The following is a 144,179-nucleotide window of genomic DNA, read 5'->3' as shown; positions in this document are numbered from 1 at the left end:
TGACTGACAGGAACCTGAAGAGAGGTTCTTTTTATTCCAGTGAGGCCTATTTTCTGCCCACTTGAGTTGGGCTTCTCCAGCCAATTGGCAACATCAAATTTACTCTCTTCCAAATCTTTTGTGAATTTGTGGTGATATTAGACTACTGCTGAAAAGTCTTAATACATTTCAAAAATTATACTTGTTTTCTATCTACAAGCCACTTGTGGGCTTTGCATCGTTTACAGGCAGTCTTTATTCAGGGTCACCACCAGTACCCGTAGCAATGCCGGGAATGTGGTAGGTGTTCGATCCATATTTCTTTTATGTTTTTATGTAGGCAAATCACCTAATAATAAAATAATGTGGAATAATTCTAATATATTAAAAAAAACAATTTAGGGCCTGGAGGAATGGTCCAGAGGTTAAGAGCATTTGCTGCTCTTGCAGAGGACTGAGATTTGGTTCCCAGAACCTGCATGGTAGTTCAAAACTTTCTGGAACTCCAGTCCCAGGGAATCAGATGTTCTATTAAGGTTTACATAGGCACTGCACACATGTGGTGCACATAAACAATGAAACTAAACAGTCATACACAGAAATAAAAATGAATCTTTGAGAAAGAATAGTTTCAATCTTGAAGACCACTGCTTTAAAGATATTATCTACAAAATGAGAATTGCTTACCAGTAAGATAAATTGTACATTATTATTCAAAATACTCAGCTCTTTGGAGTGGCAGCCTCAAACCTCTGTATCTTTAACAGAGTCTTGGTTATAGTTTTGCCTAATTGAAGTGTTTTGGTTTTTTTGTTTTGTTTTGTTTTGTTTTGTTTTTTTACCTCTAAACTAAAGTTTCATTTACCAAAGGACAGCCTGCATTTTTGTCAAGGAATATAAAACTACTTGTAGTTTTTGCTTGTTTTAAAATGTATTTATTTTATTGTATTTGTATGACTATCTTGTATGACTATGTATGTGGGTGCAGCACATGTGTGTCAGGCATCTATAAGGGTCATAGCTGGATTATAGTTCTGAACTGGAACTGGATTACACAGGTTTGTGAGCCCCATGTGGGTGCTGAGAACTGAATCCATGTTCTCTACGACAGCAAAAGCTGTTATTAATTGTTAAGTCATCTCTTCATCCCCTGACTGTAGTTTTTAAATAGTGTGTTTTTAAGTTTCTCCCAAGGAGGGTTTCAAATGTCTTGGCTCTCAACAAAAGTTGAGTTACTTTGACGAAAAGTCAAATTAATAATTCCTAGGAGAGTAGAGTTCAAATCAGGATGCACCCAAAAAGACAGCTTACTGGCTTCAAATATTTATGTGGTGAGTGGCTATAAATGAACTGTGAACTTATATTCTATTTAGTTTATGTCCTAGAGAAATGGTGGTTTCAAATGGCAAAAATTTTAGTTTGCAATTATTTACAGTGTGGCATTTACATTGAGCCCTTTGCAGGTAAGGCAAACAAAGAAAGCTCTTGTTCTTAGAGTCCTTGCCAGGAGACTGAAAGATGCATGCAGTAGTGGCCCACTGTCACATGCCTGATGATCCCAATGCCCAGTGCTTGAGCAAGCATTTATTATATCTATCATGATTCTGCAGATTGGTAGAGCTCAGTGGAAGCCTCTTATTTGGAAGGTCTCATGGAGTTTTAGTCTGATGAAAGCCAGGACTAGAGACATTTGAAGGTCCAACTGAAATGAACCTTCAAAATGAACCAACCACATGGTTGGCAGCTGATTTGGGCAATTTTCTGAAGATCCAAGAGAACAGTGAGATAGAGTGCCCACATGCAACCTCTCCTGTGACTCGGGATTCTCAGGGTATAGCATTTGGGTTCCATAAGCAAATTTTTCTACAAAATAGATGGCTTCTTGTGCCCTAATTCCATAAACTTCAGAATGCCACTTCTGCCATATTCTGTAGGTCACGGAAGTCACCATGAAGGACTTCCAAGTTTCAATAAGGTAAATAGATACCTTCTTGATAAGGAGATGGCAAGCCTACATTCTAAAGTATTAAATAAGATGAAAAAAATCAGTGCCTCTGTTTTGGAAAATACAAGCTACCACAGTGTGAACTGCCAGATAAACTGTTTGAGAAGTGGTACCATTTACTATATAAAGGTCATGACTCTGTACTCTGTGAACCTGAAATGCAAATGTAATATGAATCATACATGTGTATTGTTTTGGTTTTCAGACATTAAACTAAGCCCTTCATAGATTCCCAAGTTACTTAGTGCTCATAACATCCTGTTTGAGTGAGAATGGCCTCAATACGCTCATGTGAATCCTTGGCCCCAAGTTGATGGAGTGTTTGGAAAAAATTAATAGGTGTGGCCTTGTTGGAGGAGGTGTGTCACTTTAAGTGTTCAAAAGCCTTCAGCACTACCAGTTAGTTTGTGCTGCCTTATATTTGTAGATCAAGATGGAAGCTCTCAACTATCACTCCAACACCATACCTGTCTACTGCCATGTTCCCCACCATGATGGTCACGGATTCTAACCCTCTGAAACTGTAAGCCCCAAATAAGTTCTTTTTTCTGCAAGTTTTCTTGTCTATTGTGCCTTACCACCACAATAGAAAGGTAATCGTGACCTAGCCTAACAAATATAATCATACATTTATAGAAGATGAAACATTAAAAAAAGAGTGGGTTACTTTTACAAGATCACAGAAACAGTAAATGATAGTTACTTCAAATATTTGATACCTTTCTATCTTAGTTTTTCTAGTTGAAAATATTCTCTGTGTCACAGTTGTATTAAGGAGATCCACTTTCTCCCTTTATGTACACACACGCGTGCATGCGAAATGTAATCATACGTAAATTAATTTGAGAAATAGAGCATCAAGATACATCTTGAGGCAGGATACATGAGTACTGGAGAGTGCATTCAAAAAGTATAGAGGGAAAAGCGTGGGACACAAAGTCAAAAGTGAACACAGGTCTAGAATGTATTTATCAAATCCATGGCCAATCTGATGGAACTGTCTTCTCAGTTGAGGTTCCCTCCTTTCAGAAGACTTTAGGTGGTGCCAAGTTAAAAAAAAAAAAAAGTAAAACTAAAACTAAACAGTGCACCATGAGACACACACTGTCCATGTTAACTTTAACCACCATTTCAGAGTTGCAAAATCGCCTAATCAATAGCATGTGTCCAGGTGAATATGGGTACAAATCTATGGAAATTCAGATTTTTCATCCTAGTCTGCTAGATAGAAACTCTCATTGCAGAGCAAGGCTCTTCAGAATCCCTATTCACTGTGTCCAAGCCTTGAACAAATTTTCCTGAGACAAAAACCCAGTGGATCTTTGCCACTGTGCTTGTTGTACTGAATCTGAATGTTTTGTTATTGGATAATTTTTTTCATCATTCAGAGAACATAATACTGGGTGAGTCCTGAGGTGGTGCAGCATCTTATAGTCTTGAAGCTGAAACCTTAGAATGAGGCATGAAGACAAGAGTGGATGACATTGTTCCTGGTGAAAGCAAGAGTGGATGACATTGTTCCTGGTGAAGGCAAGAGTGGATGGCGTTGTTCCTGGTGAAGGCAAGAGTGGATGACGTTGTTCCTGGTGAAGGCAAGAGTGGATGGTGTTGTTCCTGGTGAAGACAAGAGTGGATGACATGGTTCCTGGTAAAGGCAAGAGTAGATGGTGTTGGCCCTGGTGAAGGCAAGAGTGGATGGCACTGGGCTTGGCAAAGATCTCTTTTATGTGACATCAAAAACACAAGCAACAGAAGACAAGAGCAGATAAGTGTAACAATATAAGACTCCATGCTTCTGCATAGCAAAGGCTGAAAAGGCAACCTTTAAAATTAGAGAAAACACTCGCCAAACACTTATCTAGTAGGGGGTTAATATCAAAAATGTTTAAGTAATAGCTGGTTGCTTGGTGGGGAAAGAGGCAAGGCTGTGTCCTGGAGGTCTGGAGCATGGAATTCTGTTAGCATAGATAGCATGACTGTGTCATGACCCCCTTTTGCTAAAAAGTGCCAGGAACAGTGGTGCATCATAGAGAGAAAGTCACTAGTAGAAACAGACCTAGGACTGACTGAGACATTGGCATTGACAGACAAAACACGGACATCAAGACAGAAAAATGAGCAGCCCTGGTGCCTCATGCTTATTATCCCAGATCCCAGGAGGCTGAGGCAGGAAAACTGCCAATTCAAGTTAGCCTAGTCCAATGTAAGTTCAGGGCCAGCTTAGGCAATTTAATGGCATTGTGCCTCAAAATTAAAAGAAGGCTAGATTGGCCAGCCACAACGGTGCTTGCTATTTACCCTAGTTCTGATCACAACAATGCCACATTAATTTTTCTCCCTGTGTCTTCTGTCTCTGTTGTCTGTCATTTGTCCCCAACAAAGAGCTTCACACTCATATTTATTGAGAAGCACAGAAAAAAAAAAGATATGGGATAAGAAAGAGGAATCACTTATCTCCATAAACAAACAAACAAACAAACTTAGTAGGATTTAAAAGAGAAGAATTTACTTGACTGACCTTCTGGGTCAAGGCATGGAAGACTACATAATTTAAGATTAAAGAATGTATTTAACTTAGCTTGTAGACGCTAACGCCATAGGGAGTCCCAGGCATGGTAAAGCTTATTATGTTGTTTAGAGGCAAGTTAAGCAGTCTGAAGACACAGTAGGGAAACAGACTGAATGCACAGCTTCCCATGGTATCAGTGCATGCTATTAACTTGCTTGCAAGGTAAGGCGAAAGCTCAGCTTCTGAAAGCAAAGGGTATTTTCAGAAAAAGCAAGTCCCAACTTGGGAGGTGGGGCCAGTGAAGGTCATGACAAACATGGCTCTCGGGCAGGCCTTGCCCTTCTCCCCCTTCCCTCAGCCTAAAACCATTAGATCCTCCCCCTGAGGCTGACCTCTAATGTCTGTCTATCAAAGTATTGAATTCCAGCAATCAGAAGCCCACCTTGGATCACCTAATTAACATGACCAATTAAAATTAAACACCTCATCCTAACATGGGGCTTCCCATTTGACGTTTATAAATCATCTACCTATGAGCTATACTCTCCTTTCTCTATTGAGAGGCAGTCCTTTGTCCCCCTGAACAAACACCGCTTTCCCCTCACCCTGTCCCCTTGTCCTCGTTCCCTTCTCCCCCATACTCTCCTTCCTGTCTTTGTCTCTTATTCCTCGCCCTCTGTCCCTCTAGGACAAATAAATCTCCTATGTGTTGAGATCTTGGTCTTGGGTAGCTTGAGCTGATACCAATTCTTTCAAGCAGAGGCTCAGGAGTTGGTTTAAGGCCATCCTCAGTTACAGAACCAGTTTCAGACCAGTGTAGGGTATATGATACCCTGTCTCCAAACAGTAGAAGTAAAAAAAAAAAAAAAAAAAGAATAAAAAAGAGGGATAGAAAGATTTGTTACTCAATAGTCAAATTCTTGCTTAGCATGAGGAAGGCCTTAGTTTTGCTACCCAGGCTGATTTTTTTTTAAGACATAGAGAAAGAGAGAGTTGGGTAGAGAATTAGAAGGAAGAGAAGGAAGAAAAAGATGAGGAGAAAAAAAGGAGGATGAGACAGAGGATGATAAACGGAATCTGGATGTATACAAAAGAATGAAAACTCTGGGCCTTACGTCTATATGAGCAAATAGCTAAGACTGTTTTATGTTTTATGATGGTCAATGTGAATTATTAACTTGATGGAATCTACAACCACCTCTAAGTCTTCTGAGGGGGGAGTTACCTTGATGGCATTGACTGAGGTAGGAAGTCCCAGGGTGGGATCCTGGACTTTATAAATGGAGAGAAGGATTTCAGTGGTAGCATGCATTCATGCTTTCTTCTGACTGGATACAATGAGGGCAGCTGTTTCTTGCTCCTGTTGCCTCTACTTCCCTAGGCTCGGATGGATCATACCTTGAACTCTGAAACAAAAGAAACCTTTTCTCTTAAGTTGCTTTTATCCTGGCATTTTATCACAGCAACAGGAACTAAGATACATTTTAAATTGTCATGAAAAATAATTGTTCTTTAAGGATAAAGTAACAGGGAAGTGTGGGGCGGAGTGCCTAAGTAGAGATAAAGAGGATGATTAAAAAATTCATGGAATCTGAGATGAAAGCACACCACTACAAAGGTCTTTATCTACATTGTGTCTTGTGTTGTATTGTTGCTCAAAGGTAAATCACAATGTTGTGTGAATGTGCGTGTGTCGGTGTATGTGTGTGCACGCATGTGCACTAAAAATGACAAAGTACTAGAATAAGTAAATGAGATGCATCACATTTATAGTTAATAGAGTAACAATAGAAATAAAATGAGATAATAAAAACTCTTATTTCCTCTGAAAGAAGGAAGAGCGAAAAGGGAAACAGAACATACAGCAGATGGGACAACAATATAATAAACAGCAAGGTGTTACATTTAAACCTAATTCTGAAAAGCTATACGTTATAAATGGAAGACTATGCCAAAAGTATACCAATACAGACTTCATTCTGATCATGAAAACAAGTCTTGAGCTGAAAAAGATGTAAATCTTAAGTGGAAAGTTCTTTTCCTCAATGGATGCAAGTTGGAAATGAGTAAAAGGCAGGCATTTGGAATCGCTCTGAACCAGCTGGGAATGAAGTGAAAAACTTACAATAAAGGAATCCAAAGTTTCTCTGAAGTTTGAACCAAATGAAAGGAAAACACCACCTGCTGCTGGAGCAGTATTTGGAGGAAACTGTATAGCCTCAGATGCTTGTTTTCTGATAGGCTTCCGGGCAGGCATGAGGATGTTCTGAAGAGACGCTGTACCCCTCACTTTTGCTATCACACTGTTGAAACAACAGACCCCGAGGAATCAAAGTAGAATTTAATGCTGACAGAAGAAGCTGGCTAGAGTGGGGGAACTTGTCTCTTACCGACTCCGCCCAGTAGCTTTAACATGCAGGACTCTGGCTTGCTACTCAAACTCACCCCCTGGGCAAAGACCCTGAAGGTGAGCTGGGAGAGGTACTGCATCTTCTTTGTCCTTATTGTCAATGTGGCCACATTGAACAAGTCATTATTTTCTGTGCTTTACTATTACTTTGGCTAATTTATTTGTTACTTATTTTAGGTTGTTTGTTTGTTTGTTTGCTTGCTTGTTTGTTTGTTTGAAAAAAAGTCTGTGTAGCCTTTGCTTGCCTGGACTTTGTTGTACAGACCAGACTGGCCTCAGTTTCATATAGATCCTCCCGCCTCTGCCTCCAGAGTGCTGGAATCAAAAGGCATGTGCCACCATGCATTGCTGGCTTTTTAACTTGCTTATTGAGGCCCAGTGGCTAAGCCAGGCCCATTAGGGTTCTGCCAGGATATAACCTCTGACCTTAACTCTAGTAGTACTACTGTGCAAGATCAAAGCCCTCAGTGTGCATCTTAAGTGATCAATGAAGAAGAGAAAATGAATTTAAAGCAAGCAGGTGTGAGGAAACAGTGAGGTCAGAACAGAAACAAATGAAAGAGAAAACAGAGCACACCTACCCCAGGAAGTTTTCTGGCCATGAGGAGACATGGATTAGCAGGAAGAAGGGAACCATCTGCTGCCTTGGCCTCACAGTAGGAATTTCACAGTAAGACGTCAGAAAAGTGTGATCAGCACAGTACAGAGAGCTCTGGATAGAGAGCCTGGCCTGGCTTCTCAGGTACACTCATCATAGCTCTGTGGTCTTGGACAAATCACCTGGGGTCTTCTCATCCCTCACAACACGTGCACAATGGGGGTATCTTTCCTGAAAGCCTGGCAGAGTTGAGGTCCAATGAGACAGGGTCTTACAGAGCAGTTTACATGAACCTGTAAACCTTCCTAACGCTGTGACCCTTTAATGCAGCTCCTCGTGTCATGGTGACCCCCAAGCACAAAACCATATCCTTGCTACTTCATAGCTGTAATTTTGCTACTTATGAATCACAGTGTAAATATCTGACATGCAGGATATCTGCTATGCGACCCTTGCAGGGGTCAAAGGTCACATACTGAGAACCACTGCTGTAGTCAAATGTGAGTTTTCAAAAAAATGGTTTGTTGAGGATGAATTTGGAATTGTGAAGCTAAAGCTTAAAAACGTATGCGTGAAATTTATCTTTGCACACATCTTTCTGCTCTTTTATAATGGATGGTTGAAATTTCAGTGCATCACTGGAGGCAGCATAAAATGTAATGGGATTCTAAGCTTAGATGAGCAAAATAATCAGTCAGACTTTCTTTATGAACTCCCACCTGCAAAGAGATGGGAAAAAAATTCTCCATCAACCCCATGTTCCACTGGTGGCATTGTCATTTCACACAAGTCCTTTGGGTTAAGCTTGCCTTCTAATTTTTTTGCTATTTCACTTCATTTGTAGTAAGAGGTAGGGGTGTGGGGCAGGGGACCTAGTCATGGAAGAGTGACATGGACTACGTGCACCCTGTATGGTTACTTCGATTTTGGTGGCTGAGTTTTTTTTCGTCAGAAAGCAGGTGGCTCAGTTTCACTAATGAAGCTGTGACTGTGTCTCTATCATGCCCAGGCCGTCACAGGGAGCCCTGCTAGATTAGACACTGCTTAATTGAAGTCCACCAGGGGCCAATGCCCTTGGAGGCCAGGGGAACACCTGCTGCCATTCACAAGGCATGTGTGGCCGACTGGTTTTGAGGTGCACCTTGCATAGTGCACCACAGCCCATTTCCAGGGCTTGGCACTGGAACACAAAACACTCTCCCATCTGGCTTCCTCACACCCATTGCATACGCTTCCACCTCCTCTGGCTTCAGTCCAGAGACAGACTAGAGGAAAACCAGGACACACTGTATGCTCAGCACTTTGTGGCCATGCCCCTGCCTGCTGAAAACACTGATGTTTCCTTCTGCTTTTCACTCATTGTCTCTTATCTTCATTAGTCCCGGAGGCCTGTGTTGCATAGAATATTCTAAGACATATGGGATGGTTGCCTATGTTACAGGGATTGAGGCAAAAGGAAAGCGAAGCCTTTGTTTTAAAGCGACTGATAACGTCAGAACAACTGCAAAGCATGAAGGTGAGGGACAGGACCCTGGGGTGCTGGGCAGCTCCCTACAACTACGAGCATGCTCTGCCTAAGAGCTGGGGGATTTTTAGTAAGTTTGTCTTGTCAGGAAGGCCTGCAGCAGTTTAAGGAGGCCAAAGTGGAAGTTCTCTTCCACCCTGAGGAGATCATTGGAACAGAAGGCAATTCTGAATCGGGAAGGATTAGACTTCCTGCTGCAGTAATTGCTCAGGATCTTGTCACCACGGGGAGGATGTGTAGAGGGATTTTTTCCTCCTGTTGTCCTGGCATTTTGACTAAACCTGAGTCAGAAAGGAAATCTTTGTTGCACAAATCCTGCAGTGACAGGGCTGCCCATGTGGGGACAACCTTCCTTTCCAGCCATTTTGGCACCGACACTTTCTGCCTCAGATACTAAAGCCAGAGTTAAAGCAAGACAGTCATGTGCACCCTGGAAAGGGGCTGGTGGCTGAGGGCCAAGCTGCAACTTGTTCAGTCCCTTCTTGGTGTTGCCCTCAGTGTGGGATATGAGAGAATTCTTAGGGGTGGGTCTCTGGAATGTGCGTGCATGTGTGTGTGTGCATGTGTGTGTGAGTATGCGTGTGTGTGTGTGTGTGTGTGTGTGTGTGTGTGTGTGTGCTGTATATGAGCATTTTAGAGGGGCCCATACCCCTGCACACGTGCACAGAGGAAGACACCTGGTGGTCTACTTTATCACTTTCCACTGCACCAAGAGTCTCCATCAAGAAAGAGTGCAAAGACCTGCTCTGCAGCTCTATGTGTGGCTCAAGTCACAAGGGACTCTGTTACATCTTTGGCATTCTGAATTGGCCAGTGTTGTGCTTGGTAAGACAAATCCACTTGTCACTCTTAGCTGTCCCCACAATGCCAAATTGCTACTTCACTTGTCTGGTCACACACTTTGTGTAGCACTGTCCTGTCATAACTCTTCTCCCCAACTCAAAGGATGACCAAAAAAAAAAAAAAAGTAGCAAACACTGCCAGGAGTGGTGGCACACGCCTTTAATCCCACTTGGGAGGCAGAGGCAGGCGGATCGCTGTGAGTTTGAGGCCAGCTTGGTCTACAAAGAGAGTCTAGGACAGCCAAGGCTACAGAAAAACCCTGTCTTAGAAAAAAAAAAAAAAAAAACAAGCAGCAACATTAAGATCTATTTTCAGTCCTGAAAATAGAAAATCAGGAGCAGGTTCATGGCAGCCACTCTGTACTTTAAATATAAATCTTGGCATCACAAGTGTGAATATTGATGTGAGGTACACCTGTTTGGAGGTGTTGGATTCCAACCTGCACACCTTCCCCTGTTTCTTCACTTGTAAAATGTGGGCCCTGTGCTTAAAAATCCCTACCACAGTGCATAGGAACTAGCAAGGAGCTTTGCTTCCTATTGAATGTTTGAAGGGGACAGCCTAAGCTTTGCGACATTAGTTGACCCTATGTGCTATGGTTTAGGTATGGGTCAAATACCTCTGAGCTTCCCCAGACTGACAAAATCCTCAGTGTGTGTAATGAAGAAGTCGCCTGGACCAAAGTGCTTGGAGGTCAGGTCTTCGGGGAGTGATTAATATCAGATAAGACCATTGGGGTTAGGCCCCATTATTACATTCTGGTGGCTTTGTAAAATCAGGGGAGAAACATCCATGAAATGTGCTCCCTGTCTTTTGCCATGTGACATCCCAGACTACCTGGGGACTCTGCCAGCAATGTAGCCATGACAAGTCATGCTCTTTGAACCACCCTACCTGTGATCCCAAACTACCATCTTCATAAGTCTCATCCATTTGGCTTACAGTAGATTCGTTGTGTTTGTATGCAACTTGTGTTTCTTTCTTTTTTCTTTTTCTTCTTTCTTTTTTGAGACAGGGTTTCTCTGTGTAGCCTTGGCTGTCCTGGACTCACTTTGTAGACCAGAATGTCTTTGACATCACAGAGATCCACCTGCCTCTGCCTCCCCAAGTGCTGGGATTACAGGCGTGCTCTACTGCCCCCAGCATGCAGGTAACCATTTTAATTCTCCTTTATGACAGCTCTATGCTTTCAGATCTAGTTTTAAAGACATGTTAGAACTACGGGGAGCATGCAGGGCTGTGGCAAAGGTTCTCAGCCCACAAGACGAGCAAATCTTCCTTTGGCAGCTTTGTTTTTTTTGTTTGTTTGGGGTTTTTTGTGGTTTATTTTTTAATATATTTTATTAATTTATTCATATTACATCTCAATTATTATCCCATCCCTGTATCCTCCCAATTCTCCCTCCCTCCCATTTTCACCTTACTCCCCTCCCCTATGTCTGTGACTGAGGGGGACCTCCTCACCCTGTATATGTTCATAGGGTATCAAGTCTCTTCTTGGTAGCCTGCTCTCCTTCCTCTGAGTGCCACCAGGCCTCCCCATCTAGGGGACGTGGTCAAATATGGCAACTTCGTTAATATGGAGATTCTGGAGCCCAGTGTCCTGCATTCTTTGTCCAGCTGTTCTTGAGTAAGGCCCTGGGTTTGTAAGTCCCACCTGTTCCCACTTCAGATGACTCTGATGTAGTTAGTTCCTGAATTGGGCTTTTTAACTACTGGCTAGAAAAGGGTAGTACAGGAAGCCCTTGCATGGAAATGAGTCTGTATCTTGAATATGGCGATAAATATTTGGACCTACATGGCAAAATAAAAAATCCATAGAATCAAAGTCACACATGTGAGCAATCTTGGCCCTCAGTGTTGTCATTTCCCATAGTTCATAAACCTGATTTTTCTAACCAACAGTGAAAAATTCAGGCACTTTTTCTTCAATAAACCAATGAATTAACCAACTGCCAGCTCAGTTGGGCTGACTTTATTGGGTTTCCGTGGTGTTTCTCGGTCAGGTAAACAGCTCTACAACTTGGACCTAAAAATAAAATGTTTTCCATTCCCAGGCCCTCCATCGTGTGAAGTTAAGCGGATGGATTAAATGTGCTGCTTTAAGTGCACTGGGGAAGCCAACACTCCTGAGAGTGGATCACATCCTTTATTGAATTAGACGTGTTCTTGCAGCCCTACTCTACACAATCTTCTCCAAAGATAACTTAAAATTCACTGAGGGTGTTTGGGGATTTTGGGTCCCTACTGATGGCTGTGGTCAGTTTTCTGTTAATGTGTCTCTTTATACACAATTAACCCCTGTGTGTTTATAAAGGGGAGAAGGGTGGCCTATATTTAATGGCATCAGGGAATTACTATGGATGTCTTCAGCGGGCATGGCAGTAGTGTGGTTAGGCATGAGAACAGAATTCTAGTACTTTTTCTTAATTCATGGTTAAATATTTATGGGTAAATCACATAGTATATGATTTGCTTCAAAGTAACCCAAAGAGTAAGTGATAAGGAACCTAGGGAGAGTTAGATTGGACCCAGATAGCTCATCAATAACACTGGACATTGGGTACATGGGAGGGGGTTCATTATCCACTTCCTTGCTTTTTTAACCTTTGCGAAATGTTTCATATAAAAATGATTAAAGAAACAAGGAGGCAAAATTAGAATCATCTTCAGAGAAGCACATGAGATAAAGTCTACCTTTCACAGTGTATTTGTCCGAAGCTTAGGGCAGACCAGTAGGAACTCCACATTTCCTTTCAGGGGCATAGAGTCAGTGGATGCTGACTTCTGCAGGCTGTGATAGATGTGACTTCTGCTGGCTGTGATGGCAGTGTCTTCTGCAGGCTGTGTCGGAGGTGGTACTTCTTCAGGCTGTAATGGCGGTGTCTTCTGCAAGCTGTCATGGTGGGGTATCCAACAGCAGGCTGTGATGGCAGGGGACTTCTGCAGGCTGTGATGGCAGGGTGTCCAACAGCAGGCTGTGATGGAAGTGACTTCTGCAGGCTGTGATGACAGTGTCTTCTGCAGGCTGTGATGGCACTGTCTTCTGCAAGCTGTGATTGTGGGGTGTCCAACCTCAGGCTGTGATGGCAGGGTGTCCAACAGCAGGCTGTGATGGTGGGGGGTCCAACAGTAGGCTGTGATGGTGGGGGGTCCAACAGTAGGCTGTGATGGTGGGGGACTTCTGCAAGCTGTGATGGTGGGGTGTCTAGCTCAGCCCCCACAGTAAGTACAGTCCTTTTGAGACCCCCAACTTGACATCTAAAGTCTTTATAATATCTCAGTTGTACACCGTTTGTTCCAGAAGAACCCTCAACGAGAGTAAGAGAAATAGTTAGGGATATTATTGCTTAAACATGTGTTTTAGTTTTGCTTTATCTTACTTTCAGGATGTTGAAAATCCTAACGGAACAGATTTTTGTCTGTTTGTTTTGTTTTGTTTTACATTCTTAATTCATTTAGAAAATAGGCTATCTCAAAAGCTTTCCTATTTAGAGTTTCTTTCTAGTTCCTTTTGTGGTTGGGGGCAGGAGATAGTCATGGGTAGCCTGCCCCTAAGACAGAGGTTTCAGGACCCTCCGAAGCAGAGTTCAAGGACCAGCAGGGAAATGCTAAGGTGGCAAAAGCACAGCTGCCTAGGCATGAGGACCTGAGTTCAGATCCTCAGAGGTCATGTTAAAAGCCAGGGACAACCCTGTCGGCCTGTAGCTCCAGTGCAGGGGTGGGGAGTGGGGGGCAAGGAGAGGGAATGGATCTAGGCAGATCTCTGTCACTCCATTTGGCCAGCCACTCTAGCCAAACCCACGAGCTTCAGAATTACTGAAAGACCTTGTCTCCAAAAATAAACATGGAGAGCGATTAAGGAAGGACACCCAATGTCAATCACTGGCCTCTCTGCATGTGCACACATACATACCCACCACATAAATGTACACATTCACACTAAGGGGATGACACACCATACAGAGAAAGGATGAAGGGAGAGAGAAGGGGGGAATAAGAGGAGAGGAGAAGAAAACGGGAGAAGGGAGGAGGGAGGGAAAAGGAGAGGAGAGGAGACAGGAGGAGCAGAGAGGGGAGAGACAGAGAATAAGTTAGGAAATTGAAAGAAGTGGACTTGGGCCCAGGCTTGGCAGACATACTCATGACTGCATATACCCTTCGTCCATTCACAGGGACTCTCTTGTCTTTTAAAATTACATTTTCCTTGCCCTTATATTTCCCAGTTAATAAATGATGCTTACAATTAGCTATCCCTTGAGTTATTTTGAAACTGCACAAAGCTCCGGAAGACAAAAACAACCAATCAGTCACACACACACACACACACACACACACACACACACACACACACAGAAAGAGAGAGAGAGAGAGAGAGAGAGAGAGAGAGAGAGAGATAAAACATTAAAACAGCTAACTCTTATCTTTCTTCCAGAAAGCATTCCTTAAGGATTTCCACAGTGTAAAATAGTTTAGGCAGCTTAAAAGTTTCAGCCTGTCTGGAGATGAAATGTGCAAACCATTGGAGGAAGAACACAGCAGCAATTAAAAAGGTACCCACAGTCCTGAAATAAAATGACCCACATTATGCCAGTGTATACTTGTAAAAGTGAAATATATGTCTAGTGATCATAGATGTTTTAAAAACCACCTCAAAAATAGAATTCTGCAGCTTAAAAAAAACAGTGATTCCAAATAGATGCACCAGTTTCCCAAGAGCCGGATTGTCACTGACCCTCATTTTAAATAAAATATAACAATAGTTAGCATTTGCTAAAGGCCTATGCTGTGTGAGGTAAGCTACATTGATTATTTTTCTCTTCACTTTCAACTTGCAGATAGGAATTACTACCCCTGAGTTTGAGGTGAAGAAAGTCAACAGGGTTAAAGAGTGTAATCAATGGTGTAAGGAAATTTAATGAGGCCTTGGCTGAGCTCCCCACAGTGCCTCCTTCTAAATCGCAAATCTCAGGCACCCCTGCTGAGCCTGTTCCAATACAGCATTGGGAGAGGTAGCTCATTCAGGAAGAGAGGAGGGTCTCTGAAGTCTGATGCTCTCCACTACCAACAGCAAAGGGATGTTGTTAATACAACTCATCGTTCTCACTGATGGAAGCCATGGACTTTTTGGTTGAAGCTCCATCTAGTTGAAGAACATCAGACCCCTTAAGCAATGCAATATGCCAACTTGACACAGGCTAAAGTCACCTGAGAGGAAACCTCAACACCTCCAAAGTCAGTGAGCAGCAATCACCCATGGCCCTGCATCAGTTCCTGTCTCCAGATTCCTGCCCTGTTTGAGTTCCTGTCCTGACTTCCTTTGTGGTAGAATATGCGATGCAGAAGTATAAATGAAACAAGCCCTTTTCTCCCCCATGCTGCTTTTCGTCGTCCTGTTCATCACAGTAATAGGACTCTACCCAAGGTGGCCAGGTTGTTTGACTTTACCACATGTTTTGGTTGCTTTTGCGTTATGACAATACTGGACTAAAACCACTTGAAGGAAAAAAGATTTATTTTGCGTTCTGGTCCCTGACAGATATCAGTACAGTAGGATGGGGAAGGCATGGCAGAGAAGTCCATGATGGGAAGAGCATGAGGTGAAGTATATCCACATCGTGATGGAGGAGAAAGGAGAGAACCGGGCATCGCTTATACCTGTAATGTCCCAACCTCGTTCACCTATATTGACCAGCCAGACTTACCCCCTAAAAGTTCCCCAGCTGTGGAACAGAGTACCAAGCGTGAGTCTGCAGAGGGCATTTCAGATTCAAGCTGTAATATCACCCAAAGGAACCTCCCAGTGACGGGGGGTGGGGGGGAGGGCACGGAAGGGGGGATGGGGAGAGTAGGGAACGACAGAAACTGAACAGTATTTAGTGAAAGCTGAACCTTGTGGGGCTGAACGGTTCTTTAGTGTCTTGGTTCTCCAAGAGCCCAGGAGTGGTGTATCCTTTTGCGGGATGACTGCGGGGTGTTCTGTAGAAATTTTACAACACTAGGAATTCTGAACGGCCCACCCTGTATATTCTATCCCAACACTATCTGCTCCTGAGTTCCTTTCTTAGAAATCCTACCTCTGAGCATTGTCTACAGGATGGTTTGAATGAGACTGGCCCCTACAGGCTCCTATGGTTGAATACTTGGTTCCCAGTTGGTGGAACAGTTTGACAAGCGTCAACAACAAAGAGATCTTGTTGGAGACAGTGTTACTGGGGTTGGGCTTTGACGGTTCCAAAGATTGCGTCATTTTCGGTGATCTGTCAACTGTTCCTGCTGCCGTTCCTTTGCTCTACCACCATAGACTCCTTAACCCTCAGAAACTCTAAGCCCAACTAAATACTTTCTTTTATAAGTGGCCTTGGCCTGGTGTTTTGTCACGGCAACTGAAAAATAGCTGAGTTGGTGTGTAAAACCATGAATGTTCCCAGGAGGTTCGGAATGAATGGAGCTTCGGGTTACCTATCCAAAGTCTGCTTGTGGCCAGTGAACTGTGCAGAGGAAAAGTATTATTTTTACAAGTTGCAAAGATAAATTGAAAATAAATTCTTTGTGTTCAGTCTGAAGAAACGTTACCCTCAACCCTTGGTTCTCCTGAATCACAAAACCGGCTGCAGCTTCAAATGTGTATACAAGGTATATATGTGTATATTTATGAAAAAATTTAGAAGTATGAAACAACATCTGCCTGTGGGCAGTAATCAGTTTGAAATGTTAAATCTGGAACCAGGAAGACATACAGTGCTTTTTGAGAGATAAGAGTTAATTTGGCTGAAAGCTTGGTTGATTACATCTGCCTGCTCATTTTGTTATTCCATAAATACTTTTTCTTGTGATAACCCACACCAGGACATGGGTATCCATGGGAACAGCAGAACATAACAGGGCAGAATCCTTGCCAAGTGGGTGGACTCAGGTAGATTTGCTTGAAGGGAAACTTTCAAGCCAGGTAGACTACTGGAAAGTCTTCTTCCTAAGATGGGACCATTTTTCTTTCTGTCTGGAATCCCACTGCCTGTGACACTGAGATGAATGAGGGCCGTATAAATAGGCACTGGCAATAATTTGTTGAATCAATAAGTGGGTGCAGGTGAGACAGCACTCCACAGGAGTCAGATGAGATGAGAAATTGACTTCGTAAATTATTGAACCTGGAGCAGCATACATAATTAGGATGCCTCTCAAATTTTTCTTATTGCATAAATTACTTATATATTTGTGTCCTTCCTCAAAGCCTGTTTAAAGCTCTGCCCTGGCAGAATTTTCTTCCTCCGACCACCCTGGTTCATGCTGAGCCTTCCCCACTTATGAATATCATAATCTAATAAGCCTTATTACTATTTACTTCGGAGTAGAAGATCCAATTAGTTGCATTTGGAAATGATTAATTCTGCCACTCTGCCCTTGGGGACAGTGGCTGCCAAGCTTCCGCTCACCTGCAGCTTCATCCCAGCTGGCCGGCTACATCCTGCTGGAATTGTTTGCATTTCAGCCTCTTCGAGGAAAGTCCAAGGTAGTATGGCTTACAGTAATAAAATGTGCATTAGGATACTGCAGGAGAGTTCAGAGGGATGGTAATGTGTCCGGATCTGAGGTCAGCACTCAAGTATTCTCAAGATGGGGGCTTAGGCAAGCCCTGCTAGCTACAAGGTACATATTTGACTTCCAACACCTGAATGGCTCATTTTGTCATTGCTATGAGCTCCTTTCCAGTTCTCTGTCCACAGTTCTGGACATTGTTCACCCTTGGAGAACCACCCTTCACAGTCAAGAGTCAAAGGATAGTGGCAAGCTCTTCTTTCTTTTCAACATAGTAAACATCTATCTTCAGCCTTGAAAAGGAGGCAGACAACGTCTCTAGGAGTGTGAGTCCTTGAGGAACATATTGGAGAAGAGATCAATAACTGTGGTAGATCATGGCCTGCTGTAACTGATTAAAAGATCAACAACCAGTCAATAGTTGCTTTGGGAATAAATGAAATTCTTTATATCTCTCCTCTCTCCCCATACACAGTATCAGACACTTCAAAACATTGTGTGTGTGTGTGTGTGTGTGTGTGTGTGTGTGTGTGTGTTTTACAATGGTGGGCACTGCAATCTTTCACATGCCAGGCCAGCATTCAACCATTAATCTACATTCCCAGATCCTCTTCTTAAAATCTTTTCAGTTTAGTTACTTATTTATAGAAAGCAATGTACAGTGTTTCCCGAAACCATTTATTATGATATGGAGTGAAATTTTAGTCCCCAGTCTTATATAAGAACTTGATGAATAGTGTTTTCACAAATGAAGTGGTTTAAACCTTGGGTTAAATTTCCATTTAGACCCCAGTCTCCCACAATGTTCCACAGATAAGCAGCATCCAATATTGGGAAAATCATCTTCAGGTACTTACTATACTGTGTTCTCTCTCTCTCTCTCTCTCTCTCTCTCTCTCTCTCTCTCTCTCTCTCTCTCTCTCTCTCTCTCTCTCTCTCTCTCTCCTCTATCTCTATCTCTCTGCTTGTGTCTGTGTGTAAGTGTGTGTATGTGTGTGTAAGTGTGTGTGTATGTGGTATGTGTACGTGTGTGTGTGTGTTTGTGTGTGTGTGTGTTTCTCTTTTCTCTAAGCTGGACACCCCAGCCCCACTTTCTCTCATCAGAAACATCTGCATGCCTTCTGCATGTTATATGGACAGTTGCAATATCACCGCACAAAGGCAGACACAGGTGGGAATGGTAGAGGTTTCAGAGTCACAGGCCGATCACAGCATGTAGCCACAGCAGAAGCCAGAGATCTACTTTTTGGTACCGGTTCAGGCTTGAGCCACCACCTGCTGCTGTTCAGTTGTGTCTTGGCTCTTATCAGACTTGCTGAGTATGTGGTGAAGGAGATCTGCTCACAGTGACATCCTGAGAGACAGATTGATGACTACAATGCCATCTGAATTAGACTCTCCACAGGTAGGCCTTGAGGATTTTTCTGGGCTCTTGGTTTTCCAAATCAACCCCCCCCACACACACACACACACCATATTTTCCATTTGAAAAGGAGAGAAGAGTAAAATAAAAAACAGGAAGATGTAGCTATTTTGCTTCCTCAAACTTCTATTTGTTAATAGGGATAAAAGCATGTTACAATTCCGATCAAGAGCTTAGACTCTAAGTCCTAGGAGATCATAGTCAGAGGCACTGGGCTAAGTCTGGGGCTTAGGACAGGCTCTTTTCAATCTGAGCAACCAAGGCAAGTGGCTTACACTAGTATCTAGAACTCTCTACAGTAGATTGCTTTCTAAAATAACTGCAATATTTCTTTTCAACCTTGTTTTGCAACATGTCTGCTACTTTACCAAGCAAGAGACACAGTCTACTTTCCAACCTCTGAGAAATAACCTAAGCTTTGTGTAGAAGGAACTTGTATTCTTCTGACTCAACTGCTGTCAGAGGCTCACTGCCTCCTTGTGCTAACCTAGGCCTGGTCCTGGAAGCTTCTAGCATCCATACAATCTAACCTAGGCCTAGAATGTTTTCAGCCTCTGACACTTACTGCTTAATAAGCTCACCCTTCCTTGTTCTCTCTGAGCTTTGGGCTGGCTGGTTCAGCTCAATTGTTCTGGCTCAAACTCTTCTCCCAACTATCTGACTTATTTAATTTGGCTTCTGTCTCGGCCCAGGATTGCTCTGTTTGGCCTCAAACTAATTCAGCAATCTGCTCTAACCTTCTGGTTTCCTCTCATTTTTTTGGCTTATTCCATCTTCACCTGAGTTCTCTCTCTACATCCCATCTCTCTATTATTGTCCTGGTCTTTAAAAAAATATCTCTTAACTAGCTTCCCTTTCCTCTCTCTTCTCATGAGAGTTGGGCATATCCTATTCTGTCAAATCTTCTCTGATTCAACACCTTTTCTGCCAATCAATTAGACATCACTTTCAAACATGGATGCTACCTTTTTTTTATATATAGACTGTTTTTTTTATTAATTTATTCTTGTTACATCTCAATGTTTATCCCATCCCTTGTATCCTCCCATTCTTCCCTCCCCCCCCCCCCTATTTTCCCATTATTCCCATCCCCTATGACTGTTCCTGAAGGGGATTACCTCCCCCTGTATATTCTCATAGAGTATCAAGTCTCTTCTTAGCTACCTGTTGTCCTTCCTCTGAGTGCCACCAGGTCTCCCCCTCCAGGGGACATAGTCAAATGTGAGGCACCACAGTACGTGAGAAAGTCATATCACACTCTCCACTCAACTGTGGAGAATATTCTGACCATTGGCTAGATCTGGGAAGGGGTTTAAAGTTTACCTCCTGTATTGTCCTTGGCTGGTGCCTTAGTTTGAGCGGGACCCCTGGGCCCAAATCTGCCTATCATATTGTTCTACTTGTAGATTTCTAGGACCCTCTGTATCCTTTTATTTTGCTGTTCTCCCATGCGACTCTCATTTAGAGTCCCAATAAGATGCCCTCCCCTCTGTCCCAGTTTCCTAGTAAGTGAAGGCTTTTGTGGGACATGCCCCTTGGGCTAGTATGCAGATATAAGTGAGTATATACCATTTGATTCTTTCTGCTTCTGGGTTAACTCACTCATTATGATCATTTCTATCTCAATCCATTTATCCACAAATTTCGGGAATTCCTTGTTTTTAATAGCTGAGTAGTATTCCATAGTGTATATGTACCACAGTTTCTTTATCCACTCTTCTACTGAGGGACACTTACGCTGTTTCCATGTTCTGGCTATTATGAATAAGGCTGCTATGAACATGGTTGAGCACATTTTCTTGTTTTGTGCTGGAGCATCTTCTGGGTATATTCCAAGGAGTGGAATAGCTGGGTTTGAGGAAGCCCTATTCCCATTTTTCTGAGATAGCACCAGATAGATTTCCAAAGTGGTTGTACTAGTTCGCATTCCCACCAGCAATGAAGGAGTGTTCCTCTCTCCCCACATCCTCGCCAGCATGTGGTGTCGCTTGAATTTTTTATCTTAGCCATTCTGATGGGTGTAAGATGGAATCTCAGAGTTGTTTTGATTTGCATTTCCCTGATGACTAAGGAGGTTGAGCATTTCTTTAAGTGTTTCTCAGCCATTTGATACTCCTCTGTTGAGAATTCTCTGTTTAGTTCCAAGCCCCATTTCTCAATTGGGTTATTCGGTTTGGTGGTGTTTAATTTCTTGAGTTCTTTATATATTTTGGATATTAGACCTTTGTCAGATGTAGGGTTGGTGAAGATTTTTTCCCAGTCTGTAGGCTGTCGCTTTGTTCTCTTGACAGTGTCTCCTGCCTTACAGAAGCTTCTCAGCCTCATGAGGTCCCATTTATTAATGGTTGACATTAAGGTCTGGGCCGTTGGTGTTCTGTTCAAGAAGTTGTCTCCTGTGCCAATATGGTCCAGGCTCTTCCCCACTTTTTCCTCTAAGTGGCTTAGTGTCTCTGGTTTTATGTTGAGGTCTTTAATCCACTTGGATTTGAGTTTTGTGCAAGGTGACAAATATGGGTCCAGTTTCATTTTTTTACACATAGACCTCCAGTTAGACCAGCACCATTTGTTGAAGATGCTATCCTTTTTCCATTGAATGGATTTGGTTTCTTTGTCAAAAATTAAGTGACCATATGTGTGTGGATTCATATCTGGGTCTTCGATTCGATTCCACTGATCAACCAGCCTGTTGCTGTGCCAGTACATGGATGCTACCTTTTGAAAGCTAACTTTACCTTCATTGGTTGGGATTGAAGGCATGCACCACCGTGCCTGGATCTAAGCTTTTCTTTACCTGAAACTTGTTCCATACCAGGCTGGCCTTGAACTAAGATCTGTTTGCCTCTGTCTCCCAGATTAAATGTGTGTTTGTATTCTAGCCAGATCACACAGACCTAGAAGATCTTTGAATGTGATCTCTTGCCAGAACAGTCATGTTCTGAATTAAAATTCCTTTACATCCTTGGACTTGTTTTGTGGCATACAATTTAAGCAACATTTTGAAGACTCAAGGGTAACCCTTAAGTTCCTGGCACTGTTTTCTGTTCATCCTTAGGCGAGGGAATGGTCCAAGTGTGTCTAGGTTGGGGTTTCTATTGCTGTGGTAAAACAGCATGACCAAAAGCAACTTGAGGAGGAAAGGATTTGATTCACTTTATACCTTGTAGTTCATCATTTAGGGAAATCAGGGCAGAAACTCAAGGCAAGAACTGAGGCGGAGGCCATGGAGGAGTACTGCTTGCTGGCTTGTTCCTCGGAACTTGTTCCGCCTGCTTTCCTAAACACACCAGGACCACCCGCCCAGAGCTGGCACCACCCACACGGGCCAGGTCCTCTCAGATCCATCACTAACAAAATGCACGAGAGATGTGCCTGCAGGCCAGTCTTATGGAAGAATTTTTCTCAATTAGAGTCGCTCTTCCCAAACAACTCTAGCTTGTGTCAACTTCACATACAATTATCCAGCACAGAGAGTCATGTATAAAAGCTAGACCCACATAATAGAGATGTGTGGCTGAGCAGAGAACTGAGGCACCCAACCCAACATCTCTATCAAGTGCAGACATAAGGCCATCTTAAACCTTCTCAATGCAGAGGCATGAATGGGCTCAGTTGAAACCAGGAGAGAAACAGTTCCACCAACCTGCAGAGTCAAATAAACGTAACAAGCCATTGGTGTTTACAGCCAATGAGTGGGTGGCTAGTGATGTGTCATAGGCTGAGAAACCCTCGATGAATGGCTTTCATGTTTGGGCTTTGTAACTAGAACCATCTCCATGGCTGTAGGACATTGGAGGGAAGAAGAAAAGCAGAGTCAATATTTATGAGGAGGCAAAATACAGCAAAGGACTGACTTTCACACGAAGGCTGGTGCCCCATATCTTACCACGTCCCCTGCATGGGGAGGCCTGGTGGCACTCAGAGGAAGGATAGCAAGCTACCAAGAAGAGATTTGATACCCTATGAGCATATACAGCGGGAAGAGGTCCCCTTCAGTCACAGACATAGGGGAGGGGAGTCAGGGGAAAATGGGAGGGAGGGAGGAATAGGATACAAGGGATGGGATAACAATTGAGATGTAATATGAATACATCAATAAAAATATATTTTTAAAAAATAGAGCAAAGTCACCAAATGTGCTACAACTGAGAAATTCAACCCAGAGAGACCCTCAGATGGCTCAGTGTCCTGTGTTCTCATTGTCACTAATGTCACTACCCATCACACAGCAGGTATTTGTAAGAGGTGGATTCTTAGCTATTGGTTCCTTGTAGAATAATAGAACCTCTTGTGGCTGTTAGAACTCGCCTGCCTTGGGAGTGAGTATTAGAAACAGAGAGCTTGCTGTTCCTCCAAGAGATGCTGATCACAGGCACCAGCCTGTGAGGAGACTTGCTTTACACAGATGACTCAAAGGCAGTGAAACCACCCAAATGTTCCTAACTTGAAATTCTGCCTCACTGTCCCTGGGTACTAAGCTAGAGAAAGGTAGTTAAGAAGAGCCAGATATAGTGAAGGGTTTCCCCCTGTTTTCTTATCTGGAATTCTCTTTGTTTCTAGCAAGGTTTTTGTTTGTTCATTATTTGTTTGGTTGGTTGGTTGGTTGGATTTTGGGGGTTTTTTTCCCCCACTTTCCAGATATGCTATAGTCTTTTGAGAAAATAATTAAAAAGAACGTATGACAAATTTTATTACAATAAATCTCTTCTGTGACTCTTCCAGTGTTGCCCTAACTCAATATCTCTCAAACTGACCATATTATTGCATCCTTACATATGAATTTCCAGGAAGGATGTCTGGCCATAGCGAAAACTGTACCAAGCTGATGTTTCAGTTGATATCTCTCCCCAGTGAAGAGCTGAGAAATTACTCAGGTTTCTGACTTCATCTTTATATCCATCTCTGTGTGTTTCCTTTGTGATTCTGTGAAGACTCATTTAAGGAATAAAGATGAGAAGAAGATGCCTGTTAAACACCGCTTATGTGCTTGACAGTTTATGCCACCACTTTATTGGGTAATAATAGTAGTTCTGTGGTGAAAGGAGGTGCCATGCCAACTCAGGTCTGCCTTCCAAACACTGTTTTCCATATCACTGTGATATTAAATGTCTAGCAAACTCCAGCCTATGTCACCATCTTCCTAGGGAGACTCGTTACCTCATAAAACACCCGCCCCAGGGGTGTGTGCACACGCATTATAGATTTTTGTCAGCTTCAACAAGCTAGAGTCATCAGGAAATCTCAACTGAGAAAATGTCTCCCTAAGATTGGGCTGGTGGCAGGCCTCTAGTGCATTTTCTTAGTTAGTGATTGATGGGGGAGTGAGACCATCCCTAGGTTGGTGGTCCTGGGTTCTATAAGGAAGCAGGCTGAGTGGTCCATGAGGAGCAAGCTCATAAGCAGCACCCGTCCATGACCTCTGCATCAGCTCTGCCTCCAGGCTCCTGCCCTGCTTGAGTTCCTATCCTTTCTTCCCTCAATGATGATAATCATAAGAAATATAAACCTTTTCCTCCGCAAGTTGCTTTTTGCCATGGTGTTTCAACATAGCAATAGTAACCCTGATACAGTATCGGTGCATGGGGTGTGTGTGTGTGTGTGTGTGTGTGTGTGTGTGTGTGTGTGTTTGCATATGTGTGTGTGTCTGTCTGTCTGTGTGTATGTGTGTATGTCTGTGTATCTGTCTGTGTGTTTGTGTACATATGTGTGTGTGTCTGTGTGTATGTGTGTGTGTCTGTCTATGTCTGTGTATCTGTCTGTCTGTATGACTGTGTGTGTGTGTGTGCATGTCTATGTGTATGTGTGTGTATGTGTGTGTGTCTGTATGTATGTGTGTGTGTGTCTGTGTGTGTGTATATGACTGTATGTGTGTGTCTCTGTGTCTGTGTGTGTGTCTGTACATATGTGTGAATGTCTGTGTGTGTGTGTCTGTACGTGTGTGTGTGTCTGTATGTGTGTGTGTGTGTGTGTGTGTGTGTGTGTGTAGGCCAGAGGACAGCTGTGAGTGTTATTCTCCAGAAACTGTCAGCTTTGTGTTTAGAGGGAGAGGGCTTTCTCACTGTCATGGATCTCACTTAAATAAATTAGTCTGTCTGGCCACCGAGCCCCAGAGACAGCTGTCCCTACCTCCCCAGCACTGTGACTAGACGTGTACACTAGTGCATCTGGCTTTTTGATGTCATGCAGTGGGAGGGGGGGCACACGGGGGGGACAGGGTCTGAGGAACAAACTCAGAACGTGCCTCTTATATGTTACTAAGTTAGCGCTTTCCCTAGCCCAATTGCCTTCAATTTGTAATGTTTTAGACAACTTCTCATTATGTAGCCTAGGTTAGCCTCCAACCTGAGATCCTCCGGCCTCTGCCTCCAAACACTGAGATTATAGGCATATGTCACCACGCGGCCAAAGTCTCCTAAGAATGCGCTCTGTCTGCAGCAGCATGGGGCTCTTGAGTGTGGGCGGGGCCGATGGGCAGAGTGTGGGCGGGGCCGATGGGCAGAGTGAGCGTCATGGCCAGGGAACTTCTGGCTTGTTTCCCTTTTCAGTCTAAAAACAGCAGGAATATGTCCATGTTTTGTATTTTAAATACTAGTGGTGTCAGTGCCCTCTGCAATGTTCTGGTTTTTCAGTAAAGTGGCTTTGTCACACCAGGCATTGAGAAAAGATCACTAAAGCTGGAGATTTATTTTCCATAATCAGGGTAGGAACAAGAGCCCAAAACAAAGCAAAATCCTGAAAAATTTGCTCTTTGCTTTCTAATATGAAAATATCTTCTGTAATGTTGTCAATTAATTGATGGAAAAGTATCTTTTATTTAAAAAAAAAAAAAACCTAAGATTTTGGGTTTTTTCCCATTATGGCTAAATGACCTGCATATTTGACATCTCTTACTTGTTTTTGACTACATGAGCCAGTTGTAGAAACCATGATGAGTTTTTGTTGTTCTATTCTTGTTAAAGGAAATGGACATTCTTTGGAACAGGTTTTAAAATATTTCTATTTTTATTGATTTGTACCTGAGAGTAGGGCTGAAGTCACTGGCAGCTGTGAACCCCATGAGGTGTGTGCTGAGAAGGCCCTCCAATGTCTGTAAGAGCAGTAAAAGACATCCGCTACTGAGCCATCTCTCCAGCTCCTGGGACAGATTTTAAATTTTGCTTGTATTTCTCAATGTGAAACTTCCATTCCACAGTGCATACCCTTGGGGCCAGCAGGCTACAGACTGAGAATGAGACAGCCTGCTAGGTCCTGTGGCCTGGCCCCTGGCTCCTTCTGAACAGCAGCTAAGTCCAGATGCAGCTCACACAGGCCATTTCTAGAGATAAATTGTCTATAGCCTAGAGATTCCAGATGATTGTTTTTCTTTTTTCTTTCTTTTTTCCTTATGGCTTCATATTCATATAAGGACACCTGCTCTTTCTTCAACCTTTAATTCCAGTGTTCCATTCATATACTGTTAAGCCTGAGCTGTGTGAGGAGAAAAGACCAAATCCACTATGTTCAATTAAAGCAAGTTGTATTTGGGGATGCACCAGGACTGTCCAGCCAGCTGTCTCATTCTAACTGGAGATTTAAGAGAGTAACCCCTGGTGACCTCTAAGAGTCCCCTTTATGGGAGAGATAAGGTCTTCACAGAAGCAAGAGAGTTGGATGTTATACATTGCTAGAAAGGTACAGTGAAGGGGAAGGAACAAGGGTTAAGAATACATCATGTGACTGGAGTTGAAAGCTTAGTGTAGGAGGAAACACACTTGTCAGTTTACATCAGATCTAAGAAACAGGAACTTATTCTTAATTACAAATAGAAACCTTAACTTGCAAGGACTTGACACAGGACAAGCAGAAACTTATTCTTACCTGTCTTAACTGCAAACAGAAACCTTAACCTGCAAGGTATCTTTTTCCTGTTTTAGTCTCATAAAACCTTTTCTTCAAAGACATGAAAACCTTTCATGGAAAGAGCAGGTGGCTGCCTTTCAAAGAGCAATGTGAACTTTGAAGTGAATGTTTTTGTTTCCCACACAGACTTTGAAAGTTGTTATAAACAGTTAGAAATTGACAGTGACTTCTAACTTCTTGTATCAACAGTTTGACATATAATGTTCTAGATAGTTCTTTTGTGAGTAGATTTTCCTTCCAACAAAGATCAGAGGGCTCTGCAGTCCTAGAACCGGATGAAACTGGTGTGTAAATCCTTTCATTTCACGTCTGTCCTGCTGGTCCAGCTGGAGCTTTTTAAGTCTGTACTGCCATCTGCCTGATAGCTGCAGCTGGCGGACACAACTTCTGATTTCCAAAGGGCTCATTCAGACAACATAGTGATTTATACATATTTTCATGGTATCTTAGGGTTACCATTGCTGTGATGAAAGGCCAGAACAAAAAAGCAACTTGGTTTGGGGGCACGTATTTCACTCACAGTTCCATATAACATGTTATCATCAAAAGCAGTGAGGGCAGAAACTCAAGCAAGACAGGAACCTGGAGGCAGGAGCTGATGCAGAGGCCATGGAGGGATGCTGCTTACTGGCTTGTTCTGCATGCCTTGCTTGGCCTGCTTTCTTATAGAAACCAGGACCACCATCCCAGGGATACCATCACCCACAATGGGCCGGGCCCTCCTCCATCAATCACTAATCGAGAAAATGCCCCCACAGGCTTGCTATAGCCAGATCTTTTTTAATGTTTTTTTAATTGAAAAATAAAATCCTTCATATTACATTTCAATTGCTATCCCATCCCGTGCATCCTCCCATTCCTCCCTCCCTCCCGCTTTCACCCCATTCCCCTTCCCTATGACTGTGACTGAGGGGGACCTCCTCCCCTTGAATATGATGCTAGGGTATCAAGTTTCTTCTTGGTAGTCTGCTATTCTTCCTCCGAGTGCCACCAGGCCTCCCCATCAAGGGGACATGGCCAAATAAGGGGCACCAGAGTTTGTGTGAAAGTCAGTCCCCAGTCTCCACTTAACTGTGGAGAATATTCTGTCCCTTGGCTAGGTCTGGGTAGGGGTTGATGATTACTGCACATATTGTCCTTGGTTGGCGCCATTGATCGAACAGAACCCCTTGGCCCAGATCTGCCCAGCCAGATCTTATGTAGATATTTTCTCGATTAAATCTCCCTCCTTTCTGATGACTCTAGCTTGTGTTGAGTTGACTTAAAGCTAACCAGGAATGATGGGAAAGTCATAGTAGAATTTGGTTGAACTAAATCTAACATGTTTTAACTGTCACTCTCTAAAACTTCATCTAACATTCTGAAACTAAATAACTCTTATCACATGGAGTGCTTTTTTTCTAACGTACATACAAGTTTAGACTTCCATTGCCATTTTAGTACAATTTTTTTCTATTCCTGACAGTTTTGTGCATGTATACAATAAAATGTGATCATATCCATCTTCATTTCTGCTCTCCAACTTCCTCACATACACTCACCAGGTCTTCCACACAACCCAATGACATTTTCTTTTACACGGCCCACTAAGTCTAATCAGTATTTCCACATGCATGGGCATGCAGCATCTATTGATTCAAGGGAAATCTACCTGTGGAACATCCTCAGAAACACTGGCTCTTCCTCCCAAACAGCTACCAACATCCAACAGCTTCTCACTTTAGCGTGGGGCCTTTGTCCTATTCAAACCTTTAATCTTTTGAGAATTTCATACATGATGCATTCACGTCATGTCAACCCTTCCCTCTCCCTCCTTTAACTCCTCCTGTGTCCCCAACCCCACTCACTCATGAGAAGAGGTCCCGGATATGCATTCATATATGAGATCCCTTTTGTGAAGTATTTGAGCCTAACTTTGTAATCTTCATTTTAGAATTTTGGGACGCCAAAACCTGTCATTATAGTGTACATACCACCAGAAGATGGTGACATGCTTCAAAAGCAATCCAGTAAGGACTCAACTATTAAAGTGATTTTTTTTTCTGACATACTTCCCCCATTTTGTAATTCATCCTCTCTTACATTTCAAAAAATAAAACTCCAAACAGAAAAATTCACTATTCTGAAACTATTAAGGAGGGAGTAGATAACCATATTTTTAAAAAACTATTTTAAATGAGTGTCTAGATGCGATTAATGTCTTTCCACTTGATTTTACTGACCTCTCCTAAATTTTGTTCTAGCCCCGGGTTTAGCTAGATTATGTATGTTGCTTTTTCATATTGCATTTTATCTTGAAATTGAACTTTTATTCTTCTAAAGAATTTCTGGTTTCAGTAGGGTTTTTTTTTTAATTCTAAGATATAATATTGGCATAACACTGAAACCCCATCATCTCTTAGACCCAAATGACATCAGATTTAAGCTTTTCTCTGCTTTGGTCACAAGCAGGGACATTTCATTAATGCATGTGTCTGCTTTCAGAATCTGCTAGAATCTCAGTTGTGGGAAACAAAAAAAATCAATTCTGGTTCTGACTTAAAAGAAGTGAGGTTTTATTGCAAAATATAGGAGAAAGTGGCTCTGAAGGCACACTCACTAGGAAACGCCGTTGCTAATAGTCGGGATGGGTACCTGAGCGTCTTGCCTACCAGGAAAGACCACAGGTCTACCTTGGGTTGTTGTGAGAGGACAGAAGGCCCCTGCAAAGCAAACTCTTGCAGATTTACTTCCAAGGGCAAGGAAAGGTCTGCATGGATCCTCCACCAATATGCCTATAAAATAATTCACATCACTCTAGGAAATAATGCAGGTGCTCAAAATTGTTCAGGTGGCCATGAGTGTCACACAGGGCTTAGTGGAAGCCTCTGCTCTGTGCTACGCTCTGCTGCTCGCCTGTTAAAGAAGCAGCTGCGTGAAGTGCATCAAAATGTCTTCCGCTAGGGAGTCTGCATTCCACAATATCACCTGAGTTACGCCATGGGACTCAAAAATGCCTGGATTGTTGCATATTCCTCTATAAAATTAGGAGGTATCGTCAAATGATCTTTTTGAATTGTTAAAGTCTCCTCTTTGAAAATTTTAACAGAGTAAAGAACCTCTTTCTGAAAAGCATTCCTCACTTTTACATTAATTCAAATATAATATTCTTGGATTATTATCAAGTACTCATCGTGGCTGGGAACTGTCCTGCAGCCCTAACAAGCTGCATTCTGAACAGCATGCGTCTGACACACAATATGGCACTTTGGTCTGAAGTGTAAAATCCTTCTTTTAAAGAGCACTGGCCTTTTTGTATCTGTAGACTCAGCCCACAAAGGGACTGCTGTAGTCTTTACAGACATAGGAGATAAACGTAAGTTCTTGTTGCCAAAGAAGCTTGTGGGTCTAAATAATGAAGCAGGGAGAAATGAAATAATCATTCTGTGTTGCCACCACCTCGCGGAGCTGCACCAGCTCGGGCAGTGGTTTGTTTGTTTGTTAAGTTTAGGTGATTCACAGTGAAGAGACCTCATAAGAATGAGATCAAAGATATCTCTTTTATTTCTACACAATCAGGGACCAGCTTGCAGCTTTTTCTATCATTTTGTTTGCTATTTACAAGGAGATGGTCCCAAAGCAAAATCTTGACAATACAAAAGAGAGGGGCTCTAGAATGAATGTCCAAACCCCTGGGCCCAGCACTGTGGGATGCTCTAAGTCAGCACTGCATGGTGGACACCGTGAATTGAGATTTGTAGTATTCATGTGGAAAGTACAAGTGACTTATTTATAATCATTGGTCCTTTTTTCCCCTAACACTTGCTAATGACATCTAATAGCATGGTAAGTTACAGGAAATAACCAGTCAATTTTTAATCTTCTCTTTAAGGCAGTGATTCTCAACCTTCCTCATGCTATGATGCTTTAATACTGTTTTCTTGTTGCGGGACTCCCAGCCAAAGAATTATTTTTGTTGCTGTTTCATAGCTGATAATTTTGCTTCTGTTATGACTCATATTGTAAATATCTGTGTTTTCCAACGATCTTAGGTGACCCTTGTGAAAAGGTCATTTGATCCCAAAGGGGTTGCAACCCATAGGTTGAGAACCTCTGCTCTTAAGAACTAGTTTCCTGAGAGAGCCTATATTGAGATAATGAACCACACTAGTTCTTGGAGGGGGTTGCCATTAAAGTTGGGGTTTGACACTAAAGGTGCAGAGTCCCTAACCCTAACCCTAACCCTAACCCTATTCCTAACCCTAACCCTAACCCTGAGAGGTGAAAGGTCAGGATCTGAGAGCAGAAAGGTTCAGGCTCAGAAAGGATATTCAGGTAATCTGTGTCAACATGTCAACAGTGGAGACCAAGCTGAAGCTCCAGGAACAGTGACTTGCTTGTTGGTCCTTGACACATGCACCAGCTACCAGATGATGGCTTGGTGTGGAGCCATGCTATTGTAATGTTAGGTGCCTGTCACTTTGTGGGATGCAGGCAAGGGTGCTTCATCTTTCCCTCAGTCTGGTGTGTCTGGTAAGTTCTTGGGCCTTAGTGTTATGCCCAGACATGAGGGCAGGCACGGCTGCTATTCTCCTGTTAAAGAGGAGGCTGGGTGAAGTACAGCAATAAGTCCCCCCCAGGAGGTCAGAATATGACCAGAGTTACGCCATGGGACTCAAAATGTCGGGGTCAGCGCATTTTCCTCAATAAAACTGGGAGGTGGCATCAATTTTTTTTTCTCAAAGTCTCCTCTTCAAAAATTTTAACAGGGAAAATAAACCCTTTCTGAAAAGTATTCCTCATTCCTTTTATATTAATTCAAATATAATATACCCTAGCATCGTGGCTGGGAACTATCCCCATGACCTTAATAAGTTGCATTCTGAACAGCTTGTGTCTTTGACCACACAATATGACATTCAGTCTGAAGTGTAAAATCCTTTTTTAATGGGACAAGAAAATTGTACAAAAAAAAAAAATGAAATGGCATAAAAGAAATTGCCTGGTTTCTTTAATCTGTCTATCAAAATTGAACTGAATTTTTTTATCAACCATCTAGGAGTCACAAATTGTCCAGCACAGATTGATAAATGACTTATTCCTGGGATTGGAAAGGCAGCCATTATGTAAGTTAATCAGATAAACTGAGACTCTGGGAACACCTATGTGTCTTAAAAGTCATCTCAGGGACCCTAGTCCCAAGACCTAACCATACACACCAACTGAGAGAAAGATGAGGCTCCCTTGCCTGCGTGCCATAGGCGATGGGCACCTCTCATCACAATGGCACAACTCCACAACAAGCCATCATCTGATACCCTAGGCATTCGTCAAGAACCACTGTCCCCTGAGCCTCAGCACAGCTTGGGTACCACTGTTGACACTTTACACTTCCTTCTGAACCTGAACCGATCTTTTCCTGCTCTCAGATCCTGGCCTGGCCGGACCCGGCTGCTGGACTCTTAGAGTCGGACTTTAGCAGCAGCCCCTGCCAGCACTAGTGTGATCCATTATCTCAATATAGGCTTTCTCAGGCCACTTCTGGAAACTTTTGAGCTCTGCTGTAGCCTCTTCGATTTTTATTCATTTTATTTTTTTAACACATTTTTATTGAAAGATAAAATAATTCATATTACATCTCATTTTCTATCCCATCCCATACATCCTCCCATTCCTCCCTCCCTCCCACTTTCACCCCAATCCCCCTTCCCTATGACTGTGACCAAGGGGGACCTCCTCCCCCTGAATATGGTGCTAGGGTATTAAGTCTCTTCTTGGTAGTCCGCTATCCTTCCTCCGCGTGCCACTGGGCCTCCCCAACAAAGGGACATGGCCAAATATGGGGCACCAGAGATCCTGTGAAAGTCAGTCCCCAGTCTCCACTTAACTGTGGAGAATGTTCTGTCCCTTGGTTAGATCTGGGTAGGGGTTTGATGATGGTTGCATGTTTTGTTTTTGGTTGGTGACTTTGATCAAGCAGAACCCCTGGGCTCAGATCCACCCATCATAATGTTCCTCTTGTAGGTTTCTAGGACCCTCTGGATCCACTTACTTCCCTATCCCCTATATTTTTCTCACCTAGAGTCTCAATAGGATGTTCTCACCTCTATCCCACTTTCCTGGCAGGTGCAGATTTTAATGGGACCTGCCCCTTGGGCTAGTGTCCAGTTATAAGTGAGTATATACCATTTGAGTCTTTCTCCTTCTGGGTTAGTTCACTCATTATGATCATTTCTAGTTCAATCCATTTATCCACAAATTTCGGGAATTCCTTGTTTTTAATAGCTGAGTAGTACTCCATAGTGTATATGTACCACAGTTTCTTTATCCATTCTTCTACTGATGGACACTTAGGCTGTTTCCATGTTCTGGCTATTATGAATAAGGCTGCTATGAACATGGTTGAACAAATTTTCTTGTTGTGTGCTGGAGCATCTTCTGGGTATATTCCAAGGAGAGCAATAGCTGGGTCTTGAGGAAGCCCTATTCCCAGTTTTCTAAGGTAACACCAGATAGATTTCCAAAGTGGTTGTACTAGTTTGCATTCCCACCAGCAATAAAGGAGTGTTTCTCTCTCTCCACATCCTCGCCAGCATGTGTTGTCACGTGAATGTTTGATTTTAGCCATTCTGATGGGTGTAAGATGGAATCTCAGAGTTGTTTTGATATGCATTTCTCTGATGACTAGAGATGTTGAGCATTTCTTTAAGTGTTTCTCAGCCATTTGATATTCCTCTATTGAGAATTCTTTGTTTAATTCTGAGCCCCATTTCTCAATTGGGTTATTTGGTTTGATGGCGTTTAATTTATTCATTTTAAAAACTAGGTATATGCATATATGTATTATATTTACTTCAGGCTGTGTACTGTATGACATGAGAGTAAATATTACCAAGTAAGATTGGAATAAAAGAAACTCTATTTACCTCTGCTGTGTTACCAAAGAAGATAGGATTATATTACAAGTTAATATCATTCAAACATTTACACCTTGTAAAATTATTGTTATCCAATAAATTCTGACATGGTAGAAAGATGCAAATTCATTTGTGGTTCTGGCTTAGTGCATTAACAACAGATGGCCTTGCACTGAGACTAAGCCCATGGTAGCTCCCTGCTGGGACCTTTGATACTCCCAGAGAGAGGATAGTGTCTTCTCTCATAACGACATTTCTTCTTCCTCAGCTTCCACCACAGTCCTCTTATTCCTCTATACCCTGAAACAGCTTGTCCCTTCCAGTTGCCGCTGCCCTTTTTTTAAGATGGCATGTTTAAACCTCTTCTTTAGGAGTGATAAAAAAATATTAGTTTTCTTTTTTCAAAAAGAAAATAATGATTTTAGAATGAATCTTTTTGTCAGATACTTCTTAATTCTTGATTCAAATATTAAGGTTATAGCAACACATGCCTCTGTCCCTTTTAACGTTGGATGTACCTTCTTTCTGATGATGCATTTGGGCCTAGCCATAATTCGCAAAAACATTGAGCAATAACCAGTGATATAAGTGAGCTAGAATTACAGTAACAAGAGTAGTTTGATTTAAGTAGTTCTGTCATTGTCTGAAGCTTCTGATATCTATAGCAAAATAATACACATTAGTATAATTTCTTTCAGAGTAAATTTGATTTAACATCCTATATATCCATTCATTGAGCATACTCCACTAGCCGGCTCTCGTCCCAGGCACTAGTAAAGGTAAAATAAATAAGACAACCTCTCAGCTCTGACTGTACTCTACGGAGGAAAGCAAGGAATCAGAGACCCAGAAGCAGAATTATTGGACAGTGTGATAAATGCAGAAACAGAAGCATCTACCCAGTTTGCCTCAGACATAAAGGGGGAGGCATAGTAGAGGAAATGACCGTGCAGAGGGAAGAAACTGTGTGCTAGTGTAAAGATGCCCACCAGGGGAGTGCAAACTCAGAACCAAGTAATTGCTCTAGGGTGGCACTTAGAGAACTTGTAGGGTGCAGATGCAGATACGAAGGCTGGAGAAGCTGAGAGAACTGTCACACTCAACATCAAGTGTGTTATATGGGCAAGGGGAGATGCTGGAAAGGTTTAAAGGGAAAGGAAAGGGTGAGTGAGCTCTGGATTTTGGAAGGCTGCAGTTCCTGTGCTGTGCAGCATTGCTTGAATTGCAGAATGGCTCAAGGCAGAAACATGAGCTCAGAGCCCTGGAGGATGGGCCAGGGACAAATAAGGATTAAGCCAAAGGGTAGCCATGAGTTCAGCTGAATGCAGAACTTACAAACTTATATAAGAGAGAGAATAGAAGAAATTGGGGTTTTGTTGAAGTGGGGCATGGGCTGGATAAAGCAGGAGGGTGTGGAACAGGTGCTCCTGGCCAGCCAGTTTCTCTGTCCCTAACCAAACATCTGAGCAGAGCAACTGCAGAAAGGGAGACTTTTATGGGTGCTGCAGGCTCAACGGTTTCGCTGCACTGTGGCAGGAAGGCATGCAGAACAGCTCTGCTCACCTCAGGGCAGCCAGGAAGCACAAGCACACAGAGACAGCGATAGTGTTGAGAGCTTTTCTCTTTTTCTTTTATTCCATCCGGACCCCAGACTATGAGGGATGGTTCCACCCAAGGTCCGCAGCATACTCCTTTCTGGAAACACCCCAGAAGCCGTCTGGGTGTACTTTGATGATCTCCTAAGCACTTCTCAATGTAGCTGACAACCTAGATTACTCACCAAAGATATTTCATGAGAGTGTTATATACTCTCTCAAGAAGCTGAAGGCATCAGAAAACATCAAACAAGGTCAAGAACAATGATTATTTAAACCCCCTATAGGTGAGGGATTATTGTTATAGCCAATGACAAGCCCCAGCCACAGAGCAACTTTTGACTAAATGCATGATAAATCTCTTCTCCTTTAAGCCAACATTTACAAGTTCTTTCATCATTACAAACTGTAAATGTGGAATTCTTTCTTGAGAGAGAAACAAATGTCATTTAAATTCAAAATGCTCCTTTTTCTACTTAAAAAAAATCTATTTGTTAAAGCAGTTCAGAAATAACAGTAAGCACAGAAGGTAATTAAATGTGAGGTATAAATTTCCCCTGGGGTTGGAGGAAAAGAAGAAAACATCCGCACTAAAGCCAATCTGTTTGTGTACCTTCACATGGAAAATATTGTGTGTGAAAAATCACACACAACATTTTTGGGCTGTAGATGGAGCTCAGTTCACAGAGGGCTCACGCTGCTAACTGAGGGAATCCTGTGTTTGTTTGATACCCAGTACTGCATAAATTAGACATGGTAGTGTATGCCTCTTGGCGAAGCACTTGGGAAGTAAGTGGAACAGGAAGATCAGAAGTGCATAGTCAACCTTGGCTGCATAAGAAGTTCAAGGCCAGGGCTGGAGAGATGGCTCAGAGGTTAAGGGAACTGACTGTTCCTCCAGAGGTCCTGAGTTCAATTCCCAGCAACCACATGGTGGCTCACAACCATCTATAATGTGATCTGATGCGCTCTTCTGGCCTGCAGGTGAACATGCAGGCAGAGCACTGTATACATAATAATAAATAAATCTTCAAAAAAAAAGTTCATGGCCACCCTACATGAAAGCATTCAGAAATATTAATTAATTAGTTAATTAATTAATGTGTTTATATTAATACCTTGAATTACTCTTAAACTAATAGACTAATATTAACTTAATCTAGGAGCTAACTATATCAAGTGTGACTCTTACAAATACATAATTTCACTGCTCACTGCCAGCACATTTCCATCAATAGAAGTAATGTACCAACTCCAGCAGAAGCAGAGGAAAGTAAATCCCTAATCTGAAGTGACCTTTGGGATATGACTGTAGACTCACTTTAAGAACAATAATAACATGCTGTGTAGGCGACTGATGCCATTTCAGGTTACAGCTGTGACTTAGCCTCAGGGTAAAAGCAATGGACCCTGGGACTCCATAGCAGAGGACACCGCCTGAGGAAGTGGTATAGGCCTCTAAGAAAATAAAATACAGGCAGCCAGGCCCTGGTAAATAGACCTCAGTGTCCCTTGTGGGCTCTCCCAGGCACCTAGGGTCTAGGATGTCACCTCCATGCGCCACACTGTGTACCTGTTTCCCTAAGTCATTTCCAGAGTGTGAAACCTGCATTCTTACTCAAAACTAGAAGCAAACACTGTAGTCTCTCTCCTGCCTTTCCTTGTATCAGCATAAATAAGTGTAAAGCAGGTTTTAAACTTGGACTTCACTGTAGGCTATAATAAGTTAATTGAATAAGTGTTTTTCCAATAGTCCTAAAATTGCTCTGGGGTATGTGGGATTGATTTGAATCTTAGTGCTGGGCTGCATATGGCTTAATTTTCTTCCCTTGAATTTGACGCTTTCCTGTGCCATGATTGGAGCTGATAGGCAGATGTGTGCACGGATATGTGCATCCCTGGGTGCCCTTCCTAGTCTTGTTGATAGAAGCTGCAGGAAAGTTGAGAGTGAGCTGCATCAGATGATGGCTCCTTAAACATCCACTTACTGCCAGAAGAGAAATGTTGCTACTGTGCATCTGTGCTCTCCATCAGCTGTCCAACTCTGGCTGGTAGGATGGACTCTGTCGTGTGACCCGGACACTCCTATCTCTTTTCTCTTTACCACCCCAATGGGCAGAGTTCCCAGTGCTCCAACATGGACCTCCTGCCATGTTCCCTTTCTCGGGAAGTGGTATCCCCCACCTCTCTACCAAGCCATGTAACTTTGAATTGACAAAATGTTACTGCGTTCATTCGCCATACCCTCCCTGTTCCCACCCCTTTTCTCATTGTTGCTGTGGCATCAGTTCCTCGACAGGAGACAGATAGTGCAGTCTAAAGCTTCTGACTAAGGAGTTTGTGGACACGTTTCAGAACTGTGGACCAGAAAGGGATGATGGGAAAATCTAGAGACAGTTTCTAGTGGGTAATGGAGGTCCCTGGTTTAGGGGTTCAACAAGAACAAGCACAATTCACATGTGTGCTGTAAGCCTCTGTGGTAACTGTTTATGCATCAGAATTAGTATTACCTGTTGTTCTACCACTGTGGCTGACATCTCCTCAGTCTTAAAGTTAGTGAAAAGGCATGGGGTGACTGCTGATAGCCTTGTGTGTCTGAATGCTTGCACGCGTGCTCCTTGTTTTGTTGTGTTGGAAATTAGATGCTGGCCCTGGTTGCCACTAACAATCAGTGCAATGTTAGGACCAGGCCCTGCTTCCTTCTCAGGCATCAACTCACTTCCTTCTCAGAACACTTTCCTGAGCCTCGCCGAACACTGCCTGATGTGGTAGCTAGTGCAGACTATTCTGTCTTTAATTGTTCAATAAGGCACTCCTGGTGACAACCCGTGGCCAGCACAGAGGTGGCTGCTGTCTAGTGCTAAGGAGAAAAAGGCCTGGCTGAGACAGGGCCTTCAATAACTCTGGAGCAGGAAGCCTTATGGGCCATCCATATGCAAAGGGAGCTTCCGCAGTACTTGAGATGGGGAGTGACTAAGGACAGGCACACACCCTCTCTCATGCATTAACATCTAAAAGAAACGAGACATTCTAGCTGACTTCCTATGCAGTTATACAGGAGCGGGCTCTTTTTTTTTTTTTTTTTTTTTTTTTAATTAATTACAGGAGTGGGCCCTTAATGTGTGCAGAGGTGCAGGTTTACTGTAGGGAGAACAAACCTTGGCTTCCTCCTGCTTCTTTTCCTTAACCAATTCTCCCTTCTCCTTGCAACCACAGAAATGGTGGCAAGTAAGCCAGAAAATGTCAAGGAGGCATATCATCTAATAAGCCATCAGGACATATAGGAACAGTCACAGTGGGGTCCTCAAACAGGCAGCATGAGCTTTGGGCAACCCAGCATTGGTCAGGCGCTGTCTAAAGGCAAGAATTGCTATCTGCCATTGACTCTAATTGAACTCAGAGATACCGTAGCTACGTGACCACAGAAGTCAAGGTCCCACTTGTAGACCTGGGATTCCAACCCTCTGTCCAGGGGTTTGCATTGGCAGGACACTGCAGTGAAAGGTATGACAAGAAACTTGCTACAAGAAGCCAGACACTTATGCAAATCATCCAGTGAGCTCTTTCTTCTCTACATTACTACAATAATAGAGAAATAATAAAGAAATAATAATAATAATAATAATAATAATAATAATAATAGAGAAATAGTCCTTTCTTTTGGAAAAAAATTGAGAAATATTTTGCTAAACAATTCTTAGGTTTGGATCTGTGGTGGCAGCAATAGAAAATTCTAGCAGGGAACCTTGAAGGTTGTGGGGTGGGAAAGGCTCACTGTCATACCCTGATAGCCTTCTCTAGAAAATAAGGAGGAGCCCTTTAAGGCACTTCTCTTGAAACTGCTCAAGGATAACAATAGAAAATACTGAAACAACATGAAAGCAATTAGAAAACAAATCTTTTAAACTTTTAAGTTCCCTTTTGAAGCAATGTGCAGCATTTCTTGACTAGCTTATTTGCCTTGTGCTAATAAGTAAAAAGAAGTATTAAAATACTTTGCTTATGACCAGTGAGATGTCTCAGTGTGTAAAGGTGCTTGCTGTCAAGACTGATGGCCAAAATTCTATCCTCAAGCCAAACTCCTTATGGTGAAATGACAGGAGTCCTACGAGTTTTTTTTTTTTTTTTTTTTTTTTTTTTTTTTTTTTTTTACCCTCACACATATACCATGGTGCAAGCACACACTCATACAATAAATAGATAGAAAAATAGATGATTGATAGATAGAAAGATTAGATAGATGATAGATTAGATAGTAGATAGATAGATAGATAGATAGATAGATAGATAGATAGCTGTAATAATACCTTATGCTAAGTTTAACATCCCAGGTAAAGAGAAATGTTTATACAGGGGGTTACTGTATGCTTTAAGCAACTTTGACTTTATTGAGACTTGACTTAGCCCTGTGCACACTAGCTCACCTCTCCCTCTGTCCACATGTTGGTGTTTGTTGTCTCTATTAACACTGTGAATGGAATGTGATGACGTGAACAAGGCGATTGAGCACATCTTTCTCTTGGCTACTTTTGAGCAGTTTCTCTGAGGGCTGCACACATCTAACTTAGCCTGCCTTGTGTTCTCAGGGAGCCCTGCACTGCAAATTGGTGAACTGACATATGTTCATGGTTAGTAGCAAAGATCCTGACTTACTATTATTGTCATTTATTGTTTTTTAAATAAGATATGGAAGAAAGATGAAAACAGATGTTCAAGACTCTATTGTGTGCCAGTTTCTATGCTTCTACTTGCCTAGTTGCCCAAATTCCTTCCTACAAAAATAGCACCAGTCACTCCAGATGAGAAAAATGGCATTCAGTGGGATTATGAGGCTATCAGGTAGCAAAACCAATATTTAACTTGGTCTGCATGGTTCTAAAATTCCATTTTGGTTGTTGCTGCTGCTGCTGTTGTTGTTACTCTGCCATGCTGTCTTAGCTAGGGTTCTTTTGCAATGAAGAGACACCATGACCACATCAACTCACATAAAGGAAAATATTTAATTGGGGCTTGATTACAGTTCAGGGATGTAGCCCATTATCATAATGGTGGGAAACATGATAGAACACACATGGAAACAGTGCTGAAGATGTAGCTGAGAGTTCTGCATCTGAATCACGGGCAGCAGGAAAAGACTGCCATATTGGGTGAGGCTTGACATATGAAACCTCAAATCTGCACCCAGTGACACACTTCCTCCAACAAGGCCACATCTAAATAATGCCATTGCCTCTGTGCCTATGGGAGCCACTTTCTTTCAAGCTACCATATATGACATGTGACATATCCTCAATAAAGCAGCTGGGAGCTCTTTTTCTATCTGTATGTAAGTTTAGCCTTCTCTGCTCAAATATGCTTGTTCAGGAGACAAGGATTAGATTGATCCACCTCATGGGAAACTGTGGCGGGGGGGGGGGGGGGGGTGAATATGCTATTCACATTGAAAATTAAGGATGTTTGGCCAGCACTATACTTCACTAGCTTGGAACAAACTAGCTTTGAAACCCCTCAGTTCTAAAATGTTTGGATTAGAAGTTGACATGTTTTCCACATTTCTGTTTGTATAAGCCCTCCTGAGAGACATGCAGAGGAGACAATTTGATGAACAATCATCACCAGCTTGTGGAATGAAATGTTTTATTAAACTAAATTAAAGATTATTTTAAAAGGGGGTTGGTTGGAATTTTCACATGAATGCTTGCCTGTCATATAGGCGGACACACACACACAGCTACCACTGGTAACAGCATATTATTTAAAGTGTAAGGACAGATAATGACTAGAACGGGCAGAGATCTGATAATACCTACCAGGTTAGGTGGATGGCTTTCTCTATCAAGGTTGTCTTCCTCGTGCTCCTGTTCCACATTTGGTGTCTTCCACATTCCTGGAATGCAGACAATAAAAAGAATAAACACGTTATTTGTGCAATTAGATTTAATTTTACACTACAGTTCCACAGAGCTGGACGTGCTGGAATACACCTATAACCCAGCACTGAAGGCTGGAGGACTATGAATTTGAGGTTTAGCAGAACTACATGTCACCGTCTCCCTAAGGGACTGTACCAAGGAGGCTTGTAGAAGAATAAATACATTATCTCACCTAAGGGACAATTATCCCTCTCTTCTTTCTAGTCTGTCTTCAGGAGGTCAGGTTTCCTGTTGGATAGACTCCTCAGAGAAAACCACAGTATGTAATTTTTTAGTGTTTAGAGTAGATCAAAGTGTCATGTCTCTATCCAGGATCATTGGCAGATTCCATTCTTTTGACCAGGAAGAAACAGCTTTCCCTTAATAAGCCTCAACAGAGCCTTAGTATCCAATTCCAATGGCCCCCAAGGCTACTGTAACCCCTCAAAGTTGAGATTCTAATAACATTTAAAAGATGGGCTGAAATTGGGGAATATATACAACCCGTTTCCACCATTAAAGCCTAGACTGGCACCCTCTCTGTAGGCAGGGATGCCCAATTAGAAGGAATAAGAACTCTTTCCTGGCATCCCTGGCCTCTGGGCCCCACAGAACCAGCAATGTTTCCTGTTTTGGGACAAGGACAAGAAATGGAACTCCTCACTGTATGATCAAATCTGCCCATCTTGTTTCCACAGCCTGTTCTCATCACCCCCACACACACATAGTCCAACAGGTGGGAACTCGACCATTAGGGAATATGCTGACATTACAATCTGGTTTCTTCCTCCAGGGTGAGGTTATCGGAGTGTGGCAGTTGAGGCATGCTGTTGTTGTTTAAAGTATGATGGTGACGCTGAGTGATATCTCTTTTGGTATGATTAAATGGATGGAAATTTTGATTTATAAGATGAATGACCCAGCTACCTACTTTTGAGGCTTGGTTCAATGCACAGAACAATGTCTGGACTTGCTTCGTGGGCCAGTATTTTTGTTTTGTTTTGTTTTGTTTTGTTTTGCTGGTGACCAGAGATATTTTGCATTTAAGAGATTCTTGGGTTGGGTCATATATTACTGCCAAAAATTTTCTAGTATTTTCTATTCAAAAGCAAATGGTGATTAATACAGAGGAAGGTAAAGATAAAAGCTTCAAGGATTCTTCATAACACATCCACCCTCCCCCTGCACATCACCACTGGGATTTGATAGCTTTATCATGGAAAAAATGGTTCTGAAATCCTACATCTTAATTTTGTTCTTGTCAGGTAGACTTTTTTCATCTGGATAGGAAGTATTTGTGGTGGAAAGCAACATTCCTCTTACTAAAATACATACTTACAGACAGTCTGTATGCTACAAAACACTTCCATCTCTACGTCATCACACCCGCAGAAGGCAGCTTTGTTTCCCAGGCAAAAGAGCTGAGTTCTTGGAGCTTCACTGTCCTTAACTAGTTGATTGATTTCCAGATTGATCAACACATTCCAAAGGCAGTCAGCAAAGCAGTGCATTTCTGTTTTGGGTTTGTTGGTATCTGCTGTCATCCTATGGGATTCACTTACAGATATGACATGCTCCTCTTCTGAGGTCTGGGCAGGAACCATGCTCAGCGTACCTCTGGGACATGTAAGGCTCAGCAGCAGCATTTTCAAAATGCTGTTTTTACACTGTAGAGGGTGGGTTGCTAAGTGAGCTAAGAGACCACATTTAAAGCCCGCATTGGGCACTGGGGTGAATGCATTAAGAACCTTTAAAAATATGCTCACCTTGCCCTGCAGTGGTGGGGCACACCTTTAATCCCAGCACTCGGGAGGCAGAGGCAGGCTGATCGCTGTGAGTTCGAGGCCAGTCTGGTCTACAAAGCAAGTCCAGGACAGCCAAGGCTACACAGAGAAACTATGTCTCGGGGAAAAAAAAAAAAAAGAAATATGGTCACCCTTCACAAGCAACTACACATCTATGGATGTCCCTGAAGAAGAATGTCATTAGTAACAGCCACTAATTTGTCTTTCTTGTAGATACAAGGTAGATTACAAAGCATCTTAATAGTATGAGTTTTTTCTCTGTAAATGAATTATATGTGTCCACATATAACCAACCATCTATAAATATATATACACGTGTATGCACACATACATGTTTGTAGATGGTTGCTTATATATAGTATATTGAAAAGTGTGTATCAAATTGTTAGCTATCTTTAGGGAATGAATTTTTAAAGATTTTTATATTCAAATTCTTTTTAGTTTTGTTTTGTTTTTTGAGACAGTAACTCTTTATGTAGTCTTACTGTCCTAGAGTTCATTATATAGACTAGGCTAGCCTCGAACTCGCAGGGATATGCCTGCCTTTGTCTCCCAACTATTGAGTTCTTTATAGTAATGAGTCCTATTTTATATGCAAATAGCACTCCCATTCAATGAAATTGAATAATACACCCATCTCAAATAATAAATAATAATCATTTAGACTAATAGTTTGTTTGGGGTTTTAGTTTGTAAACAACAAAGCTTTATTTTCATGGTACTGTAGTCTCAAGCCAAATACCAAAGAAGCAGCCTCTGCCTCTGCTGAGGGCTTGATGTCTGCTTTACACATAGGCAAGGAAGCTCTGTGGAGTCTTCAACAGGGCACATTTTTGCTAATGTAAATCTTATAATATTCTATAATTATCATAAAACAAATTCTGACAAATATTTTTGATGAAATTATACTGAGCAGATTTTTTCCATGAATGAATTGAACTTAAAACAAGCACCAATATACTGTAATTAATCAGCATATTCCTAAAAGACAAATGGCAAAGAGACAATCTAAAGGGCCCTAAAGCATTTTAAATGGACTGAAAATTTAAAATATTGAAATCTGTGGGATGTACCAAAGCCATCTTAAGATAGTCATTTGTATAATAAAATGCTTATATTTGAAAAATTTTAGATGTCTTGATGATCTAAGTTTCTATAGTAAGAAAATTTTAAAAGAGAAAAGAAAGAAAGCAGAATGAAAAAACCTGAAATCAAGAAAAAGAAAGGTTAAAATGACTCCGAAGTTGAACCAGGCAGGCAGTGCAGGCCTGTGATCCCAGCATCCAGGAAGCAGAGGCGGGAGAATCAGGAATTCAAGGTGAGCCTGGAATAAAGAGCAAGAATTTGTTTCAGAACCAAACCAGCAAACCAATGATTTTTTTTTTAAAGACAGGGTGGGGGTGGGGACTGAAATAATATAAAAGTAGAGGGAAATCAATGAATCAAAAAACTGATTCTTTTTTTTATTTTATTAATTTATTCATATTACATCTTGATTGTTAGCCTTTCCCCTGTTTCCTCCCATTCTTCCCTCCCTCCCACTTCCCCCCTTCTCCCCTCCCCTATGTCTGTGATTGAGGGAGACTTCCTCCCCCTATATATGCTCTTAGAATATCGAGTCTCTTCTTGGTAACTTGCTATCCTTCCTCTGAGTGTCGCCAGACCTCCCCATCCAGGGGACATGGTCAGAAAAGGGGCACCAGGGTTCGTGTGAGAGTCAGATCTCACTCTCCATTCAACGGTGGAGAGTGTCATGTTCGTCGGCTAGGTCTTGGTAGGGATTCGAAGCTTACATATGCTCAACCATGTTCATAGCTGCTTTATACATTATAGCCAGAACATGGAAACAGCCTAAGTGTCCCTCAGTAGAAGAATGGACTAAGAAACTGTGGTACATTTACACGATGGAATACTACTCAGCTATTAAAAGCAAGGAATTCCTGAAATTTGTGGACAAATGGATTGATCTAGAAATTATCATAATGAGAGAGTTCACCCAGAAGCAAAAAGAGACAAACGGTATATACTCACTTATATCAAAACACTAGTCCAAGGGATACGTACCATGAAAAACTTTACTTACCAAGAAAGTGGGTCAGAAGAGAGGACATCTGATTGAGACTTTAGGCGAGAGTAGCATGGAAGAATGGGGAAATAGTAGGACCCACAGGGTCCTGGAAACCTACAAGAAGAACTTTATGACAGGCAGATCTGGGTCCTGGGGTCCTCCTCAAACTAAGGCACCAGCCAAAAAACTGATTCTTTGAGAAGGTAAAACTTAAAAACAAGTCCCCAAACTGACAAAAGAAATAAACCAAAAAAAAAAAAAAAAAGTTAAGACCAAAGCTATAGGTATCACAGTAACCCTTAACATTATCTACCTAAGTAGGTGAGATGGGCAAATCATTAGAATGGCATAAGCTACAGCTTCATAAGTAGTGATCTGAAATCCCGTGGGATCATGTAACTAAATGTGGGGATGCATGACTAAATACAAGAAAAATGTTTGATTTGAAAAATTGCTGTAGGCTGACTTGAATTTCAGATTAAAATATCATTAAGTAAGTTTTGGCTTGGGTTTAGCCAGAATTTGCAACAATGTCTGAAATATCCCTAGGCACACCCTTGCATACTGTACTCCCTTTTTTATGTAAGTTGTGGTCTCAGCATTAAGAGTTATAAAATCAATATTTATCAACTTTGAAAAGAGACACTCTCCCTCCTATAGTATTGAATATACAGCCACAATGTAACTTCTTAGGTAAAACTCAATCAGATATCTTATTAGTAAAAAAACAAAAAACAAAAAACTTGCTTTCATCTTTAACAAATTATAACATTAGATGTATACCAAATAATTGTTTTTAAAATTAATTTGTGCTGTATTATCAATGACTTGAAATTTGCACATGTATTTTATATACCTGCATACCAAGGCCATGCAAAACTTTCTCAGACAAAATGGGATCATAGATGGGAAAGGCTTTAAAGGCCAGTCAAACTACCAAGATAAAGAAAGGGGGCATAGAAATGTGACTGGGTCCAGATGATTTTGATACTAAAACCTACCTGTCATTTGAGGAATGAATAATACCAACTCTGCACAATGTCTGCTAAAAATTAGAACTGGAGAGACTAACACCCTGTTATTTCTGTGAAGCGAATACCACTCTGCCGCCTGAATCAAAAGCATAACAAGAAAGCAATAAACCATCAGTCATCATTAGGGAAACAAATTAAAACTCATACCGGGACCCTGCGACAAGAGACACATCAGTAATATCACAGTAACAAGTGTCCTAGTTGGGATTTCCACTGCTGTGAAGAGACACCGAGACTGCAGCAGCCTTTATAAAGGAAAACACCTCACTGGAGCTGGCTTACAGTTCAGAGGTGGAGTCTGTTATTGTCATGGTGGGAAGCATGGTGACATGCAGGGAGGTATGGTGCCAGAGAGATAGCTAAGAGTTCTACATCTGGATCCGTAGGCAGCAGGAAGAGACTGAGACATGCTAGGCCTGGATTGAGCTGCAGAGACCGCTTCTGCAAGACTCCTTCCAACAGATGAGCACCTGCTCCAACAAGGTCACAGCCCATGATAGTGCCACACCCTACAAGCCAATAACAGCCATTTTACTCAAACCACGACAATAAACAAATGTGTTAAGCTTTCATTGTACCCTGAGAAGATCCAGACTTGAGCAAAGATGTCTCCAGCATTGTTTCTGTTCTTTATATAAAGAGCTAAAGCAATGCAAGAAGAAAAGGGAAAGGCCATGAAAGATCATTTTAGCTAGCTCTCCACCACTACACCAAATAGCTGAGGTAATTAGCTTCTAATGAGAAAAGTGTGGCCTAGGAAAATAGCTCAGTCAGAAAAATGCATACCTTACAAACATGAAGGCCTGAGTCCAGGCCCTAGAACCCATGTTGTTTGTTTGGTTTTTGTTGCTGTTGTTCTGTTTAGAGCTAGGTATCACATGATGAGCATGTGTTTGTTCACAAATGAGAAAATATTAAATATCCAATTGATAAGAAAATAGATAATTACCTGTGATATATCCATAAAATGAAAATGAATTTACTGGAACTACACAAAACATTTATGTGAATCTCACAAACACCATATAGAATGGATAAAGCAAGACACTCAAAATATATATTATTAACCCATTTGTACAAAGTTCAAAATTTGAACAATTTAGTAGTCAGCAGATTTAGCTGTGCTCACTCTAGTAGCCAAACTATGAGGGAAACCAAGGGCTCTTTGTAGAGGCACCGGAAGTCCTGTCATGTCCTATTCTTAACCACATATTCCCACCACCAAACACAAGCGTGTCCTTGGTTTCCCTCAGAGTTGACTGGAAAGCTGCTATTCCCTTTGATTTTACATCTTTAATTGTTCACCTTTGTATGATACGTGCTTCACATTAAACACGAAGGAGTTGAGCTGTATGAAACGGCTTTATTTCTGGCTTGACCCAGGTAACACAAGCGAAGTAAGTTTAAAGCTCCACTAAGTCAGTGTAGGATATCACAGACTGAGAGAAGACAGTAGGACCCACTGTGTATTCATGGAAAATTTTGCCGTAACAAAGATATGGCTTTAAAGCCCAAATCATTTGGTTACCACTAGATAGATGGATAGATAGATAGATAGATAGATAGATAGATAGATAGATAGATAGATATAGATAGAGAGATAGAGAGAGAGAGACATGCTAGGCCTGGGTTGAGCTGCAGAGACCTCTTCTGCAACACTCCTTCCAACAGATGAGCACCTGCTCCAACAAGGTCACACCCCGTGATAGTGCCACACCCTATGAGCTGATAACAGCCATTTTTTACTCAAACCACGACAGTAAACAAATGCTTTGAGCTTTCATTTCAAAGAGCTCATAATGAGCTCTCATACTCATTGTTGAAAGACCAAGTAATCAGATCGCCTTTGGAATAATGAAACATATAGGAGTTCCTTGTTATTTGCTATATTTAAATTTCTTAAATAGGGAAGCACCCAAAATTTATAGAACACAGCAGATGTGTAGGTGACAGGGCTTATGCGGATCCCAACTGCATAGCCATGACTTCCCAGCACACTGGCTCCACCCAGAGGTGGAGGCTTACACACCAATAAGAAAAATGAGTGACATCTGTGCACTATGGGCTGGTGCTTAGCCCTTCACACAGTAAGTGAGGGCTCTTTGGGTAACGCAGATCTCTTGTTGGTGTGGTGGTGTTCAAATATGAGCAAAGAGAGGCCACGCCTCCTCACGGGGACCTGTTGACAAAGAAGGTACACATGGTCCTGGATTTGATGCCTAGTCCAGAAAAATGGGGGGTGGGGGGCACACGGGGAGATAGAAATGGAGTGATTTGACTGCTCAGAATAGACAGCTATAAACTAAAGTAAACTACTTACAGGCAACCCTTGTTATAGTGGTAGAAAACTAATACAACAATTATACATACATGCCCAACAATTCACATAAATGATTAAATGGCTATAATTAAAAATTATGTTTGCTTAGTCAAACTATTTCTAGATTTATTTCTGAATATCCATAACATAAGTTCTTTCCCCCTTCCCCAGCACTCCATCCCCCTCGCTCTTTGCCACTTCTTCCTTTTCCTTCCCTCTCCCTTCTTCCTCACTCTCTAGGGATCGTACCCTTAAAGAAGCCTGACTCTCCCGCTCACAGCATCGATCCGCTGTTAGTAGCACGTTTACTCATGTTATTCTTGTTGCCAGTCGGAATGGTGAATTAGCAAGATCATACCAGTGTATAGTGGAAAATAATGAAGAGCCTTTTATAACAGCTGGCAATCCTACTTGAGTTTTCGAGTATCTATCACTCGAACGACTCTGTGAGATCAACAAACGTATCTTAGCAAATCAAGCAGCCACACATGCTGGGCTGCAATGCAGTTAGAGGGGAGATTACTGCTTAGTTCTAGATGGAATCCTGCTCACCTTGACATCTAACTGCAGTTGAGGTGGTGCCAACTTCATTGTGAAGCAAACATGCTCTGGAGATACAATCGCCATTAATCTCATCTTGATCATTCGTAAGGGCTTCTTCAATTGGAACTATAAACATACACAGTTGTATTCTGTTATTACCCCTGTCTAGTAAGCAATATAGAGAACCCACAATCTCATCAAAATAACCCAGTGTACCCTGTAATTTATAAAGCTGTCTCATGGTAATGCTGTAGTTAAAGATAACATCCATTTGCAATGCAACAATTTGAGTTGTTTTTCCAAGGCTGTAATACGATACTCTTAGCTGCAATCAGACCTAATTTATTCCAAGTTTGCTTTCAAAGGCTGGGTCCCACATGTCTAAACACAGTAGTTAGGAACAGAAATAAATCAGTGTCCTTTTTGCTCTGTCTATCTCTCGGTGTCTCACAATCTCTGCCTCTCTTTTTTACCAGCACCCCTTCCCTCATTAATGACCCATCCTTAAATTCCTGGTATATTGTGGAAATGCCAACCAATGCACCTTACTCTGTTCTAATTAGCTCAGGCTCCAAGTGGAAGCCATGAGAATTCTCGCAGCAGTCCCCAGGAGACTCTAATATGCTCTCAGAGCTGGACCATCTTTCTGTTGGAGCATATCAATGACTCCATCATCTTCGGTGTGACAATCCACCTTTTCTTACCACATTTTGGACATGAGGGCACAGCTGTCAGGATCTTCATATAGTATTGAATATTTTGCCCCAAATTAAGACTCTTTCTTTATGTTCTTCAGAAATGACATTTCAGTGTGTTGACTAAGTTCCTCTGAGTAAAGAGGAACTGCCTCAGTACCAGTTGATCGGTTCCTGCTAGCCTGTACTAAGAGGAAAAGAGGATAAACCACAGGGTGTTGAGTGGCAGCACCTGCCAAGGCATCCATCTTGTAGGAGTGTCTCCTCTTTGTCTAAACGATAAAGGAGTGGGCTCCACAGTGAAGGGAGAGCTAATTCTGCTGGTAAACCGTGAAGGAGCTAACAAGGATGTAAACCCTACAGTTGCAAAGAGTATATCCCAGGCTGGAAGCTAAAAACAATGCTCAGAATAAGGAAGACGTTTGATGTTTAGAATAGGACAGACAAGAGCTACCTACCGGGGAAATGATACACATGAGTTCGTTGTTTTGATTACTTTGTTATTTTATTTTATTTTTGAGACATAATATCATGTATCCCAGACTGGCCTCCAACTCACTACAAATGCAAAAGTGACCTTGAACTTCCTTGAACCCAGAACCTTCTGCATGCTTATAAAGCACTCCACCAAGAGAGTTGCATCCCATGCCCTACACAAGTCGAGCTGCTGGGCAAAAATATATTCTCAAGTTATAACTCAAGTACTATCAATCCTCGGCACCATTGTGTCTGCATGTGTTGGTGCATTTCCCCCTAACTCTTTAGTGTGAGACGTAGATTTTCAACTAGTGCTACCTTGTATTATGAAGGTATGAACGTTAACACCAAGACACTAAGCCTCACCTCTGGAACCTACATGGTAGCGATAACTATTCTCTGAAGTTGTCCTCTATCTCCACATACACACATGGCACACAGTGCCCCCAAAAAATAACTAGAAAGAAAATGTAAAGAAAAACTTAATTAAAAAGAAACTTTGCAGCTGGGCGTGGTGGTGCATGCCTTTAATCTCAGCACTCAGGAGGTAGAGGCAGGCAGATCTCTGTGAGTTCGAGGCTAGCCTGGTCTACAAAGAGAGTTCCAAGACAGTCAAGGCTACACAGAGAAACCCTATCTCAAAAAACCAAAAAAGAAAAAAGAAAAAAAGAAACCTTGCATTAACTGGCTAAAGGTACCACAGCAAAGCATTACAAACTGGATGGCTTACACAAGAGGAATGTAGTTTCCCTCAGCTCTGGAGGGCAGAAACCCAAGATGAACTCAGCAGAGCTGAGGTGTCTCCCCTAAATGTCTCAGTGTCTGTTCTCTCCCTGCCATGCTGGCGTGGCTTTCTCTCTGTGCTTGCCCTACTCCTTCGAGTGTAGGCTCTATCTTAATGTTTTGACTTAGTGGCCTCAAATGCTCTACCTCAATGCTCTCACATTCTGACACACTGGAGAGTATAACTGATAAGAGATAGGAGAAGGAGCAGGATTTAGTCATTGCAGGGTGGGGCCTCCCCTGTCTGGAGGAAAGACCTGAGGAGATGGCGGAAAGAGAGCAAGTTATCTATCACAAGCTAGACAGGCAAGAACTGTTTCTAATAAACCAGAAATTATATTGGCAGTCACTTTAGTGACTATTTCCTCATTTTATGGTGGGGTCTACATTTTATAGTCATACAATTGGTCTACAGTTATCAACGACTCCCCCTCCCACCTCCACCCCCTGGCCAGAATGTGTGCATCTCCTTACATGTGATAGAGGAAACAGAACTCTCCCTTTGTCTTTCAGAGCAAGGTCAATGCACTTCTAAGTACATACTCATCTGCCTACAGGCCATGCCAAGAGTCATCAGAATAGAGGGTCTCATACTAAACATCCATGTTCCAACGGAGGAGGTTTCAAAGAGCAGGGAGCTGTTTCCAAGAGAAATTAAAGTTTCTAGTGGCTTTTGGCTATTGGCCCAGCTGAACTAATTTGATTCTCTCTCTCTCTCTCTCTCTCTCTCTCTCTCTCTCTCTCTCTCTCTCTCTCTCTCTCTCTCTCTCTCTCTCTCTCTCTCTCTCTCTCTCTCTCTCAAAGCCCCATGACTGTCTAAACTCCCCAAAGCCTGGACTGGACTCATGCCTGGAAATAGCATCCTTTAAGTGGTCTAAGGATAGCACATGTGGCATAAATAGCTTTAGAAATTAATTTCAAGATATGAACTAGGTAAGTAACTGCCTCCTCAGAGTTGAGCCTAGGGGTCCCACTCAAACTAAGGCACCAGCCAAGGACAATACAGATGGTAAACTTTAAACCCCTACCCAGATCTAGCCAATGGGCGGAACATTCTCCACAGTTGAGTGGAGAGTGGGATATGACTTTCACACGTACTCTGGTGCCTCATATTTGACCATGTCCCCTGGAGGGGGAGACCTGGTGACACTCAGAGGAAGGATAGCAGGTTACCTAGAAGAGACTTGATACCCTATGAGCATATACAGGGGGAGGAAATCCCCCTCAAGAACAGTCATAGGGAAGGGGAATAAGGGGAAAATGGGAGGCAGGGAAGAATGGGAGGATACAAGGGATGGGATAACCATTGAGATGTAACAAGAATAAATTAATAAAAAATAAAATAAAATAATAAAATAAAAAAAAAGTAACTGCCTCCATAGTAACATTAAGACATTTCCCTATATTTCCAATTCTTTGTATATTTTCAAAAAGAAATAACCCAATGTTATAGGAATATAAAAGCCTTCTCTCTACACCAAGTTTCATTCTAGGAGCTACAGGTAAGCCTTACTTACCTAGAACTCAGGTTTCTGGTAAGCTTACCCATCTCAAACGGAGCCAAGGACCAGGAGTAAAGTGGCCCTGGGCAGCAAACCTGTGTGTCACATATACTGAGAGTCACACAGTTTTTGCACTGGAGATCTGCTCAGACCTTCTCTTATGAGCTTATTGACTCTTCCTGCTCACGAATTTCAAAAGAACATAGTGTTTGTCTTATTTCTAAGTCCAGTTATATCAGATGGTAAGACTCCTATTGGCCAGAATACCTCGGTGTGAAGGGTGACCTAATTGTTTATAAGGTAGACATTTCTTAAGACAAGTTTCTAACAAGCAAACTATTTTAAGAAGTGGGTAAATTTGGAGGTTTAGTGTATGGATCAAAAGCACCTGTTCTTGTCAAGTATGCTGAACACCAAACGCAATTTGTAATGATGACCTTAACTTAAAGAGATGGAGGAACTAAGGAGAATGTGAATTTATTGGGAAACTTTGTTTGGGATGATAAGAACTGCATTACTCTGGGAATATTCACAATCCAAATAAACTGAGGAAAAAATTTAAAATATTAGCATTTAAAAAGATTATTTTCACTTGCAGGAAATTACATATCATTGCCAAAGAAAATTCACTATAATTGTTTCTAGGCAAAAGACATCCTCTGTTTGTAAATCCCCTCCAGTCAGCAAAATAAAATTGGAGGTTCAATTTCTGGTGGTCAAGTCAAGCGATGTCCCTGTTCTTCCTCTGAGGCCATATCTGACTGTACCTCCTCTCCTGGACTTGTTAATCAGCAGGATGGTGTAGATCCATCAGTTGCTGCCTCTCTAACAACTACAAAGAAAACACTGTTCAGAATTTTGTGCATAAGTGATTCACCACTGTAAACCTTGAACTTTTTCAAACCTACTTGATTTGGGGTTCTTTAATACTTGTACCTCCCTTCCAACCCACCTACCCTAGATAGGAGAAAAGAGAGGTTAATAGTAACAGAAGAACTCCAGGCGTGGTGGCGCACACCTTTAATCCCAGCACCTGAGAGGCAGAAGCAGATGGATTGCTATAAGTTCAAGGCTAGTCTGGTCTACAAAGTGAGTCCAGGACAACCAAGGCTACACAGAGAAACCCTGTCCCCCCCCCCCTAAAAAAAGAAAATAGTAACAAAAGAAATAAACCTTTTTTGATACAGTTCCTTGGCGTGATTCCACTGGCATAGTCAGCAGGATTCCAATAGACCAGTTAAACAGCAAACCAACAATTCAGTGAAGGTGACTGGGACTGCAGAAACCCAGAGCCTCAAAGGGTTCACTGGAGTGGTTCTCTCTAGGAGTGTCTTCAAGTGGAGTAATGAATGAACAGCTAAGACCAGAAAAGCCCCGCCTCTTGTTTTGGGCGTGTGTGTGTGTGTGTGTGTGTGTGTGTGTGTGTGTGTGTGTGTGTGTGTGTGTGAGTGTGTACCCTCTCAGAGTCCATACTAAGATATTTATCAGTTGGCAATGAACATGCCCCCTGCAAGAGGCAGTTCCTCTTCCAGTGGACAAACACCAACGTGTTCTCTCACAAGTCTGTTTTCAGTGGAAAAACACCACACACCCTTACACAAGTCTGTTTCACATCCCACACTTGGAACCAAAACAAAAACATGTTTACATCCACTACACACCACCTATAGAATTTCCTCACATCTTGCTGAGCAAACATAGCTCTTGGCGTAAACGTTTTTCAAGGAAATTTGTGTCGTGAGGAGCTCTGTAATATACAGGTGCTGTCTCCTGTAGGAGCAAAGGGCAGGTGTGCTTACCACCCACCACAAAAGTTAGGACCTTCTTCACTGGAATGACACCTCAAGAAAATGCCCTCTCTGGCATCCTCTGTAGCTGTGCACAATAGTCATTTGTCTCTGACCCGGGAGTACTGTGTCTTCTATCAGCATGCATTAGAATGTGGTAGGCTCTCAGGTTAGCTTACAAATAGGGTAAAAGACTAGACCCTCTCTGGTCCTTAACTGGGAGTCTGTGTTCTGTTTTTATCATGAGGAAACTCCCTATTGCACCATAGTCTGTGTCTTGTTCTCCTGATGATGTCCAGTTTCATTTTCTTTCTGTTTTTTTGTTGTTGTTTTTGTTTGTTTGTTTGTTTGTTTGTCTGTTTCTTGCATTTTGTTTTGGCTACTATGGATAAAATGTCTATAATCCTTTACAAGGCTTTTTTTTTCTTTTCTTTTTTTTTTTTTTACATGTATATTTTTTTTCCTTTTTTTATTATTAATTTCTTCAAATTACATCTCAGTTGTTAGCCCATCCCTTGTATTCTCCCATTCCTTCCTCGCTCCCGCTTCCCCCCCAATTCCCCTCCCCTATGTCTGTGACTGAGGGGGACCTCCTCCCCCTGTATATGCTCATAGGGTATCGAGTCTCTTCTTGATGACCTATTATCCTTCCTCTGAGTGCCACCAGGCATCTCCATCCAAGGGACATGGTCAAATATGGGGCACCAGAGTTTGTGTGAAAGTCAAATTTCCTTCTCCACTTAACGGTGGAGAATGTCCTGTCCATCGGCTAGTCTGGGTAGGGGTTCGAAGTTTACTGCCTATATTTTCCTTGACTGGTGTCATAGTTTGAGGAGGACCCTAGGGCCCAGACCCGCCTGTAGTTTTCCAGGACCCTCTGGATCCTTCTATTTCCTCATTCTCCCAGGCTTCTCACACCTAAAGTCTCAATAGGATGTCCTCCCCTCTGACCCACTTTCCTGATAGGTAAAGTTTTCCATGGGGACATACCCCTTGGGCTAGTGGCTCGATATAAGTGAGTATATACCATTTAACTCTTTTTGCTTCTGGGTGAACTCACTCATTATGATAATATCTAGTTCAATCCATTTGTCCACAAATTTCGGAAATTCCTTGTTTTTAACAGCTGAGTAGTATTCCATAGTGTAAATGTACCACAGTTTCTTTATCCATTCTTCTACTGAGGGACACTTAGGCTGTTTCCATGTTCTGGCTATTATGCATAAGGCAGCTATGAACATGGTTGAGCATATGTCCCTGTTGTATGGTAGTGCATCTTCTGGGTATATTCCAAGGAGTGGGATAGCTGGGTCTTGAGGAAGCCCTATTCCCATTTTTCTGAGAAAGTGCCAGATAGCTTTCCAAAGTGGTTGTACTAGTTTGCATTCCCACCAGCAATGAAGGAGTGTTCCTCTCTCTCCACATCCTCACCAACATGTGGTGTCATTTGAGTTTTTGATCTTAGCCATTCTGATGGGTGTAAGATGGAATCTCAGTGTCGTTTTGATTTGCATTTCTCTGATGACTAACGAGGACGAGCATTTCTTTAAGTGTTTCTCAGCCATTTGGTATTCCTCTGTTGAGAATTCTCTGTTAAGTTCCAAGCCCAATTTCGCGATTGGGTTGTTTAGTTTTGTGGTGTATACAAGGCTTTTTTTATAAATATGTTTTCACTTTGGGCATGGAGGTTATCATGGGTGGAGTAGAATTGTTAGGTTACAAAATAAATATATGTTTAAATTTTTTCTTTTTTTCTTTTTTTTTTTTTTTAATTTTTTCAAAACCCAAACCTTCTCTCAAAGAGATTGCCACTTCTCTTTTTTTTTTTCCTATGATTTTTTCTATGTTTTCTAAATTTTTTTAAATTTATTCTTGTTACATCTCAATGGTTATCCCATCCCTTGTATCCTCCCATTCTTCCCTCCCTCCCATTTTCCCCTTATTCCCCTCCCCTATGACTGTTCCTGAGGGGGATTTCCTACCCCTGTATATGCTCATAGGGTATCAAGTCTCTTCTTGGTAACCTGCTATCCTTCCTCTGAGTGCCACCAGGTCTCCCCCTCCAGGGGACATGGTCAAATGTGAGGCACCAGAGTACGTGAGAAAGTCATATCCCACTCTCCACTCAACTGTGGAGAATGTTCTGCCTATTGGCTAGATCTGGGTAGGGGTTTAAAGCTTACTGCCTGTATTGTCCTTGGCTGGTGCCTTAGTTTGAGCGGGACCCCTGGGCCCAAATCTGCCTATCATAATGTTCTACTTGTAGGTGTCTAGGAACCTCTGGATCCTTCTACTTTGCTATTCTCCCATGCGTCTCTCATCTAGAGTCCCAATAGGATGTTCCCCCCCCCTCTGTCCCAGGTTCCTGGTAAGTGAAGGCTTTCGTGGGACATGCCCCTTGGGCTAGTATGCAGATATAAGTGAGTATATACCATTTGAGTCTTTCTGCTTCTGGGTTAACTCACTCATTATGATCACTTCTAGCTCAATCCATTTATCCACAAATTTCGGGAATTCCTTGTTTTTAATAGCTGCATAGTATTCCATAGTGTATATGTACCACAGTTTCTTTATCCATTCTTCTACTGATGGACACTTAGGCTGTTTCCATGTTCTAGCTATTATGAATAAGGCTGCTATGAACATGGTTGAGCAAATTTTCTTGTTGTGTGCTGGAGCATCTTCTGGGTATATTCCAAGGAGTGGAATAGCTGGGTCTTGAGGAAGCCCTATTCCCATTTTTCTGAGATAGCACCAGATAGATTTCCAAAGTGGCTGTACTAGTTTGCATTTCTACCAGCAATGAAGGAGTGTTCCTCTCTCCCCACATCCTCGCCAGCATGTGGTGTCTCTTGAATTTTTGATCTTAGCCATTCTGATGGGTGTAAGATGGAATCTCAGAGTTGTTTTGATTTGCATTTCCCTGATGACTAAGGAGGCTGAGCATTTCTTTAAGTGTTTCTCAGCCATTTGATACTCCTCTGTTGAGAATTCTCTGTTTAGTTCCAAGCCCCATTTCTCAATTGGGTTATTCGGTTTGGTGGTGTTTAATTTCTTGAGTTCTTTATATATTTTGGATATTAGACCTTTGTCAGATGTAGGGTTGGAGAAGATCTTTTCCCAGTCTGTAGGCTGTCACTTTGTTCTCTTGACAGTGTCTCCTGCCTTACAGAAGCTTCTCAGCCTCATGAGGTCCCATTTATTAATTGTTGACATTAAGGCCTGGACCGTTGGTGTTCTGTTCAGGAAGTTGTCTCCTGTGCCAATATGTTCCAGAGAGATTGTCACTTCTCATTCCTACCCATGCATTCCTGTGAGAGGTCCAGTGGCTTAGGAGCTCTGTCAGTGACTGGTGCTGCCTACCTGCTTTGTTTTAGTTACTTTCCAGAGCACTGTGATAGTACCTGGCTGTGATCTGCATTTGCATTCTTCCAAGAGCTAGTGGCACCAGGTGCATTTGTATGATGGCCTATTTACACTCTATCAGAGAGGACTATACAAGGTGGCCTTGGTCTGCCTGTTCCCTATCAAGCAAAAGCAGTAATGGGCCTCTTCTCTTCCCCAATGGAACGGCAAGGCGGTTGGAAGCAGCACTCAATTGGACACTTGCTTTAACAGCATCTGGGGGCTCTACACTCTATGATTCAGCAGTAACACCTCTTCTCTCTCCCCTCCCCCATACTTACACCATTCCCATAAGCCCTGAAAAGCACACGAGCCTCTGTGTATAGTACTGTTGCAGGTGAGCTTGATGTTTTACACAACCTGCTCTACTCTCTTTCATTGGCCTAGGCTCTTCTTCCTCATTGTGGATGACCTAAATCAACAATCTGTCTTACTTGATGCCTAGCCTCGTGTTTCTTCGCAATCTTCGCAGCTCCAGGTCTAGCTCCAGACCATCCCATATATTTGTCCCGCTGCAGCTCCTTGCTTGTAGTCACTGTCTCCCTGTGGACAGATACAATGGTCAGTGTCTTTGTAGCTTCTAGAAATCCCTCCTCCAACAGCTGAATGTCAAGTACATGTGGGTTCCCTGGACACTTGCTGTTTGGAAATAAGTGACACACTTCAGCTACTTGATGGCTGTCTTGGCTGTCTTTGCTTCCTGAAGAAACACTATCAGTTGAAAAACAAATCAGGCATTTCTTTTGGGGGGCCAGGATGAGAAGGGGCATAATCCTGCGTCATTGTTTCTTTCTCTGTTTTCCATTTCTATATATATAACAACAAACTTGATGGCTTATGCTCATGTATAATAGGTTTTGTCTGCTGACAAAATAAGCCAATCCCAGTATAAAAGCAGGTCTATTGGGGGCAGCTCTCAGGCAGGTACACAGGTCTCAAGGAATGGGGGCCAGGGGACTTGCAGATAGGGAGATGGGGAAGGGAGGGGCTGAGAGAGAACAAAATGTCTGGATTGTATAAGGAACAGCCTCTGGGGGAGGGAAGCCCAGCCCCTGGGCTGGAAAGTTCTTGGTAAAGGGCAGAGTACAGGCCATACCTTATAACAAGTAGAGACTGAGGGATGCTGGGAGAGCTGGAGGTCGAATCCTCTTTGACTTGTTAAATAGGCACCTCAGCTGCTTGCCCGGGGTCTGAAACCCAACCATGTACACTTACAATCTCACAGTGGTTGTGGATTGGGAGGCTAGATCTGGGTTAACTGGGCTCCAAAGCTGAAATTCAGGAAATGCAGAAGAAGCAGCGTTCTTACCACAGCTGAGAATTTACACATTCAGATGTTGGCTGGGTTCTTTTCCTTGTAGCTGGATGTCAGGGGCCCTGGGTTCTTTTCCTTGTGACTGTATGACTGGGGCCCTGGGTTTTGCTTGGTAGAGGCTGAAATCCTTGAGCTTCAGTGTTAGGTTTCTGAGGAAACAAAAGAGATGGAAGGTAAAAAGAGACCAGAGTCTGAATTTCAACCGACGCTGGGACTGTCTTCAACAGTGGAGACACCAAGGAGCAGCCTCTCTCCCACAGAAAACTGAGGGGTCTGCCAAGGGGGGGAAGCTGGCTGCAACCCTCTGTAGGAGCAGGAGAGGGACTTGGGAATGAGGAAATTGTTTGCCAGAGTTGAGACAGACTATCAGGCATTCCTTCTAGGATGATGGGGCAAGGTCACCTACAATCTCATAGGAATCCTGCTTTACAACCAAAGTCCTCTCTCATTCAGTTTCCTCATTCCCAAGATTTAGATAGTGACTATGCTTCCTTCCAAGGTTGTTAGAGATTAAATTAAGACATTTAAAGAAAGTGGTGTATACATCTACCTGGCCCTCAGCTCTATGAGTGAGTGTGGTCCACTGTTGTTATTTAAAATGTAAAGTTGTGCTGTGAGTGGATTGGACCTTGAGGATTATGAACTGAGTGAGAAAGACCTGAATTAAGTAGTAAAATCTTCTACATTCACATGCACCTTTTCTTCTCTATACACGTGTGAGCTTTCTCAGCTACAGTGGTGGTGGTGGCGAAATATGTGTGTGGTTTAATGTGGAAACTGTATGGCAAAAGGAAAGAGATAAGAGAGAAGCTCGCCAGGACGGTTTAGCCTCACTATGATACGGAGTCACGTGCTTAACTCAACCTGCCGTGAAACAGGGAGCACATGGACTCTGCCTGCCCAACTGTTTGGGAAACACAGCAGGATCAGCGTCATTTCTTACATCTCATTGCTTGGTTGTGCTGTGCTCAAGGCCAGGTCTCCTCTGTCACCATGATCTTACGCATCTCTGTCAGTGGGACAGGCCTTGAGACCAGAATGCCTAGTTTTCATAGGGACATGTCAGAGTCACTGTTTTATTTACTTTCTGTGGGGAAGAGAAACACAGGGTCGTTCTGTACTTTAAGTAATCCATGACTCAGAACCAGGATTATTAACATCTTACCGCACTCTACATGCAAAATGGCTGTCTCTTATGGCTAGAGGGAAAGTAATGCCTTTGGACGTAGCCATTCCTTAGGAACTTTAGGAACTTTGAAACCACAGTTAATGTAGTCACTGAATGCCAGGTCAACCTAAGTGTGCACTCTGCATGTGTCTCTCAAATAACGACATAGCCATCAACAGATCCCTGACCAGCGTGCCTCTGGGCTGTGGCAATATTAAATCCTCTCATCCCTTAGTCCCTTAGTTTGTACCATGAATATTTCCACCAATGAATCAAACTTTCATATTTGTAGTATTGCATTGCTATGAGAATTTAGTTTTTAATGAAAACAAACATCTATGTTATTATATAAAATCTCCCAAATGCTAGGTGTTGATAACTAGCTTTTGAAGATCAAAATACCCTCAGGGCCAAATAAACCATGTGTGTGGCCTGTGCCATGGCTAGGAGCAGCTAATCTTCAATCTCTCAATCATGGCTTTGCATGGTAGCCCAGGGTATTCCTTACCTTTTCCCCATAGACATGGTACTGAATTGTCATTCTTTGTGAGGGTCCCTCATGATGTCACCAGCAGACCAATTTGTGGAGACCTTCAAGTTTCATTTGTATCCTCCTATGGTGCATTCCAATGCTGGAAGCCTATGGAACTGGGGTTGACACTTGTTGCAGATGTGTTGTTGACAACCTGAGACTCCTGTCCAATTGTGTAGAGGTTTTTGGTGTGTGTAACTTCTTCCTGGCTCCCGTTCCCTGCAATATCAGAACAAGTCACTTATCAGCAGCTTCCAGCACTGCTTCCAGGATCTACTGGACCCAGCATCCTTTGATAACAAGAATCAGCAATTATGAGGCTCCCAGGAGGATTCTTCTAGGTAAAGTCAATATTGTGATTGCCTGGCTTCCCTGTGAACCACATAAACTCTTACTCTAGAATTGAGCCACTGATCAATAGTCAGATAAAAATGTTAATTCTGTAATTAAAGCACGTTTAGTGTTTGGCTTTACTGAGAGACAAATTGCCCAGTCCTCTGTGTATTTGGCTGCTGCTGAATAAACTGTGTAACTTCCATACTGATAGGGTAGAGTCTACCTGTTGAACAGCAAAGCTGTGTGTTGTATAGGGTCTGGAAGGGAGTTCATGACACGCTTAAACATGGCTGAATCTCCAGGGTAATGGGAGTAGCTGCTGAGAGCTGATCAGAGTTAAGGAAGACTGGCCAGGAGCAGAAAGCAGGTACTATCTCTACCCTTAGACCGGAAGTGACCAGTCCAGCAGTAACATTTAGGAAAAAGTCACTCTAATAAACATTAGAAGGCTGTCACCAAGTGGGAGGTGTTGAGTCAGAGGAACATAAGCACTATCAACCAGGCCTGAGGGACGCCTCTCCCGCCACTCTCTCACTGAGCCTCACATTGGCCAGTCCCAAGTAGGAACTAGAAGGCAATGAACTTGCTTTACTGAGTCCCCAGAAGTCACCTGGGAGCACAGAAGGAGGAAAAATGGAGAATGGGTTTGACAGATCCTGGGGACTATCCTACATAGCTGGTGAGCTCTTAGAGGGTGCCCCACCCTCTTTTCCCAGAGGCCAACATCAGCTTGCTTCCAGCAGATGCTGGAAAGTAAGATACCATGGTAACTAATTTCCTGCAGCTGAGCATGGGTTATAGAGCTCTGGCATGACATGAAATTCTATAGTTCTTTTAGGGCATGTTGCACTGTTGGAGTGAACTGTGGTAGCCCAAATCTGGGCAGTAGTGTCACACTTCCTAGGTGCTGCACAGTGTTTGAAGTAAAGCTTTTATTCTGAATGGCTTTTAAGCCATGGATGCACTGTGCAAACTGCCACTCCATAGTGTGACCCTGTCCTCTAGGTCACTGTCTTGGGGTTGTTAAATGCCTTTGAGTTTGTGATCCTACATCCAAGCATAGGAGAACGGCTACCAGTTTGCAGTGGTTTTACCTGGGCCCTTATTTTTGTTACATTCGGTTGTGGTTTACAGTGGTGGGGAGCCAAGCCAGAGCTGAGCACGTGCTAGGCAAGAATTGTACATCTGGTTACATCTCCACTCCCTTAAGACATTTTAGAAATTCAGATTACTCTTCATTCCTTCTACAGCAAATCAAACTTTGGACAGTGGGGCCAGGAAGATTCTTTCCACAGATGTACACGGAGAGTCTAGCATTTGCTGAAGTTCTCTGAAAGGGCACTAATTATGTGACATAAGGCCCATCACCAGCAGGTTTGCGTCACTTCTCTTTCTTCAGCTACCAGCCTGCAGATGTCGAAGGCAAATCTTCCAGGAACCTTCCTTATAACAGCAATAAGATTAGGATTGGTTTTACTGGTCTGTTATTGCTGGTTTAAGATCAGTTTGTTGACACACGCAAAAGTCCACAAGAAGGTAGAAGAGAAACCCAAAAGTCAGTAATGTTGAGTCACACGTCTGACTTCTCCAGGTTGACTCGAGGAAATGCACTGATAAAATATGTCCTGGAGAGCCTGGAGCAATGGTTCTCAATCCGTGGGCCATGACCCTTGTGGGGGTCATATAGCAGATTTCCTGCATATCGAATGCCCGCGTTAGGATTCACAGCAGTAACAAAATTACAGTTGTGAAGCAGCAGCAAATGGTTGGGGGTTACTACAGCACGAGGACCTAAATTACAGGCTGAGAACAAGTGCTCTAGAGCTTCTGTAGTCCGTCAGGCATGAGGTACACAGGGGACTGATGTGTCTAAGGCAGTAAGGAAAGGCCACGGAGGGAGAGGCTCTACCCAGTCCCCACTCAGCGCTTCCCCTTAGCCTGTGATCCTTACGATTAGCCGTGCACCCCAGAAATCCTTGATTCACTTGAAAATATCGTAAGTAGCAAGAATTTTGGTACTAACCACTTCATTCCACAGCCTTGACCCTGCAAAGATGAAGAGCCATAAGGGGTATTCACGGGATGATAAGCTATCAAAGGGTCTTGATACTATGTTCTACCCAATTTAATCCTGAGCGAAACATGATTGGCTGAGCCTATTGCACAGTGCAGCAGAAACTGAGCAGTCAGCTGGCATCTCTACCACTACATCCAGGTTATAACACAGACTTACACCATAGAGCTACAAGTATTTGTGGCTGAACATAGTTTCTAAGTCAGGAATCTAAGAATGTGTTGCTTCTGTTGTTCGGGGTCCAAATCAATTAGAAGGTTGAGTCAGAGTGTTTGAGGGGAAGGACCAGGCTGAAGGACATACGTTCACATGCCAGCTGGCAGGAGGCCTGCTGTTCTGACACGTTGTCCTCTCTCCAGGGATGCTCACAACATGGCAGCTGGTACCTCACAGCAAGTGTTCCAATAAAAAAGCAACAGCCACAGACAAGTCATTTATAACTTAATCATGAAAGTGACACACTACCCTTTGTACATATTCTACTCAGGTACAGAAGGAGCCACACAGGTGTGCACATCAGGAGACAAGGAAGAGACTCCAAAACGAGGGCTCCCAGGACTCCAGCCTTCTCCGGCTTCTTTTAGCAGGAAGAGCATCTTGCTGACCTCTACCTATTTGGCATCCCTATCTTTACATCTCTGTGTCTATGTCCCCGGTGTTCAAACGTGGAAGCAGGGGGAGCAACGGGCTTATCCAGTCATTCATAGACATACATGGGCTTGCTAGTCACCATTTCAAAAAGCTGCTCTTGGACCTTTGGAGCGGGCAGTGGCTTGGGTTGTGAGAAGGGCCCACTGAGTCAAGCTCCAACATGTCTAGCATTTCCCTGAAGACATCTGGCAGCAAGAGCCATATATGGGGTTAAACTAGATCTCCCTTTAGAAATTGTCCAGGTTGAGAATCAAGGATAATATCCTTGCATCCAAAACCAAAGAGCAAAGATATCAGGAGGTCTCAGGGAGCCCTCAGTTTCAGCTTCTGTTGTCCTGTCTGCTGTCTTCTTTGTGCTGCGGGAGCTTCCTAGTCCTCCAGCTAATTGCTGAGCATCTTAAGCATATGCAGACATGGAAAGAGATTTATTGTAGTCCTGACAAATGCTCCCATCATGGTGACGAGCACTGAAGCAGAGCTGGTTCAACACAGATGTTCCCATTTGATAAAGAGGCACTTAAAATAATGAATTGAGACATTTGAAGGAGTACACACTCCGCACTGGTGTTATTAATGAGGTATCAAGAAAACAAACATTTCGTGGTAAACCACAGCAAAAGACTTGTCTGGAAAAGATAAAAGAGGGAAAAAACCACATATTTTTCTCTTCACAGAGATGCTTTCATCCAAGATGCATGCAACAGTCCTTGAAAGGTCTTACACTCTTATTGGATGACACTAAGTGACAATTATGATCTTTATTTTGGAGAAGAAAAATGGTGTCTCCAAAGGGAAAAGCAACTTGCCTGAATCATTATAATCCTAATCCATAACAGCTGCTGGCTGGGCATCACTCTGTCGGGCACACTAGTTACATGTTATGACCATTCTCATTTGATTGGCAGAACTGTTATGTTGATAGCTATAATGCTTGAGATCAGAGGTTAAGTAACTTCCTCTAAGTGGTATAGTGACTCTCTGGGTTCATACCACGATACGAAATATAGTCAGTTAATGACAATCAGACAGGTAAAGTCTTTCCCTTTTCTTACCCACCTAACCTTAGGTTTCTTTCCTTGAGTATTTTAGAATGATTGCGTCTATTAGTCTTGCTGCGTTAAATAAATCACAGTGGTGGCCTGGTTCTTCAGTAGGTGCTTGAGCCTGTAGAGTGATGAAACATCCAAGCCCAAGTGATAGCATGGACTCCCACAGCCACAGTCTCATGTGTGACTTTACTGGGTTCACAGTGGAGAAGGTCCAGGACCAGCGCAGAGCCAGGATCCATGGGAGGGTATGTGCGTGCACTAGTACAACTGTCTTTCCAGCAACGTGTTGACTTCAGATGGAATGCTCATCAACACAAGGAAGAAACCACAGTATGACATGGCTCTCCATTCTGATGTACAGCCTATGGAGCCACATCAGAAAAGCCTGTGCTGGAGGGCTGTACTCAGCATCTCTGAACACAAGCTGCATCCTCATCAGAGGAAGGACAAAACAGAGGGCAGTCCGGCAGTCCTGGTGGCCTCCTCTTGCCTCTCCCTTCTCTCTTCTCACTGCACAGAAAGATAGAAAGCGAAGGACAAACCTGAAAGCTGGCATCTATGGGGGAGATCTGAGTCGAGAGGAAATCCAGGAGAGCAAGAGAGGAGGGGGGATTTAGTTGTTATTTAGACTTATGCTTAGGGTCTTATCTATGTTGAAGCTTGATTTCAGATCGATTGACCTTGCTGCCACCAGGCCCACACTCTGTCAGTAGGCCCCCCAATAAGCTGCACCTGTGCCATCCTAAATACATCCTCCTTCAGCCACAGAGCACCTAGGAGACAGTTCTCATACACTGAAAGTGGGTTTTGCTGGAGCACTCTGGGTTTTTTTGTTGTTTGTTTGTTTTGTTTTCTTTTTTTGTTTTTTGTTTTGTTGTTGTTGTTGTTGTTGTTTGGAGATCCACCTCATTGTTATGACATATATATACTGTATGTCTTGTTCCCTTTCAAATCACTTGGCATAGTTGCCTTCCCGTCCCCAAACAGAGCACCAAAGTATTCATTGAATAACACATAATTCTGGGAAGAGATTACTTATAACTTGTTCATCATTTTCCTCTTATTTTTAAAGAAAAGGGAATGAACAAAGCACTAGTTCATTGTTGGCATACTTTTCGGATGCATCTGAAGGAGCACACTGATTGGCAGGTTGACTCTTGATAGCAGAGACAGGTGTTTCTAGAACAGCTGGAGGGAAGCTCTGAAGAGTAACGCCAGTCCTAGATTTAACATTAGGGGCCACCATGGAAAACAGAGTGAAGAGGATGGCAGCCCCACCATGTCCTGTGGTTTGGAGGGGTTGGTCATCTTCTGTCATTAGATAGAAGAATCTGGAAGCTCTAAACCCATCCTTGCTTCACTAGTTTCCTGTGATGGCTTGGACTATGTCTTCTGAGAACTCATGTGCTGACGTCCCAATTTGAACATCTACTGGAAGCATTTAGCTTATTTGAAAGCATTGCATTTTACATTTCAAACTAGTTGAGATGACTGAATCACAATGGGAGAAGAGCCATATAATCTGATTTGTACCTTGTGAAAAAGGGCAGGGCAAGGGGGATTTGGACAGGCATGATCCTGTGTAAAGATGAAGGCAGAAATTGGAGGGTGCTTCAGGAAAAGCATCACAGATTTCCAATGTACCACAGAATCTTGGTAGTTATGAACAGGATTCTCTTCACAGCTCTCCGAAGGAGCCAATTCTAATAATACCTTGGTTTCAGCCTCAACACTCCAGAATTGTAAAGCAATACATTTCTATTGTTGAAACCACTCAGTGGGCCTTTGTGACAGTCACCCTACAAAAACCATCACTCGTCATCTGTGCCCAACAGCCCTGACACATTTAACCATCTCTGCAGAGCCTCTCTTCAACAAGTGGCAGCAGATAGAAGCTGTTCCATGCCTTTTGTCAAAATAAGCATTTTCAAGAGCCGAGGCCACCCAGGGAGGAAGCTAAACAACCCTATGTTCCCAGCAATTTAAAGAAACCAACCCTTGCGATGATGAGAAGCAAACTAAAGGGCTAGATCTGAGTAGCTCTGGCTGGACACAGACTCAACCGCAGAGGGTGACAGGACACATTTGTTTGGGTGTAAAGTGAGTGATGGTCCCCACCACTTGTGGGACCTTGGTGCTTCAGTGTGAGAACCGGAGTTCTGCCTGCTTTTCTGAAATATTGTCCCTTGTGAACTGTTTTCCTAGTAAGACCAGATAGCCCCTATCACACTGAATGCCTTATCGCTCTCACGCCTTGTTTTATTGGGCCCAGCAGGTTATTGTGAGTACTTCATGACAAGAATTCTACATTTATTTCTTCTCAGATGCTTCAGCACTTTGAACATATTTAATAGTAGCCATAAAAGACTTTAAAAGGAATTCTTGTAAATGGCCTTGTGACCTCAGTGATATAAAACTTTCTAAGGAATATGTGAGGGTTTTTTTTTTATAAGATAGCAAGGATACAGCCTTCCAGGAGTCTGAAGGGACTGACTGCAAAGTAACGGGAAATTAGCCAATGAAATGGAAAACTTATTAGAGGAAAGAGTACAGCAGAATCTTCCATTGCATGCCCTGCTCTAGATACAAAAGAAATGATGTAGTTGGTTAAACCATTCTAGATTAAAATCACTAGCAAAATGACCTGTCTGAGATCTGACTCAATAGCTCTGGCCTCTTCCTGCACTCATAATTATATATGGATCAAGGAAAGGATTGTGTACATTGTAGTGTAAGTCATAGTTTCGACAGGATAATTCTTTGCGGGGGAGCTCATGATCTCTTGTATCATGGGATATTTAGTGGCATCCCTGGCTCCATGTTGGAACATCCATCCCATGCATTTGTAACAATCCAAATCGTCTACAAATGTGGCTAGAGAATCTCTAAAGGCAAACTCGCCCCTGGCTGAGAGAAAGCCAATCCAAATGGAGGAAGAAAAGTGCTTAGAGACCAGTGAGGTTGTATTCCTCCTGGCAACAAATAAGAGTAAATCATGGTTGGATTTCAGCTATCACAAAGAGGCACTTGCCATAAACATGGCCAAGAAAACTAGAGGACCTACACTAAATCTCAGAATACTGTTCACAGGGCATTTTATAATTTATTGCTTCTGGTTTTGTGAAAGTCTTCAAAATACTAAAACTTGCATAATGCTATAGAATTCCAATCTTTTCCACATATGTGTATCTGGTACCGCGTTCATGGGATAGGATGCTAGCTTCCCACTAAAGACTGGTGTTAGGGATCAGAGTTCACAGCATATGGCTATCTGTTTTCTCCTCTTGAAACTTTCTTTCCAAGATTCCCCAGGGACTAAGGATGCTGACACAGTCCAGTAGGACAGCCTGACTTGCTCTTCACTTGAATTGTAGACACTTGCTCACGCATCCAGGCTTCCCTACGCTTGGATCATTGCTGTCATGAAGCCAATGTTGAGCAGTCCAGTGCTGCCCCAATGAATGAGCCTCACACTGACTAATGAGAACAAATCCAACTCTTATGTTTCACTTACTGCTGGCTCCTCTAGCCTCTGGGCTGTGAGAGCTAGGGAGGCAAAGCTTTTGCCCCACAAATCCACACAAAGACACACACCCAGGCTATCACTACAGAATTGAAAATGGATGTGTAAAGTTCCATCTAAACATGGCGCCTAGCCTAAGCCCTTCCCTTGGATTCTGCGGTGGGATGCTGGGCTCTTTATAGTCAAAGGGCCAATATGTGTGTCTTCTTGCTGCATGTAATGGGACTGCTCTCTAGCAAACTGAGTGCCTAACAGTATTGGCAGCTGCTGCTGTACATTGCCTGTCACCAGCCCCAAGGAAAAGGGTAATATCAGACATCCTGGTGCTGGCACACAGGCTGGGCTTTGTGGCAGCAGGGACAGCTCAGTCCTACCACCATCCCAAGTCACTCTCAGGATGCACCATTTCTAAAAATTCTTGGTAGTTAGGATGCCAAGCAGATCTTCTCTAACTCTGGGGATTCAAGTCTTGTCAAATGAGTTGACCGTTTAGTTGGTGAGGCAAGAATATTTCTTCAGTACCTACTATGTGTGAGGCACACAGAGTGGCACATGAGACTAACAAGTTCCCTGACTTCCAAAGTTTCTAGCCTGGTGGGGGAGACTTGCAATGTACAGGTAAGTGCACAGCTGAGGGTCATTAACGGTTGTGACAGGAGCCAAAGGAAAAAATGAATGGTGCACGGTTATGCAATGCAACAGCCGGTGGCTGATTTAGATAGAGGGTTAATACATCTTCATTGGAGATGTCCTCTTTGCTCTGAGACCCCAGAGAGTACAACTTCCCAGCTAGGTGAGACATTGGAAGAGTCATTGGACAGAAAGAAGCATAAGCTGAGGCTCTGCCGTTTAAACACTATTCACTTTGAGAGCATCACAGGGAGCTGGTGAAAGGCAAAAGGGGTCCATGAGATGGACCCAAAGACCACACCAGCTTCCGGGTGTAAGTGATGAAGGTGTGGAAGCAAGAGACTGCCAGCAGATGATGATCGCTGGTGGCGAGGGCAGGACAGGCTGGGTGCTGGAGAGAGGTAAAGGGTGGTCGGCAGGTTCGGGCACGGCTGTGACAGAAACAACAAAATGTGATAATGAGTGAGATGTAGAAGATCTGGGAGAAGAATGTCAACTGGCTGGTGCCACTGTCCTCTCAGATGCCTGAGAGAAGAACCATAGTCGTAGATGAGAGGATAAACGACTCCATTTGGGACACTTGAAGTTTGGGAGTCCTATTAGACATTCAGGTAAGGATGTCAAGCCAGCAGCTATAGGAAAAGCCATGGCTGACGGTATCTGTAATCTCAACCGTAGACAGTGCTGAATGATAGTCCAGAATGATCACTTAAGAGAGAGTGAAGTTGGGAGCTGGAGAGATGGCTCAGCAGTTAAGGGCACTGTCTTCTCTACCAGAGGTCCTGAGTTCAATTCCCAGCAACCACATGGTGGCTCACAACCATCTATAATGAGATCTGGTGCCCTCTTCTGGCATGCTTGAAGAAAGAGCACTCATATGCATAAATGAATAAATAAATAAACATATTTTTTAAAAAGAGAGAGTGAAGTTAAAAATGAGGAGGAGTCCTGGACCATAAACCCAGAACTTAGAACGGTGGTGCCCAGAAAGCAAACTAGAAAGGACTATTGGAAAGGCAAGAGGAGTTGCTGATTTATATTCATTAGTCCGGAAGACTTCTGAAGTGTCGCACCACAGTTGTGGCCTAAAGGATGGGGAGGAGGTGAAATGCTGGGGCGTTTAGGGAGCATGTAGGAGAACAAGTGACTAGAGCGGTGTAAGTGAGGGTTAGAGTTCACAGATCTGGCAAACAAGAATTCACCAAGTTAAATCTGAGTCTTGGCTAGTAGAAGTTGATCCCACATGCACTGTACTTTGACATGCAGTCCGGGCGCAAAGGTGCAGGATGTGCTGGGGGCAGGCACAGGGTGCACAGATTTTGTTTTTCATGGGGAAAGAAAGCAAATATGCCTCTTTTAAAACTCAGTTTCTTCCACCCTTTGAAAAGAAGGGATAATAAACTATGTTTACATTCTTAATTGAAGATTAGGAGAAGAACAAAGTGTAGCATATTAAGGAGAGGCTGGCGTAGCAGGAATTCCTCTTCAGCCCGTGTTCGCAGCTGACATATCTGACTTCCTCTGTGTGGGATCTAGACACCATCTAGGAATGCTTCTGAGGCTTACCCATTAAGGGGGTTCCACTGTTTTACAACATTTGGCTTCCACGTTGAAACTCACTCTATGTTGTTAAATGTAAGACGTCAGACATACTGATGGAGTATGCTAGTCCCAGCACTTCAGCACATCCTGGACTGCGTAGCAAGCTTGAGGCGAGCGTGAGCTACATTGCTAGAATCTATCTCAAAAACAAATAAACAAACAAAAATAAACCAGCATTTTGTTTGTTTGTTTGTTTTTGAGACAGGGTTTCTCTGTGTAGCCTTGGCTGTCCTGAACTCATTTTGTAGACCAGGCTGGCCTCAAACTCACAGCGATCCACCTGCCTCTGCCTCCCGAGTGTGGGGATTAAAGGTGTGTGCCACCATGCCTGGCTAATAACCAATATTTTATGTAAACAAAAAAGCAATAAATCATGGTAATACTGTTTTCATGTTGTGTTTGGATTATTATGTGAGGTTTATTAAAAGAGACCATAGAGACTAATTTAAACATAAAATTAACATCTGCCTTACAAATGTGTGAAAAGTTAAATGCCTAAGTCACTCAGCAGCTTACTTGGGCGTGTCTGAGTTTTCTGTACTGCACTTCCTCTGAGTTGTCACGAGTGATGAGGGTAGATCCACTTTTCAGACAATGCTTCAGGCTTGTCTTCAGAACTTTTTGCAAGGCTGTTGACCCCCAAAACACATTATATTTTTTTATACCTCAACAGAAGGTATTACTAAATTAAATCCACCTAGACAGTGGATTAAAACAAGATTTTTAAATTTTTTTATTTAATTAATTCATTCAGGTTACATTTCAATTGTTATCCCATCACTTGTATCCTCCCATTCCTCCCTTCTTCCTGCTTTCACCCTATTCAAGAGGGGCCTCCTCCCCCACTATATGGTCATAGCCTATCAGGTCTCATCTTGGTAGCCTGCTTATTCTTTCTTTGAGTGCCACCAGGCCTCCCCACCAAGGGTAGGTGGTCAAATATGGGGCACCAGAGTTCATGTCAGAATCATTCCCCACTCTCCACATAACTGTGGAGAACGTCCTGTCCATTGGGTAGATCAGGAAATGGAGACCGCTGTGTAGAGGTGGGCTCCAACTTGAAGACAGAATGGATAAGTAGGGATTGATAGCCAAGGAACAGGGAAGGAATTGGAGATGAAAACTCTCTACGAGCAAATATCTGAGCATATCTACTAAAGTTAGCTGACAGAATTCAAGGTGGAAGCAAGCCATAGTGGTCAGGCATCAAGAGGGATGATGGAGGACCACGCATCTCATTAGCTATCTGGGACGATCAGATATGGAGAACAGCTGACACATGCCAAAAGAACCTGGGAGGCTTCCTGTTACAACTGAATTTAAACAAAAAGTACAGACAAGGCTCAGAGAAGCTCAGGAGTCTTGAGTAAAACATGGCCAGGCAGAGAATCTTTGTCAGGGTTAATGAGACCCTGCAGACAGCCCCACAATGCTCTTTGCTTGCTCAGATAGTCCTTAAACGATGTGCAGACTCAAAGAGATATCAAATGATTAAAGTTGTCTGCCAATGCCAGTAGGAATTACAGGAAAGTGCACACACTCAAAGACATCGTCAGTAACCCTACAACTGCTCCATGGCTGACAGCAGTTCTGAGCTCATTAGTTCTAAGTTAAAGGTTGATTTGGGAGGTGTTATACCACATGGGAAAAAATTTACATCTTATGAAATATGGTGATCACCTTTATTGGGGTGCTTTTAAATATTCCAAACACCTTTCACTTTTCAGAAAAAAAAAACTGAAGTGATTTAAGAACAAGGTAATCTGTTGTTTGCATTTGCTGTGAAACAATCCCCCAAGGAGGGTGTCAACTTTGCCCACATCTACTCTGCAGTACCGACACCTTTGTGACCAGTACTGAAAGTTAAGCACAGAAAGAAATGGTCATGGCAGTTGAGGTTAATTAAAACTTTGTCTGGACAAGGATGAAAATTACCTTCCCATTTCACCCCTAGAAAGTGGCTTTATTGATATTTTATCTATTAATGGACAACTGTGGGACCAGATAAGGTAAAATTAGACAATTAAGCTCTACTGAAGAGCTGGGGTCAGGAAGCCCAGATATACAGACATTCCAAGTATAGAAGCTGCATCTGTGTCTATGCAAGGACTATATATATTAATATATTTTGGGCTGATTATGAAATCTTCAATAGTATGTCTAAACTTGATGGTCTTTAATAATTCCAAAGTAATGGCTCTTGAGAAAACAGAGGCTCATATACATAGATTTTATTTCTCCAACTCTTAAGAAATTTGTATGTATTTGTTTAGAGTTTATAGTGGGTGCATGTGTGAGAAAGAGAAAGAGAGAGAAGGAAGGAGGAAGAGAGAGAGAGAAGGAGGGTGGAAGAGGGAGAAAAGAAGGAAAGAGAGAGAATGAAAATGTGTGTGGGCATACGGGCATGAATAGGGAAGCCAAAGACAACTTTCTAGAGTTGGTTCTCTCCTTCCATGTGGTGCCATTGATAGAACTCAGATTTTTAAGTGTAGCAGCAAGTCTTTACTCAATAAGCCATACTGTCTGGCCTTTTCTATGTCTTTTAAGACTACTCCATTCCTCTATGAGTCTAGACAAATGAATGTCTCTCATTTTTAAGATGATGAAAGCAGACAAATTGTTGTCTGTCAATACGGAAAGTCATGCTTTACAAAATACCTAAATTGTTAAAACTTTGCAGATGAATCTTTACTTTAGCTGAATTAATTTTTATTTTAATTTTCCACAGAATGTTGCTACTTTAAAAATCATAGTGTGGTGGTTTGGGGGGAAAAGATTTCTGTAGTCTCAGAGAGTGGTACTATTAGGAGGTGTGGCCTTGTGAGAGTAGGTGTGGCATTGTTGGAGGAAGTGCAGCATTGTTAGAGGAAGTTCAAAACAGGCCTAGCAGTTCACAGCTCTTCCCGATGCCTGCCTATGCACATGTAGAACTCTCAGCTCCTTCTCCAGCACCATGTCGCCTGCATGCCGCCATGCTTCCCGCCATGATGATAATACACTAACTAAACTGTAATTCAGCCCTAATGAACTGTTTTCCTTTATAAGAGAAACACAGCTCAACTTCAGGGTAAAGGGTTGGAAAACATATACTGAGCAAATTGACCTGAGAAGCAAGGTGGTGTGGCTGTTTTTATACCTAATAAAATAGACATCAAACCAAAACTAATCAGAAAAGATAGAGAAGGACACTACATACTCTTTAAAGGAAAAATCCACCAAGATGACAGTTAAGTCGTTAACATCTATGCTCCAAGGACACCCAAGTTTGTAAAAGAGACACTATTACAGCTTAAATCACACATTGATCCTCCAACACCCACTCTCATCAGTGGACAGGTCATCTGGACAAAAACTAAAGAAAGAAATGCTGTTAACTGGAGCTAGCTGATGGTATAAACCAAACAGCTATATAATCTGTGGTGGTCAGGAGGCATGGAGTTATTTCAATTTTTTTATCTGTTGGCTTTAGCACAGAATTCTACCAGATTTTCAAAGAAGAGCTAAGATCGATATTTTTTTTACTTATTCCACAAAATAGAAACAGAAGGACCACTGCCCAATTCATTATATGAGGCCATATTCACTTATACCTAAATTACACAAAGAAACGCATGTGCAGAAGGGAGCCTTCATGCAGAGTCTGCCTGAGACCTACTTGGACATGCCTGAGCATGCCCAGAGACTGACTGCCCAGAGTCTGGTAAAGACACAGTGGGAACCAAGGAAAAGGAGCCACAGCAGCAGCACGCATTCTAGGAGCCAATGGGACATTGGGGTTGGGGTGGGGGGATCGTGTAAAGGCATGCCTTATTTCATCAATAAACACTGTAGTTACTGTTTACGTTTCTAAATTTTTCATTTCCAGAATTCCCTCAGTCCTTTTGTTCTTTATTGCTTCTATCACCATTTTCAGATCTTAAACAGTTTTATTCATATCCTTCTTCTTCTTCTTCTTTTTTTTTTTTTTTTTTTTTTTTTTTTTTTTTTTTTTCTTGTCTTTCTGTAAGGGATTGATTCATTTCCTCCAATTGTTTGTTTGTGTTTTCCTGGATTTCTTTAAGAAATGTATTCATTTCCTCCTTAAAGACCTCTATCATCTTCATATGGTTGGTTTTAAGGCCTTTTCCTTGTGCTTCAGCTATTTTGGAGTGTTCAGGGCTGCTGTGGCAGGGTAGCTGGGCTCCAGTGGAGACACGGTGTCCTGGCTGCTGTTGATTGTGTTCTTACACTCATGTCTCAGCATCTGGGTTTGGGATAATTACAGCTCTAGGTGCTGTTACTGGCTTTTTATTAGGTGAGTGTTTTGTTCCTTGGTTTCTGTTTCTTCTCTGGATTTTTGCAGTGTGTTATGGCTATGTGTGGTCTGTTTTACTGGCCTGTTCAGCTGATGTGTTCACAGGGAATGCCTACTGGATTGGGATGGCGGTATACAGTAAGGAGTGGAGGGGTGGAGTTAGGAGCGGGTGGTCTGTGGCATCCGCAGGAGATGTGGGCAGAGGGGAAGGAAGGCTGAAGCTGGGGCTCTGTTGCAGCACTCAGGATGAGACTAAGGGGTTAGGTCTAGGGGGACAGAGAGAGGGGGAGGAGAAAGTCTGTGGACAGCCTGCCTGGTTTTCTGGCATGCCAGTCATCTCTATTTTTAAATCAGTATTACATGATCATCTTTCCTCCACGAAAGTAATTAAAATGCAGCCAGTGAATCTGCTAGTGACCAGAACAGGCCTCAGCTCTCATGACTGATCACCTTTGCTTCCTCTTCATGCTCGCTGTATTCGTTTATGTAAAATCTGTTTTTCTGTAACACAGTATTGATTTTCAGTTCTGATGATAGTGCCTTCTAGTATGAAAAATGAGTTGATGAAAATACCAGAATAACATTGGTACCCAAACGCAAGCCCTGCTCACCAATTCATTCAATACTCAGCTAACCTCCTAAATTTCCTGCTGTCTCGACTATCTGTCTTCAATCAGGTCTATGTCGATTCTATTTTTATTCTAATATTATTTACAACACTTTGGTTGATTCCTTCCCTGTCTCAAATGACCCTTTTGAAGAACTGAAGAAAAATACTTTTTCTAAACACTCTCCTAACAGAGACAATGTGAAAAACCCAAATTTATGAGGATTGTATTATACAAATTTATATGGATTGTATTCTCCAACATGATGTATAAGGGTTGTGTGATTTTTATACCTGCTATGTAACATTATTTGTTGTACTTAACATCTCTGAATCTCAATTTTCCTCTTCATAAAATAAGGGTAATGCCTTACTGAGAAAATATCAAAAAAAGTGGGCTTTTTATATCTCTGAAATAAAATTTGGCACATGATGTTCAAGGTCGTTACTGGGATTTGTTGAGTGTCAGAGACTAATGGTGAAATAAACAGAAGAATTACTCTGACTCATAACTCAGGCCCGGTGTAACTGTATGTTTTCTTGGCTTGAAACTGTCTGACATACTCGCCTTTTCTAAGATCTGGAGGCATTTTGTATAAGTTTCACTTGTCACTGGGTCTAGATGGATAGTCTGAGGCATTTTCTTGATTAATGATTACTATGGGAGGGCCTAGCTCACTAAAGTGATGCCAACCCTGAGCAGGCAGTCGTGGGGTATATAAGAAAGCAGCCTGTGCCAACTAGAAATTCGTGTTTCCCCGTGGCTTCTGTTTCAGTCCCTGCCTCATGGTTCCTGTCTTGACTTCCTGTGCTGACTCCCTTCAGTGTCAGACTAGGATCTAGGTGGAAACAAACCCATTCTATCAAGATGGTTGTGGTCAAAGTTTCGTTAGAGCAACAGAAATCAACATGACATACCACGTGTGCTCTTGGAAGCCCTTGCTGTGGAGGGTGGTGACAGATGACCCTGGGGTTTGCCTTTAGCCAGCCTCACTGGAGGTTTACCAAGAAGCTGCATCTCCGAGGAGTGATGCAGAAAGTGATAACGCAGACACCTGACTCCTGACCTCTTCCTGTTATCTCAGTGTGCACACAGGTGGGCACGTATCTCTGTTCTGTGTGCTACACAGGACGATCTACAATAGACATACTTCCGGTTTTAAAAGAGTGCGTTTATTAAGTATATATCAAGCCAAAGTAAACGGATAACGAGAAAGAATAAAGGAGAAAGGGAAGGAAGGGCAGGAGAGACAGAAGGAAGGTGTAGTCAAAGCATAATCAAATCAGCTGCTCGAAATATTCAGCAGAAGTTTACTGGGGAACCCTTTAGGGCCCCCAGCTAGAGTTCCCTAGAGAGAAAGTTCTGGGCAGAGCAGTGTCCCCTTGGGTGAGGTTTCTAAGTAAAAGAACAAATGGCAACTAATAGAGATGACATGGTCAAATCAGACTCTCAGCATCAAGTAGGCACCAAGTGGGAGAGTTGAGGCAGTTCCCAGTTGCATTTTCTCTTCATGGCTGAACTTCCTGTTTCTCTTTCCCTCTGCAGGTGCTTTTATACTGTAGGATAGACATAGTAACCTCTGCTGGCAGGGCTCACTTTCCAGCTGCTCTGCTCTTCTCTTCCCTTCCTGCCACAAAATTACTGGTTGGGGTTGGGACCAGGGGGGAGGTTGTGGGAAGGTGCCACAGTCAATGCTCAGACAAGAGACCTGGGAAAATTTTGGAGACAAACAGTAGGATCTGAAATGGGTTGGATTTGAGGGCCAGCCCTGCTTCTACAGCCACATTCTCAGTGAAATCAAAACGCACATAATGGTTTACCAATATGATGAACATCATCACAAATATACCGTACACACACACATACACACATGCACATGGGCGTGCACATGCATACACAGGTGTGCACGCGCATGCACACACACGTGCACACAGACATGCATGCATATGCACACACACATACATACACACGCACGCTCCCACACAGCCAGGAGAGTTTCCTCAATAGAATCCTTAAGCAGAGACCTTTGGAGAAGAACTTGAGCCTTCCTCCTCTCACATGCCCGCCTTTGAGAACTAGCGACTTGATGGTTGATTGTCTGATGTAAGTTGTCTTGGTCAAAGGAAGGAATATGTTATGAGGAGAGGAAAGATTTCTAATGCAGGAAAAAGAACTGGCTTTGAGGAAAGTTTTGAGTGTCATGTCCCAAGAAAACTCCAGTTCCCCAAACTCCAAAAGGCAGTCCAACTAATCAGAGATGAGCTCAACATGGATTGGAGACTTCTGGAGGTTAAACGCCAGCATTCCTCAAGAAATTATGAAGCCAGCCCCCATCTACCAAAAGGAGTCATTTCTCTTACCTCTGGCAAAAGCGTCATGTACCTGTGATGCCTATGAGCTTATGAAGGTCCACGCTGGCCTCCAGGGTCCTCAGCCCCGTCTCACAAGTACTTGTTAGAGATTTCAAACACCAGCGCATCTCCTGTCCCTTCCCTTCCCCTTTGCTATAGCCAGCTAGTCTCACCGCCCTGTGCTTCTGCCTCCAATAGTATCACTATGCTTTCTCTGTTCTCCAGCTTTGCTACTCCCCCTTCCTGTCCCATGTAGCTCTCACCCTGTCCAGTCTGTTGGCCATGTTGAGTCTACGTTTATCTGTCTGCTCTGGACTCTTTCAGATGCCTCTGGAATGCTCTAACAAACCTCCACATACCATGGGGCATCCATGTCATCAGTTTATACATTGGGGATGATGCCTAACACCCTCATCATGTTAATGGTCACCATGAGCAAGGTGGCGTTTCCCAGCCTATGCCATCTTCCTGTTACTCTAGAACACCAGACAAACCAAGTTTCTTAAGGCAGGGAGCCTGATAGTAGTCTCAATAATAGGCAGTTGTTATCTATAGAATACGCTGGGATGATACTGGTCCTCTGCTACATCCCTAATAAATGATACAGCCCCTCATCAAGAAAGGAGGTATGTCCCTGGGACCGCCTTCATACAGATTATGACAGCTTCAAAATGAAAATCTATTTCAAAGTGGTTTCTTTTTCAGTGCTGATAAAACAGATAAATGTATCATTTGATTGACTGCATGCTCTATGGTCCTGTGCTTTCCTCAGCAGAAAAAAAATAAACATCATGATGAAGCCACAGAAGCCTTATAGCACCGCACTGTTCTCAAGCAAAAAATGGCTTATTAACATGAAAGCAGCAGAGATGGAAACATCTCTGTGACTCTTATTTCTCTCACATGTGTGGGGGCCAGGGAGGCAAATGGGAATGAGAAAATGGTCTCAGAAAAGAAAAATGAGAAGGCTAATTGGTGTCATTAATGAAGCAACATGGTAATGTGAGGTTCTCTCTCCTTCTCTCCTGTCGAGTCAGTCTGTATAAGCAGCTTAGCCTTCTGATATAGCTAATGAGCCATTGTTTCTAATGGGTTTCTAAGTGCTGGCAATAGCCGATTAGGTCAAATGTCACCATCACTAACTTGCCTTGCATGGGGCCACAGAAATTGTCTTTATTTACAAGTGACAAGTCCCTAACTCAAGTTGGGTTTACATTCTACATTCAAACACACACACACACACACACACACACACCAAACAAACAAACAAACACACAAACAAAAACAGTGCCTCATGAAACTAACAAGTCCAGGAAGACATGTGGACTTGGTAAAGCTTGACACAAGGCCCAAACAATAAAGACACTGTCTCTCTCTACCTTCTATGAAAAGATGACCCTAACAACACCACGCTTGCATTCTACCAGTGCAAGTAACCCTGAAAATTATAGAATACCATTCCTGAGGATTTAACCCAAGGTCCTGGGGCTAGCTCGTTGCTTTAAACAGAACCCTATGGAATGGAGATATAGAACTGTACCTCAAGGTGATGGGTGAGTGAGCCTTTCCCTAACTAGGAGGGATGCCTTTAAAAAAACACACAATGAAGTAGAGGGAAAGCTTCTCCTTAAAAGCGTATCTGCCATCCAGAGGAAAGAGTTTGGGGCAGACAAAAGGGAAATTTGTTCCCTTCAGTCACCCGAAGTAGACTGACATTTGCCTTCGTCTCACTCGACTCCAAAGCACTAACCCCAATGACCTCATGCCCTCATCTCCTCAGGAAGTGTTTATAATGATGTTCATGTTATTAAACCAGTCATTTGGAGCATTTTAAATGATGTCATCTACTGGTGGTAAGTCCTTTAGGAGGTGACTTTTACCCTTCAATTACCTTGGAAGATTGATGCTGCTTTTAGTTCAGCAGTCCTAGCAGAAAACTTCCTCAGAGAGGATCACATTGCATATATTCATACATTTGCATATGTTTCCATATAAACTGCATCGGGTTTTATACATTCATATTTTCTTATACAAGATAAAGTCAAATTATCTTTATTTCTCATCTCTTCATTTTCCACCACACACCTGCCACCAAGGACTAGATGAAAGCTAAGATACAGCCAGAGACTGAACCCTAAACCCAGCATTTCTACACTGTGCTTTACATCTCTTTGTCTTCATTTTTGGTATTTGTGAAATTGTCCCTAGAGCCTATGGGGGTAGGAGGCAGGAAATCTGGCCAGATGCTTCCATAACTGGAAGGAAAAAGAAAGAAAGGAAGAAAGAAAGAAAATCTAACATGTTAGCATGTCTCCTTCTGTAGCACAATCCAGAAAAGGAAAAGTCAACCTTCATGTGTGCTTTTGGACCACATAAGTCTATTGTTAAGAACCTTTCGCCTTATAGTTTATTGACCTGGATAAAAATAACTACAGAATAATAGGGTTATATGAAAATGAAATAAAATAATGATCTAATAAACCAATCTCTGGACTAGACATCTCCAGCTTCACCATTGTGAATTTCAGGGATTCACAGCTGGGCTGTACAGCTGGGTATGTACAGCTGGGCTTCCCTGACTATAATATAGACACAATGACATAATTTTTGTAGTTAGTTCGCAGGGCTGTAACGGCAGCTAGAGTTAGTGGTTAGGAAGTGCTTCAGAGAGTTCCCAGCAATTGCCTCTCCCCACACCAAAGGCTGGCGAAGATGTCCCCAACCTTTTTTTTTTCTGATTTTTTTATTAATTTATTCTTGTTACATCTCAATTGTTATCTCATCCCTTGTATCCTCCCATTCCTTCCTCCCTTCCATTTTCCCCTTACTCCCCTCCCCTATGACTGTACCTGAGGAGGACTTCCTCCCCCTTTATATGCTCATAGGGTATCAAGTCTCTTCTTGGTAACCTGCTATCCTTCCTCTGAGTGCCTCCAGGGGACATGGTCAAATATGAGGCACCAGAGTACGTGTGAAAGTCATACCCGCCTCTCCACTCAACTGTGGAGAATGTCCTGTCCATTGGCTAGATCTGGGTAGGGGTCTGAAGTTTACTGTCTGTATTGTCCTTGGCTGGTGCCATAGTTTGAGCAGGGATGTCCCCAACCTTATTCCCACCTTCCATGTGGCCATGTTACCTCCTGTGGCTGTCATCATGAGTAAAATCTCCTTGAAGACCAGGTCCCTCATGGGTCCCTAGCACATACCCTGGTCATCAGGGAAGCTAATTGCTTCCAGTGCTGCAGTTTATTCTCACTGACCCCCAAGGATATCTTAGAGATGGAATTCTGCCTACAAACTTCTCCTTGGTGTTAGCAACCAGACATCTCCACTACCTTCCACAGGGACCTAACGTCAGCAGGACAGTCATTACTAGATGCCAAGATGCAACACATTCTCATTGGGACACACATCCCCTTACAAGAGGCCAGTCCCTTCTCTCTTGGCTCTCTTTCCTGCCCCCCGACCCTCATTCAGTGGCAGTATATCCCCTCCCCCAATAAGCCTCCCAGGCAAGATCTGTCGCATGGTGTGACTTAGGATGCTCATCTCTATAGCACTTGTGAACTTGAAGCTCCAATGGGCACACACCCAGTGTCCCAAGTGCCCATTGCTGTCCCTTTATCTTTACGGAGGGAGAAGCACTTCCTTCCACCACAGGCCAGGTGAGGGAGCTGAAGCTCGGCACAGATGCGACTTGTCCTTACAATGTAGCTAGGGAACATGTGAGGAACATGTGATACCTTCACTACTGTTCTCTGTCTCCAGGGCTTCATGCAGAACTGGAGGAACAGAAGTCCAATTTTAGGATGCTCTTATTGGTACAAGTCTGTCCTTTGGAGCATAAAAAAACCTTGAGCTGGAATTTCAAGGACAATTTCAGAGCTTGTGGGTACTGTTTCCTCACAAGCAAACTACTTGGTCTCTCTGAGCCTCAGCAGTAAACTGGAGTTAACCTCACTTGTTCTGTCCAAAGATCCATGAGACTATACTAGCTCCTTACGTAAATAAAAAAATTACATGTGATAATTGAGGGGGAAACTCTCCTTGTTGTAGGCCTTGTAATTTCCTGCCTGCTTATAATGTGGTTTCCGTATGCCAGCTTGCATTTTGTCAGTAGATAGAAGTTTCTGGAAAATTAAGCACTTGGAGTCACCTTATATAATGTGAAAAATAAGAGAAGGCCCTACTGGCCTGGTGGTGTGTTGAAAGCCTAGTCACCCTTGTGATTTATAGGGTTACTAGACACTATAAACAAGTAATAGAAACAATGTTCTGTGATCTTCCAGTCAGATAAACAACCGATACTTTTAATCTAAATCTGAGCTGTGCATTGCAGAAAGTTTTGTGTGGAAACTGTGGAAATGTATCAGTAGACTGTGAGCATAGATCATCCAGCTGACTTCCTACTCTATATTTTCTGAACGTAAGATGATGGCTGATCCCTAGAAAATGTTTAGCATGGGATTCTGAGATTTAAAATAGATTATTAGATTATTTCTTTGGAAAACATTAAAATGAAAAAATACTTCTAACAACCCCTTTGAGGTCTGTTTCCTTGTTTTGATGTGTAAGCAAGGACAGTAGTAGTCATCGACTCTTTATAATGGGAGAGTGAATGAGCCGGGCTGCAGGCGTGCTCTTCCTGAGCTGCGTCTTCTGCAGATGTACTGCTGGGAGAGTGCTGTAAGCCTCTCAAGGAGCAGACCTGCAGGAAAGAGTGTTCCGGTGCCCTCTCCGCAATGAACACTAGACACTGAGGGGCAAGAGGCATCACTCAGTGGTAGGATGTTCTCTTAGAAGACACGAGGCTATGGGCTGGCTCCTCAGGATTGCAAGAAGTGGGGGCGGGGGGGGGAAAGGCAGTGGAGAGACTAGTAAACCCTCTAAGAGATTAGTATGGGCTCAGCAACCCCAAGACCAAATTCTCAGCACAAAGGAGATTTATCTGCCCCAGAGGGACAGAGGGCAAAGATAAGGGACAAATATAGAGGAGGAAGGAAAAAGGGAAAGGAGAAGAGGTCAGGGAGAGGGGGAAGGGGGGACACAAAGGACTGTCTCTGCATAGAGAGAAGACAGATGGAAGTTTCTAAAGTAAAGGGAGACCCTTGTGCTAGGGTGAGGCGTGTTTAACAGTGGGCATGTTAATTAGGTGAGCCAAAGGGTGAAGCTGGCCGTCAATACTTGGATAGTTGGACGTAAAGAGGAGAAAGTAGTGAGATAATGGAATGGACCTTGATAGTTAGCTTTAGGAATGCAGTCCAATGATCTTTAGCAAGGCAGAGGGAATTGGGGAGAAGGGCAAGGCCTGCCCGAGCCACATGCTCAAATCAAGTGGACTAGTGTCCCTTAAAGTAGGTCTTTACGTTAGTACAATGTACATGTGTAGCTGACACCTTGTTAAATAATTCCTTCCCAGCTGTTGCCTTTTGCACCTGGAGGGGGCAGCACTTGGGCTTAAGCAGGCTGCCTTTCTACAGTGACCACAACTGCACCTCACTTCTGCTCTCTTAACATCTTAGGCTACTCAGGCGCTCTATAGCTGGTTTTCTACAGCAGCTCAGGGCAGTTTTCTTGAAGCATCTACTAAAGTTATGTGAGACCTACTAACAAGATCTTATGGAGAAATGAAAGTGTCCCATCTTCCCTGGCATTACTCACGTTTGCTCATGCTGTGGAATTACCGAGTGATTTTAGGTACTATTATGCTGGTGTAGTTGTACACGTTGGCATAAGTTGTCTGATGCAGTTTCTAGGACTTATTTAAATTTGTTCTCAGACATCAAAACAGTTCATTGGCTTCCAAGAATGTGTTTGTAATTCCTGGAATAATTCCTGAGACATTTCAAACATGCCTTGGTTACTATCTTTGAAGACTTCCTGCCTCAGGCTTGCAGTGCCAGCTTCTTAAGCACAGGTCTCCTTTAGTGACTCAGTTTCTAAATGTCGGTGGACTTAGGTCTCGGCACTGGTTCCTCTTCTAATCTTGTCTATGTGATAGCTCCTCTCACCCAAACTTTTAGCTGTTAGAGCACCTCAGGAGACAATTTGCATATTTCTCTGCCCAGTGTTATCTTGCCAGCAACAGACTGTTTAATCCAACAGCCTCTATCTACTTGGTTCTCTCATAAATTTCCTAAACTTGGCAAACAGACACACACCAAAACAAAAACAAAACCAGATCGCTTGTACCTACTGTGCCAGCTCCTTCCTCCACCATATGCACTCTTCCTCCCTTGTCCCGCTGTTCAGTAAGAGATAGTGAAACCCAGAGCAGCAATAGCTAGGGGTTGAGAGTTTGCTCCGAACATACACTCATTCATTCTCAAAGGGCTTGCATGAAATGATCTATCACCAAACCCTGTCATACTCATCTCTGATACTGGAGTCTTCTTGTCTTTATCTCCTTCCCATCGCTCTAAACACAGCCACCATCACAGCTCACTTGAACTCACCCCTCCATCCTGTCTTCCCTCCACAAGTACACTCAGGAACCTTTCAAACTCTGAGTATGATCAGCAGAGTTCCTGCGTGGTATTCCACATCAGACCTCATTAGGGAAAAGCGTAATGAAGCCGGTGAAATACCACAACATGATGCTGAGCATGGAACCAACATGAGCTCTTATTAACGCACCTTTGGAAGACAGTTTTTCCCAAGCCCAACACATCTTTTCAATCCAACACACGTCACACATGCTCCGGGATACTCACTCACAGAAGCTGATTACTTATGCCCACACAAAACCCTATGCACTTCTGTTTATAGCCATTGTACTCTCAAGTGCCCAGACCTAGAAAACAAATCACGGTGGTCTCCAGTACAGGAATGGGTAAGCAAATGGTGGCATATTGAAACAGCAGAATATCAGTCCATGGTCAAAAGAAATGAGCTGTCAAGTCGGGACACAGCACAATGAGGGCCACAGTGGATCTCACTGAGTGAAAGAAGCCAGTTGGAGAACTCCATGGATTTTGTGGTTTCAACTACACGATGTAAACACATCATCAGCACTGCCTTAGAGTTGGGTCCAGGGAAGAATATGGAAGCAGAGCACAGAGGCTCTCCACTCACTGTAACAGATAAGATTTGAACATGAATTCTGCCCTGCAGGTTCATGTGCAGTGCACCTGACCCCCTATTTGGGGGCATTCTGGAGACCTTAGGGCTCAGGGTCTTCAAGGAAGTAGATGACTATGGATATGCCTTTAAGGGATGTGCCCAGACACCAATCCGTTCACCATCTTGGCTTCCTGTCCATCATAAAGGGAGGAATTTCCTTTCCTGTAGCCTCTTGCCACCATAATATTCCAACCAAGCAGAAAACTATGGGCCCAAATGGCTCTTTCTCCCCATAAGGAGTCCTGTTGGGTATTTTGTCCCAGCAATACTGAGAAAGTAACCAATACAACAACTATTGGGAAGGACATGATAAAGATGGCTTTGTGTCATTATATACTTAGCAAAAGTTTGCAGACTGTCTAGCAGAAAGAGAGAGGCGTAGTGTTAATGCAAATTACGGGCTTTGATAATGTGTCATGTAAGCGTATACATTGCGACATGCTTATTGTTGTGAATTGCTGGCGGCGGGGCCAGTGAGATGTGAGAAACCTCTGTAACTTCTGCCCAGCTTTGGTGGGAAACTAAAGCTGCCCTAAAAAGCATAATTGGTCTTAAAAAGTATTCTCGAGGGCAGTGTTGGCAGCCTGCTTTTCTCTCCCTCCAGCATGCTCTCGCTGAAAGTCTTTCTCCGCCCGTGGGTGTAAACCCTCCCAGATGTTCTCCATGCCCTTCGCTGCTTCCTGACTACAGTCTCCTATATCCACATGTTCAACAACTCATAGATCCATCCCTGCTGGTTGTGGGTAAAGTGATGCACACAGAGCAGTCCTTTCTGAGATCCCTAAGTGAGAACACACTTTTTCTTTTCTGCCTGAGGTAACTCTTTAATCTGACTGTAGGGTCCAAACAAACCCCTTTCATCAACATCAGAAGAAAGCACACCATGGTGTTGCAGTCACTGCGTGTGCCAGGAACCCTACACTCCACATTTCCTGGCTGTGCCACGGACATCCTGCCCTCAGCCACACTTCAGGCTAGCCACTCTCACATATTAACAGGAAAGCGATCTTGATTTCTCCATTGTTTATTGATTTATTTGCTTGTTTTATTTATTTTTGCATAGATTCTCACTATGTCTAACAGTTGCTTAAAAGAAAAATTGTAGTGAAAGTCAACTGATGTTTGACTGTGTGGCAAGTGGTTTCCAAGGAAACAGCAAATTAGCACTTGTAGCTCTCAGCAGCACCCGCAGAAGGGCATCAGGACACCAGCTGCAGCACCATGTCTGATCTAAACAGAGATGCAGAGCCAGTCAGAGGAAGCACTAAGAAGGAGGCAAACTGTTTCAGAAAAGGCCTGCTCTGTAAGAGAGGTGTCTTCTGCACCCCTGTGTCCTAGTGCATCCCTGGGTCCCAGCACATCCCTGTGTCCCAGCGCATCCCTGTATCCCAGTGCATCCCTGTATCCCAGTGCATCCCTGTGTCCCAGCGCATCCCTGTATCCCAGCACATCCCTGTATCCCAGTGCATCCCTGTGTCCCAGCACATCCTTGTGTCCCAGCACATCCCTGGATCCCAGCGCATCCTGTTTCCCAGCGCATCCCTGTATCCCAGCACGTCCCTGTATCCCAGCACATTCCTGAATCCCAGCACATCCCTGTATCCCAGCACATCTCTGTATCCCAGCGCATCCCTGTGTCCTAGTGCATCCCTGTATCCCAGCGCATCCCTGTATCCCAGCGCATCCCTGTGTCCCAGTGCATCCCTGTATCCCAGTGCATCCCAGCACATCCCTGTGTCCCAGCGCATCCCTGTATCCCAGCGCATCCCTGTATCCCAGCGCATCCCTGTATCCCAGCGCATCCCTGTATCCCAGCGCGTCCCTGTATCCCAGCGCATCCCTGTGTCCCAGCACATCCCTGTATCCCAGCACATCTCTGTATCCCAGCGCATCCCTGTATCCCAGCGCATCCCTGTGTCCCAGCGCATCCCTGTATCCCAGCGCATCCCTGTATCCCAGCACATCCCTGTATCCCAGCGTATATTGTGTCCCAGCACATCCCTGTGTCCCATGCATCCCTTTATCCCAGTGTACATCCTCTTATCCTGCCACCTGCCCACCTCCCTGCAGGCGAGCTTTGGTTCCTGTAGCCACGATCACCACCACAGCATGAGTCTCAGTGGATATCCGTGTAATTTTACTTATATGGATGAAGTTTGGAGGTTACTTCAGAGAAATCTGACAGACTTCCCCAAGCAGAAAGTGTTTTTAAAGTTGCTTAGAATTTACATTATTTCAGTTTTAGATTACTCAGAGTGTCAACTCTTCTGTTACTTCTTATCATGGTGATTTCTGTGCCTTTTTAAAAGATTTTAATTTTTTATTTTTAGTTGTATGTTTGCACATGTATGTGCATGTGAATGCAGTGCCCGTGGATGCAAGAAGAGGAGGGGTTTGGATCCCTTGCAGTTGTGAGCCATGAGACATCTATGATTTTAACTTCAATGATATTTTAGTAATATACCTAGCTGTTGGTAGGTAAAGAAAAGACATGAAGTTAAAATTCTGTATAAGAGCCCAGCACCTGGAGAAATAGAGGAATACAAAAGGAATCAAATAAACTGTTTGCTTTTCTACATATTGCATTGTCATACTTGTGAGACCGGCAGATGTTCTGAGAGATGCGACTCTATTTCTAAACAGTAGAGGAGGGAACGGCAGCATTAAGATGGAACACTTAGCTCTTTTAAATTACATGATGAATAATTAATACTGAACTTTATAATGCACTAATTCTTTGAAGGCATTTTTAAAGGAAGAGAATTAAAATTTTCACTTGCTAACAGCTATGTCTTTTATTAGTTGAAACTTCATGTTTTATAAGTCAGTAGTGTATTTAGTAAAGGAACACTTTAGAATTGCTTTTACTGAAGCAGCAGTGCAAATATTATATTTTAAGAACAGATAATGTCTCTTATATTACTCATTAGGTTCATCTAAGAACAGATATTTCTTTCATATTTCCACGAGGAATAACAATAATATAAAATAATCTAACAAGAAGATTACGTAAAGCTTTTTCTTTATGAAAAAGAGAGTAGATGCCGCAAGAAAACCTACAAAGTCAACTAACCTTGGCCCATAGGAGCTCACAGAGTCTGAACCACCAACCAGAGAGCATGCATGTGGATCTAGCCCCCCCCCACACACACACACACATATGTACCAGGTGTAAGGCTCAGTCCTCACGTGAGCCCTCTAACAGAAGGAGCAGGGGCTGTCCCTGACTCTGCTGCCTGCCTTTGGCTCCTTTCCTCTGACTGGACAGCTTTGTCTAACCTCAATAGACGAAGACATACCCAGTCCTACCTGATGTGTCAAGGCCGATTGATACCCATGGAAGGTCCCCCCTTCTCTGAGTGGAAAGAGAGAGGGAGTATGGGGGGAAAGATGAGAAGGATGGCCTCAGAATAGAGGAGTGAGGGGAAGTTCTGGTCAGGATAAAAAGTTAATTAATTGATTAATTAATTAATTAATTAATTAATGAGAAGGAAAAAGAAAGTAGTTAAATTTTTGGTTAATTTATTTTGTAGTAAGAAGTGCATTATGTCTGTGTGTGAGTTCACCTGCTTTGGGTGTGTGTGTGTGTGTGTGTGAAGGCACACTCCTGAGGTGCCATCCATCCTGCCTTTCACTTCTCTGGAACTCCCCGAATGGGTAGGCTGGCTGGCCAGACACTGAGACTGCACGCTCTGTTTCTGACACTGGGATTGCACAAGGGTGTGAGCTGCTAAGCCAGGCCTTTGACATAGGTTCTGGGGTGCAATTTAAATGATTGTGCTCTTAATCTAGCCCATGCCTGGAGTTTTAGGATAAAAATACAGGGCATTTCTTAAATCCAAATTATGAATAAGGCTGATGAAAAGATAAATTTTATCCTTATTCAAGATGAGGAAGGCAGTGTAATTGAGGGGCAGAGATCTGGCATGTACAGGCAAAGAAAAACACGGAGCCTGGGACGGGCAAAAATGCTAGAAAAGAGATGAGACAAAAAATGAGATTCAAGATGACAGTTATGAGCAAACCTGGCATGGAGGGATGCATCCAACCTACCCAGTCCCTCAGCTTCTTTTGAAGGCTGGTCTGTCAGCTTTCTTGTGGTGCTTTTCCATGTAATAGCTGAGAATCTTTTTGGTGTATTCTTCTGGAAGGGTGTGTGTCCCTCACAAAATTCAAATTCAAATGTTCCTGTCATTGAGTGTACCCCAAGGTGAGATGAGGCCTTGTAACCACCACAATGTGCTACGCCAGGGTCATGGCACAGTGACATCAAACTAACCTGCGTGGAAGTTCCACCGCCCTGTTGTAGTTCTGAAAAGCTGTTTTCTCGTCACCACCCTTAATGCGGTGCACTGTGTGAGAGCTCTCCCACTGGCGCTTTAAGCAAATAAAGAGAAATGCTGAGAAAATCAGAGGACAGGGATGGAGGTTCGACCTGAATAGATGAAATTCCTAGAGACAGAAGTGGTGATGCTTCCCAGGCAACACAAAAGCATTCGACACCAAGCCTTAAAAAGGCAAAACTGCTAAGCTTTGTGCTGCGTGTCATGTGGGATTAGACAGGAGGAAATGATAGTTATTTCTATGTTTCGTATCTGGAAAATCGAAAGACAGAGATACCCACAGTTAGATGGGAGACTTCTGTTGGTGGGTAAAGTAGCTAGCGAGCCATAGAAACCCTGAATTCTTTATTATTTATTCATTTCATGTGTGTGTGTGTGCACATATGTGTGCATGTGTGCACATGCGTGTGCAGGTAGAAATGTGTGTGTGCATGTGTGCACAGGTAGAAATGTGTGTGTGTGTGTGTGCGTGCGTGCATGTGCACATGCATGTGTAGGCCGGAGTGCCTCACATTGTTTGTCTGCTCTTTAAGACAGAGTCTTTCTCTGAACCTGGGCATGACTGTGACTGGATTAGGCAACAAGTCCCAGAATCTTCCCGCCTTCACAACAAACCAAGCTTGCAGACTCTGCCCTGCGCCAGGAACTGTACATGGGTTCTGTGCTCCGATCCTCACAACTGCGTGTCAAGTCCCTTACCGGCACCCTTAGTCCCAGAAATCTGATTGCTGATATAATATTCTTTCCAGATAAGAAATCCTCAAATCCGAACTGTGTGCATCAATGACACTCACAGCAGCTCTCAATTTTCCTCACGCTGCGGCTCCCAAACATACAGTTATTTTCATTGTTACTTCATAGCGGTAATTTTGCTGTTTTTGAATTGTAATGTAAATATCTTTGTTTTCCGATTGTCTTAGATGACCCCAGTGAAAGGGTCGTTCATCCCCGGGTTGAGAACTGCTGTAAGGCTTCCTGTTTTCCCAGATGCTCAGCTTCACAGTGTGTATAATGCATGTGAGAAGCTGCATCTGATAGAAAAAGCCTTTATGACTAGCTTTAATAGCTTTAAAGTATGTCTTACTGAATTTTTCTGGATAATGCACTCTTTAAAGTAGTTGGGTTGCAGATTATATGCCATTTTTATGCTTAGAAAGAAAGGCAGCCTCTCCTTCCTGCTTTTTAGGAGATTTTCACATAGATCTTTGGTCCCAGGGAAGGTCCTGCTGCATTGAAGTTTCCTGGAAAGTGTTGGGCCCTGAGTCTGGGTATAACTCCAAGCACACTTCCTTGGATGAAGTGTGGGGCTCTTACTCAGTTGTCACGCTGGGGCTTGGAGAAGACCAACTTTTAAGAAGATTAAAGTGAAGGATTAGTTTGGATGTACAAGCAAAGTCTTTGAGCTTTGCTGAGCCAGAAACAGTGCCAGCAGGTCTGAGGCCACGGTGTCCTCATAAATGCATACAAATTTTAGTCTGGACTCTCCTGGAGAGATTCTCATTGTACAGATAAAAAATGTGGATCTGGAAAGCTGAGGTGGCTTCCCTTGTTCGCCCCACCTCCTCCCTTCACACTAATGTACAGACCTCTCTCAAGCAAGTACTTGAAAGGGCAACTAAACTCTCTAGACTGATAAACCGTCTGATCGCAGGCGATGCTCTGGGCTGAAGTCTCTCCTTCAAGGCTCTTTCCCCATCAGAATATTCGGATTCACCTGTCCTGACAGTTGGTTTCTTCATTAAAAGATTGCTTGGTGTAGATCTCTCTCTCTCTCTCTCTCTCTCTCTCTCTCTCTCTCTCTCTCTCTCTCTCTCTCTCTCCTCTCTCTCTCTCTCACACACACACACACACACACACACACACACACACACACACCTCCTTTTAAGTCCTATGCTTCCAATTCTATTTCAACTTTTCCCTATTCTTTTTAAAGATTTTTTATTTTTGTTTTATGTTTGTTATGTTCTATGTATATGTGTGTGTGTGTGTTTGTCTATATGTGCACCACATTTGTGTAAGTGCCTACGGCGGTCAGAAAAGGGTGTTTCATCCCCTGGAACTGAAATTATAGGTGGGTGGTGAGCCACCCAGTTTGGGTGCAGGGAACTTAATCCTGGTCCACTGCAACAGCAGCAAGAGCTTATAACCACAGGGCATGGTCTTAGTTACTTCTCTTTTGTTGTGGCAAAATACCATGATCAAGACAACTTATAAAATAAAGTATTTAGCTGGGCGTGGTGGTGCTTACCTTTAATCTCAGCACTAAGGAGGCAGAGGCAGGTGGATCGCTGTGAGTTAGAGACCAGCCTGGTCTACAAAGTGAGTCCAGGACAGCCAGGGCTACATGGAGAAACCCTGTCTTGAAAAAAACAAAAGTAAATAAATAAATGTATTTAATTGTACTTAATTTAATTCTGGGGGTTAGAGGTTACAGTCCTTGACCATCATGGTAGGATGTATGGCAGCAGGCAGGCAGACATGTTTGGTGCTGGAGCAGTAGATGAGAGCGTATGTCAATCCACAAGCAGGAAGAAGCAGAGAAGGAGTAACTGAAACAGTGTGGGCTTTTGAAACCTCAAAGCCTGCCCCCAGGAACACACCTCCTCCACCAAGGCCACACCTTCTATTCCTTCCCAAACAGTTTCGCCAACTGTGGACCAAGCATTGAAACATAGGAGCCTACGGGAGCCATTCTCATCCAAACTTTCACAGCCATTTCTCCTGCCCTGGCCTTAGTTAAAGTCAGGGTTTGTTTTGTTCCTCTTTCATCCTTTTTATTCCTTGAGAAATAACAAGTTTGCTCAACTCTACCAAGTATGAGATAAATGCATGTTTGACATCCTTGGGGGGGGGGGTTCAGGGGGGACGGGGAGGGGAGGGGAATTGATGCTGATTTGGAAGTGTGTATCACAGAAGGCAGCTTTAGGGTTTGATGGGAGTGGAACAGAATTAAGATGAAGGCTGTCAATGCTCAGGACATTTGGAAAACATGTAAGAGTTTCTCTGAGGAACCTCTCCAACCTACAAAGCCAGATGTTCCCCAACTGGCCACTTTCAAGATAAGCACGGAACCATTTGATTCTATGTTTTCTTATTTCGCCTAGTGACTGATTTTGCTCTATATGATTTTCGCTTACAAACATATAGTATGCCAGCACTAGTGTGCACAGGTGTGGATTGCGTGCTAGGCTGCAGCCAAACCTCAATCTGCCCCTTGGTTTAGGTGTGAAAATGCATTCTCACTTAGAAAAGCACATGCTTGGGGTGGGTGTGAACATAACAATCTATGGATGTGCAAAACTCTCAATTGATTTAAAGAAGAAAAAGAAACAGTCTTCAAGTCAGATTGCCTGTGCCTTGATTTCTCGGTAAAATTTAGCTAGTGAAAACTGATAAAAGTCTGTGTGTTATAACCTTCCTCAAATAAAATAATAGCCAGACATGCTACATCACTGAATTTTTACAACAACCTTCCCTTCTGCCAATGAGCAAGCTAAAGCCTAAAGAGGGAAGACAGCCTGCTCTCTAGTGAGAGGTGAAGACAGCATTCTACTCAGGTCACCTGACCCCCTCAGTGGACAGAGCTTCCAAACTGCACATTCAAGCTCCATAGAAGTTGCTGTGGACAAACATAATCAACATGCTAAACCTCAGATGGAACAGAGTCCACAGCAACTATTGCTGTCCTAGGAAAGCATCTCCTGGAGTATTCACCCAAGCTTCGAGGTTGAGAAGTACCTTTTCTGGGGGAGCAGGGAGAAGGTTGAGACAGGGTTTCTGTGTTTAATAGCCCTGGCTGTCCTTGACTTGCTTTGTAGACCAAGCTGGCTTTGAACTCACAGAAATCCCGAGTGCTGGGATTAAAGGAGTGCACCACCACGCCTGGCTGAGAAGTATCCTTAAGGAAACCAGGACTCCAGAACAGGGAGAAACTGAAGCTTGTGACTGTGAACCATACATTGCAGGAAAGAGAAAGACTTGAAGGGAGGGGACAAAGTCCCATCTTCCAGATGGAAGGATTGACAGATTCCTTTGCCACAAGTAAGACTTCTAGTCTATCATTATCAGCCACAGATATCTCACTTCCATCTAAACCCCTGATGGTTATATTATAACCCTTTTAAACTCTGACAAAAGGCTTTGAGAGCCAAGTCTGCTGCACACACCTGCTGACCAGACCTCTCGGCTCGTCCTCAGGGTGGACTCCTTCCAGAAGGTGGAAATTCAGAGGCTCCTGAATAGAGTGAGCACATGCATATTCCCAGCTCCCTCAAGAGGCAGGAGCAGAAGTGCCAAACAATCCCACTTTGGGGACCCAGTGTTTTGGGGGTGTTTGTTTGTTTTACAAGGACATCACTGTATAACCCTAAGTGGCCTGAAGCTCTCTATGTAGACCAAGCTGGCCTCAAACTCATAAAGATCTATCTGCCTCTGCTCCTGGGTGCTAGAATCAAAGATGCATACCTTCACCCCTGGCTTACTGCCCAGATCCATGAGGATCTAACAGCAACTGTCTGTGCAGCTTCGTTAAGTATCTGCCTCTCAAAGACAGAGATATGAGTGACACTAGGTTGCATCTGGAGCTTGCTCACTTTTCTATTAAAACACCAACTTCACAAGTATTTACTAAATATGTAGTAAGTACCCAGTGCCCTCTCATGGGGGTATCAAGGATCCAAAACAAGGGGACACTGACACCAGGCCTGTGATCCAAACACTTTGAAGGCAGAGGCAAAAGGACCAACAGTGCAAGGCCAGACTCTTCTACACAATGAATTTAAATCCAGTCTGGGCTACAAGTGCTATAAAATAATAATAGTAATTGTAATAATAACAATAATAATAATAATAATAATAATAATAATAATAATAATAATAATAATTGGTACTTTTCCTTCATTACAACATTCCTAATTTGGTTTATTTATTTGTTAGTAATTTGACAAACAATCTTTGAGCATGTATGGTTGGGATTTTTAAGACCATACACATGAAAGTAAATGGACATTATGTATAATATTATCTTTATTTCCTCCCCAAGAGCCAAGGTGTTACATGGTGCCCTCCAGAGATGACCACTCAGACACAGTTTATAACCAGTTGAAACTCTTTATTCCAGCTGGCTGGGACTACACCCAGGTATTCAAGTGTCCAGAAACATCACCTGGCATCTCGCTCCCCTGTTTGGGAGTAGCCTTCCTGTAAGCAAGCAGTTCGGTAGAAGCTAAGATAAGCAATTAGCTGGAGGAGTAGGTTTGCACAAGTAGGCAATTTAATAGAAGCTAAAATAAGTTGGCTAGGACATCCCAACCTTGGGTTGCTAGAACAGAGTTGGGCAATCTTCCATGTGATTCTTCACCAAGATCAAAATTCTGGTTAAACATGAAATGTCCTCAGCAAGAATACAAGATGGAAGAACCTTTGCACTGCTCTGCACTGTCACATTCTCCCACTGGTTCAGTTATTCATCCTGTTCTAGACAGACATTTTTGGTCATAGAGACCAGAAGCTTAGTTGGCCTTGCAGATAAAGATGCAGCATCCCACTGTTAGCCCAATCAGAGTAAGAATCAATGGTCTGGCTGATGCTGACCAGAAGACAGTCAGCTAAGGAGCCAGATCAGCAGACGCAGATACCAGCGGTCAGCTCCATATCTCCTTTCTTTCCTTTTCTTTGAGACTTTCTCTCTTCCTTTCTTTCTCTCTCTCCCTCTCTTCTCTCTTCTCTCTTCTCTCTCTCTCTCTCTCTCTCTCTCTCTCTCTCTCTCTCTCTCTCTCTCTCTCTCTCTCTCACACACACACACACACACACACATACTCTTTTCCTTCATATCAACTATTCTTTTTTTTCTTCCTTCCTCCCCCCTCTCCACCTTCTTTTATTCATCACCCTCAATGCTTTCTTCCTTTCTTTCTTTAAAGCAGTTGGCCATGCATGCACTCCAGGGCACTATCTGCCAGGTCCCATCAGCTCTTCCTCACTCTCCCCTCCTACCTCAGAGCGACAGGGTGAAGAACCCCCAGAAAGCATGCTGAAAACCAGACATGGCCCAGGCCCTGGCCCGCCACCTCCCAGCAGCCTCATGTGCTGTATATAGCAGATAAGAGGCTGGCTTTCTGAGGCAGCTGAAACTGTGCCAGTAAATACCTGATATCTCTCAGAGCCTTTCCAGAAACTCAGCAGATGGTTCATCAAGTCCTTCGAGACAGCTGAGTTACCTTACTATATTAGCTGGTAAGTTTCCCAGCTGACACTTTTAACCCTCCCAATAATGTTTAGTTTTTAAAAAGGGGGGACTTCCTTCCAATACGCCTTTACCTTAAACATTTTCCAACAAATGAATACAAGCCTGCAGCTCTTATCCTCTGAACATGGAGGTTTGCATCTTCCAATTATACAACTAGACAAGTCACTGAGAAAAGGTGACACAGATCATGAACAGGGAAGAAGTTGAGACCCACTTTCCCCACCCCAGGTGGGATTAGGGAATTATTTCCCCCTTTCCTTGTGCAGCCAGCTGCTTAGACCACACAGTGGAACACGCATCTCCAAGAACTATTTCCTTCTCCCTATGGCGCGGCTGAGAGAACAGCCAGACATTTGAGGTTTCCATGTGTGACCTGACTGGACCAAAAAATTCAGGTCCCCAATTAGGGAACAAGGTCTTAAGCCACAGGAGGAAGGGGAGTCTCGACCAGAGGAAGCCATTGGTTATTACAGGGAACTGGTGGTTACAGCCATAGCTCAGGCAGCAATATAGCAACAACAGCACTAGGCAGCTGTCATATAGCTATAGTCATTACCAGAAGAGCGCACCACACCGCATGGGCAGCCAACATGGCCTGTGAGCCTGCCAGTAGGCTGCCTCAGAGGCAGCTGTGGCTATGGTCTCAGAAAGGCTCAGTCCCCCTTCCATTTTAAATCCGTTTCTCCAACCAACAGAGGTGACAGAGAGACACACAGGGGGACACAGGCATACAGAGAGACACCTGGTAAAGACAAAAAAGGGAGACTACCACAGAGTCATACACCTGAACAGACCACGGCCATCTGGTGATGTCTCATACAGATCCTGGACACAGGATCTACAATCCCATCCAGCCTCTGCTTCATGTACTAACCAGATGGAGCCTCCTATTGACCAAACTTATCCTAACTCCAGAGGCATTTATATCAGATGACTTTTGATATACTTTTTTTTCCCTCATGGGTAGTGTCATCAGAGTGCTCCAGAGTGTTCCACAGTCACTGCTCAAAGAGGATTTTCTTGGGACTATGAAATATCTCAGGCCATTTGTCCCCTTAGAGTTCTCTCCAGATGGCATACTGTTCCCTGTTCCTGGGGGGTCCTGAGCCCCATAAGTGTCTGGGACCAGTTTCTTGGATTATAGAGGGGTCTCCAAAAATGTTATCGGTAGCCCACCAGAAATGACCACTGAGATATAGTTGGTAGCCAATTGAAAGCTTTTGTTCCAGCTGGCTAGGACTGTACTTGGTTGTTCAGGGACCTAGGTGTGGCCCCAAGTGTCCAGAACACAGGGTTTTTGAAGGCACAAACAGCCAGCATCTTGGCAGCTGGCTCACCAGCTTGTGGGTGGCTTTCATGTAGGCAAGCAGTTCGGCAGAAGCTTACCTGGAAGGGGCACAGTGCACACAGGCAAGTTAATAGAAGCTAAGAGAAGTTAGCTAGGACATCTTGACCTTGGGTTTCTAAAATAGAGTTGGGTAATTTTCCGTGGGATTCTCTGTCAAGAAGATCAAATTCTGGTTTAACATAAAATGGCCTTAGCAAGAATACAAGATGAAGGAGCCTTTGCACTGCCTTGCCCTGTTAAAACGGGGCTTCAACAAATGCCCATGGAAAACTAATAAATACAAAGACTACAAGTCAAGACACTCGACTGTGGCAGGGAGGGATGTGGGAAAGGGGGTAAGTAAATCAGAAATCACAGCACAGAGTAGCGCAACCTGGTAATTACAATGGATGCAGAAGAAGACCAAGAAATGTTCAACTAGTGGCACTTGAACTGAGTCTTGGAGGCAAAGGTTGAGCTTCCAGAAAGAGCCCCAGGGCCTGGAGTAGGAAGTGGTGGGATAGCAGCATTAAAAGAAAGGCTGAGAGAAAACCTGCTCATCACAAGCTAGACAGCCACGGCTCTTCCCTCTCCAGTGAGCTCATGAGTTCGACCTCCTTCACCTGCCCTGGGCTCTGGTGTCCCTTTCTGCTGAGCAGTGGTACCTCTCTCTGGCAATTACTGGAGATAGTGGGCTGACCTTCCAAGGACTCTCTGGGGAATGCATTCTCGTGCCACCTGCTAGGTGACCAATGCCTGAACATGGCAGTCACCTGTTGTTTGTTGTCCATTTGCAGAATCGTAACCGAGACTCTCCCACACATCTTGATTAACCCTTCACTGGACTTCAACCTCATCTACTTTCCAATTTCTCCAGCCTCTGCCTCTGTTCCTATTCCTTTCTCTCCGTCTCCCTCTCCCTCACTCCTTCCCTCCCTCCCCTCTCCCCCCCCCCCTCTCTCTCTCTCCTCCACTCTATTAGAGCTACTTTCATAAGTCATCTGTGACACTCTGACAGTCATAGCCCACAGCTATTTTTTTCATCCTTCATCCCCTGGGTCTTGAGACTGTGCAGATAGTCCCAATTTACAGGAGTTCGATTCTCAGTTTTCACACTTTAAAAGAAATGCACATTCAGTAGAAGGTGCACTTCGAATTTTGTACTTCAGTCTTTGCTGGGCCAGGCACGTGGTGTAGGAAACACTCTGGTGTAAGCCACAGTTCCTGGTCAAGCATGTGAGCGCCAAAGCAAACAAGCAGTACTCAAGGAGCAGGGCTGACAGGCTAGAGCAGAGCAGGTCTGGCGTTCTGAATACATCCTCAGCTGTCTCTGGGTTGTCGGAGCATGGCCCTAGAAGTCAGGAGCAATGGTGACTGAGGTGGTGGGCTTTGCCTCTCCTGATTCTCTCCTCCTGGACTCTCCCCTGACCTCCACGAGTCTGCTTCTGGCCTGCCTACTCCTTTCCTTTTGTTTGCAGGCCTCAGAGTTTCACACCATTCAGAACAGCACTCTCCAGAACATTCTTCCCAACAGCTTCACATGGCTCACTTTCTGCTGCTGATAAAATATTATGGCTAGAAGCAATTTAAGACAGAAGTTTTATTTTGGGACCCACGAGGCTAGAATTCATAACAGTGGGATAGGCATGACATGCATGAAGAAGCAGGAAGCAGGAAGCTGGCTATGTGGTGACCCAAAGCCTCATATATTTAACTTACTCGGTGCCTAATTGGTAGACCTATTTGGGAATGGCTGGGTGGTGTGGCCTTGTTGGAGGAGATGTGTTAATAGGGGAGCTTTGAAGGTTAAAAAGTCCATGTCATTCCCAGTGCCTGCCTCTCTGTGTCTCTGTGTCTGTCTGTCTGTCTGTCTGTCTGTCTGTCTGTCTGTCTGTCTGTCTCTCTCTCTCTCTCTCTCTCTCTCTCTCTCTCACACACACACACACACACACACACACACACACACACACACACACACGTGAGGATGTGTGTGTGTCCACTCCCACACCCCCTTTGTGGTTGTGTCTCATGATATGAGCTCGCAGCTACCATTCCAGTGTCCCGTTTCCTGCCTGCTGCCATGTTCCCCAGCATGATGATCATGGACTCTAATCCTCTGCAACTGTAAGGAAGGTTCGAATAAACTGATTCTTCTATGCATTGACTTGGTCATGGTGTCTTATCACAACAATAAAAAATAAGATATGGGCTGATCAACCATGCCCAGGAATCAAAGAGTTGTATATATTTGAGGTCTGGTTAATGTTGGTGTGGGATATTTTTTATTTATTTGCAAGGCTTTTATACTAAAGTTTATAAAAATTATTTTTAAAATAAAAAAGGAAGAAGAGACAGGCAGAACAGTAAGTATGATGAAATTTTAAATCCTCAAAGCCCACCCCCAGTGATATATTTCCTCCAGCAAGGTTGTATCTCTTAAACATTTCATAAGCTCCCAAACAGTGCCACCAACTGGGGACAAGTATCCAAATGCATGAAGTGATGAGGCACAGGCTCACCAAACACCCATAAAAGGCTGCAGCAAGTGGTCATGGGTAAGTAGCCCAAACCACAGCAAGGAAAACAAGCCTGTTGACCCACTTGCTCTCCAAAGCTGGCTAACATCTTAGATGGCTGCACCTCTCTATAGTCATGGTCCCTACAATCATGGACACTTGCTTGTCCAAAACAAAGACAAGCAAGACCCTAAGGGAGGGAAGTTGGGGGATAAGGATAGGGAGCAGAGATGGCTTCAAGGAACGCTTGAAGATAATACGAATGGTACCTTTATTTTGTTTCAGGGCCACTGTTGCAAATTTAAATTGTCTTCTAGACAGTGTGAACATCAGAAGAATTATCTTGCACTCTGGCAGAGAAATGTAAGCTTTCAGGAGGACCGCATGCATAATGACACTGTAAAAGGAAACCTTTATATTACACTCAGTTGTTGGTAACGGCACATTAAGCATCCTAACACTTGCATAGCTGCTGTAATTTGACTCACGTGGCTGCCTAAAGTGCTCCCGGGAGATAATTTACCCCTGTTTGCTTACCAAAGGAACAGAACAAATCCTCTAATATCTTTCCCATCATCTTCAGCCAAGAAATGATCCCTGTGATGGAGATTTTGATGGAAGCTTTGCAATTGCTATGGGAGCCAGGAGATGGCAAAACCCCAACCTGCATTCTAGGTAGAAAATGTTAAAGGAGCCAAAAAGTGTTCAGCCCTGTCTCCTATTAAATCACAGAGCCATACTGGGCTTCCGCAAGTTCTTTGCATCACGGATGAGGACTACCTTTTTTCTATCAAAGCTACTCTGACTTGCCTCACCCTTTCTATCCGTTCGTGTGCCCATCCATGCATTCAAAACCCACCCACACATCACTCCTCCAGAACCCACCCACACATCTGTCCTCCATCCACTTATATGTAAGACTTCTGTGCTTGGTTAATTTCTACATGTCCAAAAAAATCCATCCGCTCTATGGAGTAGTAGTTCCCTCTGCATCTGTGTGTTGTCTCCTCACCTTTCTCTGCCTTCCATCTCCAGCCAGTCTAGTTGTGCAGCTCTTTCTGCCAACAGTACTCTTTCCAACATGACAACAGCTGTCATATCATTAAAGACTGTACACTGTGCCTTCTCCGGTTCTTTTCTACTGCTTCCTATGTCCTAACATTCTGAGCTTCCCCTCCCCTGACCCTTCTGGGGGCTTTTTCATAGGTTCACTGCTGTCTTAGTTGGGGTTTCTAGTGCTGTGGTAAACATCATGACAAAAAACAACCTAAGTGAATAGGTTTTGTTTCCGGCTGACATTTTACCTCATGGCTTCTGGGGCATCTCAGCATTACTCATCTGCATTCGTCAGCTGACACTTTCCCCTGAGATGGTGTCATCTACCTATCTATTAACTTTACAAAGTCAGTACATTCACCAGCCAAGGTCTATCGCCTCACTGTTCTGAAGGCTGGAAGTCTGAACCTAGAAGTAAAGCTATTTCCAGTGTTATGTTCATCAGAGACCATGACTCTTACTTGGCCTCTGGTGGTTTCTCAGACATGTGAGCATTATTTGGCTTCTGGAAGCATCAGCCATCTTCCTCCTTCTTCTCATGGTGTCTTCCCTGCAAGTATGGTGTGGAATATTACCTCTTGAATAAAGTCATCAGTTGCATGGAATGAGGCCCAGTCCTATGTCCTCATTTTAATTTTTTACCTCTTACTATCTCATAAGAAAGTTATATTCTCAGGTATTGACTGGGGTTAGGCTTTCTACAGGTGTCTGGAAAGAAAAAACAGGTACAGTTCAACTCCTGGCTTTCCCATAGCTGCTGTCGTGTGTTACTATGCTATGGCTCTCACTTGGTGTCTCCAACCCAAATATGGCTCATGAAATCTAATGCTGAACCTCGAGTCATCTTCCTATGGATGAATTTCATGTATTTGTCTAAGACAAAATCCCCAACCTTCCACAAAACATGTCCTCTCAGCTTTATGAATGGTGCTTTCTCAATTCAGATGACCTAGACAAAACTGTGTGTGTGTGTGTGTGTGTGTGTGTGTGTGTGTGTACCCATGTGTGCACAGCACAGTTGTGAAAGTCAGAAGGCAACTCCAGGTGTCAGTCTTCATGTGCCTTCCACATTTGTCTGAAATAGGGTTTCCCGTTGGCCTAGAACTTCACCAAGTGAGCTGGGCTAACTGCCTCGGAGCATCCAGGGATCAGCCTTTCTTCACATGCCCTCTCTCGTTCTCTCAGATTACAGACACATACAGTCGTACCAGCTCTCCATGTGGGCTCCAGGGGTCCAAACAAGCCTTCAGTTGTGTAAGGCAAGTACTCTACCACTAAGCCGTGTCCCCAGACTGTGCTTAAGGAACCGACCCGCCCAAAGGGAAGCTGCTGCTTCCCCCACAGCAATTTACAATGTAACCAAGATAATTCCCCGCTGACATCTGAATGGACTTAATGTGGAAATAGAACGGTCAGGTTTGGGTCCCTGCAATGTGAGAAATGGGCAACAGAGATGGGATAATTGGAGAGGATGGCTTGTTGTGGGGCGTCTGTCATGGACACTGGACGCAGAGAGTTGGCGTTAGGCCTTGAGATCTATTTTGATTGGATTTCACTAACTGGGAGAAATTCTTGTAATAGAATTGTCACTTGACAAAACTCTGAAGTTACTTCAGACACAGGCTTCTGGACATGCATGTGGTGGATTAGCTTACATTGTTAATTGATAAGGAAAGACCCATCTTAAGTGTGGCCGGTTCATTCTATGGGCTGTGTAACATGAAGAAACACACACACAAGCCTATATTCAGTGTTGTCTTCTTCTGAGCATGGATACACTGTGTCCAGCTGCTTCAATCTCCTAATGGCTTGACTTCCCTGCCATGGGCTATAACCTGGAGCGGTGAGCTCAACCAACCTGTTCCTCTTAAGTTCTTTTTGTCAGTATATTTTATCACAGCAACAGGAACCAAAACTAAGGCAGGGTTTCTATGTGTCAGGCGGGGACTTGTCAAGTGAGTTTGGGTTACAGGGCTACACCTGGCATGTGTAGGTACCCATAATGATTATGGATATGGCCTAATGCTGGTTGTTTAGCTTTCCCTGGTGTCCTGGGTGGCAGAACTGTGAATCATTCTATTCCTATTGTGTCTTAACCCACAGACCTGCCTAAGCAGCGGCCTCTACCAGCTTCGCTCTGGCCTTCCTCCTCAGGTGATTGACGTGTGTGTAAATAGCATCAGCTCTTCCCCTAGCAGACGTGTCTGTCTTTTTTCGCTCCTGCTCATGAGGAAGGCATAAATATTTTGTGAACTGGCACATAAGCTCTGGCTTAAAAGCCTAGTCCCTAAAGGAGAAGATATTTGTGGACCATTAGCATTGGCAAGGGACTGCTCAATAGATTGGCTTCCAGAGACTAGCTTTTCCACCCACTTGGCATTTAGCTCACTTTACAAAAATTGCTTCTGTAATTGGCTCTTCCCCTCCTGGACCATAACAAAATGAGGGCAAGTGCCATGACTTCTCTTTCTTCCCTGCATCTAGCAGAGAGCTAAGACCCAGCTAGGCCACATTAGGCAACCATCACACTGATGGCCAGGTCATCACAGAAGCTGGCCAAGAGCCACAGGTTTCTCTTGAAGCTGAGGTTTGGACTAATAATGACTGATGAGGCTGCTTCATCAATGTTCTGTCAAATCTGTTAATCAAGAAATTCAACAAGGCCATTTGAAAGGGAATGTGTTCCAGAATCAGTAAGCAGAGGCTTTCTAGAGCCAGAAAGTAGTGTTCCCCAAGGTTGGTGTGCACTAGTGACATTGCACGAGGGTGGTAATAAAGCACCTGAGAATCACAGGTCCCTTTACATATAGCCCTATATGTATGTGAGCAGCCTGGTTTATGCTACAAGAAAATCAAGACTTCAAGGAAGGAGAATCAGAGGTCCCTTCACTATAGACGAAAGTCGTGTGTCGCCTAATGCAAAGACTCAGTCATTATAAATGAAAGTTGGTGTGTCACCTAATGCAAAGGCTCAGTCACTATAAATAAAAGTCAATGTGTCACCTAATGCAAAAGCTCAGTCACTATAAATGAAAGTCAGTGTGTCACCTAATGCATAGGCTTAGTCACTATAGATGAAAGTCATGTGTCGCCTAATGCAAAGGCTCAGTCACTGTAGACAAAGGTCAGTGTGTCGCCTAATGCCAAGCCAGCAGGTGGCTCACTCACAGAAGCACGCCTAGCTTCTGAGGGTTCAGACCTTACCTGTGTTGGCAGCTTCTTGAAGCTCCATCCTATCCAAACTCTTCCCTCTTTTACCAATGGCGAGAATCCAACACAGCCAGGAAGAAAAGATCTCAAGTCATGTTTCCAACAAAACCGTCAGATACTTGGGTACAAGAGTGGCTCCGTAAAACTGATTTGCAGAGGAGGGAACTATGCGAGAGGAGATGTGCCTTTTGGCTGCGCACTAACTTCTGCCTGAGATATTAGAGATTCTGTCTCCTCTGTCAAGTGGGGACAGTAAAAGCCATCCCGCAGTGTTCTTGAAGCACCTGAAGATGGTATGTGAATCTTCTCGGCACACAGTAGGTATGAAGCATATGCTAGGTGCTTTGTTTTTATGTCACAAAAGTCAGTTGTGGTGCTAACTGGTGTTGCACTCAGCTCTAGAAACACTGGGCGCATCCTATCCTAGACAGAAGAAGACACAGTTTTAGGGGTGAGATGTGTATAGCAGCAGTATTCTAATGGTTTTCCTTTCACATACAGATTTTAATCAAATGAAAAACTTTAAACGGTCTTTCTTTTTAATGTGTAAGTACCCACGTCTTTCAAATACATGTTTTGAAAACCTACGTTTTCAGTTAGATACTTATCACTTTGATTAAGATAATTATCGTCTTTAAGAAAAAGCCGAGGACAATACAGGCCATAAACTTCAAACCCCTACCCAGATCTAGCCAATGGACAGGACATTCTTCACAGTTGAGTGGAGAGTGGGGTCTGACTTTCACAGGTACTCTGGTGCCTCATATTTGACCACGTCCCCTGGATGGGGAGGCCTGATGGCACTCAGAGGAAGGATAGCAGGCTACCAAGAAGAGACCTGATACCCTATGAGCATATACAGGGGGAGGAGGTCCTCCTCAGTCACAGTCATAGGGGAAGGGAGTAAGGGGAAAATGGGAGGGAGGGAGGGATGGGAGGATACAAGGGAGGGGATAACCATTGAGATGTAGTATGAATAAATTAATTTTAAAAAGGAAAAAATTACAAGAATAAATTAATAAAAAAAAAAAGGAAAAAATTTCTTAAATGGAGCTGAAGAGATGGCTCAGAGGTTAAGAGCACTGGCTGTCCTACCAGAGGACCCTTCTTCAAGTCCTAGCACCCACATGGCAGTTCACAACCGTCTATAACTCCAGTTCCAGAGGTCCAACCTCCTCACACAGACATGCATGTAAGCAAAATGCCAATGTACCAATAAGGAATAAAATTAAAAGGAAGCATCAGAAAACATTTTTTTAATTTCGTAAATATAAAACATGTAAGATCTACAAAAATACAGACAATGATATAAACAGCAGGTGTCTTAACAAGATATTTATTTATAAAATGAATAATCGACAAAAAATATTACATTGGAAAATAACAATAAAACGAATAAAAATTGTCAGCTATAAGAAGTCAACCGCACATGACAAGTATAATAGATAATACTGGGGTTGGGATGTTTTTGTTTCTTAGAGAACACAGTACCAAGCTGGGAATGTGGCTCACAGGTAAAGCATTGGCTTGCTACACCCAAGGTCCTGGATTTGGTTGCCAGCACCACAAATATAAATAGTAAATAAATAAACAAGTAAGTAAAATAGATCAAAATGGAAAGTTGCAGTATTACCTGTGTGTGGAACACCACTAACCAGTACAACTCTTCGCAATAATTCTAATGCTATGTGTTTACCTAAGAACAAGGGAACCCTTAGGCAAACCCATGAAAACTTTAATAAATGCCAGCCAATACTGATGACAGTAACCCTACTATAGTCAAATACTTCTTGCCCATGAAATTCATCACAAATTAATTTTAAAGACTTTTTTTTAGTATGGGTATATGTGTGCTGGAGTATGTGTGTAGATGTGTGTACTGGTACCTACAGAGGTCAGAAGAGGTGTGGTTACAGGCACTTGTCAGGTGCCCAGTGTGGGTTCTGGGAAGTGAACTCGGTTCTTCTCCAAAGGCAGTTTGCACTCCTAAGCAGCTCACTAGCACACAAATGATTTTGTAATGAAATATAGCTTTCCACCTGGTGTTCTGTTGAGTTATTATATGTTTCTGTGAGAAAAGAGATTAGATAATTGTGACTGGCAGCTAACATAAAGTCTGGAATTGTATTTGTTTCCGGTGTTTCTTTGTTCACTCTAACATCGTCATGAAAAATATCACTGCTCTTCAACCCATCAAAAATTATTTGAACATCTCAAAGTTGGTTTCAGTTAGCACATTATTTGGAAAAGTTGGAAGACTCGTTCCCCCAAAAGACCTAGTGTTTCTGGTAGATAGCGGACGTACGAGAGGCAACTAACACAGTCCAGGCTTGAGAGGGAGATAGCAGACGTGCGAGAGGCAACTAACAGTCCAGGGGTGTGGGGGAGAAGGTTGATGCTCTCTGCCACCAGATCTGCACATGTTCCTTACCTAATGCTTAAGATGAAGCTTCCAGACCAGCTCAGAGGGTTTGTAAAGCCAGGGGCTTCACTGTCTTTTTTGTCCATAGGGGATAAAGGCAATGGCAAGGTCGCTGGTTTAAATGGTAACTGTAAATTTGGTCTGTGCTCCTCTCTGGGAGGTTTTTACAATGTTTCCACTACTAGCCATGGGAGCTAGACAGGAAGTCAGTATAATATACACAGTTTCCTCAAGATCTTTTACTCTGAGCAGCTACATTTCTCTCTTACAGCCTAACGCTGTAAGAATGAAAACCTGGAAACTTAACATTTTCTGCACACTCGACAAGCCTCAGCTAACTGAGAAGAAATGAAGTTGCACGCCACAATGAAAGTTAATACTATAAAGAGATGGTACCAGATGTTTCCAGCTGATCCTGAGTCGGGGACATCTTAGCTATTCTGTCCCTGAGTTGATAAACTTCTGAAAAGTTCCCCTTTTCCTAACTTAATTTAGAGTGGATTTCTAATGCATGAAGTCAACATTCTAAAAAGCATATTCTTATTGTCCGTATTGTCCATCAGCTGTCCTTCTTGAGTGCCTCCTGTGAGCCACAAAATCCAAGGCACAGAGGAAACAAAAGGGTGGAGATTCATGTGGCCACCTTGGCCTCAGTATCTACACTTAGATATGGCTGAGCCCAGATTCCTACCACATCTCCATGGATTTAGGCAGCCTGGGTTTTCAACTACTCCATACTGTTTTGATCCTTTTCAAGAAGGAAGTAAAGGCATAAACCCAGGATTCCCATGCTCTTTTGTGCTCTTATTTCAGAATCTTGAAGTCGATCGTCTACTGCTAGGCTCCATGGTACACACTTCATGTATTCAGTCTCCTCTGACTAGACAGCCCACTCCACAGCTTAAAACTCTGTCTGGTGATAGGCTGTTCATTCTCCAAGGCCACTCTTGCTGTAAGCGCAGAGCTGTCTCTGCTGCAGACTTGGCATGGACTCACTCCCCCCTTAGCCCACAGTTCACATAAAGCTGTGGTTAGTTGGGTACTGAGTTGAGAGCTCCGTGTAGGCACAGATAATGTATCCATCAGTTGTCTGACTTCACCCCTGACACAAACATACTTAACAATAGGTACTTAACAACTATCTGCTGGGCTCCATTGAAAATATATATTCTCTTACCTGGGTAGATATTAAAAATGGCCCATAATGACCTCACTACTATGGCTCATGTCTTAGAGAGTAGAGAAGCTAGCTGACCTGACTACTGGGAGACTCTACCTGGCACTCCTAATACACTCTAAAACTCCTATTAGAGTGGATATTATACATGCATTTGCAAACCCCGCTTCCGTCCCGTCACTCAGCGGCATAGAAGGCAGGAGTGATTTATTTATAATGCTTTGTTGCATCTCAAGTGATATGCTGAATACTGAATTTTTATATTAAATGATCGGTACATGATGATGTCGGCCAGGACAGTATGTTTATTTCCAAAACAGATGCCTGCTCCATGGCTTAAGCTCTTACTGTGCCACCGGGCCTGGCCATGAAGCTTAAGGTTCACCTTTTTTTTTTTTTAAAGAATTAATGAGTAAGATGTCTTCAGTAGATGAACTGTTAGCAGATCTCTTCTTCAAAGCAGGCAGTAGGAGACAACTGGCAGTGGGCAATTGGCTACACTGTATAAGGATGCCAGGATCTACTGTTTCCAGTGAAAACAAGGATGAAAGAAAAATCACTTCTGTGAGTTACAAGTCGATTGCTTGTTTGCTGGGTGTAGCTCACTTGTGGAGCGTGTGATTAGAGTGCACAAGGCCTTGAGTTTGATTCCTTGTACCACAAGCCAACAAAAATTCACTACTTGCCATACAAAACCTATACATAGGTTGCCAGAATTAGGTGGTCATGGCCTCAACCCCATCGTAATTTGCAGCCCTGCTTACTTCTAGACTGTCTCCTTCCCACCTAAAGCACTGGGTAAATACAAAAGGAAACCTGATACTAACCTAAAAGATGACCTAGAGCCATACCCCCTAGAAACACATGGTACAAACGGGACTTGGTTTTGAAAGACCCTTAGAGTATCTGTGAATCAACCCTTTTGGAAAAGCTTTGGTGGATGAGAGCACGTGAATCTTGGTCTCTTGCCACTGGACTTGCACTGTTCAGTTAGAGACACCCTTGCGCAATGGTCAGTGGACACAGTGGATATGAAAATAAGACCCCACATATTCTTAGCAGGTGGCACTGGTTTAATTAGAGACATCGGTGTGTGATGCTTCTGGGGACTGTTGAGTATCTCTACATTTCAAACTCACTATTAAAGAATGCGCCTTAGTCAGGTCAAGTCAAGATGTTTAGTAATAGGAGATGCAGCACACCGAATTTGTAAACATCTCCAGTCATTCTTCCAGGGTTAAAAGAGAAAACTAAAAGGGAAAGAACATGCGGTGAGTGGAAATCGTGGGTGACAGAACGGACACCGTGTGAAGGCTGCACATACACTCCCCTGATTAGTTCCTGTAGCTCTTGAGAGCTGAGGAATGCAAGCCTCCTTTTCCTTGATAATGCGACCGCTCCGCTGCGAGTCTGACAGTTTTCACGGTTATCACTCTAGTATATGTCGTGATAAACGCAAAGCCAAATTAAACAAGGATGCCACTGACAGTTCAAGATTCTAGTTCCCATTGGACATCTTCTACCATCTTAGAAGAACCACGTCCAGACCAGGCTGCCATGGCACAAAGGGAATGATGCGCTGCTCCCACTGATGGCGAGGGAAGGTGTGCTTTACCACAAAGAGCAAACGCAAAGGTCCCGAGAGTGAAGAGAGCTGTATGTCTATCCTGATGTGCAAATGTCTAATCTGATTCTCCTACTCTGTATCTAGTCACGTTGCTGGATCCTTATTGGAACTAACAAGCACTGCTTAAGGTCACACTGTGCATAGAACATCTTACCCAGATGTTTAAATCCATATAAACTATAAGGCACATATATACAGGTATGACTAGGGTTACATATACACATGCATACATATACACTTTTTAACTTGACATATGTATACATATTTTCTAGCTCTGAAAAATGAGAGCTCAGAATCAGAGGAACCCCAGTACCAATGAACTCATCATTTACAATGAGGCATTGGTTTCTAGACACCGTTCTTCAAGAAAATAAGGACCCATTCCAAAAGAGGAACGCAAAAATAAAAGGCAAGTTTGGTCATGACTCAGCATATGAGATAAATGTATATCGGTCCATACCACTGTAAATTGTTAAATAAGTAAATGAGAGAATAAAAAGGGAAACTTTTATTTGTGAAAAAGGTTTTCAAATAGTCAAGATAGAACCCTCTAGAATGTGGCTTAAACCATCTGTCTCACATCCCATAGTGTGACAGGACTTAGTCACCGCCTACGAAATTGAGCACAAGCATGGAGAGCAAGAAGCCTGACAAATTAGGGAAGGGGAGATGACTCAGCAGTAAGAGCATTGGTTGTTTTTCCAGAGGACCTGGGTTCAACTGCCAGTATCCAGGCAGCAGCTCACAACTATATGTAACTCCAGTTCCCTGGGCTCCAACACCCTCCTCTCCCTTCTGCAGGCACAAGCCATGTATATGGTACACAAACACACATGCAGCCAAAACACCCAGACACATAAAATAAATACACAAAATGTTAAAAGAAATGTTTTCTGTTTAAGAAAAAGTAAAGAAATGTAACAAATCCTACCTTAGCCATGTGGCCACAGGCAGCATCATCACTGACGTCATACTAGCAGCAGCATCACTGACGTCATACTAGCAGCAGCATCACTGACGTCATACTAGCAGCAGCATCACTGACGTCATACTAGCAGCAGCATCACTGACGTCATACTAGCAGCAGCATCACTGACGTCATACTAGCAGCATCATCACTGACGTCATACTAGCAGCAGCATCACTGACGTCATACTAGCAGCATCATCACTGACATCATACTAGCAGCAGCATCACTGACGTCATACTAGCAGCATCATCACTGACATCATACTAGCAGCAGCATCACTGACGTCATACTAGTAGCAGCATCACTGACGTCATACTAGCAGCAGCATCACTGACGTCATACTAGCAGCATCATCACTGATGTCATACTAGTAGCATACATGACTGATATCAAAAAAGATATTCCATCTCTCCATTGTATCCCAAACCCATATTTGCAATATTATCATGCAAGATATAACGGACAAATCTCACTGGAGGAAAATTCTGCAAAACAATTTATCATCACACCTCAAATTCAAAATTATTTAAAACTAGGGAAAATAGGTGGCTAAGGAGATATGATGATTAGATGTAATAGGGCATCCTAGATGGAGTAGGGACATTAGTGATATAATGAGTGGGATTCAAAGGAAGGCCGAAGTCTGGTCAACAGCAATGTGCCAGTGTTTATCTCATAACAAAGCACCATTTGAGGTGGGAGAGTCAAGGGTCCGGCTGCAGCTCCTACACAGCTGTGGGGATGATAGGCCCATGAAGACCGTCCTGTGCCGGGGATACACAGAAGAGGCGTGGCATATAGTGGGACGGATTCCCGAGGGCTGGTTTTTTTGTCCACTACAGTGGCTAAAGGCTACAGGTGAAACTGGACTTCAGCAGTCAGTCTGGCAGAAAAGCATACAGTGAGCCTTTGATAGGAGGGAGAGAAAGGGGTGAAATCAGATGTAACACAAGGCCTCGAGTTCCTTAAATAAACTACGTGTGCTGAGAGTTTTAATACAAGCTTCATCTTCTAATGCTCACCTCTAGTTAACAAATCTATCAAAAAAGGCTCCTAGAGACCGGGAGCCGGCCTCCATGTGTTTCCTTTTGGGGGGTCCTTCACTGCCTTGGCCATGAACCTGACTGCCAAGGAACCTGAAGTCCCTTCAGGTTTTTCTGCTCAGACATCCTCAAACTGGTACACACTCACTCTGTCTTTCCAGGTACGTCCAGATCCTCAGTTACTCGCTGCAAACCAGGATCCAACTGCCCCAGTTCACACAGCAGCATCAGCAGGCAGCTGTCCCCTCTGTCTGTCACCGAAGACTCCTCTGCTCCTATACTTGAACTTCAGAGCCGAGGATCCTCTGCAATTTGTGGACACAGAGTCGAGAGACAGAGCAGATCAGGTATGTGGTCACCTCGTCTGAAGTGGTGCTTCATCTTGGCCTTCTAGGCAGCCAGGAAAGACGTTACCTTGCGCACAGAAGGTAGGAGGGTTTCCCAGACTCTTATGAATGAGTGCAGGGATGATTTATCAAACAGGAAGAGGAAGAAGTGAGGACATAGGAACATGTAATTAGGGATATGCAAATACAGTGTCATAGGGAACCAAACTTCAAAATCTATTGCGGAAAATTTTTACAACATAGTCAACGACCTGTAATGAAATTTACAAGGTAGTTCATTTTCTCATTTTCTGATGCCAAACCCAGCACCTTCTAGCTCAGCTCTGAGATTCAGGCATGGCATTCCGTATCCAGTCTAAAGAAAATGGAAACATCAGCAAAATCAGACCAGGCTTTCGCCCCTGTCAGGACTGCCAGTGCCTGGTACTCATCCAGTCTCCCCAAGCTCCTGTGAGGCACTTAACCAACCAGCATGGTCTGCTCCTTGTGACGCCTTCAGCCTTTCCTCACATCCACCTAACCACTCGCCAACTCTTGGTTTACTGGTGGCTGCGTGGATCTCGGTCCATGAGCTTCCCAGCAAAGTGTGACGATCTAGATGCAGGTGGATTCATCACTTGCTGCTTAAGACTGTGACACTTTAGTCTCGGACCGTTCATTGTGGGAAAGAATAAGCCTTGTCACAGGTGGGAGCAGTCTTGGCGGGCTTTACCCTTGGGGCACCCCATGAATACCTTGTGACAGACTGAGTGGAGCCATCCTGGGTCTGGAATTCAGGAAGCAGACCTGGGAACCCCACCTGGACTATTGTCTTTCTAATTGAAAGACCGGGAGAAGGAGCCGGTCCTTCCCACGTGACTCAGGCAGTTGGGGAGGAGAGAACAACAAAGTCAGCTGGGCAGAGAGCGTAGGGAGCAGCGGACCGGCTGGACCAGCACGCGGGCCAGAGAGACACCTAAGGACCCATCCCGTGGAACGGATACTGGAAGGTTCACTCTTTTGTTTCTTTAACCCTTTTTTCCTTCTTGTGTAAGCTAGTTGGGATGTATAATAAAGTTTTATTATAAAGAAACAGAGCCAACAGTTCATATTCCTTTCCTATCCACTCATCAAATGACCATGCATCTACCTTCCCAGAAAGAAAGGAAAAAACTGTTTTCTAAGTAACAGTTCAATATCATCTATCAGATTTTGTTCAGCAGTTACGAGAACTCTTCCCTGGCTAGTGTGTCTCCCTCCTTGTCTGATGTCAGGCTCTCTAGTTTATTTCTTCCATGATCAGCCCCTATACCTCTTCTGCCTGCATTCAAAACGCCTCCTTGGCCTGACCATTCAGCTGGGCTGGCCATATGCCAAAATCTCTTTCAGTTTTCAAAAAGCAGAACACATCATCCAAATAACTGGTTAGTTAAAGAAAACTAACAAAGCCAAATGTTAAGAGATTATTTTTAATGAACAAAAATGACAGTTTGTGAGATTTAATGGAGGTGGTGGTAAGTGAAAATGAGGCAGGAAAATGAACAAAAGGCCTCGTTCAGAGTCCTGTTGACTTATGAATAGATTCTTTTATATGCATAAATCCTAGATTGAATGTGTGTTCAGAATAAAGACACCTAGAGCTTTTCTGCTTTGCAGAGCCTCTCACCCAAGCCTGGGGTCTTTTCATCTGCATTGAGTAGGTTTCTGTTTCTTTTCTGGCCTCCTGGCACAATAATCTCTCATCTATCATTTGGATTTATCTTCATTTTCCCTTTCGTCTCTGCACAAATCACAGGGCATTTGAAGAACTGTTATCCAGAGCCGATAATGTCTGGGCATAGTTAAGGGAGCTAGTTAAATCCTGCTTCCTGCCTCATCTCAATGTCTCTGCACTAGGGAAGTTCCTCCTGACCACATCTGTTTCTATTCTCTATGGAGCCTCATCTCAGTATGAACTGGCCCTGGTCATCTTGTGTCATGTGTGTTTTGCCAGACTGTAAACTCAACTCTTTCACTTTTGAACCCCTGAGACCCAAAGAGAGAACCAGATTTACGAGTCTCCAAAGAGTGCATTGACTAAGTCAGAGAATGGCCATTTTCACCTGCTGTTACTCAAGACTCCAAGAATTCAGTATGACTTATAAGACGAAGAAATTCCACAGAGATTGCTGTAGTCACATTTATATTCCAAAGTGAAGACTTCACTCTCAATGATTATCTGTAAAGCCTTAGGCCAGCAAAGGATGCAGCCCCAGGGGTGCAGGAGGAAGTCAGGCTTTGCTTCACCAAGTCCTGGGAACACGTTCAGGCAGGTTCTGGAAAGGCTAAGTGAGAAAAACCGACCAGTCACTACTTCCACTCCAAGTATAGACCTTGCACCTACCTCAGCTAAGTTCCTAGAAATGTAAGAAAATCTTGTAGATAATGCTGTGTCCCTGCAGGATGCTGCCATGTAGAATCTCAGCTAGGAGGGTGTCTTTCTTCTCAGTTCCCTGAGAATTTATTTTTTTCTAACTTAATCTAACTTATTTTTTTCTAACAGGAGAAAGAGTGGTGAAGGCTATCAACTCCAGAGGGTTCTGACTACTTTAATGTGAAAAAAATGCTACTAATTTTTCTTAGTAAATGTTAAAATTCATACAAAACCTATGTTTCCTGAAATAGGCGGAAAAATAATTTGCCATACGATGAGAAATGACTTTGTACAGTCACATTTGCCCTGTCCTTAGGACACACTGCTTTCTGTTTAAGAGCCATCTGGTGCCATTTTTAAAAAATGTCAATAGAATATAAAAACAAGTTTCCCTTCTTCCTGACTTTTCATATTGGTGGATGGGGGAAACTTTGGCTTAGTTGAGCTCCCCCACATAGGCTGAAATCTTGGGGAATTTCTGTCTTAGTGCTAAGGGGCAGCAAATCTGCATAATTTCCTGTAGGGTTAGATGAGGCCCCCAACACATCCTTAGAAGCTGAAGTGTAGAAACAGTCTTAAAAGCAAAGCATGCCTACCATGTAACATTCACCACCAGCATGAGCATCTTTGCCTCCTGGGTGGGGTCCAGATCCACACTGGACGCCGCAACGCAAAGTACATAAAAAGAATGAGTTGGCAGGGGAGGTGGTGCTAGAGGTGGCTCAGCATTTACAAGCATTGGCAGATCTTTCAGAGGACCCATGTTCAATTCCTAGCATCCACATGGTGGCTTGCAATTGGCTGTGACTACAGTTCCGGGACACCTTCTTCTAACCTTCACCAGTACTGCGCACATACGGTGCACACACATACATTCGAACACTTCGTACTGATAAAGTAAAAAATAAGCAAAATCTCAAAAACAATTTATAAAAATAGAATGGGCTGGGGACCACTGTTCTCTTCCAGTGGAGGCAGAAAAGACAAACTCTGGCGTGCTCATCAGACTTGGCGGTTATGTACGTCTTCTTAAAGGAGCCAACACGTTTGGTTGCTGTTTTTTACATCCTGCTCCTCCACACCTGTCTTCCTCTCCCGTTTTCAGGAGATGACAGCACACAGACACATCCTGAGAGCAGCAGCCACGAGAACAGACCCAAGGCTCGCTGTCTGTCCTGCACATCTGTGCTTCTGAAGACCATCTGGGGACTCTTGATCATCTTGTCAGTGTCATCGTCCTGGGTTGGAACCACACAAATTGTAAAAATCACTTACAAGAATTTTTACTGTCCCTTTTTCATGACATGGTTTTCAACAAACTGGAACATTATGTTTTTCCCAGTCTATTATTCGGGCCACCTAGCCACGGCTCAAGAAAAGCAGTCACCAATGAAAAAGTTCAGGTAGGTTCCATGTTGAGCACTCTATAGGAGACAATGCGAAACCTGTTTAATGTAAATGTGCATATTCTGAACTCTTGGGAAGTGAAGAAATTACATCTGTGGCTGGAGGTGAATGGGAGGACACAGGGTCACCATGCCCTTACCTTGTGTCCCATATGTAGTCCTCATCATCGTGGTAAGGAACAGTTTCAGATGAGGTCGGTGTCCTCATCCTAACACATGATGAAACAGATGCCAAAAGGCCTAAATCTGGTCCAAGGTTAGTGATGTATAACAGAACCCTGATTTATATTCGGATGCTTCTTTATTCATCTCTGAAGGTCATGTGTTCAGAATGTCTTAAACTCTAAAGGAAAAAGACTATATTAATAAAGTTAATTGCTGTTGCACATACATTTGCTTTTATATTTCCAGCACTCTGATGCGCTAGCAGGTGAGAGTGCCTTCCTTATTGAGATGGGAGGCTTAGCACTGGGCAACCTGAAGAGATGCCAGTCTCTGCTGGTCAAACACATGGGTCTTGTGTGGTTTTTGGTAAATATGTGCAGTGGAGAGTGTCCTACTCGTCTCATGGTTCTGGTATTTGTTCAGTGCTAAGCCAGGTCCCCTCTGGGAGTGGTCGATAACCTATTGTCAGAAGAGCTAATGTCAGCTTCTGTACAGCACTCCTGGAAGGCAAAGGCAATGCTTAAGCCACAGATTTGGGGAGGGGAAGCGGTTTGTAGGGTTCTTCAGGGAGGTTGTTTGATTGGTTTTGGGTTTTTGTTTTGTTTCGTTTCATTTTCTGTTGTGTTTAGTTTGTCTTGTTTTGGTTTTGTAGACTACAGCAGGTAAAATATTTGCTTTGTAAACACAAGGATTTGAGTTCTATCCCAGAACAAACAAGAAGGAAAAACAAATCTCAGTATGGTTGAGCATGTTTGCTATCAAGCACTGGGGAAGTGCAGACAAGAGGAGCTCACAGGACAGCAGCCTAACCTCCCAAGTGAGCTTCAGGCCAAGGAAAGACTTTGTCTCAAAACACAAAGTGGATGGTGACTGGGGAATGACTGCCAAAATTGTCTTCTAGCTACACACACACACAGAGAGAGAGAGAGAGAGAGAGAGAGAGAGAGAGAGAGAGAGAGAGAGAGAGAGAGAGAGAGAGAGAGAGAGATCTAAGGAACAACATCTGCAACAACCATGCTCACTGCAGGGTCCTCAGGAGATTAGAGCAACTGATCTTCAGCAGGGTCATACAGGAGTTCAACCTCTCTTTAGTCCCTCTGTGCTCTGCAGGAAAAAAAATCACTATTATGATTGGTACATTCTAAGGTTAAATTTTAAAGCACCTTCCATTTCTTGTCACCAATTGGAAGTGTGAGGGAATATTGAAGTCACATTGTGAGCTAGTTTTCTGCATGCAATGGTAAATATTCAATTTAAATAAACAAAGAGTGGGGGCTGATGAGGTGGATTTGTGCTTAAGAGTACTTGTTGCTCTTTCAGAGGCCCTGGATTTGTCCCCAGAGCTCACATGGTGACTTACAGACATCCATAACTTCACTGCCAGGGGATCTGATGCCTTCTTTTGACATCCTTAGATACCAGGCACACACTTGGTGTACATGCATACATGCACTCAAAGTAGTCATACACATAAAATAAAATTTTAAACTCTATGTTTTAATTAAAAAACAAAAAGAAACTAAAATGATAACTATGGCCTTTTTAAAGAAGAAAAGTCCCATAATTGCTTGTAATTGCTAAGGATATTTTGTATTTAGTTATGGTATGGACCTCCATTAAAATAGAGGTCATCTTGGGGCATGACGGTATTTTTTAAGGCACCAAGGAAGTACCATTATCAAACTGCAGTTGTCATATTTGAGAACTGCTGTGTATGCCAGATAGCATCCTATCCATGCTCTCCTCAAAAGCTCCTGTGCCTTAGATACGCATGTGATAAAAACAATTTAAAAGGTGTAGAGGAAGGAGAGCAACTTAAGAGCACTGCAAAGCAGGTCATGTGACTGCCCTGGATAACCCATTCACGACAGGCTGAAGCTGGGAAATGAGCTGTACCTCCCCCACATCCCTAGAACTGGACTAACTCTGAGCTTTGCACTCTACCTTGACAAGATGCCTCCACCTGCCAGGGGAGAGCAAAGCTGGTAGTTGCTAGAACTGAATCAAAAGGCTTTTATTATGAAGTGGAGAACACTGCTAGTTTCTCTGGTGAAAATCCTGAGAGCTAAACATGGTCAGGAAACTCTTAAATCTTTGATCTCTTTTCCCTACAGACTCATTAACAATATCTGCTAAGGAGGTGCTCCGAAAGCTTTCAAGCCTGAACAGGAGACTTGAGTTGGTACAGGAGACCAAAAGTAGAATTTTCCCATAGCACTAGATCTCTCACTAGATTTTCTCTCGAGCAGTGTGGAAGAATTTCATGGTTTTTTTTTTTTTAATCACTAACATCAAAGGAATTTTCAATAAAGTATCAAATCTAGGTGAGAAGACGTGTCCCCTTAGAAATAGACTTTGATGAATCCGTTTTTCTAATTAAATTCTACCAGAATTCAAGTGCCCCAGGTGCATTTGAAATTTACAGAGAAAAGGGTATTTGCTATAGTTTTAATAAGGATACTTCATTAATGGAAATTTTTTCTAGAAAGAATGAGTTAGAGTCAGATACAGCAGTCTCTGGTGAGATGCACTTAAAGTACCATTTGGTATACAGAGAGTGCTTAATAACTAGTAGCTGCTGCTATACAAATGATGTAATTAATGTGTTATTCCCCCAGCCCTAGCTTCATTGCAAGCTTTGCCATCTGCCAGTGCCTCTTATCCAGATATTCTGCTCCCATCACCCCAAAGAGAGGCACACCATTCACGGCCTCTTAGTCAGTATCTATCCTTTGAGTGTTCACATCTTAGTACCTGAGGCTCACGCTGCATATAGCTCTATGTGGGTCACCTAGAATGTGTCGAGAGAAGGGCTTGGACGGAGCCTTCTAATGCCTGCAACAGTAGCTGCCTATGGCGAGACAGACAGCAGTTAGAAGGGTGGGTAGAAAGGGGGAACAAGGAAAGACTGAATAGCTGAGGGACATGATGAGCTGGGTGAGAACCATCTCTACCTCTAATCAGCCTTGCGGTCCACTTTGCCTATGGACCTCTCTCACCATCCCTGGAGAATTGTGTTCCTTGCCTGCCCCCCACAACCTGCCCCCCTGCATTCCTTAGACTCTCATCTGGTGACTGTGGTCTCCGGGTAAGAACCATCATAAAGCCAAGGATAAGAAGAGAGAAACTATTGAATAAGAAAATGTTTTCATGTGTTTTGGTAAATGTGTATTTACAAAGGCACCCACTGGTTGTGGATAAAATAATAAACCCAGGACTCTCGACTCCCTCTTGCTTTCCAGCCAGGCAGATGCCCTGCCCTACCAGGAGCAAACTTTGCATCTGGGACGGTCTGGAAGCACTGTTCCTTGCCCTCTGTACAAAACCAGGGACTGCAGGGCTACAAAAGGTCCATTAGCGTTTCTGGGTGATAGGTGAGGGTTCTGTGTGCTTTACCGAAGACTTTGCCTTTAGGGTATCGGTTCCCTGCACTGAAATCGTGTCTCAGTCAGGTTAAAGCTTCCCTTTGGAAAATTTCATTTTCCCTTACAAAAAATCCCAGTTAGAGGATCTAGCTCAGTAAAAGCCAACTCACAGAATCCCGAGGGTGCCAAAGATTAAGTCTCTCTCTCTCTCTCTCTCTCTCTCTCTCTCTCTCTCTCTCTGTGTGTGTGTCTGTGTGTGTGTGTGTGTGTGTGTGTGTATAACACAGTTTTGACCTTCTTGAACCCCCAGCATTCTTAGCTGCTTGAAGTCAGAGTTTTACTGAATGACTCGCCACTGCGGCTCTGCTTCCTAGTCTCAGGGTCCTTGTCACTATTTCATTCCAGAATCTCCCAGGTGAGAGGTTACTTCATTTTGTGAGGCAAACCCTGGCTAGACATCACTTGAATTTAAGAGTATGTTAAGTGCTTTCCAGACAATGATTTCTCTTCAGTAAAAACTGAACTGCTATTTGTACTGTCTGGAGTCATAAAAATGCATACACACACACACACACACACACACACACACACACACAAATAATAGTAAATTGTTGCTTTGAGCAAGATATTTATACTTTTAAAATATCATGTTGGCAAATGATGATCTCCAGCAAATACTATGTGTTCCTGTTTGTGACTGCAATTAGAGTGAACTTCCAAAGTGAGCCTCTTTGGCCCACAGTAGCATAGGCATTGTCGTCACACCCCTATTGTTACTGTCTGAATATTTTTTATCACAATGGCCCCAAAAGATAAGCAGCCAGTTTAATCATAAATCAAACAAATCAAAGATTTCATTGAAAGCAGTGACTGGCTATTTTCATATAGTAAGTTCAAACAAGCCATCCAAAATGGACAGTGAACATAAATCCAACCCAAGTTTCATACTTAATTTTTAAGGTTGTCACAGAAATGCTCTTCATTTTTCTGCCTTAACAAACTTTGTCACTGAGTACAGATTTTGGAAAGAAAGAGTGTCCCAGAAATAATAGCTAAACCCTGAAGTGTGTGAGGTTTCATAGATTCTGGGAACCATCTGCAGGCCGCAGACACTATAGCAGCCATCTTGATCTTATCACTGTGCACGTGGGAAGCTTCAGGCTCTATCAATAGCCACTAACTTTGATGACTACCCGAGTCTGAGTTTCTCTAGGCTTCTCTGAAAACCTTCAGAGGCAGGAGAATGGCTGGTCAGCTCGGGGGAACTGTGATGAGGACAGGGTCCTGCTCTTTCCAAGGACCCCCGTGTATTTCCTAAAGCACGCAGATAACAAAACTGGGTTCCGCACATTCCGGGGACACTTGATGGGCCCCAGTTTGTGCTCTCCGCTAACAGTGGTCGTGAAAATCAGCCTGACAAGATGGGGACCCCAACAGTCCCTGCACACTAACGTCTTTTTCTTTCCTAGGGAATGCAGTCGGATTTTTGGTGAGGATGGCTTGACACTGAAGCTCTTTCTTAAAAGAACTGCCCCTTTTTCTATTCTGTGGACTTTGACAAATTACCTGTATTTACTGGCTTTAAAGAAGCTGACGGCCACAGATGTCTCCGCTCTCTTCTGCTGCAACAAAGCCTTCGTCTTCCTGCTGTCCTGGATTGTGCTGAAGGACAGGTTCATGGGAGTGCGGGTAATGGCACACTCAGTTCCGAGCGCACGCGGTGCCTCCCTGCTTCCTCGGTCTTACCAACACCGCACTGCTGTGCCATGGCGTTTCTTTAACACTTTCCCCTCTGGTTCTGAGTACATTTGAAGATGTGTTAGCAAATCCCAGCAGTGACAGCAGCAGCAAACAGTGAGGGCTGCGTCTACCGGGGAGTCAGTAGGCCCTGAAACAGACTGAGAGATTAAGTTCCTATTTTAGAATTAACTTGTAGAACTAATAGTGTGACCATTCCTTGTCCTCAACGAAGAGGAGTCTGAGAAAATAAGCCACAGTAAAGATTGTGGTTCGCTTTTGCAGGTCAACATATTTTGGAGCAACCCCCAGCCTGCCCTTACCCAGATGGATTTAATTAATATTGGTGTAAGTAGATAAGGTTACCAAACAGTAATTAAAGTCACTGGTAATGGCACAATGCTATTATAAGTGGTTATATATCTAGTGTGACTAATCTGGGAATGGAAAGAAAAACAAGAACTTGTACTTTGGGGTACAAATCCTTAACTGAACTGTGTTAAATGTGTATATACCACCTCAGTTCTGGGTTTATTCCTTTCAATAGTAGCATGGATCTTTAAATTATATATATATGGATTTATATAATTATATAATGTATATAATTTTTATGTGGTTATTCCATGTTAGAAACAGATTTCTCAGGAGTCATGTGGATGTCAGGAACCAGATCCCTTTCACATCTGGCCCCTGTCCATATCAAGGCAGTAATGCTTTATAAGGAAAGCCATGTGTGGAGATTTGTTTTTATGACATATCAATACCAGGCAATTTATTCTTCTGTGGAAGAGCTGTCCAAGACTGGGTTTGAAATGTATTTTTCTTCTACCCAAATATTGATGTTATTGACAGTGTGTCTAGGTCCCTGCCTCTTTCCAAATGTTGAAACTGACATCTATAAAGAGAGAAAGTGCCTGACAACCATTTACTAAAAAGGCTTCCCCCCCCCCAAGAAAATGAAAAGCCAGGTACCCTGAGGCAGCCTGTGGTAGCAGTCTCTCAAAGGGCTGAAGCAGGAGAGATACTTGAGACCAAGAGTTCAAGGCCAGTCTTGGTAGTAGAAAGGCTCTACCTCCTTAGAGAAGAAAATGTACACAGTTACAAAAATTCTGATTGAGTTTGAAAGACACTGCTCAGAAATTCCAAGGAGAAGCTAGACAAGAACAGTCAAAAGATATATTTAATAAGAAATAAAATAAGAAACTTTTGTCTTTCCTTCCTTCGTTCTTTCTTTTTAGAAAGTGTGTATCCTCTCTATAACCTTATATTTGGCACCAAAAAGGCCAGGTATCCTGTGTTGATAGCAGATGCCGTATAGTCAGCTGTCAACTCTCAGGAACTTTGACAATCCCGTGAGAGCAGGTGCCTTTCCTGCATTGTTCACTGTGGCATTTGGGAACGGCTACCTCTGTCTTCAGGCCCCATACAATATTCAAATACGAGCAATTCCTTTTAAATTAACTGTATTTAGGTGGCAACAACAGTGCTTAGCTAAGTATAGGGACCTGTTCAGTACCCTGTTGAAATTATTTTTATAAAACAGTGTTTGTTTCTCTTAACTTATTTCTTAACCCAGCTATCACACAAATAATTGAGACTCTTTTATGATACAAGGCCTTACAACATAATCTTGAGCAGGTTAAGTCTGTTCTTAACCCTCTATGCTATTTTGTCTTACTCCCAGAAAACATCCGAATGATACTTGTACTTTGTACCTTCCTCAGCTCCAGCTCCTTCCTCCTGATCTTCCTCTCCTCCTCGCTGAACCCCCTCTAAATCCCTTAATTCTTCTCCTAGCTCCTCCTCCCCTGACTATCAGGAAGTCCAGCCCCATTCTCTCTGCTGCTCAACAACTGGCTGTAAGCTGCCTTACTGACAATAACGGGGGGGGGGGTGGCAATTGGGGAGCAGAGTTTACACATTTAGACAGGAAATCAGAATTTAAACTACACAATAATCTTACGTCTACAGTACCCTTTGATCTCCCCTGGTCATCGTCATCAAGTCAACCATGTGTGTTGACAGCACCTAGAATAACGTAGAGCATGAAGTCCAAGCTCAGTTGCCATTTGAAGATAGAGTGAATGAATTTATGCTTTGACAGTAAGGATCGTGGAAAGAAGGCATTCCCTTAAACAAGTAGGGTACGTTCTAAACCCTAAGCACAAGCATCGTTATGAGAGAGAGAGAGAGAGAGAAAGAGAGAGAGAGACAGAAAGAGAGAGAGAAAGAGAGAAAGAGAGAGAGAGAGGGGGGGGAGGGAGGGAGAGACTCTAAGGGAGGACACTATGAGTAGAGAGAGACTGAAGGGACATGCTCACATTGCAGGAGTGCTAGGGTGACCATCAGTCTCTAGAGGAGTCAGAGAATAGATTCTCCCCCTATGGCCTTGTGTAGGGCTCAATTCCTGGCCTCTGAGCCTGTGTGAGCCCTCATCTCTTCTGTTTCAAGTCACCAAATTTATGGCAGCTTATCCCAGCAGCCCCTGGGAGAAGAAATGCCAACTAGCCAACCAACACTTCTTAGTAAATCTGACCACCAAGGCAAGCTGGTAAGCCCCTGAGGCTTTTCTTTATCAATAACAGGGAGTGCATTATTGCTCTCCATGGAGTGTTAGGAAATGTTCAATGCCCCTGTCCCACTCCAGAAGAATATAAAAATCTAATTTTAATGATGCCCACAACCAAGCTGTGGAATCTGGGAAGCATCAAGACATACCTTTTGACAAATGAGCAGTTCTTTTCCTCTTGAGGCATATAGATGACACATCAATTTAGATCGTTCGAGAAATTAAAAGAAAGTGAATGCAGCACCAACAGTGTGAGGGCTGCTTCTATTGTCCCCATCCGTAAGTAGCACAAGGCTTCGTCCCCACACATCACCCCACCTGACTCGGAAAAGCAAACACCAAGGGCTGCCTTCTGGGGGGGGGGGAGTTGCAAGCAGGCAGCCGTTGGGCTTAGGTTCTCCTTTGCTTGGTTCCAGGAAAGACCCTATTTAAGATAAATAATGATGCCTTTCTTTACTTTTTTTTTTTTTTCATTTCAAAATAATACCATGGACAGAAGAAAATGTGCTTTAACTTGCAGTAATATGAGCACACGTGGGCTATGTAGACTACTAGTGGACAATGCTCCTAGAATATTAGATTATCCATCATGGATCGCTTATTAATATTTTGCTTCCTTGTACTACTGATTGAAGTACAGATACTAAAAATATTATTATTCACTATTTTTCTATTATGAAGTCATTTCATCCAATTTATTGTTAATCTGTGGTGTGTATGCTAAACATCTTTTAGGAGTAGTTGTTTAGAGCTTATTTATGATTATCCCATGGAAATGTATGAAGGTCGTATGTCTAGAAATATTAGAAAGCCATAATCTACCTCCTGCAGCTTTAAACGTGGCTGTTTTCCTGTCTCCTGTGTCTTAAAATCACAAAAAACACTACTGCAGTTGCTCTATTGAAAAGTGCTGGTCTGGTATGCAGGAGACCCTGGGCTCTGACACAATCACTACAGAAACAAAGAACACAGAATGGGAACACACACACGGACACACACACACACACACACACACACACACACGGAGTTTCACTTCTTGTCACTGGTGCCTACTCATTCCAACAAGAATTTGCTACCAGACTAGAAATTTTTAAACCTTTCTTTGATACCTTGAGTCTTTCTTACATTTTGTATCATTTCAAATTTTTTCATTTTTAAATTCGTGAAATGAAGAAATTTTAGAAAATTGGCGGTTGGAACATGCTTGAACAGATTCCAACTTTTCTTAGCACATAGATATAGGGAATGAATTTATGTTCCTTCAACAACCAAATAGCTCCTCCATTATGTTAGTCCCAAGCAGCTAATATAATTCAGTATGGCTCTTTGGGAGACTTTCCAAGAGCCCAGGATGGAGAACATCAGCTGCGCTGACTCTTTCACTACTTAATCTGTGCTTTGAGTTAAACTGGGCCCACGTGGCTCTACAGCAGGCTGCTGGAGTTGAGCTGCCACCGGAGCATGCTAATACTGACCATTCAGAGAGGACTCAGGGTGACCTTTAGGTACACATCTGCTTTTGGTAACTGCTCATTCATAAGTAGTGCAAGCTCACCAGAGCCTTGGTGCTTCCCAGGGCCGGTAGCAGAGGCTAGACAGTGGACTCACCCTGCCAGGCCCCTCTTAACAGAACAGAGCCTTGTGAATGGAACTAAGAAAGGTACTGACCATCGTCAGACTTGGTTCTCACAAGGACTACATCTTAGCCACTGACTCAAGGTGCACACTGTCTGTCCACAGCTGTCAGTCCTTTCTAAATCTCTTTCCCTCTTTCCTCCACAGGTCTTCTTAAGATCTCACCTTCAAGCGGATTTTATTCAAAGAAAACTAGCCATGAAGGGATTAGAAATTCAGGGGTCCTGTACCCTTAATATACTGTGGACTTCTTGCCTCTTCTTGAGGGCACTAGATCCCCACACCTCTTTTATTTCTCACATTTCATCTCTTGTTCAGAGTAAAAGAGATAGTTCTTTACATAATTTTAAATATAACATGTCTAAAAGCCTAAAGCTTCTGTGATACCTTAAATATAGGTCTACCTAAATCCACGCCAAAGCTGAATTCGCACAGCTCTCAATGGCAGAGCTCTTCATTGGTGCCTCAGTCTCAGCCACAGACATATAGCCTTGAACTTGAGGGCAACATGGTCAACCACAGTAGTTCAATACCTCTGTTCTAGGACTTCTCGTTGGCTTTCTGCTCAAGGATCCATTGTGAACCAATGAAGTCTTTCCTCTCTCATGTAGCTTCCAAAGCAGACTTGGCAAACAAGGAAGTGTGCAATGGTTACAGTTTCACGTTTAGATCTCTAAAGATCTTATAGGAGCTTTGTAGCCAGTGAGTAGATTGAAGATTCCTCACAGTGAACTGGGCTCTAATATGGATGGTATTGCTAGGCAGAAAATAATTCTGGAAACCATTTTGTGGATGGGAATCACCAAAAGGGGGGAGGGGGATAATACAAGAAGAATCAGATTCTTGTGGCTTTTGAAGGCCTGCACATAAAAAGGAAAATATGAAGATACACAAAAGCACAAACAGCCCAAATCCAGATGCTTCTCTAGACTTTGATGGTGTTTGCTTGCTTGTTTGTTTGTTTGTTTGTTTGTTTTGAAAGGAAAAAAGCCTGGTTCTCCTATAGGACTACAGATGGTATTTAGTATGCCAAGCATTTCAGCTTGAAAAATAGGCTCAAATGGTCTCAGAGCTCTCTACGAATTGTCCCTGAAAGTTAATGCCAAGAACTCTCTAAAGGACAGCTTGCAGAGGAAGGCAGCTGACACAGAAGGCATGTCACTTGGCTGGCATGTGGGGGAAATATGATAGCTGACTCCACTTCCTGGGGCACTCAGCTGAGGTAGCCACACCAGGTGTAAGAGAGCATAGAGCTTTTGGGAGTTAAAAAATGACAGCACTGTCAGGTGGTTTTATGGTTTTTGTTTTTAAGGTTTTTGGGACAGGGTTTCTCTGTGTAGCCTTGGCTGTCCTGGAACTCTCTCTCTCTCTGTAGACCAGGCTGGCCTCGAACTCACACATATCTGCCACCCAAGTGCTGGGTCACAGTGGTGGCCAACATTCTCACCTAATTGGGAGTCAGAGGGTGATGGTGGTGTTGCGTGTCTCACTTAGGTACTCGTAGTTGGTTAGGAAACTGAACCTGGAATAATCTGTCAGAAGAACGAGCTCCACCAGATACTCCTTTGGTGGGGAGGGCAAAGGAGATTTTCATGAGGGTAGAGTTTTCCTTGGTTGTCACATCATTAGTGAGCATGTAGGAGCACTTGTTTAAGATGCAGGCTTCCTGAGGGTGTGTGACCAGTATGCTAAGTAGCAGTCTTCCCTATTTCTACTGAATGGGTGGACAAGCCTTTGAAGACTGAGTCTGCAAATGTGTGCAGCTCAGATCTGTGCTTAGAGTGCTTGTTATATGAGTGTTGGAGTGTTTACTTTTTGGTGTTTAAGCCAGCGGTGGTCATCCAAGCAATTGCTCCCGACAGGCTTTCCCCCCAATGCATTCCTACATGTTCGAGATGAGCTGAGATCCATTCCTCAGCTCACAGTTGTATCCACCAGAAGCATAGAGAGTTTTTTCAAATATACAGTAGAGAATTTGTCCATTGAGATTATTGTAAATTTTACATTAAAATGTAGAAAACATTCATCTCCTCACTAGGAATGTAATGTATGTCTTATAAATCATTGCTTCTGCCATGGGGAAGGGTTTTCCTAATATCTCATAATACTCAGATTTTCACGCTTTCAGAACTTAACTAAGTGTTATCCGGCCCCCTAATGGGAAAACCACTTCTCCCCATGCAAGCAATTGAAACAGACACTGGGGTAATTGGCATGTCAATTTGAATAGTTCAGGCGAATATTTTCATAAGCTCTTAAAGAGGCTTGCTATGGCTATAATTTCCAATTGCTATAAAATTATGTCATCTTTAGCCATATCCAGGTCTCATCTTGAGAAAATTTACAGTAGAGATCTCTTCAGGAACACTTTTTTTTTCTTTCTTTTTCTTTTTCTTTTCTTTCTTTTTTTTTTTTTTTTAACTTCTGGCTCATGTGGGAAGGGAAGAGTTCCTCCCTGCGCTTGTCCTGAAAGTAATTGCATCCGTTGTTCTCCAGTTTCTAGGCTTTGGTTTTGGTTTTGTTTTATTTGGTTGCTTTTTTGTTTTGGGGGTTTGGTTGGTTGGTTGGGTTTTTGTTTGCTTTGCTTGGGGGGGGGGGCAGTGTTTTGTTTTTCTAGTTCCCTTTATCCAGAATCATATGTAATACACAATGGCCTAAATACAAATATTACCTTATAAGCGCTAAGAATCATACTTAAGTTCATTAGGATTAATGTTTTATTAACCCTGTTTGAAGTAATTAAATAACTATTTGGTCAAGAAAATAGAACTGATGGTTGGCCAGCAAAAATTGTTAAAGTATTTTAATCTTCCAAGTTCAGTGTTCTGAAGGAAATCTCTTTCTGCATATGAAGACTTTAGGTGGCAAAATGATTTAAACGCAAAATCAAATCAGAACACAGTTGCTCAATATGCCTTTTCACCTGTCAGAAATAAGACTGCCTAAAACGCTTACAGTGCCTGGCTGAACAATAAATCCCCAGTCAAAACAAATGATTGCTTTCCAGAATTCTCAGATACGGATAGCTTCCTGCAGCTCCCCCCACCACCACCCCATGGGTTTACTTACAAGCCTATTATTTTTTACTTGTAAATTTTCCTGGCACCTTTCAGTATGTGTATTAAATGCTACTCACACACACACACATACATACATACACACACACATACATACATACATACACACACACTGGGGCAAGTGATAACAAGAATGCACACCTGTCGATGCCAAATGGTCAATATTTTCTCATCCCCTAGTAACTTTTTATGAAGGTATTCTGTCTCTGCTGACACATAGGATCTGTTCCCAAGGGCTTTTGCTGGTTTTCATAAAAGACACTTAAATGAGAACCAGTCTGGTGCCACCACATGCTTGCCACTGATGGTTATCAATGAAAGTGTCATTGTACCATCAGGAGCACACTCTGAACTGCCCTCAAGTCCTTACTCACATTTTGTTATCATATGTAATGCACTATTAGCATTCACAATGGCCTGAAACATCCCGGATGTGAAAAAGCTAGTTTCTGAGGCACCGGCTTTGAAGTACTCAGAACTAAATCTTCCTACAATTAAATCCCTTACAGATTCTCATCTTGAATTTAAAGTCATTGAGGAAATGTTCTTTCCCCTATTTCAGGGCTCTTGTTTCACTCTTTGCTGTAACTTTGAAGTGCTTTTTAATGGAACAAGTGCAGGAAACTTAATAAAGCAGACACAGGGCAGCAGGTCACTCAGAACGAGCTCTTGGACATACCAATGTCATATCTCGTTACAACAAGTCGTTACAACCTTAGTCAAATTATTAATATTTCTATTGTAAAGTTAAAGAATGTTCTGGCAAAGTAATAAAATAAAAGATAATTAAATGGAATTATCTTTCTGTGGTTTATCTTCTAAAAATGAATTAATGTGCATATCATTTAAAAAGGAGAAGAGGACTCACAGGATATTACAAGCGACCGATGCGGACTTAGCTTGCTCCTGCATACGTCGCTGGGACATCTTTCTGCCCTTCATCTAGGGCTCTCTTCTCAGCTCTATCAAAACTGCATCTCCCTCATCAAATCTTAGTGAAGTGGGCACATTCAGAAATGCACGGTGACCCAAGGAAGTGGTTAAATATGTGCAGAAGTGTCTGAAGAATTCTGTACAGACGAAAATGCTTAATGTGGCTTCCTATTAAATCTGTTTCTCCAACGAGGACACTAATCTCAGAAAGATGAGCAAAACAAATCCAAAGTTTCTCAGCACAGCTTTTATAGCCTACGCCCATGGCACAAGCAGGCTGGTCTCCTTTGGATACTGACCCTTCTTTTTTTTTTTAAGTTTTTTTTAAAGATTTATTTATTTTATTTATTGCATATGAGTACTTTATATGCAGAAGAGGGTAGCAGATTACATTACAGATGGTTGTGAGCCACCATGTGGTTGCTGGGAATTGAACTCAGGACCTCTGGAAGAGCAGGCAGAGCTCTTAACCACTGAGCCATCATTCCAGCTCCAGACCCTTCTTTTTTTTTTTTTTTTTTTTTTCATGTTGCTTGAATTTCTTATTTATTTTTTTTCCTCCCCCTCCACAGCGATTTCCCCTCTGTCCTCTCCTCCCAATCCCTCCCCACGTCCTTTCTTCCCCAGATCCACTCCTCCTCTTCCTCCTCCTTCTCTTCCTCCTCCTCCTCCATTTCTTTCAGTAAAGAGCAGTCCTCCCAGGTGTATCAAGCAAACACAGCATATCAAGTTACAATAAGACTAAGCGCATGTCCTCCGATTAAAGCTGGACGAGAAAACCAAGTAGGAAAAAAGGCTCCCAAAGGGCAGCAAAAAGGTCAAACGACTCTGCTCCCAGTGCTAGGAGTCCCACAATAACACCGAACTAACAACTATAGCATATGTGCAGAGGACATAGGTCAGACCCACACAGGTTCCCTGATTGTCACTTCCGTCTCTGCGAGGCCCTATGGACCCTGGCTAGTTGATTCTGTGGCCCATGTAGTAGCTAGAGGACTTGAGGACACCGTAAGGAACTTGGCCCTTCTTAAATGTCAACACTGATGAAAGGGGGGGGGGGGTTATTGGCCTTAAGGAGCAACTCTCATGGGGCTTAAACGGCCTGATCTGGCATGTGAAACATAATTTTTCCCATTTCTTTCCATTCTGTTTGACAGATAGTTGCTGCAATAATGGCAATGACTGGGATTGTCATGATGGCATATGCAGATGACTTCCATGCTGACTCCATCGTAGGCGTGGCGTTTGCAGTGGGCTCAGCCTCCACATCTGCGCTGTATAAGGTACGTCTGTATCTTCCTCTGTGGTCAACCGTCGCTCATAGTTTAGGAGTAAGCAGCGAAATAAGGGACTGCAATGAAATCTTCAGAAAGACACAGGTGTGTTAAGCAATAGTGACTTATTTAAATATTAATTAGTAGCCTTTCCTTCCCCCCCCCCCCCCGATACTTGTTTCGTGGGCATCTAGCAGGAAACTGCATCCTGCTGGCATGTCCCTACATGCCATAGATCCTTATTCTGCTTACGGCTGAGAGACCTGAAGCTTTGGAAGATTAAATAATGCTCCAAGGCCAATTAAGGTTACAACCCCGGCCTGGAGCCAACACTGCCCCCAGTTATTAGGCAGTTCGTCAAGACTGTAAGAAGAGCAACTCCTCTTGATTTTTTTTTAATTGGAGTATATGGTAATTATTCACCTCCATGGAGGTATTAAAGGTAATCACCTGTCATTTGAGAGTGTGCTGTTTTCTGCACAGGGAGCCCACACTACAGGGAACCCAAGCCATTAGCAAAGGAAGACTCTCTGCACACTGCTATGTGGACCTTGTGTACTTTCTCCCCTGGATTCCCTGTCATCCAGGAAAATGTCACCAGGGTCACTGCACCTAACTTCAGAAACAAGGTCTCGGACAGCAAATGTAAAGGTTATTCTCCCAAAGCTCAGCCAACTTGCTGGTGGACGTAAAGGGCAATTCCAATTTCACCTCTCCTAGAATTTCAATAAAATGAAAACCATGGATGAGATAAACTCTGCAGAAGACAGATACAGCCCTCGGCATGCCTCCTGGAGACTTGCCTATTCACCACCACTGTGGCCCGTGGACACTAAGCCGAATACCATATTGACGTATTTTGGGGGGGACTGTTGACCAGTGTTTGTTCACGCACCATGAGTGTCTAACCCATTCCCCCCATAAGGAAACTCTACTAAAACAGTTGGTGGGGTCAAAGGCCAACAGGTTTAAGTCTTCTAATAGAAAAATGAATAAATTAATGAAGTTAAAACCAAGGCAGTCCTGGGAACTGCTGGGAAAGCAAGGTGGCTATTATAGAGAGAGAGAATTCCCCTGGTCAGATTATAGGATTCATTCCTTCTAAGAGTGGTAACAGTTGTTCATACACACAAAATCATGTCTGACCCCTAATTCCAGGCAGACACCATCTCTGCTGCATTTGGTCATTTTAGCATGGGGAGAAAAGGGGCTGAGAAGCTGAGAATACAGACCTGCCTAGCTGCCCACTTCTGCCTACCCAGAAGAAGAAATTGTTGTTAATCCAGAGAGCAACACAATGCTTCTGAAGACATCTTAAACTCGGGGAGGGGAGTGCTTACAAATCTAAGGCCTCAGCATCTGTCCTAGCCTATAACAAGCTATCTGCCCATTTAGTTTTCAGCATCTGTCATACTAAGCATGCAATGAATTCCGTGGTTGCAAAGAAGAACTAATTGATGGCATCTCAACACTAAAAGATTTTTGGGCACTCATAGAACCTTTATCCTTCACCCTAGGCCCATCTTGATGGTTTTGTTGTCATAGTGTTGAGTACCCCCAGAAACGTGTACCACAACAAAGAATTCACTTCATGGCAGTCCCTGCACCATGTGAACAATGCAGGGCATTTTAGTTGTCATCCCAGCCCATTTAGTGACGTGGAGGTGGCAGGCCAGGGTGGCATGGAGACTAGGGTTCCGCAGAATTCACTTTTCTTCTGCAGCAAAGCCTCCCAGTGTGTGGCTGAAGAGTTTCTCTCCTTCTCAGGTTCTGTTTAAGATGTTCCTGGGAAGTGCCAACTTTGGTGAAGCTGCACACTTCGTCTCCACCTTGGGGTTCTTCAATTTGATCTTCATTTCCTTCACCCCCATCATCCTGTACTTCACCAAGGTGGAACACTGGTCCTCCTTTGCTGCTCTGCCCTGGGGCTGTCTCTGTGGGATGGCAGGTCTGTGGCTAGGTAAGTGGCCAGAGCGCCCACCTGCTGCTCTCTATGTCACTTGAGCTTTCCCTTGAAGATAGGATTACTCTCTTTGATGTTCTTGTGCCCTGAAATGCAGATTACATTGGTTATGGTCATTGAACATGTGGGAGATTCTTGGTAGGCTCTTGCTTGATTATCTTGGGGCTATCTACAGTGTGGCTGCCATCAATTAAAGTCATGTCACTCTGCCCACTGCTGGCCTTTAGGTAGCCACATAGGGTCCTCCATGATGTGATATGTGACTTACTGTGCTTCCTATGCGCATAGTATGTCAGGCAGAAGTGACAATGGATGATGCACTCATGTGTTCAAAGTAGCCAGAATGCTGGGTTCAGCTGAGAGGGAAGTGAAGAAGAAAAGAGAAGAGGAGGGAAGGGAAGGAACAGGGGAGGAGGGGAAGGGAGAGGAGGGAACAACATTCAAGAGAGAAACAGATCATGAAGGAGTTGGAAAGCCACAGAGGGGGGCGGGGTTTAAAATCCACTTCATCTTGGAGCTGCAAGTGACAGGCTCAAACCTACATACTAAATGGCTCACTCTACTGAGTATGGGGGAAATGGGTTTGCACCAGGGAAAGAAGAAACACAGCATGGACTGAGCTTGGTGGCCCTGGCTAAGTAGACTTAGCCCAATAAAGGTCACCTGGAAACTGGGCTTGATGATACAGGCCTTTAATCCCAGCACACCTGGGAGGCAAAGGCAGGAGGATCTCTGTGAGTTCGAGGCCAGCCTGGTCTACAAAGTGAGTACAGGACAGCCAGGGCTGCACAGAGAAACCCTGTCTCAAACAAAAACGTCACCTAGAGTCTTTCTCTTAGGTATGTTTCCTCCAGGACACCTTTCTGTGTATCTCACTGAACTCCAGGCTCCCACTTTCACCCACTAGTACCTGATTTAAGAGGAGTCTAAGATATAATGGCCCTGTTCCTCCTCCTGCTCCGTACCCCAATTCCCAGGGCTTACTCTGAATAAAGCCAGCTTCATTCTGTTCTTTCCACATACTGCTCAAGGTCGATCACTCCTCGCTCCACACCTACCCACCACACTCACCTTACAGGTCCACCACTGCCCTTCTCCTGACCTTCTAAGCTAAGGTGACACTGGAAATAGTAGCAGCACTACAGTTCCAATGGGGAAGAAGAGTTTCCTGATTCCAGCAAGATCACTGACTAGCTCATCTTTTTCCACTCCAGCCTAGATCCCTCATGGAAGGTCCTTAAACTGGAAGGAAACATTCAAGAGAATGATTAAGCATTAATTATTGGTCCCTGGAGTTCTGCTTTCCAAGGCCAAAACTGAACAGTCCTCACCTCTCACTACCCCTAAGTGGAGTGGAAATCAATAGCACATTTGGACGTTGATAGCGCTGCCATAGATGAAAGTATCCTAATTAAAAGTGCTCAGCTTGTTTCCTGACCAGAAACAATGTAGCTTGGCACAATCACAACCAAAATGTTGCTTCCTCTGAGCCACTTCTGTGCACATGGAGTCTGTGCCTTCTGCAAAGTGGCCCTCTACCAATGAGAGTCACAGGCACATCTAGTGTAAGCCTTCTCAGGCTGGGCCACCGTGGCAGGCAGAGCCCCCCTTCTCCAAGCAGCACGTTTCCACACTCCACCAGGCATGGTGCCAGCTGGCACTGCAGCCACTCCATCAGCCCCACCAGTGCCCTGCAGAGCTCACTGTGCCAATGCAGACCTGTGACAAATCGGAGAGACAGCCTCTTTCCTGTACTATGTACTCCGGGGTTTTAAAATCCTTGGAGTTTTGCTCCCAGTGTTTGTATTTCCATCCCTCTCTTCTCTGTGGGAACCACACATGATCTAGCTGGGGCTAGTCCAAGCAGCAGAGCTGATAGACAAATACCAGTGTGTGCTCTGAACCCCACATCTCCTGCAGCTTTGGTTGTGACCTGCCCTCCAGAGAGTTATCTTAGTCTGAATATGGGTCAGCTTCAAACATCCATCTGACATATCTGAATTGCATTTAAACATGGGCTGAATCCCACGCTGTGGAGAACACACTGAATTAGAAATACTTTCCCTTGGATTATCAAAGAAGAGTATTCCATCTAAAGAACTAAGGAAAAATAGACACCCTATTTCCCAGCAGCCACTTGGGCTCTTGTTGAGTAAGGAAGGCTCAATTCTGAAAACCATTGCATTACTCAGTCTGCCAAAAAGCTAATAAAATGACGAATTCAGCAGAGCTCTGATGCATTTCATAGACTCCTAACTAGTTGGAGCTCTCCCTGGTTGACTCCATGAGATTAAGGAAAAATGCAAGGGGCTGGAACATTCATTCACATTGAGCCTTTCCAGGACCAAGGGACATTGATAAACATTTAGGACAGCCCCCTGTCTTGACTGCCAGTGCTGTATGCTCATAAGCCTCGCAAGGCCAAACCCACTGCCTCTAATCACCAGGCATGTATGACTCTGGATAACCAAGTTGATGAGCTTAATTATAGATGACAACAACAACAACAAATATACAACAGCCTCACTGAAATAGTTCTAGAACCTTCTTTGAGTCTAGAATCTTCAGAAATATGGGCAACATGCTTCATCTGTGTTCAAAGAGACCATCTCGGATAAAAGGACCTTTTGTGCTTGTGGATACTCATCTCTGCAACCTCTGAAAAGTTTAATTTAATCTATTAAACTGATAGTCTATAATTTATAAATCTTGGAAGAGTGTAATTTTGGTAATTTTGGATGGGGTTAGATGATTATTTTAAATAATGGTCTTTTAACTAAAGAAGTCCAAAAGTATTAATTAAAGAGCATCAGCTTACTCTGTCAGCTTACGCTGTGGACCTGACCTCTGTTGACCTCTGCACAGTCACTGTGGGGAAAATGGTTCCCAGACTTCAGAGAAATGAGCCTGCCCTTATCTATCCATATGACCTTGAGAGAATGAAGAAAAAGAAAAAGAAAAACAGGATATGCTGTCCTTGAACAGACCTTATCTTAGACAGTGGCACCAGAGGCTATAAATTGCCCTGGATTGTGGCTTAAATAGCAAAGTAACACAGACAGAAACATCAAAACTCGAACTATCCCCTGCTTTCAGCCTCTGGCTAGCCCCAGACTGACTGCCCCTCTGGCACTAACATGTGGAGTGGAAGATTGATGACTTCACCTCTTCCATACACTTCTGTCAGCCAGCAGGTAAGAGTTCAGGCAGTGGCAAAGGAAGACCACAGAATTTAACTGATTCAAGCAAACGAACCCCTGTTCCCTTCACCAAAATGAGATTAATTGAGCAAAGTGGCAGAGCTTTGAGAAGCACACTTGGCAAAGGTGTTGGTTCTTGTTTGTTGAGAGACCCGAGTGCCAGCCCCTTCATCTTGTATATCCCCCTTGTTTCACAGCATTCAACATCCTGGTCAATGTTGGAGTAGTCCTGACATACCCTATCCTCATCTCCATTGGAACAGTGCTCAGCGTGCCTGGAAACGCAGGTACTGGTACAACGAGGCCCATGTGTTCGCTTTATGCTCTGACTGGTTTCGTCTCATCCCTTGGAAGATGTTTTGAAATATCAAGAGGTAGCAGGCAACAGAGTATGCCCCAGAGTTAAAATCTGCAGCCACAAAGGCACTGTTTTACTTGGTTGTGCTTTTAGAATTAAATACCAAATGCATCATTTGGGTTTCATGTGATTTCCCTGACAACCCAATTTTGTGGTATTTTTAGAGAGAGTCCTATGGAAACAAAAGGCATCACAACACAGGACTGTGAAGTCATCACTAATGAAAGTGCAGGCAATGCACAGGGTGTTGGCTCCCCATCAGATGATCCTTTGGGAGCTGTGGAAGCTTCTGGGGGGAGGGACTGAGTAGGTGGCCCTCCATGAGAGCAAATTGTCTCCCTTCAAGGACAAGAAGAAAAGCTATTAATATTTTTCTGAGAAGTTTCTAGGGAAACTAGTCATAGAAAGTAGTTCTCCGGGTGACAGTTCAGTCATTTTGAATTCAGTCATTTAAAATTGTGAGATCCCGCATCTCAAGTAGTCATTTTTCTTTCCTTCGGAACAATTAGCCTGTGTTTATCAGCACTTACTATATGATCAGGACTGTGTACAAAAACAGAAAAGAAATTACATTGCTGTTTCCTTTAGAAATTTACAGATGAATTTGGAAAAGACAGTAGGCATACACAAAACAGCTAGGACCTCCACAAAACAGTTTAGTTAGTAAGTATAAAGTTGTGTGAGATAGAGTCCAAGGGTTATAATATATTCAAAGGAAAACAAGACCAGAGAGATGTGCAGTGTCAGCGTAGTTCATTTATTCATCCATGGATTCATTTGTTCACAAATAGCGTCTGGTGGTTTAGCATCTGTCAGGAACTCAGCTAATACCAGTGAAAGATCATGAATAAGGAATAGTTTCCACCCTCAAGCCCGCGAAAGCAGCACAGAGTGGGAAGCCAGAGGAACTGAATGATTCTAACATGGAGGACCAATCGCTTTTAGATACACACACAGAATGTGCTGAGCACTCATAAGTGTGGCATCCTTTGAAAGGGTTCTTCCCGGAGCACTTTGTGCAGAGGTCTGAAGAACAGTTTAGCTGAATGAATTATGATGAAAGGAGAGAAGAGGATGTGGGGTGAGGGCGAGCGGCAATGGTCAGGCCACATTATGGGATGGGGGTGCAGCGATGGTCAGGCAACATTATGAGTGTATAAATTCACTTCATCAAGTTGTCAGGTTTTAGATCTGCTCAATTAAACCCTGAAAACAGGCGTCATTTATAAAAGACCAAGAAAAGAAAGTATCTGAGTCATTAAAAAAAAAAACAAAAAACAAAACAGCAGCAGTAACTGATGAAAGGTGAAAGCATGCTGCCCTGGGAAAGTAAGCGCTTCGTGAGAAAACAGAAGAGGTTCCTACGCCCAGTTACATGGACCCCGAGCTGAGCCTTGAGGAACGATGGAAAAGGAACAGGAAGGGAGCGTAGATAGTGATGGAGGATGATTACGGTGTTCGGAAATCTTGAGATACAGCCCTGGTTCTCAGAGAGGCTCATAAACAGTCATAAGGTTTTATTGGTGCGATGTTCTCTTCCCGTAGCTGTGGATCTCCTGAAGCAAGAGGTGATATTCAACGTGGTCCGCCTGGCTGCCACCATCATCATCTGTGTCGGCTTTCTTCTGATGCTACTGCCCGAGGAGTGGGATGAAATTACTCTGAGATTTATCAACAGCCTGAAGGAGAAGAAGAGCGAGGAGCACGTGGAGGACCTGACAGATGTCAGCGTGCACCTGCGGAGCAGAAGCAGGGCCAATGGGGCAGTGTCCATACCACTGGCTTAAAAAGGAATGATTTCTGGATGCACACGCCTGTATATTCTGTGAATATAAAATTTTCTCACTACCTGTACACTCAAATGACAGTATCAACTCTGAATTTGTGAATTATGTGAAATATTGCCAACAATAAAAGTTTACATTTATATGCATATCAAGGAACTGATGTAAATAACCATAATAAAAAATTTTTATTAAAATATATTTTCCTTGTTTTGTTTATTCTATTTGGAAGGATAACTCTCCACAATTCACGCAAATTCCTAAAAATATAAGATTTGGTTAATCATAGACTTTTCATAGTTTTTTTTTAAAGTGTAACTGAGACCTTTTTATTAAGAATTAGTTGTCAAATGGAAAACTTATGGAAGTAACATATATATTTTACATTAATTCAACCTTGAATCTGAAGTCTGAAATCTGGGAAGTCATTAAGCACACACCAACAGAGTCCTTCTCTGCACAAGATCTACACTGAAAAAGACAGACAAGACCCAGCCAAGCTGCCAACCTGCCTAGCTAAGCAACACACTGGCATGTTTATGAGACATCACACAATGGTGACGTGGCACAGAGAGGACCTCACACATCTCCAAACTCCCTCACCACCAAGTTCCCTGAAAATTTTTTCTATATTTTATGCCATTTATGTTTATAGTTATGTACCCCTACTCTCTCCCTACCCTATTACCCTTCACCCTCTGTTCCTATCATTATTCTAGAGACACCATCTGTCAAATTGCTAATGACCTCTCTCTAACAAAATCATATTGGCACTTTCAACTCTTTACTCATTCAGAAGCAGTTGCTATGATGACCTTCTAGCCATGACCTGCTAAAATAGTCTCAGTTCTTTGACCCACCACCTTCTCCTGGTTCTCCTTCTGGTCCTCTTCCTAGGCTGGTCCCAACACCATCAAGATTCTCAGCGCACACTTCTTGACTGTCACAGCATCTCTGTCTGTCTGTCTGTCTGTCTGTCTGTCTGTCTGTCTGTCTGTCTGTCTCTCTCTCTCTCTCTCTCTCTCTCTCTCTCTCTCTTTCTATCTGTCTCTCTCTCCTCCACCCTCTCTCTCTCTCTCCACTCTCTCCCTCAGAGTCTCAAATGTTCCCATGGCTTCAAGTGTTCCCAACATGCTGGTCACTTCAAAATTATACTTCCTGTAAACCAAGTTTGTACACTGAGCTTCAGATCTTAGACTAGATTGACTTCATCACATCATTTGGATACTTCAAATGTACCAAAAGCAAAGTTAAATTAATCACTCCTCCCCAGACCTAGCCCTCTCTGTTTACAGTCTAGGTTAATGACATCATCTTTTACTAGCTACACAAGCCAGGGATCAGCGTCCATGCCTGCCTGTTCTCTTCAGTGATATCTAACGTGTAGCCTTGCCTTTCTGTAGTCCTTGAATAGAGTGACTTTCTACTATAAGCTTGATTCTATCTCTACCTAAAATGCTTCAGTGGCATCTCATTGCCCACAAAATCAAATCTAAATACCTTGGCACGTCCTCCAAAGCTCGTTATTGACTAGCCATAGCTAGCTTATATTACAGTAATTCCTACTAGAACTTTCTGTGTTAATGCACATTATCTGTATCTTCCATACCTACCACTATGTTCTGTAATGCTGGACATAGCCTCTGTATATCATCTCTATCTGTGCAATGATGTATGCAGTCTATCACACTGTCTGAGACAGTAGCAATGCATAGGCTGTTGAGCATCTTAGGTGCAGAAGCTATATTTTCCATCTCACCCATTTACAATGCATACCCTATTCAGTTACCATATAGGAATCTAAGCAGAAAGCCTACCTCTGCCCCACTGCCAATAGTTCCCCTGGGCATTTGGCACTTCCATGACATTATGCCGCTTAAGATTATTGAGTTAAGCCATGCTGCCTTTCTTGTACTCTTTTCTCTCTCTCTCTCTCTCTCTCTCTCTCTCTCTCTCTCTCTCTCTCTCTCTCTCTCTGAGTGCCTGTTAACCTAAACTTTCTGACTTTACCTACTGTTATTTTCCTTGGAGCCTTTCTTATCCCCCAGCATAAATACTTAGCCCCAATATAGTAGTGACTGCCCACTGCATTAGACAGCTCCCTTTTGCTGTGACAAAATATCTGACAGAATCAACTTACAAGTAAGAAAGTTTAATTTTTAGCTCACTGCTCCAGAGGTCTCAGCCCACAGACATTTGGCCCTGCTGCTTTGGACCTCTGATAGCACAGGGGCAGGAGCACATGGTATAGGAGACTGCTGCTCAGGAAGGAAAGAGGAAGAGCCCAAAAGCCCAGTGTCCTTCAGAGTTATACCCCAGTGACACAGCATTCGCCTACTAGTCCTGCCGCACGTGGGTTTCACTGCCTCTCAATAGCCTCACAGTCTGGAGACCATCAACCTTTGGGATACACTTATTCAAACGTTAGCCCTGTCAATCATCATTGCCAGCCTGCTGTTCTGCGTTTTCATTAGACTACGAGCTTTTGTGAGCAGGTCTGTGTGGCGGTCATGGCTATGTTTCCAGATTCCAGCACTTAGAGACATCCCACAAGAGAATGAAAGCTCGGCTCTGTGCTTGGGTATCCCCATGCCTGAACTGTATGAAGTCACTCTTAGTGAGAGACAGACATTACCACGGATGAGACTGGTTAAGTTAGGAACTGAAATCCTATGCAAGCGTACTGGACTGATAAAAGGAACTTCAACCCTGAGAGGCTGGTTCAGGTGTCTAACACTGAAGGCACTCTGTCTTCCATCAGAAATTTAGGACAGTAAGTCAAGTATTTATGGTCTCTCCTCCTTCTCCTCCTCCTCTTCTTCCCCCTCCCTACCCCCCAACTTATCGTCCTCTTTAAATTTCCTAAAAGCATAAGTAAGACAATCCCCAGGCATGAGCGAGGATCACAGAGTGGCTGGGCATCATAATAAAAACTTAAATGTAGCCAACATTTGATTTCTCTATTCCTTTTGGAAGAGGCACTGCCAGCGTCCTGGCATAGCTAAATGGCACAATATTAACTCAGATAACAAACCTTTAAGCTCCAAGATTCTTGAAAAAAATGGTACAAAGGAAATGAAATGTTCTCAGTATTAATTGAATTAGTTTGTTATCTATGTACAGTTAATTTTGGCTATTTAAATGCCATATTGATACAAACATTACTCTTGCCTCATTAAATTACTGGTAAATTGCTGTAACCACTGACTAACCCTCTAAGTTTGTATTATATACATGATATTTAAAACTGCATTTTGACATCTTTAAGCAATGAGTTATCTTCGCTCTTTTTGCATGGTTCATTTTGAGAAACACCATCCTCTGCCCTAGAATGCACTCATTCAGTGTGTGGTGGACCCTCCGCCTAGATGGATTCGCCTAACTGACTCTGCCTACTGGGAGAAAATGTTTCTACTGTATTATTCACTCATTTACCCACTCAAACATTACTGTTACTTGAAAATGGTTTTATGTGAGGATCCAGTCAACTGGTCCCTGCTTGACTCTAGAGCAGCATTGTGGGTTGGGGCTTTCTGTAATCTTAAAAATATGCCCTGTATTGCAGAAAGAGGCCTGGATACACAGATATGCAGGAAAGAGGTTGGGCTGCAGGAGCTGGCTAACTTTGGAGGTAAGTTGTTACCCTGACAATTAAAGCAACAACTTCAAACTTTATTTAGATTACTCTTTTGTTTTGTTTTGTTTTGTTTTGTTTTGATTTGTTGTTTGTTTAGTTTTTTTTTTATTAATTTATTCTTGTTACATCTCAATGGTTATCCCATCCCTTGTATCCTCCCATTCTTCCCTCCCTCCCATTTTCCCCTTATTCCTCTTCCCTATGACTGTTCCTGAGGGGGATTTCCTACCCCTGTATATGCTCATAGGGTATCAAGTCTCTTGGTTACCTGCTATCCTTCCACTGAGTGCCACCAGGTCTCCCCCTCCAGGGGACATGGTCAAATATGAGGCACTAGAGTTCATGATTGTACTCCCCACCCTGCCCTGCCCTGCCCCACCCCTGCCTTTGATTCGGGTACCTACAAGGAAGCACAACCCTTTTCCTTGATCTCCCTCATGGTCATTGTGAGAATCAAAGGTGATGCTGTACTCCAGTCAGTGAGCAAATAGGATTGTGTCTATATTGTGCCCTGAAGAGCCAGCTGCTGTAGATGTTGGGGGACATTAGAATAAGACTGGTCCCTGCTCGGTGGTCAAAAGCATCTTCCTGAGTTATCTTGGTAGAAACCTTGTTCATTTCCAGAGTCCCATATGCAATGGCTTCTGTGAGTCATTGAGTGGCCAGTATACTTCAGCGACAAGGGCACCCATGTGTGGACACAACACGCATTTCTTACAGAGATGATTCTGACAAAGTACAGCCTCTCCTCGGCCCTCACCCTCAATCAGCAACACAAGATAGGATTGTCGCCTGAGATTACTGAAAAAAATAAAAAACATGTTGAGATCTTACCAGGATGCCAAAGTCATAAAGCAATGACACAGCTATGGCATGTCTGCCTCCTTTTAGGTCCTTGTCAAGAGGCTTGGCACACAGATTTGCTTCCAGGCATGTGCTCCGACCACAGGGCTCATGGCATGGTGCCCTCACACAGCCACACAGCCTAGCGCTGAGCAGAGAATTTCACCAAAAATAAACCAGAGGGACAAAAAGAAGGCTGGCACGGGCAAAGTTGGAAGAAGCAGAGCAGACTCCTGCAGCATCGATGCCTGGTCCCCTCAGCACTTTGAGTCATAGCACTCACGCCCAGCCAGTGGAACTAATTGCCTGACAAAAAGACAGACTAGCAACTTCAGCTCTGAAATTAAAATCACTTCGACCACGTCCTGATCTCTTTACAAACAGATTATAGGCAAATCAATTTTGCTCATCCAGGGTTTGCACGCCTGTTAATTTCTTGCCGGCTCTTTGTCAAGATCCAGAGGACAAATGGTCGGGAGAAGGACAGTGTCTGAGATAAAAGCATGAATGTTATAGCCAACAGCGCATGAGAGTATCCTGAGACTGAAGTACAAATCCTCTTTCCTGCTGATCCATAAACCCCTGTCAGAAACACAAAGAGCGTCTGACGTGAGCCCTGAGATTTCTCGCTGGCAACTAAAACAAGAAGGCTCTATTAACTCTGGTTCCTTTTATTTTCTTGAGTTTTCTTCTCCATCCCTGTGGCAACTGGAAGTGAAGTAAAAAGAGAGAGGCTTCCTTGTGGTGTAGGGCGTTATTACCAACAGCCCAGAGAGAGGCTTCCTTGTGGTGTAGGGCGTTATTACCAACAGCCCAGAGACAGAAGGGGGGTGTATTTTAATGGTGGTTGGTAGCACACCCCCACGTGTGTGCCACCAGAACAAAGGCAACTTGCTGGAGACAGGAACACGGGATCATTCGGAGTCTAAGGAACTATACGAGCAAAGGTCATTCAGCTCACCTCTAGGGACCGACCGGCAGCTGTTCTAAGAACCCGGGCAAGATTTTCAAAATACCATGAACTTAGTTGCTTTATTCTGGAAGAATAAACTCAGAGACCTCTGTGATCTGAAGGCACATGATCCTATACATTAGGCACAAACTATTGGGTTTGGAAGGCTTTTGAGACAGAGTTCCTCTGTGTAATCTTGTCTGTCCTGGATTCACTTTGTAGACTCACTTTGTAGGGCTCAAACTTAGAGATCCACCTGCCTCTGCCTCCCTGAGTGCTGGGATTACAAGCATGAGCCACCATACCTGGCTCAGCTTTAGGTTTTTCAAAAAAGAATGTAAACTGTTTTATATTAGATATTTGAGATTATTGGGGGGATATATTGAGCTAAGTAAATTGTATTTTGAAAGCAATCTCATCCGTGTATTTTTTTTCACTTTTTTTGTGTGTGTGTATGTGTGTGTGTGTGTGTGTGTGTGTGTGTGTGATGAAGATTGGGTCCAGGGCCTTATACAGGCTAGGCAAGTGCTCTACCACTGAGCGGCACTACCTCTGAGCTACAACTCAAACCCTGTTTATTTTGTTGAATGTAGCAACTAGAAATTCTAAAGTCACATAAGTAACTCACATCTGTAGCTACATTATAGTCCTGTTGGCTAGCACTGTTCTGTCACGTTAAGAACCATTTATTTCAAGAATGTAGTATAACAGTCACCTAGACTATTCTAATGAAATATCTGAGCTTAAGAAGCAGCATGCAACCCTCCCTCTTCTCCAGCAATGGGCAAAGAGACACCTTGTTGGTGGCGGTGTTCTTATATCAGTCAGAGGCAAAGCAGATGGCAGTCCTTTGTTCATCCTAGCTTGATGCCTAGCTTGGTGGCCAAAGCTGTCTTATGCCTAGGACCCATAAAAATCATAGCCAAATCAAATCCAGGGAACAGAGGAGGAGAAAAACAGACACCTGCAGACCACCATGCCACCCCTAGACCTGGCCTCCAGAGCATAGCACAGGAGAGTCATAGACACCTGCTTGTCTCCCTGGCATGCAGCACTGATAGAGCATATCACCCAGGGGCCTGCCAGCAGTGTGGGCAGCCTGCAGTGGGAGCCACAGTGCATGAGTGTGTCGTGTTCAGATGGGAGAGAAAGAGAAGTAAAGAAGCTTCAGCATTATGAAGAGAAATGGAAATAGAGACTCGAGGGTACAGATGAGCAGCCTGCTGTGAGTGGCAGCCCTGCCACCGGGGGCCATCACGAGGTCCCAGCCCAAGCTGAGTCTGTGGCTACTATGTGGTGGCAGGATCAAGCCACCAGGAGCAACATAGATGTTGGGTGGGGAGGGGGTGGTTGTGTATAACTGGCCCCGCCCCTCACTGGATGGGGCATTCCACCAGTGGCAGCACTCAGGAGAGGTGGACAAGCACCTCACCCAGGCAACACAGTGGAGCTGGTCCTAGAGGAAAGAGTGTGTGTGAGGCAGCCCCAAGGACATGAGTGTAGGAAAGCTGACCCTGCCACTTGCCTGCCATGAGGTGACACAGTTACAAAAGTGATATCTCACCCCTACTCCCACCCCCACCCCTTGCTACAGCAGTTGGGAAAGCTGTCCACAGGGTCATGAGCTTAGGAAAGCAAGTCCTGCTCCTCACCAACTGCAACACTTGGGAGAGCAGACCCTGTAATCTCACCTGGACAGCAGAGCTGAGCTGACCCAGGTGGCTAGAGAGGGGTTTGCAGGGCAGGTTAGACAATCCAGAGGTAGAGAGCTGACCAGCCCCCACTCCTTTGCTGTGAGGT

At 43.3% G+C, this 144,179-nt stretch overlaps 1 protein-coding gene and 1 non-coding gene across 2 annotated transcripts; both read left to right on the top strand.

The window, feature by feature from the left end:
* Positions 1-69,104: 69,104 nt before the first annotated feature.
* On the top strand, positions 69,105-136,968 carry Slc35f4 (solute carrier family 35 member F4). The gene is made up of 11 exons (XM_051143350.1): positions 69,105-69,228; positions 74,772-74,854; positions 86,143-86,935; positions 90,068-90,112; positions 110,904-111,089; positions 114,590-114,884; positions 119,887-120,106; positions 129,526-129,651; positions 131,410-131,602; positions 135,003-135,092; positions 136,709-136,968. The coding sequence occupies exons 1-11, from the start codon at positions 69,105-69,107 to the stop codon at positions 136,948-136,950; spliced, it is 2,397 nt and encodes a 798-aa protein (XP_050999307.1). The 3' UTR covers positions 136,951-136,968.
* Positions 136,969-143,149: 6,181 nt separating this feature from the next.
* On the top strand, positions 143,150-143,292 carry LOC127187262 (small nucleolar RNA SNORA48). The gene has a single exon (XR_007830423.1). It is a non-coding gene; the product is annotated as a small nucleolar RNA SNORA48 (small nucleolar RNA).
* The last annotated feature ends 887 nt before the right edge of the window (positions 143,293-144,179 follow it).

The sequence above is a fragment of the Acomys russatus genome, chromosome 3 (genome assembly GCF_903995435.1).
Source record: "Acomys russatus chromosome 3, mAcoRus1.1, whole genome shotgun sequence".
NCBI lineage: Eukaryota > Metazoa > Chordata > Mammalia > Rodentia > Muridae > Acomys > Acomys russatus.
This window is presented reverse-complemented; position numbering and strand designations above follow the sequence as displayed.

Bases quoted from the DNA above. Each gene is read 5' to 3' on its own strand.
- Slc35f4 (XM_051143350.1), top strand. From the start codon at position 69,105: ATGAGATGGACCCAAAGACCACACCAGCTTCCGGGTGTAAGTGATGAA. The intron at 74,855-86,142 runs GTATACAGTAAG...CCTGTGTCCTAG, and splicing joins CCTACTGGATTGGGATGGCG to TGCATCCCTGGGTCCCAGCA. The intron at 111,090-114,589 runs GTATGTGGTCAC...CGTTTTCAGGAG, and splicing joins CGAGAGACAGAGCAGATCAG to ATGACAGCACACAGACACAT.